At 45.4% G+C, this 121,896-nt stretch overlaps 3 protein-coding genes, 2 long non-coding RNA genes and 1 pseudogene across 7 annotated transcripts in view; 4 read left to right on the plus strand and 2 right to left on the minus strand.

The window, feature by feature from the left end:
- The window catches only part of TALDO1 (transaldolase 1), a 33,899-nt gene extending 15,724 nt beyond the window's left edge, over positions 1–18,175 (plus strand). Inside the window, exons 4-8 of the mRNA XM_083165385.1 lie at positions 10,028–10,159; positions 11,042–11,217; positions 13,718–13,915; positions 15,145–15,290; positions 17,989–18,175. Of these exons, the coding sequence (XP_083021511.1) occupies positions 10,028–10,159; positions 11,042–11,217; positions 13,718–13,915; positions 15,145–15,290; positions 17,989–18,006 (670 nt within the window). The 3' untranslated portion in view covers positions 18,007–18,175. The remainder of the gene's footprint in view (positions 1–10,027; positions 10,160–11,041; positions 11,218–13,717; positions 13,916–15,144; positions 15,291–17,988) is intronic.
- Positions 18,176–22,314: 4,139 nt separating this feature from the next.
- Positions 22,315–28,405, plus strand: LOC146045077 (G2/mitotic-specific cyclin-B1-like; annotated as a pseudogene).
- A 16,889-nt stretch (positions 28,406–45,294) lies between these two features.
- Positions 45,295–64,298, plus strand: LOC146046170 (uncharacterized). Its single transcript, XM_083165386.1, has 5 exons — positions 45,295–45,497; positions 58,845–59,200; positions 60,693–60,795; positions 62,152–62,323; positions 63,603–64,298. Exons 1-5 carry the CDS (start codon positions 45,318–45,320, stop codon positions 63,728–63,730), a joined length of 939 nt encoding a protein of 312 aa, XP_083021512.1. The 5' UTR covers positions 45,295–45,317; the 3' UTR covers positions 63,731–64,298.
- GATD1 (glutamine amidotransferase class 1 domain containing 1) lies at positions 63,130–81,751 on the minus strand. Of its 2 annotated transcripts, none has more exons than XM_083165388.1 (8): positions 81,553–81,751; positions 79,636–79,712; positions 77,231–77,336; positions 76,000–76,107; positions 69,524–69,618; positions 67,967–68,060; positions 65,220–65,331; positions 63,130–64,264 (listed from the first exon to the last, which is right to left on the minus strand). In XM_083165388.1, the coding sequence occupies exons 1-8, from the start codon at positions 81,641–81,643 to the stop codon at positions 64,258–64,260; spliced, it is 690 nt and encodes a 229-aa protein (XP_083021514.1). In that variant the 5' UTR covers positions 81,644–81,751; the 3' UTR covers positions 63,130–64,257. The 2 variants fall into 2 exon arrangements, with proteins under 2 accessions (XP_083021514.1, XP_083021513.1); XM_083165387.1 differs by lacking the exon at positions 81,553–81,751 and adding an exon at positions 81,303–81,497.
- A 1,048-nt stretch (positions 81,752–82,799) lies between these two features.
- LOC146046184 (uncharacterized) lies at positions 82,800–120,864 on the plus strand. Of its 2 annotated transcripts, XR_014465777.1 has the most exons (5): positions 82,800–83,454; positions 102,580–102,794; positions 103,579–103,653; positions 115,952–116,071; positions 120,214–120,864. It is a non-coding gene; the product is annotated as an uncharacterized LOC146046184 (long non-coding RNA). The 2 variants fall into 2 exon arrangements; XR_014465778.1 differs by lacking the exon at positions 103,579–103,653.
- LOC146046183 (uncharacterized) lies at positions 88,791–103,283 on the minus strand. The gene is made up of 2 exons (XR_014465776.1): positions 102,557–103,283; positions 88,791–97,131 (listed from the first exon to the last, which is right to left on the minus strand). It is a non-coding gene; the product is annotated as an uncharacterized LOC146046183 (long non-coding RNA).
- Positions 120,865–121,896: the final 1,032 nt, after the last annotated feature.

Consider the following 121,896-nt stretch of genomic DNA (forward strand, 5'->3'; position numbering starts at 1 on the left):
ATACCTTCACAGGTATCCGCGTCCCCTCGCGGGCTTCACAGCTGTCCGCGTACCCTCGCGGGGCTCGCTGCGCTCGCCACGCTTCGGGCTCGGTGGCTCGCTGCGCTCGCCACACTTTCTATTCTCAACTCCACGCCGACGTGGATAGTGGGGGTATGAAAAGGTCGTAGGACGCGTACCGCCGCCCCTCGCGGGCTCGCTGCGCTCGCCACGCATCGGGTTGACGTTGATCGTGGGGTGGCGTTAACAATTCGGGTGGCCATTATACACTTCAGGGTGCCTATTTGGCCTCTGTGGCCCATTTAACATTGTTTCCTATGGAAAAATCGGGTCAATTGAGGCATTGAACAGGAAAATTGGGTCAATTGAGACATTTAACATTGTTCCCTATGGGAAATCTCGGGCATCTCGTCGGTTGATCGCACCCGATTTTTTAGTGCATTCAATCCCCGAGATGCCCGAGATTTTTTACTAACGATGCCCACGATCAAAATCGTGGGCGCCCTTCTAAGTAAAGAGTACCCTCGTTTTAATGACTCTACATACTGAAACAATGTAAGCAGATCTGATTGGCTAGAGACCTATGTGCAGGGAACAGGTACAACATGAAAATGGACTAAATTGATCAGTCTGAGTGAGAAGGACCCTTCCCCCTATGGTGGTTCCCCTGCGGTCCCTGATGACAGACTATAAAGGTGTCTCAATTATTGATCACAGCAGGAAACCGTTCCTCTCTGCCAGACAGTAGGATCTATAGGGATGCGGTAGCATCTCGGCAGAGTGAAGGTTGTCAAAATGCACACAGGGAACCCCAACAGATGTCCTGTGTCAGCATGCCAGCATCTGTATTCTGACCGCCAACATCCTCAAAACTGGTAATCTGTATGTATTCCAATCTATACAGGTTACATGAGAATCTGCTTTACAATAAGTTATGATGAAGAGCAAACTTCTTGTTTTGTGACTCATTATTTATGAATTAGACTCTGCCACTTAACCCCTTCCCGACATTTGACGTACATTTACGTCATGGCCGGGAGGTACTTCCCGACACATGGCATAAATGTACGTCATGACTTTAAACTGTCGATGACACCTCACCCCACCTCACCCCACCCTCACCCCACCTGCCCCCAAGGCTGTGATTGGTCCGTGGGACCCACGGACCAATCACAGCCAAGACGCGACATTTAAACTGACGGTGACTGCGCTGCAGACGCCATTCCGGTCTGGAATAGCGTGCAGAACGGTCACCGTGCCTGCCTGCCGTGAATACCGACCTGATCCTTGCTAATACTTACCTGATCCTTGCAAATACCTTACCTGATCACCTTATCACTGCTTGTAGCGTGCTGGACGCTTCCTAGATGAGAGAGAGAGAGAGAGAGAGAGAGAGAATATTTTGTGTCTGCTACCCCCCCTTTGTGCTGATCAGTATATCTGTGCTGATCAGCAACTTTTTGGGGGCGCAGAGGTTTTTTTTTTATATATATACCTGTCAGTTGCTGCCAGTTGCACTGTCAGTTGCACCAAAGGTTGTGCACCTGCTGTCCCTCACTGGTAATCAGTGTCGCATCACTGATCACCTTTTTTTTTTTTTGTGAGTGCTGTGGGGTCTTTTTTGAATTTTTTTTTTTACACACACTGATCCTGTTGCCTTTGAGCGCTGTTCAGTGACAGACGTTACTGACCAACATCTGTGCTCAATTTTTGGCGCAGGACCTTTTTTTTTTTTTTTTTAACCCCTTCAATTTTTTATTTTTAACCCCTTCATTTTTTTTTTTTTTATTGGTATAAAGTATTTTTTTTTTTTCTGCACCACATACACACTACACACTACATACCCCCCGGATTGAAATAAAGTTTGTACCCCCCCCTACACTATACACGTGTTGAAACATTTCACTACCAGTAACACAAAAATAAAAATGGCATCCCAAATGTCCTCCCAAATGTCCTCCCAAATGTCCTCCCAGTCATCCAGGAGAATGTATTCAGTGGAGGAGGCATATGCCATGCTTGCCTCTGACTCTGACACAGGCAGTGATGCAAGCGGGGAATTTGAAGGATTCGTCTTAAGCTCCTCTTCCTCCTCTGGTGATGAGGGACCCCCTCAAAGACGCCCCCGTAGATCAGCTGAGATTCCCCCCCCAATAATTGATCTAGTATGGACCCCACCACCAGACAATTTTGAGCCCCAGGTTCCTGAGTTTTTGGCCATGCCAGGAATCCAATTTGATTCCACAGGTCTCAGAGAAATTGACTTTTTCAAATTATTTTTCTCTGATGATTTTATAAATTTAATGGTGGACCAAACTAATTTATATGCCCAGCAGTTTATTGCTCAAAACCCCACGTCATCATTTGCTAGGTGGACCCCTGTAGATGCAGTAGAGATGATGACGTTTTGGGGTCTGGTGTTTCATATGGGCATAGTAAAAAAGCCAGAAATTAGGCAATATTGGAGTACAGATGTTCTGTACAGTACTCCATTTTACCGTATGGCCATGCCCCGGACTCGATTTGAGACAATTCTTAAATTTATACATTACACCGATAATGCACAGTGCCCACCCAGAGATGATCCCACCTTTGACCGGCTATTCAAAGTCAGGCCGGTCATTGATCATTTCAGTGCCAAATTTGAAGAGGTGTACATCCCTGAAAAATTTATTTGTATCGACGAGTCCCTTATACATTTTAAAGGAAGGGTTAAATTCCGCCAGTACCTTCCCAGTAAGAGGGCAAGGTATGGCATAAAAATGTATAAACTGTGTGAAAGCACCTCAGGGTACACCCACAGGTTTAGGGTTTATGAAGGGAAGGATTCAAGAATTCAACCGCCAGAATGCCCCCCCTCCCTCGTAGGTGTTAGTGGGAAAATTGTCTGGGATTTAGTGCACCCCTTCCTGGATAAAGGTTATCACCTCTATGTGGATAACTTTTACACTAGCATCCCCCTGTTTAAGGCCCTTGGTTCAAGAGGTACAGCAGCTTGCGGTACTGTGCGCAAGAACCAAAGAGGCCTCCCAAAAACGCACATTGCCCAAGTAATGAGAAGGGGTGAAAGCAGGGGAATATGCAACGAAAATATGTTGTTGGTCAAATATAAGGACAAGAGGGATGTCCTTATACTGACAACAATTCACGGAGACAGTACCACCTCCGTCCCTGTACGAGGTACCAGTACCCACACCTCAAAACCTAATTGTATCCTGGATTACAATAGGTACATGGGCGGAGTGGATCTTTCAGATCAGGTACTGAAGCCGTACAGTGCCCTGCGGAAAACAAAAATCTGGTACAAGAAGGTGGCCGTGTATATCATCCAGATGGCACTGTATAACGCTTACGTGCTATTCCGTTCTACCGGCCAGAGGGGGACATTTATGCACTTTCAAGAGGAAGTCATAAAGGGCCTAATATTTGGGAACCAGCAGGCAGAGGGCCCCAGTACTTCTAGTACTGGCCCCCGTATTGTACCAGGGCAGCATTTTCCTGATGAAATCCCCTCCACTGGAAAAAAGGGCAGGACACAAAAAAGGTGCAAAGTTTGCTATAAAAAGGGAATAAGAAAGCAAACTATTTTCCAGTGTGACACTTGCCCCGACAAACCCGGCCTATGTATAAAGGAGTGTTTTAAAATATACCACACATCTATGGAATATTAGGTTCATAATTTCACTGTGCTTCGGGGGTCTTGCTAATGCCACATAGCACCCACCATTCATTCCACCAGAATCTGAGCCGCAAAATCCAAAAATCACTCCTTCCCTTCTGAGTCCTGCCATGCACCCAACTGGTATTTTTTGGTCACATGTGAGGCATTGCCGTACTCGGGAGAAATTGGGGCACAGATTTTGGGGTGCTTTGTCTCCTTCATTCCTTGTGAAAATGAAAAATTTTGAGCCAGAACTGCATTTTTGTGTAAAAAAATGTAATTTTTCATGTTCACTGCCCAGTTTTATCAAAATTGGTGAAACCCCTGGGGGTTTGAAATGTACACTATACCCCTAGATGAATTCCCTGAGGGGTGTAGTTTGCAAAATGGGGTCACTTGTGGGGGGGTTCCACTGTATTGGTGCTTTGGGGGTCTTGCTAATGCGACATAGCACCCACCATCATTCCACCAGAATTTGTGCTGCAAAATCCAAATATCACTCCTTCCCTTCTGAGTCCTGCCACTTTTTGGTCACACATGAGGCATTGCCGTACTCGGGAGAAATTGGGGCACAGATTTTGGGGTGCTTTGTCTCCTTCATTCCTTCTGAAAATGAAAAATTTTGAGCCAGAACTGCATTTTTGTGTAAAAAAATGTAATTTTTCATTTTCACTGCCCACTTGTATCAAAATTGGTGAAACCCCTGGGGGTTTGAAATGTACACTATACCCCTAGATGAATTCCCTGAGGGGTGTACTTTGCAAAATGGGGTGACTTGTGGGGGGGTTCCACTGTATTGGTGCAACATAGCACCCACCATTCATTCCACCAGAATCTGTGCTGCAAAATCCAAAAATCACTCCTTCCCTTCTGAGTCCTGCCATGCACCCAACTGGTATTTTTTGGTCACATGTGAGGCATTGCCGTACTCGGGAGAAATTGGGGCACAGATTTTGGGGTGCTTTTTCTCCTTCATACCTTCTGAAAATGAAAAATTTTGAGCCAGAACTGCATTTTTGTGTAAAAAATGTAATTTTTCATGTTCACTGCCCACTTGTATCAAAATTGGTGAAACCCCTGGGGGTTTGAAATGTACACTATACCCCTAGATGAATTCCCTGAGGGGTGTAGTTTGCAAAATGGGGTCACTTGTGGGGGGGTTCCACTGTATTGGTGCTTGGGGGGTCTTGCTAATGCGACATAGCACCCACCAAAATTCCACCAGAATCTGAGCTGCAAAATCCAAAAATCACTCCTTCCCTTTTGAGTCCTGCCATGCACCCAACTGGTATTTTTTGGTCACATGTGAGGCATTGCCGTACTCGGGAGAAATTGGGGCACAGATTTTGGGGTGCTTTTTCTCCTTCATACCTTCTGAAAATGAAAAATTTTGAGCCAGAACTGCATTTTTGTGTAAAAAATGGTAATTTTTCATGTTCACTGCCCACTTGTATCAAAATTGGTGAAACCCCTGGGGGTTTGAAATGTACACTATACCCCTAGATGAATTCCCTGAGGGGTGTAGTTTGCAAAATGGGGTCACTTGTGGGGGGGTTCCACTGTATTGGTGCTTGGGGGGTCTTGCTAATGCGACATAGCACCCACCAAAATTCCACCAGAATCTGAGCTGCAAAATCCAAAAATCACTCCTTCCCTTCTGAGTCCTGCCATGCACCCAAATGGTATTTTTTGGTCACATGTGAGGCATTGCCGTACTCGGGAGAAATTGGGGCACAGATTTTGGGGTGCTTTGTCTCCTTCATACCTTCTGAAAATGAAAAATTTTGAGCCAGAACTGCATTTTTGTGTAAAAAAATGTAATTTTTCATTTTCACTGCCCACTTGTATCAAAATTGGTGAAACCCCTGGGGGTTTGAAATGTACACTATACCCCTAGATGAATTCCCTGAGGGGTGTACTTTGCAAAATGGGGTGACTTGTGGGGGGGTTCCACTGTATTGGTGCAACATAGCACCCACCATTCATTCCACCAAAATCTGTGCTGCAAAATCCAAAAATCACTCCTTCCGTTCTGAGTCCTGCCATGCACCCAACTGGTATTTTTTGGTCACATGTGAGGCATTTCCGTACTCGGGAGAAATTGGGGCACAGATTTTGGGGTGCTTTTTCTCCTTCATACCTTCTGAAAATGAAAAATTTTTAGCCAGAACTGCATTTTTGTGTAAAAAAATGTAATTTTTCATTTTCACTGCCCACTTGTATCAAAATTGGTGAAACCCCTGGGGGTTTGAAATGTACACTATACCCCTAGATGAATTCCCTGAGGGGTGTAGTTTTCAAAATGGGGTGACTTGTGGGGGGGTTCCACTGTATTGGTGCTTGGGGGGTCTTGCTAATGCGACATAGCACCCACCAAAATTCCACCAGAATCTGAGCTGCAAAATCCAAAAATCACTCCTTCCGTTCTGAGTCCTGCCATGCACCCAACTGGTATTTTTTGGTCACATGTGAGGCATTGCCGTACTCGGGAGAAATTGGGGCACAGATTTTGGGGTGCTTTTTCTCCTTCATTCCTTCTGAAAATGAAAAATTTTGAGCCAGAACTGCATTTTTGTGTAAAAAAATGTAATTTTTCATTTTCACTGCCCACTTGTATCAAAATTGGTGAAACCCCTGGGGGTTTGAAATGTACACTATACCCCTAGATGAATTCCCTGAGGGGTGTACTTTGCAAAATGGGGTGACTTGTGGGGGGGTTCCACTGTATTGGTGCAACATAGCACCCACCATTCATTCCACCAGAATCTGTGCTGCAAAATCCAAAAATCACTCCTTCCCTTCTGAGTCCTGCCATGCACCCAACTGGTATTTTTTGGTCACATGTGAGGCATTGCCGTACTCGGGAGAAATTGGGGCACAGATTTTGGGGTGCTTTTTCTCCTTCATACCTTCTGAAAATGAAAAATTTTGAGCCAGAACTGCATTTTTGTGTAAAAAATGTAATTTTTCATGTTCACTGCCCACTTGTATCAAAATTGGTGAAACCCCTGGGGGTTTGAAATGTACACTATACCCCTAGATGAATTCCCTGAGGGGTGTAGTTTGCAAAATGGGGTCACTTGTGGGGGGGTTCCACTGTATTGGTGCTTGGGGGGTCTTGCTAATGCGACATAGCACCCACCAAAATTCCACCAGAATCTGAGCTGCAAAATCCAAAAATCACTCCTTCCCTTTTGAGTCCTGCCATGCACCCAACTGGTATTTTTTGGTCACATGTGAGGCATTGCCGTACTCGGGAGAAATTGGGGCACAGATTTTGGGGTGCTTTTTCTCCTTCATACCTTCTGAAAATGAAAAATTTTGAGCCAGAACTGCATTTTTGTGTAAAAAATGGTAATTTTTCATGTTCACTGCCCACTTGTATCAAAATTGGTGAAACCCCTGGGGGTTTGAAATGTACACTATACCCCTAGATGAATTCCCTGAGGGGTGTAGTTTGCAAAATGGGGTCACTTGTGGGGGGGTTCCACTGTATTGGTGCTTGGGGGGTCTTGCTAATGCGACATAGCACCCACCAAAATTCCACCAGAATCTGAGCTGCAAAATCCAAAAATCACTCCTTCCCTTCTGAGTCCTGCCATGCACCCAAATGGTATTTTTTGGTCACATGTGAGGCATTGCCGTACTCGGGAGAAATTGGGGCACAGATTTTGGGGTGCTTTGTCTCCTTCATACCTTCTGAAAATGAAAAATTTTGAGCCAGAACTGCATTTTTGTGTAAAAAAATGTAATTTTTCATTTTCACTGCCCACTTGTATCAAAATTGGTGAAACCCCTGGGGGTTTGAAATGTACACTATACCCCTAGATGAATTCCCTGAGGGGTGTACTTTGCAAAATGGGGTGACTTGTGGGGGGGTTCCACTGTATTGGTGCAACATAGCACCCACCATTCATTCCACCAAAATCTGTGCTGCAAAATCCAAAAATCACTCCTTCCGTTCTGAGTCCTGCCATGCACCCAACTGGTATTTTTTGGTCACATGTGAGGCATTTCCGTACTCGGGAGAAATTGGGGCACAGATTTTGGGGTGCTTTTTCTCCTTCATACCTTCTGAAAATGAAAAATTTTTAGCCAGAACTGCATTTTTGTGTAAAAAAATGTAATTTTTCATTTTCACTGCCCACTTGTATCAAAATTGGTGAAACCCCTGGGGGTTTGAAATGTACACTATACCCCTAGATGAATTCCCTGAGGGGTGTAGTTTTCAAAATGGGGTGACTTGTGGGGGGGTTCCACTGTATTGGTGCTTGGGGGGTCTTGCTAATGCGACATAGCACCCACCAAAATTCCACCAGAATCTGAGCTGCAAAATCCAAAAATCACTCCTTCCGTTCTGAGTCCTGCCATGCACCCAACTGGTATTTTTTGGTCACATGTGAGGCATTGCCGTACTCGGGAGAAATTGGGGCACAGATTTTGGGGTGCTTTTTCTCCTTCATACCTTCTGAAAATGAAAAATTTTGAGCCAGAACTGCATTTTTGTGTAAAAAAATGTAATTTTTCATTTTCACTGCCCACTTGTATCAAAATTGGTGAAACCCCTGGGGGTTTGAAATGTACACTATACCCCTAGATGAATTCCCTGAGGGGTGTACTTTGCAAAATGGGGTGACTTGTGGGGGGGTTCCACTGTATTGGTGCAACATAGCACCCACCATTCATTCCACCAGAATCTGTGCTGCAAAATCCAAAAATCACTCCTTCCCTTCTGAGTCCTGCCATGCACCCAACTGGTATTTTTTGGTCACATGTGAGGCATTGCCGTACTCGGGAGAAATTGGGGCACAGATTTTGGGGTGCTTTTTTCTCCTTCATACCTTCTGAAAATGAAAAATTTTGAGCCAGAACTGCATTTTTGTGTAAAAAAATGTAATTTTTCATTTTCACTGCCCACTTGTATCAAAATTGGTGAAACCCCTGGGGGTTTGAAATGTACACTATACCCCTAGATGAATTCCCTGAGGGGTGTAGTTTTCAAAATGGGGTGACTTGTGGGGGGGTTCCACTGTATTGGTGCTTGGGGGGTCTTGCTAATGCGACATAGCACCCACCAAAATTCCACCAGAATCTGAGCTGCAAAATCCAAAAATCACTCCTTCCCTTCTGAGTCCTGCCATGCACCCAACTGGTATTTTTTGGTCACATGTGAGGCATTGCCGTACTCGGGAGAAATTGGGGCACAGATTTTGGGGTGCTTTTTCTCCTTCATACCTTCTGAAAATGACAAATTTGGAGCCAGAACTGTATTTTTGTGTAAAAAAAATAATTTTTCATTTTCACTGCCCAGTTGTACCACAATTGGTGAAACCCCTGGGGGTTTGAAATGTACACTATACCCCTAGATGAATTCCCTGAGGGGTGTAGTTTGCAAAATGGGGTCACTTGTGGGGGGGTTCCTAACTTTTAGCATCTTATGGTGCCTAGAAACCTACATGGTGCCTAAAAAATAATCTCATAAAAAGGAGGCTCCAAAATCAAGTAGGTGCTCCTTCTATTATGAAGCCTGTGGTTTGGTCACCGTGCACACTAGGGCCACATATAGGATATTTATGAAAACAAAAAAATTGGGGGAATCAATTTTCAGTCACATTTCTCTAGTAAAATGTACTGTGTTCCTTAGAAAAATGTATTAAAATTGCAAATCTGCAAAAAAAAAAGAAATTTTGAAATTTCACCTACACTTTGTTTTAATTCCTGTGAAACACCTAAAGGGTTAACAAACTTCCAAAATGCTGTTTTGAATACTGTGAGGGGTGCAGTTTTTGAAATGGCATCATTTATGGGGGTGTCTCACATACAAGTCCCTCAAAGTCACATCAGAACTGAACTGGTCCCTAAAAAAATCAGTGTTTGAAATTTTCTTGAAAATTTGAGAATTTGCTATTCATATTGTAAGCCTCCTAGTGTCCCAAAAAATTAAAAGGAAGTTGAAATAATGATGTCAACATAAAGTAGACATATGGTCTATGTTAGTTATTCACTATTTTGAGTGGTAAGATTATTTGTCTCACAAGCAGAAAATTTAACATTTTGCAAATCGCTAAATTTTCCATTTTTTCACGATATTTTGGTATTTTTCACAAAAAAACACAGACTGTATCGACCCAAATTTACCACTAATTTGAAGTACAATGTGTCACGAAAAAACAATCTCAAAATCACTGGGATAAGTAAAAGCAAAAAAAAGTTATCCCCACTTAAGTGAGACATGTCAGATTTGAAAAAAAGGGCTCTGTCAGGAACGCAAAAACTGGCTCTGTCAGGAAGGGGTTAAGAGCTTTGCTTCCCTGGTTAAAGAATGACTGGTCTGACTCGGTGGCACTAACTTAATTTCTTCCTTAGACTGTCTTTTGATAAAGATGGGATGATTGACCGGGCCAAACGCATAATAGCACTTTACAAGGAGGCTGGTATTGACAAGAAGCGGATCCTGATAAAGCTGTCTTCTACATGGGAAGGAATACAAGCTGGAAAGTAAGACAATGACCTGTATAGCTGTGGTGGAATGTGGTTACTGTTGTAGACTTGTTCTTTCTCTGGTAGCAAAACAATAAGAACAAGTTATCTGTGGGGTGCTCAGTTTCTTGACGTGATCAGCAGCAAATAATTGGGGTGTCAATCCCCTATAAATGCATAAACTGATAAGAGGGGGAATGCTTTGCTCATAAATAATACAATATGATGTGATTTACAAATATAAACACTTTTTTTTTTTTTTTTTTTTTTTTTTAAGAAACCTCAATTACAGAAAATAATAAAAAATGCGCATATACACCCATATATAAAGGTGGTTTTAAAGTGCTTCTGGTTCACCAGTATGTCCCAAAAGTATAACATTCCTCCAGGGTAATGTAATGGAGGGATCCAGGTACCTCAATGTGCACTGGCTTTCCTCTGGTGAGATGGTAGGAGGTGTCGGCAGGCTGGATATACTGACCTCCATTGGTGCCAGTAGTTCAATGGCGGTAGCTCCTGGATAAAGTTTCTGCAGTGGTACAACAATAGCAGGACAATTAGTGGGTTGGGGTGAAAGGGTGAAGATAAGTCATGGGTAGCACTACAACCGTCACGTTTTGCTGTCTGAATTTGAACATTCTTATTGCCAGTGATGTGCATTCACCACCCAGCAAATGGGTCTGAATCGAGCACAAAGAATGAAGGTGAATGGTATAACAATCTGGTACTGAAACATGTATGCCTCCAACTGGAATACTCAAATCCTGTTATTTCAAAACATCGAAAATAATGGGAAGCATTGAATACCCACTAAGAGTTCAAAAATGGGGGATAATCTGACCACTGATTTGTTGTTCCCACTTGCATGGTTCCTGATCAGATACTTTCTGTACCCCGCAGGGTGCTGGAAGAAGAGTACGGCATACACTGCAACATGACCCTGCTGTTCTCCTTTGCACAAGCTGTGGCCTGCGCAGAGGCTGGCGTCACACTCATATCTCCATTTGTGGGGAGGATATTGGATTGGCATGTGGCAAACTCGGGCAAGAAGAGCTATGAGCCATCAGAGGATCCAGGTACGCTAGACCAGTTTTCTCTCGCTCGTAGTGTAATACAGCAATGGAACAATCCAGCAGAAATGTGTAATAGCTCTTGGTTGTGAGCGTTGTATATAACATTGTTACTGCTTAAACGGAGTCTTTTGGGTTCAGCAATTTTGCCTCAATATAGATGAAGGAACCCACATCCAAATAGACATGGTAGACTGAGTACCCTGACCTGTCAGTGACTGTCAGGAGACTTAAAGCTCTGTATAAAATAATGGCAGCATTGAAATGGAACATTTTCTAAGTAAGCAAATTTCCTGAGTCACTATGGCACTTAATCATGCATAGGAATGAGGAAGATCCCACAATTGTCTTCTCCTTGAAGCGATTGATTACACCAGCATGTAGCATATTGTGTGTAAATGCAGACAATGAATTCATATATGCAGCCCTGCCATGTGTACCACCCTACATGGGCGTTTAGGGGAAGGTGTACCTACATTAAAGGCGTTTTTATGCAAATGAAGCCCCTGCTGACTTGAGGACATGTGCGTAAATCCCTGTTAGTCTATACTTGGCAGCTATTATAGGCTAGGTACATATGCACACTGATTTACTATAATCCATGGGCATATTCTACCAATGAGTCACTTATTGCACAACTTGGCAATGCTACACGTGGGTAGCAAAATGCTGTTTGCATGCACAATTATAATGCCAGTTTTACCAACCATAGCATCAGCACCACAATGTGCAGCACCTCCCAGATTAGGGTCGCAAATGACTTCGCAGATGACTAGCCTGTGTCACATTTCTGTAGCTAGACCTAGTTACTATTGGGACGGAGGCTGAAGCTTCCTTGGAGAAGGCGGATACATTAAATATAGATTAACGTGGTGATGGGGCTATGAAGGCTGTGGTGTCATGTTAATTCATAGTGACCACAAGAATATAATACCTAGTGTCACTGTCATGGAGGGTCCTCTAGGAGAATGCAGCAGTAAGCTCAAGCTATAGAAGCTTGGCCAACAGTTACGTATGGATTAGCCAGCAGACAGGAATTTTACAATGTATAAACATGGGGTAGGGGGGAAATTGGGACAAAAACCTATGCACTGTAGAATACCTAACCAGTATTCAATTAATTGAAAAAGCGATGAAAAAAATCCACAATCTGACAGTTTTTGTGCCGCGGCACTGATTGACGGTGTGGAGGTGCTGCCCCTGAGAGTAAATTAGACAAGCAAAGAAAGGAGAAGAAAAAGTACTCTTTGTTTTGGGGGCACTCTTATTTAAAACTTAACGTTTAATTAGTATCTATAAAAATATTTTGGACATAATACAATACATACATAACACACAGGACATATACATATAACAAGTAATACTAGGTGAACGCTGTCGGTAAATGAGCAAATTTGTCTGGTTTTTAAATAAACCAGTTTTTGATCAGGGTTCACTTATGTAACTGCCAACTGGCAGTGAAAGATATATTAGAGAGACACCTCTGTACGGAGGGTGATCCGCGAATATCTCAAAATAGTTGACAATGTCTAAAATAGAAATGTTGTTTTAACACAAGACATTGTTGAGGGATATCTACAGCAATATCGACAGTTTTATAGTAATCTGGTATCACCTGGTGGTCTGTGAGATAGACTATTATTGTTGTGGAGGCCAAAGAAAGAGAAGAACAGGGTTGAAATAAGATTGTGTAAAGTGTATCCCTGCGGGAATATTACAATGCCTAATATATATTTAGATTTTTTTGATAAAATTATATCCCAGCCTTTACATATGATAGGCAGGAGGGATGATCTTGGTGTAGTTTCTATAGAAAAACAATCCTGCTCTACCAGGAACCTGATCCTCTTATAACTTAACATTGTATAATTCAAGTGCGCTGCCTGGAATGTTTAAAGGTCCGTACACACTGGACGACTATGCAGTGTATGGACAGTGATGACCGATATCATCGCTGGGGGGAAAAGCCGCTCAGTGCGTACAGAGTGGCATTCCCCCTGCCCGGCGCAGTCAGCAGGGAAGGACTGCTTTGCATAGTGCAGCGCTATGCAAAGCAGTCCTCAAAGCCACTCATCTGCTGGTAATGCTTTCCTGCAACAATGCGGGAGCGCGTGTCACCAGTCACTGCCGGGTTGTACACACTGGGCGGCTTTGAGCTGAAAGCGTTGCCCAGTGTGTGGGGTTTAAGAGTTGGGGACTATAAGGGTTTTCCCTGTGACAGTCTGACCTAGGTAATACCTATAGGCATAAGACTGGGTTACCTGATTTATTCCCAATTGTAAAAAGAATATGCTGGTGCTATATAAATGCTAGTGATATAGATATAGATAGATAGATATTTTCCAGCTTGCCATAACCCATGCTAATGTCATAAATAGGAGTCTGAGGTTGGCGGACCAGCATGCACACAACCTGTAGAGTGACCTCTATCCGATATTGGAGCTTCTTACAGGAGAACAAGATGTATTACACAGCTACAATCTGTCCCTTATGTGTTCCCTCGCAGGTGTGATAAGTGTTACCAAAATTTACAATTACTACAAGAAGTTTGGCTACAAAACCATCGTTATGGGCGCCTCATTCCGCAACACAGGAGAGATAAAGGCTCTGACTGGCTGCGACTATCTGACCATTTCCCCCAAACTTCTCGGAGAGCTCAGCAAGGATTATTCCAAGCTCACCCCTGCACTCACTGCTAAGGAAGGTAAACTGCTTCAGTCGCTGTGGAAATACAGTGCAGACATGTCTGTTGTCCTGTCTCAATGTGCAGCATAACTGTTTATGGCATAATGTTGGTTGTGACTTTCCTGTGGGAATTCCAAACGTGGAAATGTTTTACAGGTCTCGCATAACCCAGAGTTACAGCATGGGAGGAGAGAAGCACTCATATGCTGGGATATAATTGTAGGAAACCTTAGTCAGCTGGTGCTTAATGGTCTGTATTTCGTACTATTTTAAAGAGTTTAATTACACGGGGCACATGAACATTGTAGACCACTTCTTTCAGTGAATGCCGTCCTTTCCATTATTTGAAAGGACAGCGCTCTCTAAAAAGTTATGTACAAGGCTCATGTGTCCCGAGTAAAACTCTTTAATATAGTATGAGTTTCCCTAAGAAGGTACAATCACTACTTTTTGCCCACTTTACCAATATTAGAAGGGACCAGTGCTGACCATCTTTTTTTGGTCTGTATTTGGTGGCTGTGTGGAAAGCATGGTGTCTGCTTATCAACTAATGAGAGCCAAAGTCGGGAAGAGATTTATATCCAATGGGAAACATTACAAAGTCTTTTATCTGTTGTGTGATTTAACTGGTTCCAAATATGCAAAAGGTTTTCAGAAATATTCATGCATTTGCACCTTTTAAATAGAGGATTGAAAAAAATGTTTTAAGTAGCAAAAAACTTCAGCTGCCTCACCAGAACAACCAAATTATCGAATATCTAAATGATGGCATTAAGCCCAGTTCTTATTGCCATAGGTTCTTCAATCTTTCTATATAGATGTGGTGTTCAGACATAGTACATGTTTGCTTTAGCAGTGTGCTGCAATAGTGCCATCTTGTGGTAAGAGTTGGATACTTCAAGTAATGCATCTTTCAACTAGTCCCCCAGTAGGTTAAGTCTGTCACTTCCTAGTCTGAATAGGAATGTTACATTCTCCCTTAGTGCTAGGAAACTTGGTTAACGCAGATAGCTAATCGGTGCCAGATAAAACCATAGGCAGTTAAATTGAAAGGGGGAACTGGAGATATTAATCTAAGTTTTTTTGATTCTACCCACAAACCATTTTACTGAACACATCCTATTCATTCTGCTCCACACACTTTTTTTTTTTTTTTTTTTTAAGATCTGTTCCTGGTGTCACGGTGCAATTGGCTAGTGCCTTATATTTTTTGTGGCTGAATATGATCATTTGTATCTGTCTACACAGCTCAGGCCTGCAAACTAGAGAAGATCTCGCTGAATGAGCAAGCGTTCCGCTGGCTGCACAATGAAGATCAGATGGCTGTGGAGAAGCTATCTGATGGTATTAGGAAGTTTGCTGCTGATGCCATCAAGCTGGAAACTATGTTACAGGTTTGTGACCACTTTAAAAATGGGCAGTTCTCAACCAGTGTATGTCCCTTTCTTCTTTGCCCTCCAATTTTTATTTATGTGATTATGAATAATCAAATTTATAAAAAAATGCAATGGTTTTTATTGATATTTGTGTACAATTATATGCACACTGTGTTTAGTCTTAAGTGTTAACTTTACACTCCACTGCCTTATTTAAAAAAAAATTTACCGTCGGAACTTCATATGCACAGTCTTAAGTTATTTAATGTAGGTGAGACTGTCTGTATAACTGCGCTGGCTTGGTTCTTGTCAGCACATACCCATTTACAGCAGGAGGCCAATGAGATATTGGGTAACTACTAATCGACATATAAAAAGTTGACTTAAAAAAAAAAAAACCTGACCTTTTCATACTTTACCATCCCAGTGGGCATAGTTAGATGCGGAACACTGACTGTTCATGTCTACTTATGTCATCAGACGCAGAAAACCTGTAAAACTAATGTAGACACTTTGTCCATGTTGACCAGTCATACCATAACCCTGCAAATGTTCGTAGCAGTCAGTCTACAGTGATTCTCCGACCACAGTAGGCCCTTTCTTCTAGCTTCAGAAGTTTTTAACTGAGGCCTATGCACTGGATGCCGTGATGGTGGACTTGCTGTGCTACTTTCTGCTCCATATATTGAAAAAAAGAGCGCTAGTGATAATGTGTATGTATCATGCTATAGTAAATATTACTGAGTGGAATGATTTTTAGATATCGAGTGGTACCTGTAAGGAAAAAAATGTAGTTAAAATAATGTTTACACTTTTGGGGAGACAGTGATTTTAAGAACAATTTACTGCGTGCGGTAGCTTCCCCTATCTCACCCTGTGTAATCTCCGTGCCGTGTCTAGCTGGTTTATAGATGTAACATCAGCTGTGTGGACGAGGTAGATTGAAGGACTGCCATCTCCAGCAGTTACTTACCGTGAGAATGCTGGCTGAACCACGAGTCTGTGGCAGCCGGTTTGTTGGTGTTGCGTCCGTTGCCGATAACCGGAAGTCCGGCGGCTCGCTCAAGGATAAACGCTCTTAAAAACTTGCTGAACTTTAATACAGCAAAACACAAAACGTCGGAAATATTTGTCCCGCCTATTTCTGACATTTCGTATTTTGCTGTACTAAAGTTCAGCAAGTTTTTAAGAGCGTTTTATTTATCTTTGAGCGAGCCGCCGCTGGACTTCCGGGCAACGGACGGAACACCAACAAACCGGCTGCCACGGACGCGTGGTTCAGCCAGCTTTCTCACTGAAGGACTTCCATCTCCAGCAGGTACTTTCCATCTACCTCGTCCACACAGCTGATGTTACATCTACAAACCAGCTTGAAAGACACGGCACGGTGATTACACAGGGTGAGATAGGGGAAGCTACCGCACGCAGTAAATTGTTCTTAAAATCACTGTCTCACCAAAAAGGTGTAAACATTTTAACTACATTTTTTTCCTTACAGGTACCACTCGATATCTATAAATCATCCCAATCAGTAATATTTAATATAGCATGATACATACACATTATCACTAGCGCTCTTTTTTTCAATATCAATTTCTTTTATAAGAGCAGCTTAATTGGTTAGCGCAGAGCCATAAAAACTCTAACTTTCTGCTCCACCTATAAGCAGAGTGTCTACATATGTAGTACTGGGGTGTGTAGTTCAGCAACGGCTGGAGGGCCATTGGTTCCCCATCCCTGCTGTAGTCAGAGGTCACTGCAGGGTGAGGTCTTGAGACCTCCAGAAGCCTCTTACAGGCACTAGTCACAGGAACCAAATTTTAATACCTGGTCCACCTTGCAGGCGGAACAAAAGCTCTGAATAGGAGATGCCTGCATGCGGTGTATTGCTGACTTTCACAGATGGTAGTTATGTCCCACTGGAGGGGAGAGATGTGGCACACCGTTGCACTGATGACGCAGACTAGTTGGCACATTGGGGGGTTTTCAGACCTGAGCACTGGGCTGCTAATTTGTAGAGCCCTGTGATCGGGTAATTGCCACCAAGCCAGAGGGAAATCCCACCCTGTGCAAGCTTGCATAAATTATGCAGCCTTGCTATTGGCTGCAAATCCTTTAGCAACCGTTTACCATGGAATGATTTCCCCAGTGTGTGCGCAGTCTGCGTTGCCCAGTGCGATAGAAACAGGCTGATAGTGGCTGGAAAACACTTGGGCATGCTTGTGTTTTCCTGGACACTCCTCAAAAAATGGCCAGTTACCACCCCTGAAATGCCAGCTTCCTGTCAATCGACATGCATATGGCTTGCGATTAAAAAAACTAAAAAAAAAGTTGTGGGATGTTATCACTGGGTTGCCTTGCATATGTTCAATAATCGCCCAGCCAGCAATCAGGTCTGACTAAACCCTGCAGTGCCAGAGTTTGCTTTCCAGCAATAAAAAAAATCTGGGTTTTATTGCAGGATGGCCTCACATGTGAGCTGTATGCATGTGCAGTCACCCCAGCCTGCAAATTCACAGCTGTGTGATCAGGTCTGAATAACCCCCACTACTCGGCGGTGTCTCAAGGCCCACAATTGGGAGTCATTGCTATATGGAAGGTTAGGTTGAGCTTTAATGAACATTTAAACTGGAATTATACTGCAAAGGGAGGATATGAAGCTGAATGCTATTGGTCACTTATGATACGATATACTAATGTGTGCTTGTATCTACAGGGCAGGCTCGGAAAGTAACTGCAGCAGTTCCCGAACTACGAATCTTCGTCGACCATTCCTCTCCTGTAACGGGAATGCACCTGCAGTCCTGCATTATCCACATTGTAACATTGCCATTTTACAAACTGTTTTTTAAATTCTTTTTGTATGTTCTAAAGCACTGAATAAACCTGGCATCTCCCGTAAACGGTCGTGTAACTTATTTTTGGGTTTTCGTTAACCTGAGCAAAAATTCTTATTTGCTAAATATTCAAATTGACAAAATTGGTTCTTCTAACTACTGTATAAGCAGCAGTGAGTGTGGCCAGCAGAAAAAAATGTATTTAAAGACCATGGGGGGTTTTCAGTAGGTTATTTTCCGCCGGCATTGAAGGCAGATTCCGACAAAATAGATCCCACTTAAAACAAGTCTGATCTGTTTTGTTGGAAACTGCCACGGCTTGTGTAATTCATGGCAGTTTTCAGCAGCACAGCCACTTTCTGACAACAGGCAGAACATTGAATTCTAGCTGTTGCGTTTCAGTAGATTTGGGTGAAAAAGGGACCAGTATTCTGAATGATGAGACGTTCTAACAGTCAGAATCCCATATTAAAGGCCGAGCTCGTGACCTCCTGCGCCCACCCAGCCGGTCCTGGCCAGAGACCCGGGTGCTCTGCTGCCCCCCCGGGCTCCCGCTGAGCCGCAGATCGCTGCCCGCAGAGCAGCAGGTCTCTCTGTGGGCCCCACTCAATCGCGGCCTGATACTAGGCCGAAGCCTGGGGTGGGACCCGGACCCCGGCCCTGTGGTACAGGCGGCGCGGAGCCCTGCATTAGTAACCCATTTGGAGGGTAACCCTGGACAAGGACCTCGGAGTGTCTGAAACACTCCAGACGCCCAAAAGCCTCCCCCTCCACCTGGTGAGCCTGAGCACAGTACCTGCAGGGAGAGAATCCCTCCCTGCCTGGATCAGAAGCCATCTTGGGATCCCACTGCTGCCTGAGTAAGGTAACACTGCCATACAGTGACTTTGCGAGCTTTGCCTGTGCTTCCCCCCTGCTTCATGCTCTCACTGGGGTTTGGAGAGCTTGCCCCTGCTGACATAAAGATCCTGTAGCCTCCAACATGCTGCCCTAACCTATATGCCTGTAACTCCCCACCACCACAGCTGATACACATCAATCCGCTCCATTCACCTCTCTCCCCGCCCATCTCTGCCCCCGACGGTGCTCTCTGCTTCCCTGATGCCTCCTACCCCTGCGGCAGTGCCGCCAGTAAGCCTGTATCTAAATCTCCCAGTATGGCAGGCCGCCCTGGACAACCCCCTCAGCCACATCCTAGTACCCCAGTCACTGCCGGGACCCCTCCCACACCCTCGGTCGACACCTCTCTGGATGAGCCCATCACTGTCCAAGATGCTTCCCCTATCTCACCCTGGCATATGCTGGCATAACGTCATCTATACGGGAACTGAAACAGGATGTACATGAGTTAGGTGACCGTACAGACCACCTTGAGGCGAAGATGGGAGAGATGGTGACCTCCCATAACAATCTGATATCCGCCCACGATGCGACTCAATCTGAACTAGCCATGCTCCATGATAAGCTGGCGGATATCGAAGACCGGGACAGGCGTGATAACAAAGATCCGTGGGATCACAGAAACGATTCGCCCAAACGATTCGCCCATCTGAGCTTGAGAGCTTTGCCAGGGACCTGTTCCAAAGATTGCTCCCGGACCTTCCATCCTCCCAACTTCTAATTGATGAATGCGATCAATTGCCCAAACCACGCAACGCCCCGGATGACTCCCCGAGAGACACCATCTTAAGGCTTCACTACTTTCAGAATAAGGAACGCCTTCTAAGAGCCTCACGGGACCCCGATCTACTCTCCTCGGTCCTGAACCCCCTGCAGCTATATGGAGACCTCTCCGCAACTACCCTGCAAAACGCAGATCTTTCTCGGCCCTCACTACAGCCCTACAGCAAGCCTCCATCCCATACAAGTGGGGCTTTATTTCAAGCTAATAGTCACCAAAGATGGATTGACGGCTGTGCTACGCTCTCTAGATGAAGGCCTGAAAATGCTAGATCTATGGCAAATCCCTTATTCTTCTGACCCGCCGAAGTCTGCATCTTCGCTCAGACAAGATTGGTCCAAAACCCCTTAATAATGACCCCCTAGAAACGTCAAGGTTACATTTAGACCCAACATCTACCATTGGTCTTACTGTGGTTCACCCACTCTTACCGCCCAGCTGCTGACACTGGCCTTCTGTGTTGAATTGGGACCACGTAACTATGTTTTTCTTTTCACTATTACTCAGTATGGGTGTGTTGACATTCTTTGTGCCGTTTTGTTTTTGTTTTTTGCAAATGCTATGTTTTCGGAATTACTTTCATGCTCAGGACAGCTACCCCATTACTCTGCACTACTGAGTGACTTCTGACACCCCTGTCCCTCCTGGGTGGTATACCATACTGCATTTGTTGTCACATGGGTATTCATATATTGACGTATCTATGTGCATATACATATACTTTTCTATTTTTTTCTTGACAAGTGTATCTTTTTTTTTTTTTTTTTTTTTTTTTTTTCAATGTTCCTGGTGGTGAACAATGCCGCTACCCCACAATTTTCGCCACACTGTTTTGTGGCCTACATGACTCTCATGCTAGATTTATTTCTGTTTGTTTACTTTTTTTCCCATGCCCCCCAGTCCCCCCCCCCCCCCCTTTTCCCTCACAGGGTATTTATTTTATCTCTGCTTAAATGTCAATGATGTTTGGTCACACTTATGCCAATTCCCCCCTATTACATAACCATGCCGCAGTTTATGTCTATTAATGCTAAAAGATTGACTTTATTTCTTCCTCTTAAACTGCTGACCCTCTAGGACATGGGTCCTCAAACTGCGGCCCTCCAGATGTTGTGAAACTACAAATCCCAGCATGCCTTGCCACAGTTTTAACACTCCCTTATAGCAAAACTGTGGCAAGACATGCTGGGATTTGTAGTTTCACAACATCTGGAGGGCCGCAGTTTGAGGACTCATGCTCTAGGAAGATATCTTATACTGACCGAAACATTAGATGGCAAGTCGGTCACCATAGCTTCTGTATACGCCCCAAACACAGGCCAGCTTCGCTTTTTCAGGAAATTCCTTAACACTGTCCAAAAAGCAGCTGCAGGCCAGGTAATCATCCTCGGTGACTGTAACTTAGTACTAGACCCCAAAATGGACAGAACCGACCCTGTCGGTCAAGCCCACTCTTCACACTCACTACACACCTCTAAGGCCTTTGGGCTCCTATTATTGGAATTCAGTATGTTTGACGCCTGGTGAGCCTTACACCCCACGACGAGAGATTACACTTTCCACTCCCGGGTCCACCACTCATACTCCAGAATAGATTATATGTTTTTAGACAAATGGTCCTTACAACAAATTCGCAAAGCCAATATGCTCCCTATAACTTGGTCAGATCACGCCCCCCTTGTTGCAACATGGGACCTTACCCATAAAATCCCAGCCACTAGACCCTGGAGATTTAATAATTTCCTATTGTCTTCAGTGGAAGCTACACAAACAATCCAAGCCTCTTTGAATGACTTCCTCAAACATAACGACCCTGATGATACCTCCCCTATCAACTTTTGGTGTGCCCTTAAGGCAGTAATACGTAGGACTGTCATTCAAATAACCTCCAGACTTAAGCATCAGGAAAGGGCGACTCAGAAATCCTTGGAGAATCAAATTCTTACACTAGAGGGTAGACATAAATTAGATCCCAATAACTCCTCCCTTTTCTGAGATCTAGTGAAGCTCAGAACTGAATTGGAGGCTTACACGCAACGCAAGGTGAACGCAAATATTGCCAGACTGAACCAAAGATTCTATGTAGAACGAAATGGGGCATCCTGACTTCTAGCTAGGAAACTGAAAGGCAAACAAATAAGGGCTTCAACTAAAACGCTATATAACACTGCCGGTGCCAAACTTAATAATCCACTGGATATTGCCAACGCCTTCGCAGAGTACTATGCCCGTCTCTACAATCTAGTTGAGGATGACAGCGTCTCCCAGCCCTCCCCAGAGTCCACATCGGCCTTCCTCTCTAATATATCCCTCCCTACCCTCTCAGCCCAATCCATCGACTCTCTAAACGCCCCCTGGATGGAGGTAGAAATTCGTACCGCCGTCAAATCGCTGAAAAAAAGACAAAGCTCCCGGCCCAGACGGCTTCTCAAATAATTACTACACTGCTTTCCAACCTACCCTTACCCCAGTACTCTTGCGTGTGTTCGAGTCAGGGACTTCACTAGGTGCGTTCCCCTCAGAAATGCATGAGGCCCGTATTATCACCATATTAAAACCGATTAAAGATCCTTCATATCCCCAAAAGTACCGGCCTATAGCTCTGCTGAACACCGATATTAAACTATACGCCAAACTAATTGTGAATAGATTGAATCCTCTGCTTCCTAGCTTAATTCACACAGATCAAGTTGGTTTTGTTCCAGGTCCTCAAGGACCAGGTAACACCCGGAGAGCTCTGGCTGTCTTAGAACATTATATCCGCTCTGGTTCCTCCCTGGTAACACTTTCCCTAGACGCTGAGAGCCTTTGATAGGATCCATTGGGGCTACATGAAGGCAGTCTTACTTAAGTATGGTTTTTCAGGCCGTTTCCTCCACGCTATTTTATCTCTACTCATCCCCTAGTGCCCGAGTCTCTAGTAATGGTTTCCTATCCTCCCTATTCCGAATTAGCAATGGCACCAGACAAGGTTGTCCACTTTCCCCCTTAGTGTTTGTTTTAGCGACGGAAACCCTTGCTGAACATATCCGTACCTCCCCTCTCCTTACTGGCCCAATCATTAATGGTTCACACCATAGAATTTGTTTGTTCGCGGACGATGTCCTACTTTTCCTGACGGACCCGGTGTCGTCCCTCCCAGAGTTGCATAACATTCTCCGGAACTACTCATCGGCCTCGCTTTCTCTGGTCGCTGATGAAAAGGATACACTGAGCAATATATCTCCCTGTGTGTACGCACCTTTACACTTTATTTGTTGGAAGTCTCAGGAGGCCAGGTCTGGGCTGTACGGGGGATGACCAAGCTCCTGGACACCTTCATGGGTCAACTAATTCAGCACTCCATAATTCTTCTGTCAAGTCAATGTGTGTTTTAAATAAAACGAAATAGGTGCAAAACTCAGCACCATAAGTACTTACACACACCGATTTCAACATGTAGTAAGCATCTACTTGGTGGCATATCTACTGTAATGGGGCTTACATGTAGCGTTATACAGGCATTTCTAGGATCTCGCTAGATGCCTCTACATCGCTCCGTGTGTAGGGGGCATAGCGATGCGCAGCCCCACGTGTCGCTATTGCCCAGGGATTAAATCTGTCAGGGCCAGTGTCCTCACTGGAAAATGCTAGCCCTGAGAGATCGCTTATCACACGTTGCTGTGTGCAAACGATCATGCTGAAGCGTTCTGATTAATGTAGCATCACTCAGAGCGCTTCAGCATCGCTACATGCGTAGGGCCATTAAGGACCGTATTTAATGCGAGCAGCGGAGAGGGGGTGTTTGTACAGCGAGGAAAAGCCCCGCTCCCGCATTCTATGTTCTGGTAAAATCCTCGCTGTCAGGATAGCAAGGATTCCCCTGAGCGGCGTGGTTTACCATTTTGACCGCTGAAAAACAGCGAGGTGGAAATGGCGAGTGAAGGGGGGTGTCGGTTAAATACTGACCCGCGACTTATCGGCGCTGCTCGCTATTTGGCATTGAATAAATCCCTAAGTCTGACAGCTTGTTGCAGTGCATGGCTGTACTGTACCTTCCGCATGGGGCATACTGCCACAGGGCACTCCTGTAGGCTGCAACTGGGAACAGCACACTGCTACCTTTGGTAAAGCTGTTTTGACAATGCGAAACGTGTTAGACCTTACCTGCATCTTGAATTTTGGACCTTGAGCTGATCCGGACCAGCCCCATACGTCACCATCCTCAGCTGATCCACTGTGCCTGGAAAGGAATATCCTGCCTTTTGCAACTGCCATACCTGCCCAAGTACTTCCTCTATGGTGGACTGTACATTTGCCCAGCCCGGTTTTGTACACAAAGAATAGGAGACATACTGGAACAATCGGCAATTCCTATATTCATGTGATATTAGTCATTGACTACCTGGGGCGTTCTAGGAACGAACAAAACTTCTTTTTTTTTTTTTTTTTTAAACAAATTTTTATTTTTTATTTTGCAGAGAAAAACAGTTATACACTTGAGCAGATAGTTCCGTTACAAATAATTGTAACATCAGATAAAGTTGGTGTAAGAACGTTTGAATAAAGAAATACAGATTAACAATAACATAAAAAAAATGTAGTTAGCAGAATCCAGGGATGGGGGAGGAATTGAGGGAACACCAGGGGGACCATATCTTGTGAAAAGTAGAGACGGAGTCATTTTGTAGACAAGTAATGTATTCCATTGAAGCTACAAAATTGTTTCAGTAATGGAGAGCTGTCTTAGATGGCACCTAAGCACACTTCCAGTGTCTGGCAGTCAAGGTTTTAGCGGCATTACAAATGTGGACAATAAGCTTGTCCTGGAATTAAATGACATTTGGGGATGGGGTGTTTAGTAATACAACTGTGGCTGACTGTGTGAGGGGTGTGCTGAGTAGTAGAGTTATCAGTGACCATACTGTAGCCCAAAAGGTCTAAATTATTGGGTATGCCCACCAAGTGTGATAAAACGTACCAACTTGGCCACAGTTCCTCCAGCATAGGTCAGACGCCGAGGGAAACATGGCATGTAGCCGAGATGGGACCCGGTACCAGCGTGGATAAACCTTATAACGTCGCTTTGGTAGCTACGCTAATGGAGGCCTTGGAGGTTCTAGTTTGCATGACAGGCCAATCCTCCTCAGCTTTGGAGTTTGGAAGGTCCTTTTGCCATGCTATTTTGTGTGGTTCTCGGCTTGTAGGGACAGAGGTCAGAACATTGTTGTACAAGAAAGAAATGTTGGCCCGTCGGCCCACTCGGATAGAACAACTTTACAACCAAAGACTATCGTGTTAATGATGTATACATTTTCCCTAATTGGGTATAATAAATGCTCATAACCTATTATCAAGATTGGCTTTTTACCTTTGTATTTTATCATGAAATGTTTATGCTTTTTAAAATCGGTCCAATTGAATTCTATAGATTCTCTCTATCTATATATATATATATGTGTGTGTGTGTGTGTGTGTGTGTGTGTGTATATATATATATATATATATATATATGTATGTATGTATGTATGTATAACTGTTGAAGCGCCGCTGCCCTCCTTTCACTTTTGCATTTATATATCCGGGACAGACTATCCTGGTTTTAAGCAGCTGCTGGCTGAAGCATAATTAAACTTTTAAAAACATTTTTGTACAATCTTCCTTTTTTTATTTACTTATTTGTTTTAAATAAGATTACCCAGACACATATTTGAGTATCAGTGAAAGTATGAGAACGGTGATGGATACGTGTCACTCATGCATACAGACCTTTATTATCAGGTTCTATGTTATGTGAACTGACCTTACATTAAATACTTACAAGTTATACTGTGTGCCTGTTTAGTCGTTGTTCCTACTGTAGGTTACTGTACATTTACCACTGCTGAAATGTCATCTGAGAGGCCAATAGGCTGAGACATGCCAGCTGTATACAAGGAATGTGGGAGGTCTGGTCTTCGCATTTCATGCCATCTGACAATGTATATATTAGTAAGCAGGATTACAGGGCCTAGAAATACAGTACTCTTGTCATGACCTGTTATCCATCCCCAGAACTAAGCAGCTCCTACAGTATATACATGTGCATACCCTTCAACATGACCCATTCCATTAGGTACAAAATGCTCTGTTTCTGGACTTCCCTCTTAATGTAGGATTGCCATCAGATGTGCTGAACTACTTCATTCATAAGAAAGGTGTTTCACCACCGGTGGTGGCAATCATAAACTAAGAGGGGAATACACCAGCAGAGCATTTTGTACCTAATGGGTCATGTTGGAAGGTCTGCATGTGGCAGGTGCTTTGCCTCAAATGTAACAGCCTGCCATCTTGTAATCTACATCAGTGGTTCTCAACCTCGGTCCTCAGGGACCCCCAACGGTGCACGTTTTGCAGGTCATCTCACAGATACACAGGTGCACTAATTACTCACTGGCACATTTTAAAAGATTTAAAGAAATGACCTGCAAAATGTGCACTGTTGGGGGTCTCTGAGGACCGAGGTTGAGAACCACTGATCTACATGATATATGTATGTGTGTGTGTGTGTGTGTGTGTGTGTGTGTGTATATATATGTATATGTAGAAGAAATAGCAGGCAGGCGGCGGCACTCCAAGGGTTTTTATTCGTGCAAAAACGAAACGTTGGAGATTTTTTGCACGAATAAAAACCCTTGGAGTGCCGCCGCCTGCCTGCTATTTCTTCTACAATACTGATCCGGAGGGCACCCAGGTATATATCTATCAGTGTTGGAGTGCCGATCCGCCTCACCTCTCTATATGTATATGTATATGTATATAGTATCCCAAACGGATGTCACTCAGCAAAAAAAGCAGACAAAGAAGATAGTATCTTTAGCCAACGTTTCAGGGCTTTGGCCCTTTTATCAAGACTTGATAAAAGGGCCAAAGCCCTGAAACGTTGGCTAAAGATACTATCTTCTTTGTCTGCTTTTTTTGCTGAGTGACATCCGTTTGGGATACTGTAAACTTCATTGTTTGGATGAGCACCAGATCCAGCTGCCTATACAATAGTGCCAGTCAATTTGGGACTATCTATATATATATATATATATATATATATATATATATATATATATATATATATATAATCATCTGATGCATGTTCCATTGCTCTCTAGGATGCCCAGGCAGTGAGGCCAAACTATGTCCAAGGCCAGGAGGTCACAGGCAACACGTGACAATCCTTGTAGACTGGTTGGTCCAGGTGCGGATGAAATTCCGCTTGTTGCAAGAAACCATGTTTGTGACTATTGGAATAATTGACCGGTTATTGCAGGTAACTGCTCTCTGGGTGGGCGCAGAGCTTGTAATGAAAATGTCTTTGCCTATGTAACATTCAACTACTCTACAGGAGCACCCAGCTCCCAAAAATCAGCTACAACTTGTGGGGGTGATTTCCATGATCCTTGCTGCTAAATATGAAGAAATATATCGACCTGAGACAGGAGACTTCACCTGTGTGATAGACCACACCTACACTATTGATTATTCACGGCCCGTTCGACATAGCAGTGTGGGCAGGGGTAGTGGGGCAGCGGCTACGGGTTATTGCCCATGGGAGCTTCCAGCATTTCATGGGCGTTCACATGGAAATGCGCTAGTTATGTGGGTGCCCGTACAAGAACCCTGCAAAACGTCCATTCGCATGCGTTCGGGGAGATTCGCTGTGCGTGCGGCGTTTTGATGACCCGCAAAGCTGCAAATTTTGCAGCTTTGCGGGTCAATTCGAATGAGGGCCCAAGGCTCAAGATAATCCATGTCCTATAGTTTGCAATTGGCAGGCCTCTTCCCCTGCACTTCCTCAGGAGGTCTTCCAAAATTGGGGAGGTACTGCCCACTTTAGTTTAATCAGATCATGCTATGTAGATCTGAAAGCAGAACTCGGCTACAAGCAAAACATTAGTTCAAAGTCACTCTGACCTAGACCATAGCATTGGACACTAAACATCTATAATTCCAATGTATATAGCACGTAACAGCAAATGTGATGACCCTTACCTGTTCCTGCCCATTGAAGCTTAGTATGAATGTTATATAAACTACAGCAGGTGTGGGCAATGTATGCTGCTCCAGGTGCTAGGGAACTACACATTCCAGCATGCCTTGTCGTACACAAATGACAAAGGGCAGTAAACATTGTAGGATGTGGTGGTCTGCATTAGCTGGTCTGCTGCATAATCCCTACATGGCGATATTCACCAGGTGCCACTTTAGTCCATGGAGAATGAGCATACAAGGGCTATATATAATTAAATGGCGATAAGTGGGTTCCCATAGTTCTAGTTGAGTTTTGTAGATATGGAAGACTTGTTCATAAGCATCACTTTCTCGGGTCACTGCAGAGCAGCACAGTTTGGCAAAGTATCTGATGGAGCTGATCATAGTAGACTATGAGAAGGTGCATTCCCCTCCTTCCCAAATAGCAGCTGCAGCTTCATGCTTGTCATTCAAAGTCTTCAATGCCAGTGAATAGGCGAGTCTCACTTTGGGTCTGTATGTAACACTGGATCTATGGGGACTGCAAATATGCTGGAGAATCCTAAATATCCTTGTGTCTTCAGACTCCAACACTGCAGCACTACATGGCCTACTCTGAACTGATTAACAAATAACCATTTTGGTTGAAACAAATGTTGCTCAATCTTTGAAATTACTTTGCTAATGCCCAAAATGTCCAGGCATTATGTTCTTAGTAATGTTGAGTACTAGGGATTTATTAGTACATAGCAGGATGTCTACTAAAAAGCTCCTCCTGTGGTGACATTGCACTTAGCCACTTTAATTGAATGTGCAAGGCTTTCCTTCAATGTATCTTAACAGTCCAGGAGTCCAGGTCTTAGGGCAGCCATGTACTACTGTGATTGTGTATGGCAGCATTGTATGGCCATCTGATTCCCCCCCCCCCTTCCCCCCGAACGGGTGAAACCTGCCCAAATCACTGTAGTGTAATGCCTTGAGAAAATTTCGGGTACACAGGAGTGGGGATTTTTTTTTGTCTGCTTCATGGTCTGTAACACTGTTCTACCCACTATAGTCCAGTAAACTTCCAAATAGAGCTTATTGTATGGCTTCTGTTTATCAATTTTGCAGGTTATTTTAATTTAAACTTTCTCAGCGATTTCCTATACTGTATTTCCCAAAAAGCTCTGCATATGAACATATTCAGGAGGAAATTGGCTACACATAGTGTGTCCTTAGTATCGCATTTAATTTTTTTGTAGAGAGCTCTCTCAGCCAATCAACAGCCGCCCTATTCAAAGGAATGGAGCGGATGCTGATTGGCTGAGAGAGCTCTCTCAGCCAATCAGCGACTGCCCTATTCATTTGAAATCTCCTGCCTGCCACCGGCCTCTCTCTCCCTTTCCCTCTCCCCCCCTCTCCCCCAGGGGTGGAGATGCGGTGGCCTGGTGCGGAGTGGCAGACCCGAATGCCCCTGATCATGGCCACACTAAATGATTGAGAAAACCCTCTGATCGTTTATTCAATCATTCTGTGTGTGGCCATGATCAGGGGTGTTTTGAATTTCAGAGGAAATTCTATAGATATGGAATTGGATCTGATATGTATCCATGTGTGGGCACCTATAGACTTATCAATTATGCAGTCACTAAATATGTGGTTGTCGCTACAATATTGTTTCAGACGGCGAATGACAATTCTACACACCGGACGCCATCACAAATCTGCTGCACAAAATAGGGAGTAAAACAGGCTTTGTTTACTCCACATTATAATTCTTAAGATGTAACCCTAGCAGCTGGCCCGTTCCTCTACATTGTAAATATTTTGTACATCATTGTATTTTCATGCATCGGGGAAGATTTTCACAAGGACACCAGGGAGTTAGTGGGGTTCCACTGGACAGTGGTGGTGTCCTGTACGGTGTGCTCGCTGGGTTCAGTTTTAAAAGATATATTTTCTGGCTTAATATTAGACCCCGGCTTAGACCTCCTGGTGCAGATGCTGCAAGTGTGGAAGGACACAGTGGCGCCCCCTCCCCCGGCCGCAGTCTAGGGATGGCCATCGATGATTTGAAATCATTGATGGTTTATGTCCAATGTCAAATACTTTTGCCATCGATGGGGGATAACCAGATGGTTTCCCTCTATCAATGGCACAGCAAAACAATGTTTTACTTTTTTTTTTCAAAGTGCAGGTACACGGAGCATAGCTCCGCCCCCGACACCCGCGAAGCCCTGCCCACCATTTTGTGGGCCAATCAATCAAACACAATGGATGACCATCGATATGTAAAAATATCGATGGTCATCCATTGCATAGTTTAGCACTATCGATGGCCAGTTGCAGAATTGCCATCGATGGAAACCATCGATGGATATGGCAACGATGGCCATCCCTACTGCAGTCCCGAGACCGGAAGCCGCCCGAGGGCCGCGCACCACCACTTGCGCCCACATCATGTGGCGCGGCCTGGCCCGGCACCGTGATGTCCCCCGCCCCAGGAGCCTTTGCGGAGGGGTATGTAAGACATCCCCCACTTGGAGGACAAGGAGAGCAGATCTGACAGGGACTGAATGGGAGTGGAGTGCCCCGGAAACAGCCCAGCTGAGGAGGAGAACCAAGGCCCAGCATGGGCTAGGAAAAGGTAAGGCCTCAGTGAGGCTTCCTCATTATGTTCTTTTAGCTTGTAGTTAGTTTGTACTTAGCTTGTAGTTAGCCTGTACTGTGTAGTTAGCATGTACTTAGCTTGTATGTAGCCTGCACTGTGTAGTTAGCCTGTATGTAGCTTGAATTTAGCCTGTACTGTGTAGTTAGTCTGCACTTAGCTGGTATTTAGCCTGTATTTTGTCGTTCGCCTGTGCCCATAGTTAGCTCACATCTAGTATGTTTCATCGGTAGGTCCACTGTGTTTAATCCGTAGATAGGCTGTATTTCAGTTGTATTCACACCGTGTCGCCTCTGCAGAGGCCTGTTTAGGTGGCGCTAGGCCACAAGAGTGGGTAGGCGGGACTAGACCACAGGGCAATTGTAGGCTGCCTAGGCCCATAGTGTGTTTCAGGTGCCGGGGCTAGGACCCCCAAGGGAACCGGGACACCTTCGGTGAGGGTAAGTTGTGTTGTATCTGTGTGTTGTGTCATGTGCCAACCGTCAATATCGGGTACCTGACACCAAACAGGTGGCTCTGGCCCTCGATACCCTGCAAGGGGACGCCAAGAGGACCCTGCTGCGCTAGCTGGCCCTGTGGGTGGATCAAGCAGAGGACCGGCGGGCCAGAACGAAGGTCTGAGCCCTGCTCCCCCGCGTGCCCTCGAAGGTGGGGGCTGCCCCCGAGCCAAGGGGCTGGCGGAGCTCTGAAAAGGTATGCCCAAGAGCCCAGGTGTTGGAAGTGTGGCCAAACTTCACCCGGGAATGCCCCTACTGGAAGGCGATCTGGGTGGAGAGGGTGGTGTGGTTCTGGCCTGGGACATCAGCATATGCATTTAATGGGCGTTCCCAAAAAACGCAGGGCGAACATATGGTAATGCAGTCATGACGCACGTGGGGGTGGGGGGTGGGGGGTGGCAGCTGACATAATCGGATGTTAGCTGCCTGTCCATGTCATATTGAATTTATTAAGAGAGACCGCAGCGGGAATCTCCAATCCTTTCTGAGATCCCTCCTTTACCGCCGCCGGCCGCATCCCCCATAGGTTACTATGGGAGATGCGAAGCTGCCTAATGTATCAACATTGGCCAGCTGCGCTTCGCATCCCTGGACTACCGCAATTCTGAGATGGCAGTAGCCAGTTGTAGCCTATGGAATACACTCTGCAGTGTGTGCCAGGGCAGTGGGGTTGGCGGGGGGTCAGCTCTAGTAGCGCATGCGCAGACCCCCCCAGCGCCCAACTCAGCACATCGCAGGGACGGGCTCCTTTCGGAGCCCTGTCCCCTGCATGTCAGGAATGATACATTCCACTGATTGGATCACATTTTCAAATTGCGATCCTGGGCGGTAACATTCAGCCCAGATCTAATTGTAAATGCGATCTGTGATAAATGGGCCCCTGATAGAGAAAAGAGATGCTGAAGCAATTAAGATCCAGAACTTACATGGCAGTGATCAGTATATGCCATTACTGGTAGTATATTTTGTGCATCCTTCCAAACTGCTATACACCGTGTCTCTGACGCTCAGTGGCTGTATCAGCCCCATGGTTACAGGATTTACAGAGTGTCTGCAGCCTCTGATTTCACATAATTTGACCAAAAGAGGATTGAACCTGCACACACAATATGACTTTATACTGCACCGCCCCCCATTGTCTGAGTTATCTGTAGCTGTCACTATTTGCTGAACAGTCTGTGCTACAAGCTACAGACCCAACTTAAGGCTTTTTAATAATCAAATTATAAATACATAATGCTGCCTTTGAATGTGTAAACACTGACTATATAGAATGCTGTATAACCATATGGGAGAGTCCAGTAAAAATGGTTTAAATTGATAATAAAGGTCTGATGCAGATCCTATGACTTTTAGCACTGCACAGGAATCTGTGTGTATTGTCATGTACAGTTGTGCTCAAGTTTACACACCCTAGCAGAATTTGTGCTTTTCTGGCCATTTGTCAGGGATTATGAATGATAACTCACAAACTTTTCTTTCACTCGTGGTTAGTGGTTGGGTGAAGCCATTTATTGTCAAACATCTGTGTTTACTCTTTTTAAATCATGATGACAACAGAAACTACCCAAATGACCCTGGTCAAAAGTTTACATACCCTGGAGATTTTGGCCTGATAACATGCACACAAGTTGACACAAATGGGTTTAAATGGCTACTAAAGGTAACCATCCTCATCTGTGATCTGTTTGCTTGTAATCAGTGTGTGTATAAAAGGTCAGTGAGTTTTTGGTCTCCTGAAGGACTCTTGCATCTTTCATCCAGTGCTGCACTGACCTGTCTGGATTCTGAGTCATGGGGAAAGCAAAAGAATTGTCAAAAGGATCTGCGGGAAAAGGTAATTGAACTGTATAAAACAGGAAAGGGATATAAAAGGATATCGAAGCAATTGAGAATGATAATCAGCAGTGTTCAAACTCTAATTAAGAAGTGGAAAATGAGGGACCTGTGGAAACCAAATCACGTTCAGGTAAACCAACAAAAATGTCAGCCACAACTGCCAGGAAAATTGTTTGGGATGCAAACAAAAATCTACAAATAACTTCAGCTGAAATACAGGACTCGCTGAAAAAAAGTGGTGTGGTTGTTTCAAGATGAACAATAAGGAGGCATTTGAAGGAAAATGGGCTGCATGGTCGAGTCGCCATAAGAAAGCCATTACTACGCAAATGCCACAAAGCATCCTGCTTATAATACTCCAAGCAGCACAGTGACAAGCCTCAAAACTTCTGGAACAAAGTCATTTGGAGTGATGAGACCAAAATTTAACTTTTTGGCCACAACCATAAACGTTACATTTGGAGAGGAGAGGAGTCAACAAGGCCTATGATCAGCGCCGGATTAACAATAGGCCTGATGGAGCTATAGCTCCAGGCCCACTCTACAAATAGGCCCATTTTGTAGCTGAGGGGGCTTTCCAATGAGCCCAGTGTGGGCAGGGGTAGTGGGGCAGCGGCTACGGGTTATTGCCCATGGGAGCTTCCAGCATTTCATGGGCGTTCACATGGAAATGCGCTAGTTATGTGGGTGCCCGTACAAGAACCCTGCAAAACGTCCATTCGCATGCGTTCGGGGAGATTCGCTGTGCGTGCGGCGTTTTGATGACCCGCAAAGCTGCAAATTTTGCAGCTTTGCGGGTCAATTCGAATGAGGGCCCAAGGCTCAAGATAATCCATGTCCTATAGTTTGCAATTGGCAGGCCTCTTCCCCTGCACTTCCTCAGGAGGTCTTCCAAAATTGGGGAGGTACTGCCCACTTTAGTTTAATCAGATCATGCTATGTAGATCTGAAAGCAGAACTCGGCTACAAGCAAAACATTAGTTCAAAGTCACTCTGACCTAGACCATAGCATTGGACACTAAACATCTATAATTCCAATGTATATAGCACGTAACAGCAAATGTGATGACCCTTACCTGTTCCTGCCCATTGAAGCTTAGTATGAATGTTATATAAACTACAGCAGGTGTGGGCAATGTATGCTGCTCCAGGTGCTAGGGAACTACACATTCCAGCATGCCTTGTCGTACACAAATGACAAAGGGCAGTAAACATTGTAGGATGTGGTGGTCTGCATTAGCTGGTCTGCTGCATAATCCCTACATGGCGATATTCACCAGGTGCCACTTTAGTCCATGGAGAATGAGCATACAAGGGCTATATATAATTAAATGGCGATAAGTGGGTTCCCATAGTTCTAGTTGAGTTTTGTAGATATGGAAGACTTGTTCATAAGCATCACTTTCTCGGGTCACTGCAGAGCAGCACAGTTTGGCAAAGTATCTGATGGAGCTGATCATAGTAGACTATGAGAAGGTGCATTCCCCTCCTTCCCAAATAGCAGCTGCAGCTTCATGCTTGTCATTCAAAGTCTTCAATGCCAGTGAATAGGCGAGTCTCACTTTGGGTCTGTATGTAACACTGGATCTATGGGGACTGCAAATATGCTGGAGAATCCTAAATATCCTTGTGTCTTCAGACTCCAACACTGCAGCACTACATGGCCTACTCTGAACTGATTAACAAATAACCATTTTGGTTGAAACAAATGTTGCTCAATCTTTGAAATTACTTTGCTAATGCCCAAAATGTCCAGGCATTATGTTCTTAGTAATGTTGAGTACTAGGGATTTATTAGTACATAGCAGGATGTCTACTAAAAAGCTCCTCCTGTGGTGACATTGCACTTAGCCACTTTAATTGAATGTGCAAGGCTTTCCTTCAATGTATCTTAACAGTCCAGGAGTCCAGGTCTTAGGGCAGCCATGTACTACTGTGATTGTGTATGGCAGCATTGTATGGCCATCTGATTCCCCCCCCCCCTTCCCCCCGAACGGGTGAAACCTGCCCAAATCACTGTAGTGTAATGCCTTGAGAAAATTTCGGGTACACAGGAGTGGGGATTTTTTTTTGTCTGCTTCATGGTCTGTAACACTGTTCTACCCACTATAGTCCAGTAAACTTCCAAATAGAGCTTATTGTATGGCTTCTGTTTATCAATTTTGCAGGTTATTTTAATTTAAACTTTCTCAGCGATTTCCTATACTGTATTTCCCAAAAAGCTCTGCATATGAACATATTCAGGAGGAAATTGGCTACACATAGTGTGTCCTTAGTATCGCATTTAATTTTTTTGTAGAGAGCTCTCTCAGCCAATCAACAGCCGCCCTATTCAAAGGAATGGAGCGGATGCTGATTGGCTGAGAGAGCTCTCTCAGCCAATCAGCGACTGCCCTATTCATTTGAAATCTCCTGCCTGCCACCGGCCTCTCTCTCCCTTTCCCTCTCCCCCCCTCTCCCCCAGGGGTGGAGATGCGGTGGCCTGGTGCGGAGTGGCAGACCCGAATGCCCCTGATCATGGCCACACTAAATGATTGAGAAAACCCTCTGATCGTTTATTCAATCATTCTGTGTGTGGCCATGATCAGGGGTGTTTTGAATTTCAGAGGAAATTCTATAGATATGGAATTGGATCTGATATGTATCCATGTGTGGGCACCTATAGACTTATCAATTATGCAGTCACTAAATATGTGGTTGTCGCTACAATATTGTTTCAGACGGCGAATGACAATTCTACACACCGGACGCCATCACAAATCTGCTGCACAAAATAGGGAGTAAAACAGGCTTTGTTTACTCCACATTATAATTCTTAAGATGTAACCCTAGCAGCTGGCCCGTTCCTCTACATTGTAAATATTTTGTACATCATTGTATTTTCATGCATCGGGGAAGATTTTCACAAGGACACCAGGGAGTTAGTGGGGTTCCACTGGACAGTGGTGGTGTCCTGTACGGTGTGCTCGCTGGGTTCAGTTTTAAAAGATATATTTTCTGGCTTAATATTAGACCCCGGCTTAGACCTCCTGGTGCAGATGCTGCAAGTGTGGAAGGACACAGTGGCGCCCCCTCCCCCGGCCGCAGTCTAGGGATGGCCATCGATGATTTGAAATCATTGATGGTTTATGTCCAATGTCAAATACTTTTGCCATCGATGGGGGATAACCAGATGGTTTCCCTCTATCAATGGCACAGCAAAACAATGTTTTACTTTTTTTTTTTCAAAGTGCAGGTACACGGAGCATAGCTCCGCCCCCGACACCCGCGAAGCCCTGCCCACCATTTTGTGGGCCAATCAATCAAACACAATGGATGACCATCGATATGTAAAAATATCGATGGTCATCCATTGCATAGTTTAGCACTATCGATGGCCAGTTGCAGAATTGCCATCGATGGAAACCATCGATGGATATGGCAACGATGGCCATCCCTACTGCAGTCCCGAGACCGGAAGCCGCCCGAGGGCCGCGCACCACCACTTGCGCCCACATCATGTGGCGCGGCCTGGCCCGGCACCGTGATGTCCCCCGCCCCAGGAGCCTTTGCGGAGGGGTATGTAAGACATCCCCCACTTGGAGGACAAGGAGAGCAGATCTGACAGGGACTGAATGGGAGTGGAGTGCCCCGGAAACAGCCCAGCTGAGGAGGAGAACCAAGGCCCAGCATGGGCTAGGAAAAGGTAAGGCCTCAGTGAGGCTTCCTCATTATGTTCTTTTAGCTTGTAGTTAGTTTGTACTTAGCTTGTAGTTAGCCTGTACTGTGTAGTTAGCATGTACTTAGCTTGTATGTAGCCTGCACTGTGTAGTTAGCCTGTATGTAGCTTGAATTTAGCCTGTACTGTGTAGTTAGTCTGCACTTAGCTGGTATTTAGCCTGTATTTTGTCGTTCGCCTGTGCCCATAGTTAGCTCACATCTAGTATGTTTCATCGGTAGGTCCACTGTGTTTAATCCGTAGATAGGCTGTATTTCAGTTGTATTCACACCGTGTCGCCTCTGCAGAGGCCTGTTTAGGTGGCGCTAGGCCACAAGAGTGGGTAGGCGGGACTAGACCACAGGGCAATTGTAGGCTGCCTAGGCCCATAGTGTGTTTCAGGTGCCGGGGCTAGGACCCCCAAGGGAACCGGGACACCTTCGGTGAGGGTAAGTTGTGTTGTATCTGTGTGTTGTGTCATGTGCCAACCGTCAATATCGGGTACCTGACACCAAACAGGTGGCTCTGGCCCTCGATACCCTGCAAGGGGACGCCAAGAGGACCCTGCTGCGCTAGCTGGCCCTGTGGGTGGATCAAGCAGAGGACCGGCGGGCCAGAACGAAGGTCTGAGCCCTGCTCCCCCGCGTGCCCTCGAAGGTGGGGGCTGCCCCCGAGCCAAGGGGCTGGCGGAGCTCTGAAAAGGTATGCCCAAGAGCCCAGGTGTTGGAAGTGTGGCCAAACTTCACCCGGGAATGCCCCTACTGGAAGGCGATCTGGGTGGAGAGGGTGGTGTGGTTCTGGCCTGGGACATCAGCATATGCATTTAATGGGCGTTCCCAAAAAACGCAGGGCGAACATATGGTAATGCAGTCATGACGCACGTGGGGGTGGGGGGTGGGGGGTGGCAGCTGACATAATCGGATGTTAGCTGCCTGTCCATGTCATATTGAATTTATTAAGAGAGACCGCAGCGGGAATCTCCAATCCTTTCTGAGATCCCTCCTTTACCGCCGCCGGCCGCATCCCCCATAGGTTACTATGGGAGATGCGAAGCTGCCCAATGTATCAACATTGGCCAGCTGCGCTTCGCATCCCTGGACTACCGCAATTCTGAGATGGCAGTAGCCAGTTGTAGCCTATGGAATACACTCTGCAGTGTGTGCCAGGGCAGTGGGGTTGGCGGGGGGTCAGCTCTAGTAGCGCATGCGCAGACCCCCCCAGCGCCCAACTCAGCACATCGCAGGGACGGGCTCCTTTCGGAGCCCTGTCCCCTGCATGTCAGGAATGATACATTCCACTGATTGGATCACATTTTCAAATTGCGATCCTGGGCGGTAACATTCAGCCCAGATCTAATTGTAAATGCGATCTGTGATAAATGGGCCCCTGATAGAGAAAAGAGATGCTGAAGCAATTAAGATCCAGAACTTACATGGCAGTGATCAGTATATGCCATTACTGGTAGTATATTTTGTGCATCCTTCCAAACTGCTATACACCGTGTCTCTGACGCTCAGTGGCTGTATCAGCCCCATGGTTACAGGATTTACAGAGTGTCTGCAGCCTCTGATTTCACATAATTTGACCAAAAGAGGATTGAACCTGCACACACAATATGACTTTATACTGCACCGCCCCCCATTGTCTGAGTTATCTGTAGCTGTCACTATTTGCTGAACAGTCTGTGCTACAAGCTACAGACCCAACTTAAGGCTTTTTAATAATCAAATTATAAATACATAATGCTGCCTTTGAATGTGTAAACACTGACTATATAGAATGCTGTATAACCATATGGGAGAGTCCAGTAAAAATGGTTTAAATTGATAATAAAGGTCTGATGCAGATCCTATGACTTTTAGCACTGCACAGGAATCTGTGTGTATTGTCATGTACAGTTGTGCTCAAGTTTACACACCCTAGCAGAATTTGTGCTTTTCTGGCCATTTGTCAGGGATTATGAATGATAACTCACAAACTTTTCTTTCACTCGTGGTTAGTGGTTGGGTGAAGCCATTTATTGTCAAACATCTGTGTTTACTCTTTTTAAATCATGATGACAACAGAAACTACCCAAATGACCCTGGTCAAAAGTTTACATACCCTGGAGATTTTGGCCTGATAACATGCACACAAGTTGACACAAATGGGTTTAAATGGCTACTAAAGGTAACCATCCTCATCTGTGATCTGTTTGCTTGTAATCAGTGTGTGTATAAAAGGTCAGTGAGTTTTTGGTCTCCTGAAGGACTCTTGCATCTTTCATCCAGTGCTGCACTGACCTGTCTGGATTCTGAGTCATGGGGAAAGCAAAAGAATTGTCAAAAGGATCTGCGGGAAAAGGTAATTGAACTGTATAAAACAGGAAAGGGATATAAAAGGATATCGAAGCAATTGAGAATGATAATCAGCAGTGTTCAAACTCTAATTAAGAAGTGGAAAATGAGGGACCTGTGGAAACCAAATCACGTTCAGGTAAACCAACAAAAATGTCAGCCACAACTGCCAGGAAAATTGTTTGGGATGCAAACAAAAATCTACAAATAACTTCAGCTGAAATACAGGACTCGCTGAAAAAAAGTGGTGTGGTTGTTTCAAGATGAACAATAAGGAGGCATTTGAAGGAAAATGGGCTGCATGGTCGAGTCGCCATAAGAAAGCCATTACTACGCAAATGCCACAAAGCATCCTGCTTATAATACTCCAAGCAGCACAGTGACAAGCCTCAAAACTTCTGGAACAAAGTCATTTGGAGTGATGAGACCAAAATTTAACTTTTTGGCCACAACCATAAACGTTACATTTGGAGAGGAGAGGAGTCAACAAGGCCTATGATCAGCGCCGGATTAACAATAGGCCTGATGGAGCTATAGCTCCAGGCCCACTCTACAAATAGGCCCATTTTGTAGCTGAGGGGGCTTTCCAATGAGCCCAGCCCCGCGTTGATAGCCCCCTGGAAACTGGAGGTACCGCCAGGCAAACCTGGAACATTTTCCCCATAGGATAACATGGGACCAGCTAATTCCGACCTCCACCCGGTTCCAACGGCTGCCAGTTCCCCCTCCGGCATCACAGAAGCTCGAGGTTGATCTCAGTCAAACTCAAATCACTGGGCCTTTAATCTGATACCTGGTCCATATGGGTTAATTGGTTCTAGAGATATTGCGGGTAAACCAATTTTTTTTTTATTTCTGAAATGTAATTTCATGGCTGTTCATGTTGTTTGAGGACAGATTTCTCTGGAACCAAACGGCCCAGTTTCACGGGACCAAAATCATTCAAAGCCTACATGTAAATGGGTCAGTTGGTTCTGACGATATAGCTGGTTGTTTAAAGGGGGGCGGGGGTGGTTTTCTCTCCCCCTCACACCAGAAAATGCAGGGACTAGGCTGTTGTAAAAGGGGCCAGTCCGGGAATGTCCCTGCATGATCCTGGGACCATATTTCCGGGTAAGTCCCTGCATTTTCTGGTGTGAAAGGGGTATTATTTCATATAGCAGTGCTCTGAATACAGCCAGGCAGCCCCCTGTTCTCTGCCCGGCTGTCAATGGCTGTCATTTCTGCCCGGCGGCGGCTGTCCTCCAGTTACCACGAGCATGTTATCCCACATGGCAACGAGCAGGGTACCCCTAGCAATGAGCATGATACCCCTGGCGGTGAACATGGAACCCCTGGCAATGAACATGTAGGTAAGTAGCATAAATATTAATAGGCATTATGGTGTTTGGCATAATACATAATGGAGATTATGGTGTGTGCCTTAACATGTAATGGGCATTGTGGTGTAAATTTTTAATGCGCGCCAATGCCCCTATTTATGAAGCATATTGTGCATTATTGCTCAATCTGTTTGGTATAGTGCAGGCATGTCTAAACTATGGCCGTCCAGCTGTTGTGAAACTACAAGTCCCATCATGCTTTGCCACAGTTTTGCTATTAGGGATTGCTAAAACGATGTCAAGACATGCTGGGTTGTGTAGTTTCACAACAGCTGGAGGGCCACTGTTTGGATATGCCTGGTGTGGTGTGTATTTTGGCTCAATCCATGTGGCACAATGTGAAATTTGCCTTAATCTGTGTGGCATAACATGAATTGTGACTCAATCTGTGTGCCATAGTGTGAATCCTGGCTCACGCGGTGTGAATTTTGGCTCATTCCATGTGGCATAATGTGTAAGGGGCAAGTACAGTATAAGGGGGTTACTATTGTGTTGCATGATTTGTATAAGGGGTATATGGTGTGGTAAACTTAGGTGACCACATAAAAGGTGCTGAAATGTTGTCTACCAAGTTTGGGCTTTCAGTATTTTTTTTTATGACTGGAGTGCCGCCTCACCCCGCAAGTATCTTAGGACATTGACGTCCTGCGGGTGCACCTTTGGAGTGCACCCGCCAATATATCTCCCTGCATTTTTCCTATGCCAGCCCCCTGCCTTTTCCAGGCATATATAATTAGTTGAAAGTATTTACACAAATACAGACACACCCATGAGCAGACCACCCAAACAGAACACTGATCACACCCCCCATATTATAAGGTGCTGGCCACAACCCCTATCATTGCACATAATAGGCCCTTGATCATTCAGCTCCAGGCCCATTTAGACCTTAATCTGGCTCTGCCTATGATAAAGGTACACCATTCCTACTGTGAAACACAGAGGTGGATCGCTGATGTTTTGGGGATGTGTGAGCTACAAAGGCACTGGAAACTTGGTCAAAATTGATGGCAAGATGAATGCAGCATGTTATCAGAAAATAATGGAGGAAAATTTTCACTCATAAGCCCGGAACCTGCGCATGGGACGTACTTGGACGTTCCAACATGACAATGATCCAAAACACAAGGCCAAATCGACCTGTCATTGGCTACAGCAGAATAAAGTGTAGGTTCTGGAGTTGCCATCTCAGTCTCCTGACCTCAATATCATTGAGCCACATCTCAAACGTGCAGTTCATGCAAGACAGCCCAACAATTTACAGGAGCTGGAGGCTTTTTGCTAAGAAGAATGGGCAGCTTTACCATCTGAGAAAATAGAGAGCCTCATCCACAACTAGCACAAAAGACTTCAAGCTGTCATTGATGTTAAAGGGGGCAATACATGATATTAAGAACTGGAGTATGTAAACTTTGGATCAAGGTCATTTGGGTAGTTTCTGTTGTCATTATAATTTAAAACGAGTAAACGCAGTTGTTTGACAACAAATGGCTTCACCCAACCACTAACCATGAGTGATAGAAAAGTTTGTGAGTTATCATTCTTATTCTCTGAAAAATGGCCAGCGAATCACACATTCGACTATGGTATGTAAACTTATGAGCAAAACTGTATTCCTTTGCCTTCCTTGTGTATTCATCCCCTTCCTCTCCTCAACTTGTGCTGTACTCCCCTTCCTAACTGTTATTTGTGTTGCACTCCTGTTTCTCTTCTGTGGCATATGTTGTGGTCCCCTTTCTCGCCTCAGCTTGTGTTCGGTTTCCCTACCTATCATCTGCTTGTGTTGTGCACCCCTTCCCAGTGGCGTAAGTTCATCCATATAGCCCGGAGGCAAGATATATGCTGGTGCCCCCCCCCCATATAGAGAGGGAGAGCAATGGAGAGAGAGGAGGAGAATGATAGATAGGGAATCATGGAGAAAAATTGAAACAAGTGTCATAGTGAGAGAGAGAATGTCAGGGAAAGTGAGGAAATGAAAGGGTAAAGCGAGAGACTGTCAGGGCTAGAAAGAGAGTGGGTCAGAGGAGAGGGTGCCTGAGTTTGAAAGGGAAAGAGAAGAGGGTGGTGAGATACAGCGTCATGGATAGAGAGATTGGTGGGTGAGAGCATGGGAGGAGAGAAATGGTTAAATAAAGAGGGGTGACAGAGGGTTATATATATAGAGAGGGGGTGAAGCAAAGAATGAAGGGGGTCAGGCAGAGAGAGGGAGTTGAGAGAGGGGTGTCAGGCAGAGAGGGTTCAGGCAGAGACAGAGGGGTGTAAGGTAGAGAGAGGGGAGTCAGGCAGAGACAGAGAGAGAAAGAGAGGGGGTTAAGGTAGAGAGAGAGGGATGAGGGGTCAGGCATATAGAGAGGGTGGTGAGCCAGAGAACAAGGGGGGTGAGAAAGGGGTCAGTTAGGTAACATGCATGTAATGTATAGCTCCCGGCCACCAGCAGCCCCCTGACCTTAGCGACACCGCTAGAGCCGCAGTGCCGGAATTTGCATGACCTCCGAAGCCTCTGCTGACTTCAAGGCCTCATGGCCTGCACGCCGTCCCATAGATGATAGACTGCCGGCGCTGCAGATCTAGTACGGCCTTCAGGGGCTGAACACCCACAGACGCTGGGCTGCTTCTGGGCACCCTCTCCCTGCAGCCGCGTTCCCCTGCTCCCGCTGCCGCCACGCACTGAAGTCGGAGACGCGGGGCAGTGTTACCCTGAGCTAATCCCGGCGCTAGAATAAGAACTGCAGGGGGCGGCTACAGCGGCGGGGAGTGTGTGACAGCCGAGCGAGTGCTGATACCTGCTGAGGGGAGAGGGATGGACGGATGGTTAGTAGCGCTGCCGGGGATGGGGACCGGAGAAGTGCATAATGAATGAGCGGGTCCTCCGCAGCGCTACTAACCATCCGTCCATCCCTCTCCCCTCAGCAGGTATAGGCACTCGGCTGTCACACACTCCCCGCCGCTGTAGCCCCCCCCCTCCTGAAATTCTTATTCTAGCGCCGGGGATAGCTCAGTGTAACACTGCCTGACAGGGGCTGTGGAATCTCTGGCCGGACTCCCAGGAGGCAATGGAGCCAGTGCCCCCTTAAGGCTGGCGCCCGGCGGCAGATGACTCCATTGACTCCGGGAGTTCCGCCACTGCCCCTTCCTCTTCCTCAGTTATGTTGCTTTTTCCAGCTTGTAATGTGCTTCCCTTCCTCTCCATGGCTAGTGTTTAGTGTTGTGCTTCACTTCCTTACCCAAGCTTGAGGCATGCTTCACTTCCTCTCCACGGCTTGTGATGTGCTTCACTTCCTCTCCCTGGCTTGTGATGTGCTTCACTTCCTCTCCCCAGTTTGTATTGTGCTTCCCTTCCTCTCCCTGGCTTGTGTTTTGTGTTGTGCTTCACTTCCTTACCCTGTTTTTTTGTTGTGTCACCCTTCCTCTCCCCAGCTTGTGGTCTGCTTCACTTCCTCTCCCCAGTTTATATTGTGCTCCCTTTCCTCTACCTGGCTTGTGTTTAGTGTTGTGCTTCACTTCCTTAACCTGGCTTGTGATGTGCTTCACTTCCTTTCCCTGACCTTGTGGTGTGCTTCACTTCCTCTCCCTGGCTTGTAGTGTGCTTCACTTCCTCTCCCTGACTTGTGGTGTGCTTCACTTCCTCTCCCCGGTTTGTATTGTGCTTCCCTTCCTCTCCCCGGGTTGTGTTTAGTTTTGTGCTTCACTTCCTTACCCTGGTTTTTTGTTGTGTCACCCTTCCTCTCCCCAGCTTGTGTGTGTGTTTCCGGATTGTATTGTGCTTCCATTCCTGTTTTCTGTTTGTATTGTGCTCCATCTCCTCTCCCTGGCTTGTGTTGTGCTTATCTTCCTCACCCCGATTTACATTGTTCTTCCATTTCTTTTTCGGCTTGTGTTGTGCTTCCCTTCCTCTCCCTTGCGTCTGTTATGCCTCACTTCCTCTCCCAGACTTGTGTTGTACATCCCTTCCTCTCCATGGCTTGTGTTAAGCTGCCATCCCTCCAGGGAATGAAAAACCCGGTAAAAACCCTGTTATCTGAATTTTTACCACATTTTGATATGCAGGAAGCCCCACATGGCGGATTTTTGCTGTGGAGGGTATCACCAGCTTTTTTAGATGCTTATGGGCTTCTTTAAGGTGCCCTGCATGGACCCCTACCGCCTCGCACAACCTCCCCTCACCTGTGACCGGGCAGCACAGCGCTGTGCTGCCCGGACCAGTGACCTCCTCATCCCTACACTGTAAATCCTCTTCCGCATGCAGGAAGGAGGAGCAGCAGCATCAGGCCAGGTAAGGAAGGGAGGGAGGGGGAGCCGCCGAGGACCCGCTGCACATCGCAGGCCTCATCGCAAAGGACAGCTCTTAATACAACAGCTGTCCTGTGCAATAATTATCGCATATGTTAGGACATATATGATAATTATCTCTACGGTAGTCGGCGAAGTGGTTGCACGGATGTTAGTGCATCCTGCCCACAGCCTGTGACATGACAGTTTGGAGCAGATTGCTCATTTTATTGCTTTTCAAGCTTAGTACATCAGGTCCTTTGAGAGGCACAGGTCACACTACTGTTTCTGCTTCAGATGTGCATAATGTTCCTTGACAGTTCTGCAACCAAACTATATGACTGCATCACCTCTGAAGCAGATACAGAGCAGCGATGGGTGATGTTACGCACTGCCTCACATTTTGAATCTGGTTGTGAATGTTAATACACTGGTAACCTCTACCTACAGTATCCTGCATTTTCCATATTCCCATCTGCCTCTGTTGCTTAGAACAGCCTGTACTTAGATCCTGCATAAGATCCCACCACACACATTATAGGGAAGAATAATTCACCCGGCTGCACAGGATGAGCTGAGAGCCTGGAAGATGTCTTCTGTTATAATTATCTGACATCTGCTTACACGTTGTCCTGTTCTTGTTCATGAACATTACTAATTCCTATCTGGATAAAATACTTCTTTGTGGTTATGGAGCATTTTCCATCACGTGAAAGTGTCCTAACCTTACCTGTGGGAGATGTGCTAGCTAAATGCATCAGAAACGTAATGAGTAAACATCAGGTTCCTAATCTGGCAGCTGAAAGTTTGAGTCTCCTCCCTCTGTTTAGCAGACAGACCATTATTAGACACATTTCATCCTGCGCAGCCACAAGGTATGTCCATACCATTCATAAGAGCAACACACATCGGCCGTGCAAGGATCCCTTTTAACTTATGGACCATTGGCTCTGAAATGGGGCTTCAAAACCTGATTATACTATGGATTTTATATCTTTTTCTATTATTTTGTGACTTGACCTGTGCTGTACTGTCAGATCATCAAAATCATACGCAGGTAAGGACTGAAATGTCTTATCTATTAACAGACAATTGTAACTGTGCAGATAGTGCTGCTCTGCCACCAGCATTGCAGATAGTGCTGCTCTGCCAGCATTGCTGATAGTGCTGCTCCGCCAGCCTTGCAGATAGTGCTGCTCTGCCACCAGCATTGCAGATAGTGCTGCTCTGCCACCAGCATTGCAGATAGTGCTGCTCTGCCACCAGCATTGCAGATAGTGCTGCTTTGCCACCAGCATTGCAGATAGTGCTGCTCTGCCACCAGCATTGCAGATAGTGCTGCTCTGCCAGCATTGCTGATAGTGCTGCTCCGCCAGCATTGCAGATAGTGCTGCTCTGCCACCAGCATTGCAGATAGTGCTGCTCTGCCACCAGCAGATAGTGCTGCTCTGCCACCATCATTGCAGATAGTGCTGATCTGCCACCAGCAGATAGTGCTGCTCTGCCACCAGCATTGCAGATAGTGCTGCTCTGCCACCAGCAGATAGTGCTGTGCAGATAGTGCTGCTCTGCCACCAGTATTGCAGATAGTGCTGCTCTGCCACCAGCAGATAGTGCTGCTCTGCCACCAGCAGATAGTGCTGCTCTGCCACCAGCATTGCAGATAGTGCTGCTCTGCCACCAGCAGATAGTGCTGTGCAGATAGTGCTGCTCTGCCAACAGCATTGCAGATAGTGCTGCTTTGCCACCAGCAGATAGTGCTGCTCTGCCACCAGCATTGCAGATAGTGCTGCTCTGCCACCAGCATTGCAGATAGTGCTGCTCTGCCACCAGCATTGCAGATAGTGCTGCTCTGCCACCAGCAGATAGTGCTGTGCAGATAGTGCTGCTCCACCAGCATTGCCTTATATTCTTCCAGTTACTTAAATGTCACTGTTCATAATAACATTTTGATGACTACTACAGAATCCAGCCTTTGAGTTAGAATTTTGGGACCGATTCACACTTGTTCGCGCAGGTCCGTATTCGGCACCGTCTCCGATGGTGGGGATGTGCGCATGTGTATAGTCGCTCATGCGCACATATAAGCCCCAGCTGCAAACCCCAGGGCTTTTGCAAAATGATTGACAGCCAGGGGGCGGTCACTATGGTCCGCAGATGAGGTCACATGACGTCAGTGCCGCCCCCAATTTGGCCATTGTCGTGCAGTATAAAAGTAAATCCTGGCTTACTTTTATCTGCGAACAGAGGAAAACCCATTAGATGTTGAGTAACCGCTGAATGATATGTTCTCTGTGCGAGCGATGTGTTAGCGTACACACCCGTTCACAGGGATTCGGCGGCAGGGGGACATTTGGTGCGTAGACTTCAGCATTATTAATAGCGTTGAAAACTTGTATTTAGCAAAATAGCAACAGACTGGAAGAGCATTGACATTACACAGTACTACATCCCCTCCCTGCGCCATCTACTGACGGCCACTAGGTCTTACTGTAGTAACTTTATAAAACCCATCTTTCACCGTGATTCCGTGGCAGTGGTTGTGAAGTTATTATTAACATTTATTTATATAGTGCCAGCACATACCCTGCAGTGCTTTACATTTCGGAACATACACCATAATAAATCAAGGTTACTATTAACAATGACAGAGAGGCAGGAGGGGCCTGCCTGCAGGACTACAGTCTATAGAAATTGTCACATCAGATTGTAATGGGGAAAACTGTTACGCAGGGATATATCGTACAGTCGTACAGACACACAGCACTGTTGGCTTGGGAGTCTGTCAGCTGTATGACTGTAGAAGGAGAATACTTGTTTTATGGGAACTTTACACAGTAAAGGTAATCAGAATAGTTTAGACTGCATTGGGAACACAGGAGTCTATGTACTAAAGGGCCATACACACACAGCAATTTCAGCCACATTTCTAAATGATTTGAATAAAGAGATAAAGGGCTAATTCAGGTTGGCGTGTTAAGAGCCGAATTTGTTCCAAGGACCAATAGTGATGCTCTGCGCATTCGTATATGTGAATATGCACATGTGCAGGGCCACTGTGCGAATGCCTTTTTCGACTTTCACAGTCACCGAGGCATTGGCACAGAGAGGGGGCGGACAGGGGGCTGGAGCATGGGGATGGCCAGCATTTCCTGGGCATTCCCACAAAAACAGTGAGTGCGCCCAGAAAAATGCTGGGCATCCCCATGTGATCACCGGTGTTCTGAAGCCTGCGCGGGGTGGGCGGCTCACGTCACATGATGCCAGTGCCCTCCTCCTGTTCCGTCATCTCTGGCACAGATAAAAGTCAGTTCATCTGAATTTTATTTTGGTGACCATCAAAGGATTTTCACCCGTACGGCGGCATCGGTATGGATGTGTCAGTGGTGTGCAGGGGGGCGGGTGGACGGCGTTAAGCAAATTTATGCTGCTTACCGAGCCAACCTGAATCACCCCAATGTAACTAACTGCCATTTAATAGGCTGTATTTAAAAAAAGATAAGACAGATGCTTGTTGCTAGGGTTCTTTATTTCTCTCCACTTTATCTCTCTATAAGGGTTAGTACATAGACCCGAATGTATCATAAATAGACCATGCCCACAAATGGAATTTGAGCCAGATGTATCAAGCTTCAAAATGTGGAGAGTGATAAACCACCAGCCAATCAGCATGTTACAGGCTAGGTTTCAAAAATGACAGGTAGGAGCTGATTGGCTGGTGGTTTAGCACTCTCCACTTTTTCACTTTTTGAAGCTTGATACATCCGGCCCTACCTTTTAAAAAATGTCAATGTTTGTAACCTACAAAGACAGTGATAAATATGCGTGATCGCTAGGGCTGTTGAAGGTATACTAGCCCCTGTACGGGGGAAATTCAATTGTTTTTCAGATGGTGATTATTAATAGGTGCCTTATGGAGCAATTCAATTGTTGCTATGCATTTTTACCTTGCAGGTGACAGCCGAGTAAAAAATCAAGGCCTAATTTATTCCATACTTGTTGGCTATCGCCCGTCCCGATGTACTGTGGAGAGAAAAGTTCTTAAGGTGACTGCAGAGCCGGCCCTAGCCTAAATGACGCCCTAGGCAAGATTTTGGTTGGTGCCCCCTAGCACCGCCACTAGTTCCGCCTCTGACCCTGCTCCCCTTTCCCAGCACCATCAACCCTCATCATAGCAGTCATCATTTTGGTGCTCCTACCCGCAATATTTTAAATAGAAACAGTGCACACATTCGGTGCGCAGCCCAAACAGGGGTGTGTTCTTGCTGGGAAGGCGCATGGCCACACAAATTGTACCCCCAATTAAAATTATGCCACACAGTAGTGCAACTTTATTCACATTATATCATGTGATGGTGTCCCTTATTCACGTTACATCACACAGTAGTAGCATTGTTTTTATGTGCACATTGGTATTATAGCATATGCTAATATATACGTTAAATCTTTTAGGTGGCCACCCTATAAATAGCTATGTATATGTATACTTTGTATGTTAATTAAATTGTTTTTTTGATACACCAATTTGAAGCAGTCTCCAGTCTTTTGCTACACATGTGATCCCCTCCATGGTGCATTGGAAATTGATACAATTTATTGTTTATATATTAGCGCAATCTTCCCATTTTCCTTCTGGGTAATCTACGTTTTGCTGTACAAGTTTGTGGTCCAGGCCATAGACTTGGTACATATTTTGCACTGACACTAGTGCAATTTTTGAAGATTGCTGCTTATTTTTCATAGAAAAACTTTTTTCCTTACAAGTGTCCATTCATTTTTAAGGGATATTAGCGCCCAAGTCCACCTCCGTTTTTACGGTGGTAATACTTCTGCTTGGATACAGACAGGGCCGGCTCTACCATTAGGCAGCTTTAGGCAGCTGCCTAGGGCGCCGGGGTCAGGGGGGGGTGCCACCAATCTGCTTATCAAAAAAATCAAAGATATCTATGAGGATCCTTGTGCAGGTGGTGGGTGTGAACCTTCTAAGACCTCACCGCCATACTTTCCCTTGAGGCATACTTCCCTACTTGGCGGACCCTCCTCCTTGCCCTTCTCCTTGTCAAAGGGGTCCCTCAGGGAAAGTAGGGGACTTGCCCACATTCCCCAGGGGCTGGGAGGACCACCAGATTTTTGGGAGCCTCCCTGCTTTTCAAGAATGTTAGGCAAGTATGCCTTAAGGGGCATTCCAAACGGCCTAGGCATTTGCCTAGTTTGCCTATGCCTAGGGCCGGCTCTGGGTGACTGTCAGATGTCTGTGCCAATGTAACTTACTGATGGAACCATTACTGTATGTATATTGTGCTACAAGGCTAGTTGGGCAGCCTAAAGCCAAAGTCTTCTTCACACGCCAAAAGATCCTATGTGCCTTCCAAGCAATTTAGATGAATTTATGCCCCTACCTAGGGCATCTATTCTAGAAAAAGATTTATGTTAAATCTTTATTTATAGAGTGGTGTAATCACCAAACATCTATAAGATGGAGGAGTGAGTAAAGGGACTGTAATTTAATTTAAATCCACACTCAAACTTGAGAACAGTATAAGGGTTTCATAAGGCCTAATTAGGAAGCAAAATGGTCTTAAGGTGCCCCTACACGTTACAATTATTGTATACAATATCGCATCTCGGTTTTGCGATGAGATCTAGTACAAAAAGTATGTGCTACACATACTTTTTGTACTAGATCTCATCTCATCGCAAAACCTAGATGCGATATTGCATACAATATTGTATACAATAATTGTAACGTGTATGGGCACCTTAATTGCGTTAACCATTGATTTGCAGAACGTGATTTTGCAGCTGGATCTCATCAACGAACCGGCAATATTGCCGGTTTGCTGATGTCATGTGGGGGCGCAGCGAAGCATCGGAGCATCATCGGGGACGGGGGAGGAGGCAGCGCTTAGAGTTGGCGCCGCTCCAAGCGCTGCCTCCTCCATTATGTGAACGGGAAAAGGGTCGCTCAACCCGATTAAACTGTTCACACTGCACAGCAACGAACCGGTAAGAACCCTTCTTTTTACCCGGGTCGTATTGCCATGTTGCCAGTGGCGTAGTTTTGGGCGCCCCCCCCGCCGCCCATGCAAACCCCCCCCCCCAATCCCCCACAGCCTTACCTATCGCGCTGGTCCCGGCGGCTCCGTTCTTCTGCTGAGGACCACCACAAAATGGCCGCCCCCATACAGCAGACCGTTTCAGAGAACAGTGTGCTATATGGGGGCGGGCATTTTGTGGTGGTCCTCAGCAGAAGAACGGAGCCGCCGGGACCAGCGAGATAGGTAAGTCTGCGGGTGATTGGGGGGGGGGGGTGCTATTGTTACGCCGCTGCATGTTGCTACCGGTTAGCTATAACCCGTAACCCCTTTCACATCGCATCAATTACTGGGTCAAACCGGGAAGAAACCGGCATGAACCCGGTAATTAGGTGCCATGTGAAAGGGCTATAATGCTAGTGCCGGCCTGCACATTATAGGATAGTACTGCCATAATATTTGTGTTGTATAAGGACGGTATCTGGTTTTCAGCAGTATATAGAAATATTTATGTGAGAATGTTTCTTTTCATAAAATTCAGTTTCCGGATGCTCGAGGATTATAAAACATATATTTTGCTGATTTATATAGAAACAAAGACTATTTCTGCTGTAATTGTTTTCTATTGTAAACGTTTCATCCTGGGGCTGATAACTGACACCGCGCTGCTATGGTAATCGTACAAACGGGGCAATTCAGACCTGCCAAATTCGCTCCCCATGCCAATGTTTGGGGCCAGTGCATGAATATGTGCATGTACAAACCCCCGGAGTGAATGACTTCACACTCATCAAGGCGTTTGCTTCAGGATGGGTGGGCAGAGGGCAGGCAGGGGGATGAAGCGAGGAACGCCCAGCATTTTATTGGTGCACCAATAGAAACTCTGGGCGTACCCCTGCGAATGCAGGCATGTTGATGACATCAGCACTCACCCCAAATTCAGCCATCTCGACTGACTTGTATAGCGGAGGGGCAAAAAAAAATTTGATGGTGAGCGACCATCAAATTATTTTTCTTCCTTGCGGCCGCATGCGAGCATATGTGTAGTGAGGGGATTCAGGTGGTGGTGTCATGGCCGCCATCAGGGGTCCTGCCACTCTGAAGAGAGAGGAGGGCCCCGGGCCACTCTGCCGGCCTGGCCGCTAGTCATAGATGTTACGGTATGTTGTATAATATATAATAGGCATCATTACGGTGTGTGACATAATATGTAATGGGCATTACGGTGTGTGGTGTAATATGTAATGGGCATTACGGTGTGTGGCGTAATATGTACTGGGCATTGCCATGTGTGATAATGTGTAATGGGAATTACGGTGTGTGGCATAAAATGTAATGGCTATTATGGTATGTGACATAATATGTAATGGCCAATACGGTGTGTGGCGTAATATGTAATGGCTATTATGGTATGTGACCTAATATGTAATGGCCATTACGGTGTGTGGCATAATATGTAATGGGCCTTGTCATGTGTGATAATGTGTAATGGACATTAAGGTGTGCATAATCCTGGTGCAATGTTAAAGGGGCTCAGCCAGGCTGTAACCATTGCTGCAAGTAAGGGGATAAGGCATACCATTAAAAAATATGTGGCCGGTCTTGTACCTCCTTCCCCGCTGTCATTTAGGTTTTTTGTTAAAAATCTAATTCATTGCGCCAACCGAGAGGTGGCTACGGACAATTTTGTCAGCCCTGGGCCCCACAATTTCTAATGGCAGCCCTTGGCGGGCATTTGGTGGGGCGGTGTTTACCTGTTAGCTAGGCAGCAAATATACGCTACATAGCAAAGAGGTCTGAATCAGGCCCGAAGTGCACATGCAAGTAGCACACAATAAGGCATTGCCAATTCCAACAGGTCAAAATGATCAAATGTTCATATAGTCTCGTATGTTGTTTTTGTAAGTTGCTGACGATGCACACGCCAGAACAACAAGCGAGGGCCATGCTGCAGAATGCTGCAAGGCCCCAGCTCCATCGCTGCCAGCATCGCGTAGTGTGTGTGTGTGTGTGTACCCAGCATTAAGGAATATAGCACAAAGGGAGCGCCAATGCCAAGCCTGCAAATTTGTATATAATCGTTTTCTTAAATGTAAAATACTAATGTTTTCAAAATATAACTGATATAATTGAAGATTATTTCCATCTAGGACTTTCCCAGGAGTCCTCTCTCAAAAGAATTATCCAACTACCTGTATACCCTTCCTTTATAGAGTGAGAGGATGCCATTCCAAATCCTTAATCTACAGGTTGTGGTTTGTTTTGAAACCAGAAGTATTTGAAATATTTTAGTATTCAAATTTTTATTTGTAGTCCAGTATTCTGACAGTTTTGAGGTTGAAGAGCAAACTCTTAATATGACTGAACCAGGAGGATTTGGAGTACTCATTTTTTTTTTTGGGGGGGGGGGTTTGGGAGAGGGGTGGTGTAAGATGAAACATCAGAATCCTACAGAAAATCTTTACATAAAAAAAATGTTATTTCTAATGAAATCTTCATTGCACAATACCTTATTCAATAAGCATCTTATTTCAGAAACAAATTGTTGGTGAAGACCCTTCCCTTTTATCAAGTGAAATAGGCTTATTATGTACAGTGGCCCTTAAAACATTGTTTCCTGGAATATAAACCTGTCACTGTACAATGGTAATGAAGAGAAGCATGACTATACTTTTTGAAGTAAATATAACAATTTTTCTTGAGTTTTTCTCATGGAAATCATGAGGGAATTTTACGGACATATTTTCTGAACTGACAATCAAGAATGGTTCATCTGGTCCATATCAGATATATAGACAAATTGGCCATCCAACAGTGGAAACCCTTGGAAATTTCAAATGAATCCAGCAGATGTGGGGGTGGTGTAGTCATTATGAGATGTAACAAAGTCAATGGAGCTTTAATGATCGTATGATAGTTTTTCTTTTTACTTGCTTGATTCTGGGATGGATCTTTTTCAACAATTTGTTCCAGAAATACATTAGATAAGATACAGTATTAGCTAATGGGGTATTTAGTGGGAATGAATATCAATTTGTATCATTTTTTTCGATAGGATTCTGATATTTAGCTCTCTCCCTAGCAGTCAGTAGAAGGTCAGGCTTCCATTCATTAACAGTTTTTACATGGACTGTTTTATTTACCATGAATCAAATTAAATTAGCTTTAGTCAGAATTCAGGGGAATACTGTAATCGTTTATGTAACTCTAATTAAAATTTAACCTATTTGGATAAATAAAAAATTCTTCATTTTGAAGATTTTTTTTCCCCATTATTCGTGGCACCTGCTCTTAATTGTAGCCTCCGGGGGTCCAAGGGAAAGGTAATTGGCTGCTTTTAAAAATTCCCCCAGCAGCTGCTTATGTCTGCTGGGTAAGGGGGTACTTCTGGACTGATGATTCAGCAGTGATCGGCAACACAGCAGACACAGAGGAGAGGGTACGAACAAGCAGATATGGGAGGTCCCTCTGAGAGCGGCAGCCGTTCAAAGATTCTCCTCCTGAAGCTGCACAGTGGTCTTTCTGACTGGTCGCATCAGATGCGACCATGTCAGGGACAGCCCAGCATGTCGCATCTGATTCAACAGCACTAGGAAAGTGGTTAAAAGTCAAAACCAAATTGATGATATCGTTTTAAATGAATGCCCCTTTAAAACATTGAGGAGGCTTGCCTAAAACTTGCAGATACCTACAATTTTCCTATAGAGGGAAAAGCTGACCGACGGGCCGACTGACATACTCGCCGACAGATATGGGAGTTCTATTTCACATGAGATGTTGCTATGGGCAACCAATCAGATACTATTGTTACTATTATCTTCTAGAAGGTGCTAAATAAATAATGATTAGATTCTGATTGGTTGGCCATAGCAACATCCTAGGTGAAATAGAACTCCCATCTTAGTACATTTCCCCCAATATGTGCGGAAACCCCGGTCTCCACAGTCTGGCCAGAGGGCAGGACAGTCAGTATAAAGGGCCATTCTGCATGCATGCTATTAATAAATATAAATAAAAGAAAAAACCCCAACAATCGGACTGCAGCCAAGTTTTGTCAAATCTGGTCATTTAATCTAATATATGTAGGTGTACACAAGTTGTGGGTTGGAGCACTGTGGAGGTGTTGCCTTCAGTGGTACTCGTACAGCTGCCATTTACCGGACAGCATGCTGAGATGTGGCAGTGCCTTTCACCAGCTATCAGCTGTGATTTTATTTCATAAGGCAATGGTGAAATCCATTGGCACTAATGCTGGGTACACATCAGACCGATTGGGCCTCAATTCCCCCAATTTCGATACAATCTCGACCGATTGTATGTAAATTTGGCATGTTTTAGATCCGATTCCGATCCAGTGCAGGTCCCCGCTGGTTGTTTGGTCATTTTACAGATTCTACATGCTGCAGTCAGGATTTGAAAACGTTCCCTTCAATTGGGTAGGGATCGTGATCGGATCAGATGCCGATCGTGTGCTCCAACAGATCATGCGACCATTGTATGATCGTCTCACGATCTGCTCACGATTATGAACGTTCTGGTGTGTACCCTATATAAGGTCTTGCTGCCTCTACAGCACAACACATTTATATAAAGCTGCAGGTGGTTCACAGCAGCTAAAAGAGCAATCCAACAAAATAATAAAATGGAACCAACCTGTACTACGCAACGAAAGCTCTCCCAAGAATTATACAAAATCTGACACATGTTCCAACATATAAACCGACTTACCTGTACCCCCAGGTCCTAGTATTTTGTTTTGTATTGTCAATATATTTAGATTTTTTAAATGTATACAGAAATTAGGGTACTTGTTTCCTAGCACGGCCACCACGATTTCTATCGTGGTGGTCGTGTCGGAAAAAATCGTGTCGGTCGCTTCGGGTGCATACCCAAACGCACACGACGCGACCGACGCGATGTACCCGATTTCTCCATAGGCTTCAATGTTAAAATAATTTAATATTGAAGCCTATGGAGAAATCGGGTCCATCGTGTCCATAGGCTTCAATGTTAAATTATTTTAAAATTGAAGCCTATGGAGAAATCGGGTCCATCGTGTCCATAGGCTTCAATGTTAATTTTTTTTAACATTGAAACTGAGTCCATTTAACATAGTAAAAAATGGTAAAATAGCCAATATGGGCCATTTCTCATTGGGTATGGCCCCGTCATGTGTGTAAAAAATAATGGCCCCCCATTGTGGCCGCCACCCCCACGATTGACGCGAACCCGAAGCGTGGCGAGCGCAGCGGTGCGCGTCCTCCGACCTTTTCATTCCCCTACTAGCCACGTCGGCGTGGAGTTGAGAATAGATTAGTGTGGCGAGTGCAGCGAGCCCGAAGCGTGGCGAGCGGACGCTGATACCTTCACAGATCCCTGTGTCCAGGTATCAGCGTCCCCTCACCACGCTTCGGGCTCGCTGCGCTCGCCACACTAATCTATTCTCAACTCCACGCCGACGTGGATAGTAGGGGAATGAAAAGGTCGGAGGACGCGCACCGCCGCCGCTCGCCACGCTTCGGGTTCGCGTCAATCGTGGGGGTGGCGGCCACAATGGGGGGCCATTATTTTTTACACACATGACGGGGCCATACTCAATGAGAAATGGCCCTTATTCGGCCTTTTCACATTTTTTCCTATGTTAAATGGACTCAGTTTCAATGTTAAAATAATTTAACATTGAAGCCTATGGACAAATCGGGTCCATCGCATAGGCTTCAATGTTAAATATTTTAACATTGAAGCCTATGGAGAAATCGGGGCATCGCGTCGTGTGCGCATAGGCTTCAATGTTAAAATATTTTTACATTGAAGCCTATGGGGAAATCGTGGGCATCGCGTCGGTCGCGTCGTGTGCCTTCTAAAGGCACACGACCGACGCAATGTACCCGAGTACTGCTTTTTTCAAAGGAAATCGCGAGCATCGTGTGCCTTAAAGTTAAGGCACACGATGCCCGCGATTGTGGCCGTGCTAGGAAACAAGTACCCAAATTAGTTTGTTTTACACGACATGTGAGAGACAAATAGTCATGTTGTTTAGTGCCTTGCTTTTGAGATGTATGAAATATTTGTACTTTTGTCTTTTTCTTCTGCTAGAAAAATTTAAAATAAAGAATCAATATAAAAAAAAATGTTAATTTAACAAAAAGTAAAACAGATTAAAAAAAAATGACCACTAAATAATACATGGTTTAAAAAACAAAAAGCCAATTGTATTTTTTATTGTTTTTTTAAGAAACATACATACTGTACTGTAAAACATCCAAAACAACAAAACACAAATCACAGTGTGCCAGGTATAATATGTATCATAAAGGTACAGTGGAAAATATTACAAGAAGACATTTAATATGGTTGCAGGCTCGAGGGCGTCGAGAAAACCACTCTCCCATTTAAGAATCGCTTAGTGTTAGAGTATCTAGATCAGGCATGTCAAACTCGCGGGCCGCATGCGGCCCTGGCCGCCCACAGGCTGATGGGCTGGCTGCTGATGCTGACAGTGACAAGCAGCGCTCCAGTGCCTGGGACCAAGGATCACACAGTTGCCAGGTGCTCGTAGCTCAGCAGCAGCAACAAGTGACACTCACCCTGCAGGAACCTGTGAAAAGCACTGCTGGGAACGGGCTTCAAGGGCTGCTGATGGGCTTGAAGTTTCTTCTGAAGCCCGTTCCCAGCAGTGCTTTGCATAGGTGCATGGGTGATGTCACTACACACCAGCGCACCGGCTTAGGGTGCATTCATCAGGCGCTAAAGGAATGTGGAGGCGGGCAGTTGGAGCGACGGAGGCGGGAAGGCATATTTGCGGCGGAGTTGCATATTTGCGGCAGAGGCAAGTCAAGGCAGAGCGGCTGAGGGCAGAGCAGCAGTGGCGCTGCAAAAAAAAAGTAAGACTGATTTTAAATGTGCTTAATGCAGTTATGGTGGGGTGGTCGGTTGGGAGAGGAACAGGATCTGTTGATCCCACATGGATGTTTTATGGCCTGTGTGAATTTCGGCTTATTCACTGTGTCAGAATGTGAATTTCAGCTTATTCCCTGTATCAGAATGTGAATTTGATGGCTATATAGACACTGATATATAATATGATATAGAGGACGCGACTGTACAGTGCTGACAATGGATATTTATTTTTTTCCAACTTTTGCTTGTGGTAGCGACCACGGCTTTTTTTTTTCCTTTTAGCCCACACAAGACCCAGGTTATTGCACATGAACGCGCATCAACCCGGGAAATTGGTCAGTGTGAAAGGGTCCTGGTAGATGATGCTGGGTCCAGCTTTCCGGATTTCTACCCAGATCTTGACCAGGGTTGACCCGGAATGCTTGTGGGTCCAGGCACAGTGTGAACAGGTATCCTGGGTCAACGTGAGCCGGGTTCCGTTCACTACAGTGTAAAGGTGCCGCTGAAAGATGCTGACATCTCCCAGCGGCACCTTGGCCCCGCCTCAAGATGACATCACCCGCCCAGTTTTATGCCGGGACGGGTGGCTAGTGTGAAAGCGATTGCAAGCCGGATCGCAGATGAGATTTTCTACCCGGCTTGCAAGCCCTTGCGAGTGTGAAAGGGGTATTAGCTGGGCATTTGCGTTTCGAATACATAAATCTTTCATGTGTATGAGTAGAGTTATCCAACGCCACCCCAGCAAGAAACGTCGGGGGTTCTCGAGCCAACCAGTTTCGAGCTATGCAAACACGGGATAAAGTAAGGAGATTATTAACATATAGACATTGAAAGGAGGAGAGAGTCTCTCGGATCTCCAACCCAAACAGACAGATACGAAGGTTCAACAATGGAAGCTGTATTCCAGTATCTCTAATAGCATTTGTTATTGCCTCCCAGGAGGAAATACGGGGGCACTGCCAAAGCAGATGCCAGAAATCAGTCGCCAATACAATTGGCTTTTATTCCTAACTTAAACTGGCAAAGGGTGTTGAATGACAATCTGGCTGGGTAACGGCATGTGTACAGCCGCGATCCTCGCCTGTTTGTGGTTTGCCGGACAGCAATTCAGCAGGCGGGATTCAATTTTCCACCTGCCGATCGGCGAAAAGGGGGCGTCTTTGTAAATGGCCGTTGATTGTCGATATACGGCCGGGATCATGACAATCTACGGCCTTTATCGGTAGAACGGGACCGACCGCTTTTAAAGTCAGGCTGGTTCTGCCGTGATTCCTCTCCAATGCTGTCTGTAAAGACAGCATTGAGTAGGCGCCCCCCGCTATTTCCCCTGTCGGAAAATAGCGGCGGAGGATTGCATACCCCCATAGAGAGAGAAGAATGTTATTTGTTTGTGAATGGTTTGGTGTAATCTCTGGATGACATGTACAGTATTTGTAAATCAGTAATATTCCTCTTTTCTGTCTCTGAAGGAGTATAATATGGATCCTACCATCAGCACTGGATTGAGAAATTCCACAAATCACACAATTGCATTGGTTGTAGAACCCCGCTGTAACCTCCAGCAGACCGAATTTGTATGGACAGACTCCTTATCAGACGGACAATTTGGCAAATTTCGCTTTGGTATTGGACTCAGAACAGACAGCAACTCAAGCACCAATTTTGTGAAAGAGACCTTCAGTTCTCTCCTGCAAGTGAGAGGAGCGGAGCAGGTTTATGTCACATTGACTGCGGAGACCAACCGCAGTGACGTCATGCTGGTTATCATCTCATGCAAACTTGTGAGCAAAAAGAACAAAACCAGGTCCTACTTCATCCAGGATGGGTAAGCGCTAAACCGGCTGTTCTTACGTTGTTGCTGTTGACATGTAGTTATATGGTGAATCACTACAAGCTGTCTCTGAATGTGCATAACTCATCAGCCACAGTCAGTAACCAACTGGCAACAGACCCAGACCAGGACTCTGTTCCACTGAGAACCACAAAGTGATTCTGAACTGTAAATCGGAAGCCCTAGGACTGGGTGTGTTCATATTTCAGGAAAACCCAACCGCAAATCTACTTTGCAAACCAGCAAATTAAGAGTCCAAAGGTAGGTAGGTATACTTACCTGACCGTGGTTGGGATACCCTCGATTAAGATGCCCGGGGTGGTATTCTGAATTCTGGCATCCACACTGTCGGTCATTGGTATACATCCCCTCACATCTAAGGCTGGGTATACACCTAAAGATATATCTGTAGATTAATTTCTCTAAAGATATATTTGTAGACGGATTGGGTAGTGTGTTCTGCGTATACACTGCCCGATCTGTCACACTGCCCATGACTGGCGTAAACACTGGGCGGGTTTATTTACATGCGCCCAGCCAGTTGTGCAGTCAATCATTGCCAGGTTGTGCAGCGAGTGTACGGGCAGTTGCCGGATCAGGATTGCTGGCTGTACTACTTAGCCGACACAGTAGGACGGTGAACAACGTTCATATTGCTGGTACACACATGCCGACGGACCTGCGATATATCAGCCAGTGTGTTACCAGTATTACTCTCTCTGCACAGGTTAGATCTGCCCCACCTGCACTGTAACATGGTTAACCAGGCATACAGTTACTTACTTCTTCTCTGTTCCCAAATCTGAATCAGGCACCAAGTTCTGGAACATGTGCACACGCTAGGTATGCTCCGCAAACCCGTGTAGGCTCAACTCCGCATTGGCCCACATGGGAGCAGACTTCTGTTACACAAAAACCCGCCACACGCAATAAAGGGAAAATAACTCCCCCGGCCATGCAGGATGAGCAGACAGTCTGGAAGATGTCTTCTGTCATAATGATGTGACATCTGCTTACATTGTCCTATTCTTATTCCTGTATGTTCATGTGCACAGTATGGTATAAACATCGATGATACCATCATGACTGCATGGATTTGATATTGTAAGCATGGCAACCAATCGATACCAGGCTTCCGATGTCTATCAATATTATGAAAGCCTTTTTGCTTCTAAATTACAGTGTTGCTGTAGTTCTCTAATCCAAATTTTGCTTGTGGTAGCGACCATGGCTTTTTTTTTTTCTCGCGGCCCACACAAGACCCAGGTTATTGCACATGAAATTGGTCAGTGTGAAAGGGCGCCATATAAATAAACGAACTACTACTACTACTACTACTAACACCATCCTGACTGTGGTGGGGTGCAAGAACAGGGCCTCTCACTGGCGTCTGTTACTATATGGATGGAAAACATTTCCATTAGCACAGCTTTGGTTTGCTCGCCCTGTACATGTTTTATGTCTATCCTTCCCTAATACATTACAGGTGCTTAGATAACAGAACAGCAAAGAAAATCACCAGGGAGGATAACACCATGGTCTTCACACTGCGTCTCTCAGGAGTAAGCCAAGTTCCTAGCTCCTCTGTGGTAGGTGCTGCTACATTCTCTATAGCTCTCTAGATTAACCCTTTGAGTGACAAGTGAAGTTGTCAAAATAGGTGTGAGATTGCAAAGTAAACATTTCTATTCATCATAATGCCCTGTGTAATGTTTGTTGTTATTTTTGCACAACATTTTTTATTTTAATTTATATAACAAATGTGAGCACCGCTGGCATTTTTAACATTTCTCATATAGATGTTGGCACTCAAAGGGTTAAGGTTGATTAGACATGCCATATTACTTATTGTAGTGCATCAAATCAGCCAAAGACAATGGGCCTAAATCACACTCCACCGCAGTTCCCCGAAAAATCGCAGTTTTTATTTTTTAGGGAAACTGCACGTGCACAAGAACTGGAGTACGGTCTCACCGCTACCGCAGTTTAAGTAGCCAGGGAGCAGTCCGGACGCTTGGGGGGTAGCCCAAAACATGAGGGAGCATGCTAGGCTGCGCAGCCAGGGGTCAGCAGGTACTGTGCAAGCGCAAAATTTGGCAGGGGAGAGACCCGGCAAGCAGAGCGGCCTTGCACCCCTACGGGTTGTAGTTTTGTGAGGATTCACACAACTACAACCCAGTCTGAATTAGACCCAATATAGGGCTTTCCATTTTATAATAAAAAAAGATGTAGTGAGACACTAACGAAGTCACCTGTGCTCAAGCATGGATGTCCTTAAAACTTGAACTGTTGGTGTGTCTTGATGAACGAGGTTGGAAAACACTTGATATAGAGGTATCAGTATTTTTTTTGTGTGGGGGGGGGAGGTTAAATTGTAATTTAACACCATTTTTATGGTGTTCACAATAGGATGTTTTAGCAGGGCACCGCACCCTGTCCTATTTTTAAAGCTCAAAATGCGCCCGACCCATATTAACAGCACCCTGCTAAAACAACCGGCCCGTGGGCCCTGGATGCCTTGTAAACAGATGTTATATGCGCGAGCAATGGCATATATTCACATTGACCAGAGAGCTTGGGGAAAGCCCAGCATCTCCATAGGTGCAGTGCACGCCCCCAAGAGACATCAGCGGCCTGGCCGGCCCCCAACGGTGATGTCGCTAGCCGGCCCCGCCCATACTAGTGACATCTGCAGGCCACCACACTTAAGCTGCCCTGATTCTAGGGTGATAAATTATGAGATCTATTGTATCATACCTAGAACATTCCTATTACCCTGATCTGCCTCTTCATCTTCCGGGCCATTAGAACTTTCTAAATAACGAGATTCTAAAAATGAACATCTGTTCTCTGAAATAAATTATAATAGTAATTTATTGTGAAGTACATGCCCTAATTGCTATGGTTTTATTCTTCCCTTCAAATTGCATTCCCTTCCTAACTAGGTATTTATAAGCTGTGAAGTAAAGCTGTGCCTGAACTCCAACCAATCACAGTCCTGTGTTCACAACTGCTCCTCGTCCTCATTATCCAAGCAACCATTAGATTCACTGCTAGAAACAGGGACTTATCATGTGACTACCAGACTTATCCAAGTGATCCGGGAGCCTAAGAAATGTAAGTATAAAGCTACACTGGATCAGTCCTATGCAGTCCACTGATGGACTTCTCTGTAAATCAAATGTGTCTTATACATAGATGTAAAGTTAAAACTGTGCCCGTATTTATAAACGGAATCTGCTGCGCTATATAAGATACTATATAAGATAAATAAATAAATATGTAGAGTGTCTCCTTCCATTGGCCCTTATTCAGATCTGATCGCAGTACAAATTTGTTCTCAAAATGGGCAAAACCATGTGCACTGCAGGTGGGGCAGATGTAACATGTGCAGAGAGAGTTAAATTTGGGTGGGGTGTGTTGAAACTGAAATCTAAATTGCAGTGTAAAAACAATGCAGCCAGTATTTACCCTGCACAGAAACAAAATAACTCACACAAATCTAACTCTCTCTGCACACGTTACATCTGCGCCACCTGCAGTGCACATGGTTTTGCCCATTTTGAGAACAAATTTGTACTGCGATCAGATCTGAATAAGGGCCATAGTGTACAATGCATACATGACAAGAACTAGATTTGTTAGCCAGTCACATTCAGGTTCCCAGAAGCTTTCTAAAGCTGGGTACACACTATTAGACATATTGGCCAGTCTAGTGGTCTTCGATAGATCACCACAGCCATCATACAGCACATATGTCCATTTCTTCATTCAATGAATTGTGTGATTGCATCATCTTCCGATTTGCACATAAGATGGGATGACGACGCATCATAACTATCATCGTGGACCATGCAGCATGTATGTGGATGCAATACAGTACATCGTTATGTAAAGCTCACAAGCCAACAACATATACAAGCTTGTCTGTTTTGTGCCTTTTATTAGTTCATGCATACTATTTACAACCACACACAAAAGAGAATGACAAATACCAACTCTCCATAGTTTGGCCATTGTAGTGATATAATATAATAACTGCAGCCTTGAGGCCCAGCTGCAACTTTTACACAATACATTCTGGATGAGTTATTCACCGGCGACCCAATAGCACACAAGCACCGTTACCCCTGTAATAGTGTTATCCTTACACAGAACACAGCACAGTTTTGCATGTCAACTCTGCCTTCATGATATAAATGCCTTGGTGATAACAAATACTATAGCATTGCAGTCAGTAATAGTAGCAGGATATGCAGAGAGACAGAAGTCATTTGCTTTGTTTTATCAAACTAATTCTTATTAAACCATGAAGGCAGAGTTGGACTATGAATGGCAATCTTCTATCAGCATATTAGAAATAAGTGACGTGGCAACCTCTGTTTCTTTGCATTAGCTTCCCCAAATTATTCGGCACTGGTTATCGGTATGGTCCTGGGCGGGACCGTTGTTGCGGTGGTGGTGCTGATAGTAAGGAAATCGTTTTCCGGAGTGCGGAGGAGGAATATGCTAACGGACCTGTGATTTCGACACTCTCTTCTCACAATGGACAATACGTAAGGAAGAGGCTTGGTACTGAACAATCCCATAATATATAACACTTTTATTGAAACCTCAATGGGTTCCAAAACAAAGTCACAGAAGATTTGCTGCATGGATTACAATGCCATGTTGTAAGAGGCTACCGTCTCTATGACTCAACTTCTGGAGACTAAAGGGACAACATCCTGCACCTGAGCACTTCCATGGTTTCCTACTGGACAGGTGGCGAGTTTGAGGTTACCACACGTTATTTATTATCTTTTCAGACAGTTCTAGCCAATTAATAAACAGAACACAAAGTATTTACAGTTATCTAAGCTGTAGTCCACTCTGGGTGTAGTGCCTACTCACTCCACATGGTGGGGCTAATGAGTGCATGGTTGGAATGGATATCGAATTTCAACGTTCCTGCTATCCACATGGTACTCCGAATCTTCAACATTATGTGTCCTTTCAACCATTTGTATTATGGAATCTTTGTTCACTTGGGTATCTGAGGCAACGTGGCCTTATTTCCTATAAATAAAGAAATATAGAATATGTTAAATCATTGCTGACAAGATCTAATCTAATGTTTCTACCAGTTACTATTCAGTGATGCAAAACAGAGTTGTTCCTACAAACGCCTTTTCCTGTGTCCTGGGAAACCAGGACACAGAGATACCAATCACAGCAGCATACAAGACTCCAGATGTGCTGTATATGTGTCATTAATGGTGGTATTGTATATGCAAAGATTGGCTCAACTGACAAGATGTAGTCTTTGAGGTGCACAAAAACCCATTGCTATTGGGCTGATGCTATGCTAGGTGTGAGAAATAACAGACACCTATAGTACAGTGTTCTCCCCAGAATTGAGGTGGCTGGGGTCAAGTCAGTGAGGATTTATGGTAGGAGAGCCGGGTACGGGTCATTGTTTCGAGCCACTTTAGTTCAACATGCATTGGGTTGACCATTGAAGGTTGATAGGGCTTAGGTGGACGGGGTTGGTAGGTCGACAATCTCAAGGTTGACAGTCAAAAAGACTGACATGAGTTTTTCAGTTGTTTTTTTTTGTCCCGACTTTTTGACATTGGACACTGTCAAAGTGTACCGCGTCTCTCGTGGCTTGCTGCGCTCAGCACACTTTTCTATTCTCCCTCCACAACCTTTTGACTGTCGACCTAAGCCATGTAGACCTATTTCAGGTGTCAACCTTAGCCCTGTCAACCTTCAGTGGATGACCCAATGCATGTCGACCTAGTGACCGTATTCCGTAGAGCCTTGCCCGGGATCCTTCTTCTGACACGAGTAGTTCAGTGCAGTGAGCATCTCTTTTGCTCATGGCGCCACCTGCTGGCACAAGCATTTGCTGAGTCTTGTGTAAGTCAGGCAGGCCCTGGGTGCCTAATGTTACCAGGGATTTGTGCACCCTTGAAAAAGGCCCTGGAGGGAACACTGGAGTCTGAGCGCACACACAGCTGCTACTAACCTTCCATTGCAGAGAAGAATCAGATTCTGAACAGCAGCCATTGTGGAGTTTTCATTCTGTCCTGTGATCAGATGTCTGTCCAAGACAACATGGATGGCATCTGGCTCACTGGCTAAACAGAGAAATACAAGGGAAGATAGTCAGTGCCACCAACAGCTATTGAAGTTACATTCAACTAGGACACATTATTTTATTTATTTACATAGCACATCATATTCCGTTGAGCTTTACCATTGGAAAGTGATAAAACAAACTGGATAGTAACAAACCAACATATACAGATGGAGCGCCTCGCCAGAATCTGGCCGCTGGTGATCGCCGGCGGAGAGGCGCGCGTGTCTCAGTTTCCCGTCGGCGGGGTTAGGGGGGGGGCAACAAGGTGGCGGGGACCCGGGGCGACCCTCGGCGAGGCGGCGGGACCTGGGGGGAGCCCCGTTGTAAGGCAACACGCACGCGTCCCCTTTCGGTGGGTGGCGAATCTTCCGCCATCCCCTGCAATAGCGAGAGGCTCTCCTTCTGTAGGTATATTCGGTACTTGTGTAGTTTCACGGTGGCAGCTTACGCTACGTTTGAAGCTACGCTAATAGCATAGCCCAACGGCTGCCTTACTTGTGTAGTTTCACGGCGGCAGCCTAAGCTACATTATCAGCGTAGGCTGCCACCGTGAAACTACACAAGTAACTACCGTACTGTTGCCGGGAACTGCATCTCTCTCACACCGCTGGTGCGAGCATGATCCCCTCTCTTTGGCGGAGAGGCGCTCCATCTGTTTGAGACGCAGTAGCATCTCAGACACTCCAGCAATGAGATGCTCCTGCGTCTGAGTAGCTATTTCGGCAGGGTTAGGGGTTCTGTAGTGCGTGCGTCTCCTTTCCAAAGAGGGGGTGCGGACGCAAGTGCGTCTCATTCACAACGAAGGAGGCATTTGCCAGTGCTCCATGTTACATACTGGCAAATGCCTCCATTTGAAACCCCCACTATCCACGGCAGCCCGAAGCGTGGCGAGTGCAGCGAGCCCCGTGCGGGGACGCGTTCCGAGTCCTCCCGACCTTTTCATAACCCCACTATCCACGTCGACGTAGAGTTGATTTTATATAGAGTGGCGAGTGCAGCGAGCCACCGAGCCTGAAGCGTGATGAGGGGACGCGGATTACCTGTAAAGTAATCCCTGTGCGCTCGCCACACTTTATAAAATCAACTCCACGCCAACGTGTATAGTGGGGATATGAAAAGGTCGGGAGGACGCGGAACGCGTCCGCTTGCCACGCTTCGGGCTGCCGTGGATAGTGGGGGTGTTTCAGGAACACATTCACACCTGCCATATCATCCATTTGAGACAGTAATGACGACATGTGTTAACTTGTAACTGGATTTTAGTTAATAATAAGAAGAATTAAAGCAACTTAACACATTACAGTACAATCAGTACTTCTGACTGACTACACTGGATCTGACAGGGACGCCTAAGCGGCCGCGGAACACCACGCTACTTCTGACTGACTACGCTGGCCATGGGAACACTACGCTACTTCTGACTGACTACGCTGGCCAGGGAACACTACGCTACTTCTGACTGACTACGCTGGCCAGGGAACACTACGCTACTTCTGACTGACTATGCTGGCCACGGGAACTACGCTGATTCTGACAGAGATGCAACGCTGATGGCGTAACTGCCGTCGTGAAACTACAAAGTACCGTCGGCGAGCAGCGGTGAGTGGGGTTAATACGGCAAGGATGGCTTTTTTTGGTGAGGAAAAGCCATCCTCGCCATCTAACCCCCATTCGCGGTATTCAACTTTCCGGGGAAATCCTCACCAGAGGACGATGTGGATTCCCTTAAATGCCGAGGTTCGCTGCCAATGGAGCAGGCCCGCTTCATTTTGTGGCGAGCCCCACCGTTTTGATGGCCGCATTCACTGTTTCCACCTCGCTTCAGGGAACAGGCGAGGCGGAAACGGCAAGTGAAGGGGGGCCCACTGAATACTCTGACGGCGAGCTATCGGCACTGCTTACCGTATAGCTCACCATCAGGGGCTCACTTCCAGCATTGAATACACCTCTTAGAGGTAGGAGGACCCTGCTCGCAAACTTACAATGCCAATCCCGGGGTTTAAATGATTTAAATGATCAATCGCGGGATTGGAATCCCGAGTTAGCAGGTGTGTCTCCCCACACCGGCCGACCTGCACATCTACTTACATGGGCGGGCGGGAGCGGGGCAAATAGCAGTGGGTGCAGGGGTGCACAGTTCCTCCGGGCACGTGGCATTAGCAGCAAAAGTGGACTGGGCGAGCGGCGGCGCCGGATGGCAGCAGCAGAGTGGACGGGCACCGAACAGCAGCAGCATCAGAGTGGGCGAGCACCAGACGGCAGCAGCAGCAGAGTGGGCGGTGTGGCCTGCGCAGCGTGACCTTTTACTGTCAAGCTGCGCAGGCCGCACATCGTGGTCGGGAACAGCCAGGCAGCATCTGAGCGGGTACTCAGACGCTGCCCGGCATTAGACTGTGCATGTGCAGTCTAATCCCAAAATCCCAGGATTGGATATTCCAATCCCGGGATTGAAATCCCAGACTTTTTGGGGAAAAATCCCGGTCCTGGGATTGGCTACCCTACTTGATAAACAAATGCATGTGCCATCTCCCTCCTCACTTTCATACCTGTCTGAACAAAGGATTGCCTAATAAAGGATAATGCACCAGTATTGTACAACCAATCCTCTTTCGAATGCTTGATTTCATACTTACCACTAAATGTTGCTCCAGAGTCTTTAGCAAAGTCCTCCAATATAAGGGGCAAGTTGGCGTAGTCTGGCTGACGGACCAGTTCATACACGGAAGGCTGAAGTCATAACACAAAACCAAGGAGAGAATATATGTTTTATTCCACCATCTCATCAGCCATGAAGCTGGGCGTCAAGATATTTTATCCATATTTATCCAAGCACAGTTTTTGTTGGAGTGGTTACACTCGTACAATGCGGCTATAAGAGAGGATCCTGTCCAACGCCAGGCTAGCCCTCTAACGAAGTACGTGGTTATGAAACGCGCTGGGGCATGGGCTGGCGTTGCTATCTGCCTACCTGATGTACGAGTGTAACCGCTCCAACAAAAACTGTGTTTGAGACACAGAGATTTCTGCTGTTTGTGTGCGGTTGTTGAACCGCCAACTGTGGTACGTTACCCTGCGTATGCCTATGCTTGGAAATTGTATAAAATAAAACATATTTTATCGTTTGATATTGCACTATGGAGCGCTCTTAGTTATTCCTTTAGATTTTGTCAACCTGTGGAATACAGGTGCTGTGGAGCTGCCGGGTGAAAACAGACCCAAAGTGCACTGAATATAGTGGATGGGACTAGTAACCCCCTACATCTGTGGATTGCCACAGTTTCTATCATTCTTAAGGTTATTTGCGCACTTAATATCTCTTTTCATATATATATATATATATATATATATATATATATATATATATATTCATCTTGGATCATATCTACTTTCTAACAAGGTTGGTGAAGATACACAAGTTATGAAGGCTAGATAAGAACAGAAATGCAGTCATGTACAACATGTTACTACACATACTAAAAACAAACTGCCTAAAGAATAGTAAAATAAAATATCAGTTTGTTTCCAAGTCACATGAATAGCACTGCAAGCAGTGATGCAGTGACGTGTTCTCCATACTGACCACTACATGATAAACAATATTAGAGATATAGGGTCAGAGGTATCAAGCTTCAAAAAGTGATGAGTGATAAACAGCCAGCCAATCAGCTCCTACCTGTCATGATACAGGCTGGGTTTGAAAAATAACAGGTAGGAGCTGATTGGCTGGCTGTTTATCACACTCCATTTTATCACTTATGAAGCTTGATACAGTACATCTGGCCCATAACCCCCACCACCTCTGAGTTATCAGTATGCAGCATGTACCTCACTGCTATACATTAGTCTATGGGGGATATTCAATCCAGGGTCACGAATGTCGGGCTAGCCGGTTTGTCGATTGTCGAGCTGCGGCCGGGAGCTCGACAATCCACGTCCGTTCTCGGCAGAACGGGCCCTAATGCTTCTAAAGTCGGGCCCCTTCTGCCGAGATCCCTGTTCAATGCTGTCGGGGAAGACAGCATTGAATAGGGCCCCACCTCTATTTCCCCTGATCTGAGGATGAAAGGCTAATAACTAGAGGATGGCTGTATCATGGAATCTTCACACATGCTAGCATTCCTGCAAGCAATACATATTTTACTAACATATCTCTTGGTAATGGAGATTAATGGGTAGAATGTTTAACTCACCCCAGTTAAGCTGTAGTCCTGAAATATCCAGGATTTATCATCATTGGTGACACAGCACAGTGCAGTCACCCCATGACCAATGGCACAAATTGGTTCTATGGAGAACAAAACAATAATAATTACTTTTTCCAGATTTAAAAAACTAAAAATATATGTAGTATTGGTTAAATCATATACTGTAAATAAGCAGCATGGCAGCTCTTAGCAAAGATAACAGATTGTCAGTTAGGGTTAAAAGAAGACAATTCTGTACAAAATATTTGATTACAGCACAAGAGCACTTCCACAAAGTACAATCCAATCATTACGCTCAATGTCACCTACCTCACAGACAGAATGGGAGCTGTCATTGGCTCACCTACTTCTCTCCAGAGAGGCAATTGGCTGGCCTGTTTCTCTCTCCGGAAAGGCAATTGGCTGGCCTGTTTCTCTCTCCGGAGAGGCAATTGGCTGGCCTGTTTCTCTCTCCGGAGAGGCAATTGGCTGGCCTGTTTCTCTCTCCGGAGAGGCAATTGGCTGGCCTGTTTCTCTCTACGGAGAGGCAATTGCCTGGCCTGTTTCTCTCTCCGGAGAGGCAATTGCCTGGCCTGTTTCTCTCCACGGAGAGGCAATTGCCTGGCCTGTTTCTCTCCACGGAGAGGCAATTGCCTGGCCTGTTTCTCTCCACGGAGAGGCAATTGCCTGGCCTGTTTCTCTCCACGGAGAGGCAATTGCCTGGCCTGTTTCTCTCCACGGAGAGGCAATTGCCTGGCCTGTTTCTCTCCACGGAGAGGCAATTGCCTGGCCTGTTTCTCTCCACGGAGAGGCAATTGCCTGGCCTGTTTCTCTCCACAGAGAGGCAATTGCCTGGCCTGTTTCTCTCCACAGAGAGGCAATTGCCTGGCCTGTTTCTCTCCACAGAGAGGCAATTGCCTGGCCTGTTTCTCTCCACAGAGAGGCAATTGCCTGGCCTGTTTCTCTCCACAGAGAGGCAATTGCCTGGCCTGTTTCTCTCCACAGAGAGGCAATTGCCTGGCCTGTTTCTCTCCACAGAGAGGCAATTGCCTGGCCTGTTTCTCTCCACAGAGAGGCAATTGCCTGGCCTGTTTCTCTCCACAGAGAGGCAATTGCCTGGCCTGTTTCTCTCCACAGAGAGGCAATTGCCTGGCCTGTTTCTCTCCACAGAGAGGCAATTGCCTGGCCTGTTTCTCTCCACAGAGAGGCAATTGCCTGGCCTGTTTCTCTCCACAGAGAGGCAATTGCCTGGCCTGTTTCTCTCCACAGAGAGGCAATTGCCTGGCCTGTTTCTCTCCACAGAGAGGCAATTGCCTGGCCTGTTTCTCTCCACAGAGAGGCAATTGCCTGGCCTGTTTCTCTCTACAGAGAGGCAATTGCCTGGCCTGTTTCTCTCTACAGAGAGGCAATTGCCTGGCCTGTTTCTCTCTACAGAGAGGCAATTGCCTGGCCTGTTTCTCTCTACAGAGAGGCAATTGCCTGGCCTGTTTCTCTCTACAGAGAGGCAATTGCCTGGCCTGTTTCTCTCTACAGAGAGGCAATTGCCTGGCCTGTTTCTCTCTACAGAGAGGCAATTGCCTGGCCTGTTTCTCTCTACAGAGAGGCAATTGCCTGGCCTGTTTCTCTCTACAGAGAGGCAATTGCCTGGCCTGTTTCTCTCTACAGAGAGGCAATTGCCTGGCCTGTTTCTCTCTACAGAGAGGCAATTGCCTGGCCTGTTTCTCTCTACAGAGAGGCAATTGCCTGGCCTGTTTCTCTCTACAGAGAGGCAATTGCCTGGCCTGTTTCTCTCTACAGAGAGGCAATTGCCTGGCCTGTTTCTCTCTACAGAGAGGCAATTGCCTGGCCTGTTTCTCTCTACAGAGAGGCAATTGCCTGGCCTGTTTCTCTCTACAGAGAGGCAATTGCCTGGCCTGTTTCTCTCTACAGAGAGGCAATTGCCTGGCCTGTTTCTCTCTACAGAGAGGCAATTGCCTGGCCTGTTTCTCTCTACAGAGAGGCAATTGCCTGGCCTGTTTCTCTCTACAGAGAGGCAATTGCCTGGCCTGTTTCTCTCTACAGAGAGGCAATTGCCTGGCCTGTTTCTCTCTACAGAGAGGCAATTGCCTGGCCTGTTTCTCTCTACAGAGAGGCAATTGCCTGGCCTGTTTCTCTCTACAGAGAGGCAATTGCCTGGCCTGTTTCTCTCTACAGAGAGGCAATTGCCTGGCCTGTTTCTCTCTACAGAGAGGCAATTGCCTGGCCTGTTTCTCTCTACAGAGAGGCAATTGCCTGGCCTGTTTCTCTCTACAGAGAGGCAATTGCCTGGCCTGTTTCTCTCTACAGAGAGGCAATTGGCTGGCCTGTTTCTCTCTACAGAGAGGCAATTGGCTGGCCTGTTTCTCTCTACAGAGAGGCAATTGGCTGGCCTGTTTCTCTCTACAGAGAGGCAATTGCCTGGCCTGTTTCTCTCTACAGAGAGGCAATTGCCTGGCCTGTTTCTCTCTACAGAGAGGCAATTGCCTGGCCTGTTTCTCTCTACAGAGAGGCAATTGCCTGGCCTGTTTCTCTCTACAGAGAGGCAATTGGCTGGCCTGTTTCTCTCTACAGAGAGGCAATTGCCTGAGGCAATTGGTTGGCCTGTTTCTCTCTACAGGGAGGCAATTGGTTGACCTGTTTCTCTCTACAGAGAGGCAATTGGTTGGCCTGTTTCTCTCTACAGAGAGGCAATTGGTTGGCCTGTTTTCTCTACAGAGAGGCAATTGGTTGGCCTGTTTCTCTCTACAGGGAGGCAATTGGTTGACCTGTTTCTCTCTACAGAGAGGCAATTGGTTGGCCTGTTTCTCTCTACAGAGAGGCAATTGGCTGGCCTGTTTTTCTCTACAGAGGGGCAATTGGCTGGCCTGTTTCTCTCTACAGAGGGGCAATTGGCTGGCCTGTTTCTCTCTACAGAGAGGCAATTGGCTGGCCTGTTTCGCTCTACAGAGAGCTAATTGACTGGATTGTTTCTCTCTACAGAGGTGTAAGTGGATGGCATGTTTCTCTCTACAGAGAACAACTTGGATTTTAATCATTTAGAATCGAAATTTAGGATGTGACGCAATGCAATATTGAACCAAATGACCACATTAACAGGCAAAAAATCAGTAGGTGACCGTTTCGCTCTACAGAGAGCTAATTGACTGGATTGTTTCTCTCTACAGAGGTGTAAGTGGATGGCATGTTTCTCTCTACAGAGAACAACTTGGATTTTAATCATTTAGAATCGAAATTTAGGATGTGACGCAATGCAATATTGAACCAAATGACCACATTAACAGGCAAAAAATCAGTAGGTGACCGGCTAGTCTTGTATTAGGGGTAAATTTACTTAAGCTTCTAAAAATGAAAAGTGATGTGGTATAGCAACCAGGTTCTGTCAATCATTTTCTAGGATGCAATAGAGAAATGATAGACATAATAAATAGTTCATATGGGCAACAGCACCTCTTAGAATATATTTCCACCAAAGGCCTAAAAAGGACATTAGGGTCTCCATGTTATCAGATTACTGGCTTGGAATGCATATTGACCAGCTGTAGATAAAAATAATAATAATAATAAACTCCCCCAAGCTTGTCAGAATCATCCATATAATAAGAGATAAATTATGTCTGTTTGTCCTTTATGCATAGAGTAGAACCTATCTCCACCAATTTTAGCATGGTGGTGTAGTCTGACGAGGCTTAGGTTTTGGCCTAGGACTAAACTTCATCAGGGTCACTGTCACACTCTCATATATAATATACTAGGCCTCCCATACTATCCCTTTACACTGGGGCACTCATGAAGGGATACAGTCATTTGGTCACCACCAAGTAGGTGGACACCACTAGGTTGACATGGGTTAGGTTGACAGGGTCATTAAGTCGACATGGCGGGGTTTTACTGTTTTTTGAGCCAACAGGCTGTATTTCATGCCCTACCATCCAACTAGGGCATGGTGGGAGAATAAAATAGTGCCCGCATGGCGAGCGCAGTGAGCCATGCAAGGAGTCACGTTGGTACGTTTTAGTAAATGTAACTTTTTTTTTTAACCCATGTCAACCTTTGTGCATGTCGACCTAATGCTTGTCTAACAACTTGTTGTAGACCAAATGATCCATAGAACTCATGAATTACACAGGTTCTGTGGCTGACTTAATCCAATCTACCATTTCACCTAGCATATAATAAATAAATCGCATTCCATTTCCATGCAAACTGAGGGTTCAATCCAATTGCGTGTGATGTTCTCATGTTGCTGCACTATATGGCTGCATACAAAATAGTGCAAATCTGGGGTGAAATCAGGCCGGGAGGTCTGCAGAATGCAGAACCATTATGGTGTGTCCATGCATTTGCAATGGCAACTCGCACTCTTCAACTGCAATTAGATTGTTTACCTCTAAGGGGCCAATAACTGAACAGGCCAAGCTAATGAACTCCCGTGGATCCTATATAAGGTGTAAATAGAAAAATTGGAATATATAACCCATGGGTCTTCAAACAGTGGACCTCCAGATGTTGTGAAACTACAAATCCCAGCATGCCTTGCCACAGTTTTGCTATAAGGGAGTGTTAAAACTGTGGCAAGGCATGCTGGGATTTGTAGTTTCACACCATCTGGAGGGCCACAGTTTGAAGACCCATGCTATAACCTATAACCTACTGGGCAGTACGGATGGTGTAATGGTTAGTATTACTGCCTCACAGCACTGAGGTCATGGGTTCAATACCCATCATGGCCCTAACTGTGCGGAGTTTGTATATTCTCCCCGTACTTGCGTGGGTTTCCTCCAGGTACTCCGGTTTCCTCCCACAATCCAAAAATATACTGGTAGGTTAATTGGCTCCCAAAAAAAAAAAAAAAAATAACCCTAGAATGTCTGTGTGTGTAAATGTGGTAGGGAATATAGTTTGTAAGCTCCTCTGGGGCAGGGACTGATGTGAATGGTCAAATATTCTCTGTAAAGCGCTGCAGAATCTGTGTGCGCTATATAAGAAACTGCTAATAAATAAATAACCTATCAGGCGCTGGATATGTGGTTCATCAACCCAGATGTTGTAACACTTTCCCCATGCGTCATGAAATTTCATGCAAAAGAAATATCAGCTATAGCGAAGTACAGTATAAACTGAATTTTAATACAGCGGATAAAATCACAAAGGTTGAATGCCAAATTCAATAAAAACAGGGGATATATCTTATGCCTGCCACACATCAGACCAACTTTCCTCCAACCATCCAACTAGTTGGTTGGATGGAATAAAAACATGGTACTGGATAAGAGCAAATGTAATTTGTAATTAAGTCCTTTGTTTCCCAAATCGGAAACAACTGTTACTCAGACAATGTACTGTAGTTGGAACTATATGATTTAAAGAATTTCACTGAATGTTTTTGTCCATTCTCCTGAGTTTGTGAGCAAACTGCTTATTGGCATTTGCCCCCATACAGTACCAGATTTTAAGTCCAACCAACCAACTAGTTGGATGGTTGGAGGAAAGTTGGTCTGATGTGTGGATGTATGGAATAGCACATGGAGTACATTGCTATACAAAATAAGCCAAAGTGGTGGTGGAGTAATTCCCAGATCGGTCAAGAACTGAAATGAAAAAGTTCTGACAAGTATGAGTATATAAGCCAAGGCATCAGTCACCCCGTCTCTCTCTCCTGCAGATGTATTATCCCGATCCAGTGTTTGCAGACAGCACCTACGCGTTTCTTCCCACTCCGGGGACTTTATCAAGGTGTAAATGTGTCTGCCACTTGGTGTCATTTAAATGATGCTCCAACCTATCAGTGTTTCCCCATCCAGCTGAATCCTATACATTAATTGCACTACATGTCCTGCTTATCAGGTATTTGTTTCACCTGGCAAAGCAAAAGGCTTTTTTTTTTTTTTCAATGGTAATTGAATACTGAGTGAGGGTCGATTTCCCTTACAGAATCCATCTAGTCTTATTGCTAAATTATAATTAAATTTTAGTGTTTTTTTTTACAATTATTTGGAAGAGACAGCTATGTCCATCTCTCAGACGCCACAAAACAATTAAGTCATCCAAATAACACAATGTTCAAACCTCATGTGAAAGAGGCAGTTTATGTGACCATTGCTTCTGTACAGATGGTGTAATGGTTAGCATTACTGCCTCACAGCACTAAGGTCATGGGTTCCATTGCCACAATGTCCCTAACTGGGCAGAGTTTGTATATTCTCCCCGTGCCTGCGTGGGTTTCCTCCGGGTACTCCGGTTTCCTCCCACAATCCAAAAATATACTGGTAGGCTAACTGGCTCCAAACAAAATTAACCCTAGATTGTCTGTGTGTGCGTGTACAGTATATGTGGTAGGGAATATAGATTGTAAGCTCTACTGGGGCAGGGACTGATGTGAATGTTCAAATATTCTCTGTACAGCGCCGCGGAATATGTGTGCGCTATATAAGGAACTGTTAATAAATAAATAATTTTCGTCTTACTCTTTTCTGCTTTGAAGTTCTGCAAGATCCTCGCCAGATAACCGCTGTTTGCCAAGTCAGTCATAGCACCCGGGCAGTGTGGGATTAGGAGTGCATGGTACCGAGAGCCTAGGGTGAAAAAGGGATAAGAAAACATGAATAGTGCCAATACACTTCAGCCTTTCTTTCTTCACCGTACTGACTAGAGCAGCGGCCCTCAAACTATTTTGCTCTGGGACCCCGTCAGACAATAAAAATTATTACGGGACCCCAGCAAGTTACCACAGAATGGTCACACACATGTGTGGTCAGCAGATAGCACATACATGACAGTATGGTGGAGGCACTAAATGATGGGAGGAGTCTGAAGGAACAATTCAACTGATTTTTCAAACTACTTGGATGAGAGATTAGAGAAGTCATCAACCTGATGGTTAACAACATGGTCGTGACCCCATGCAGAGATGGTCACGACCCACTTTGGGGTCAGGGCCCACAGTTTGAGAACCATTGGACTAAAAGAACTAAAAGTAATTAAAACAGATAATTAACAAGTGCTGCAAACAGCACCCCATACCCTGCAGCATTGTGTGCAGTGACACACTCCACACCACCCTAGTTATGGCCCTGGAGCTTTCCTTATAGAGTCATGTATTGTGTCCTGATTAGCAAGATGCTTTCACTTATTTGGTGTTTATTTTAGCACCCTGCATCTTCCAAAACCCGTGTAGTTCCTCTTCCCTGCTTGGGGTGTCGATATCCGGTGTGGTGCTTCTAGCACTGCATGGTCTTTATTTCAGCACTGACATTCAGAGGAGGCCAGTGCTAGAAGCTCCACAGTAGTAAGCGACACCTCAGACAGGGAAGAGGAACTGCATGGGTTTTGGAATAACCTATAACTACACATAACCCGGGGCGACAGGATCGAATGCGGTCCTTTCACATGTGATGTATCGCATGCAACCCCTGTTCCCTGCCGCAGGGAGGGTTGTCTGAGTTGGAGGTGGTCTGACCTCCGACTCAGGTTCAATGAGCACGGGACCACGCATTGGACTAGATGTGACATCATACGCATCCAATTCGGGCCGATTTCTGGGCCCGATCTTTCGGGAACGGCTGAATTCCACCCAAATTGCTGTAGTGAATGGGGGCCTTTAGATATCACAAGTTTAAACCTAAATGTCAGATAGCATTGTGTCACACTGCAGATAGTTCTCCTTGCCAGATATTCAATCACAGCAGCCTTGCTCACCATCTATTGACTCCAGTCTTGCTGGGTTGGCGTATGGCTTCAATTGGAAATCCTGGAACCATCTTGTGTCTGTTTCATTGACACCCACAAAGTCTAGAGCCTTTCCCTGAAAGGAAAGTTACTGAGGTTAAAACATAACTTTTATTTTTTCAAAATGATTATTTTCCATGCAGGGCAGTTTTACACGTACTACTGTAAAACCAGATTAGATGATCTCCAGTATACAGGGAATTATTTTCTGTAGCAAATCCATGGATTATATATGGATAATATAAACAGCTGTAGAAGCCACTTACAACAGAACAAACAAATATTAATATATTCACTGAAATGCCATTCATTGATTTTACAAATATAGATAATTGGGCTCAAATAAAAGTACTGCAAACGGTATATTAAAAGTGAAAGCGATAAACTGCAGTTGTTTACAGGGCTGGTTGCAGTTTTTTTGGGTCCTACTCCACTGTTTCTGGGTACCATCACATATTATGCTTTTGAGCTAACCCCCCATTACTCTACTTAAGTCTCTACAATGCCTCTTGGGGTGGGGGCAGAGGAAAGAGTGGAGTGAGAGACAAAGAGGGTGTTGGGGAGAGAAAGCGAAGAGCAAAAAAGGGAGGAGTGAGAATGTGGGAGAGAGAGGGCTTCATGGTTAGAGGGAATGAGGTGCGAAACAGAGAGGATGTCAGATAAAGTGGTAGGAGCAAGAGAAGGAAGGAGTAAGAAATAATGTCAGGGAAAGACAGGAGCAAGAGATGAGCATGTCAGTGGACGAGTGAGAAAGACAGCACCAGGTGGAGAGAGAAAGGGGGGGGGGGGGTAGCAAGGGAAAGACTGCAAGATAGAGGTATAACATAAAAGGAGAGAGAGAGATAAAGAGAGGTGAGACAAGGCGAAGGAGAGAGAGTTGAGAGAAAGAGGGGGCAGGAAAAGAGAGCAGGGGAGAAAGAAAGAGTAGACACAGCAAGGATTGAAAAAGCTGTACTATAACAGCGAAACGCGTTGATGGAGAGGTGCTGATTCCAATTCTTACTACACCCGGATGCCTTGGTCCCAATACTGACCCATCAAACAATATAATTCTTGGGACCCCATTGTGGATGCCATTCCATCTTACCGGCTATCAACATCCAAAGCTTTAAACACCCCTGGCTAAGGAGAAGACAGGTATATCCAGCCTGCAGCAACCATACAGCGCCTACCATCTCTCCAGAGGAATAGCGACTTTCGCCAGTAATACCGGTAACATCCACCAATACCCAAATAGCTATTTGGAGGTACCAATTACCAACTGGGACATTACACAAGATTTACATGGGACATAAATCAGAAGCAACGGGTGACTAATATCTGAATACTGCACCTTTAATAATCGTATCCCATTTACTGCTTTTTAATGTCTTTATTTTAGCATGACACATTTTTTTATTTATTGTTGACAGGTTTTTTTATTAAAATTATATATTTTTGCATTTTAAATGTTACCATTGATTCTTTAAAGTGAAGCAGAACACCTTTTTTCAAGGAAGAGGGATGTGACAGAGGCAGGGTGTGGCGAGAGACAGCATAGGAGAGAAAAGAGGGGAAAAAGAAAAGGGTTCAAAGGCCCGGCCTCCCGACTCTCCTCCTCCCAGGCCACCGCTGCTCCTCTACTGCTCCCCAGTGCCGGCTGCCCAACAGCCCAACAGGATTGGCTACAGCAGTGCGCGTCACTGGTAGCTTACTCAATTTGTAAAATGTAGTCCGGGTCCGCAATTTAGGGTAAAATACACACTATAGCATGTATTTGCTATCACTGACAGGGCAAGGCCACCCTGCTTGCCAAGTCCCTCCCTGCGATGTGCCCAGGGAGGGATCTACAGGCTAGCCATGTTTCGGGATCGTAGCTGCCACCGTGGCTCTCCCTCTTGGAGACCAAGCATGTTGTGGGAGCAGTCCGGACACACCTGTATTGTTTGGACCACTCCCACAACACGCTCGGTCGCCTCATCCGGCCACTACTCAAACTGAATTTGCGGTGAGACCACAGTTTAAGTCTTATCGCTTTGGCACATGCAAGAACTCTGGAAATCACTGAGTAATGATTATTGACGATCTGCGAAGGAGACTGATTCTGGCCAAAAGTCAGTAATTTAGGCTGTAGAATGCTGTATTTTCCTATGTGGAAAGACTCATCCCACTGAAACGCCAATGTCACCCCTCATAACGCATCTATACTGAGTAAACTAGGATAAATAACTCTGCTAAAATATTTCTTGTAAGATCAATTATCTTTAACCAGTTCAATAACTATATATCCTTGAAGAAACTGGACAGGTTGACATCAGTTTATTTTTGTGAAAAGATCTTTACTTTTTTATTTTGTTAGAGGCTATTTTATAGCAACATTATTTTACATAACTTACCCCAGGAGAAGCCACTTGGAGATTAAATGCTGAGCTTGCGAGAGTGAAGGTCTGCAGGAATGATGGTGCGGAGACACCTGATCACAAATGTGTACCAGATAAATGTTACTACTCAGAAGAATGATTTATCATATTAGTAAGCTTAATAACCTTTAAAGGTCCATACACACTGGGCGACTATGCTCAGCTGGGGGAGAAAGCCGCTCAGTGCATACACACTGAGCAGCTTCCCCCCTGCCCAGCGCCGTCAGTGGGGAGAGCCCCTCATCTGCTGGTATAACCAGCAGATGAGCGGCTTTCCTGGCGATGATGCGGGAGCGTGCAGCAACGCTCATCGCCGGGGCATACACACTGGGCGGCATGGAGCTGAAAGCTACTCAAACATGTTGTTTTTAGTGACTTTCAGCTCAAAGTCACCCAGTGTGTATGGGCCTTTAGCCATACTTGCCTACCTGACCCTCTCCATGAGGGACACAATACTCTGTTCCTTGTCTTCCCTGGTAATGTATGATTGCCATCACCTGTGGTGAAACACCTTTCTTATCAATTATCTAGCTCCCCACAGGTGCTGGCAATAATACATTACCAGGGAAGTCCAGGTACAGAGCATTTTTTCCCTCATGGAGAGGGTCAGGTAAGCAAGTATGCTTTAAGCCTCATACACACTATACAATATGTGGCACCACAGATATCGACAAGATATGCAATATGGCAGACGGTATTATTTGTGCTAATAACACTGAACGATATTGTTGGTGGCAGGACCACCGCCAAATATGCAGTCACTGACGATATTGTCAGATTTGACTTCATGTTCAGACGACACAGAAGGGCGTTAACAACCTGTGGCAGCACACATCATTAACGATATAGTGGGTACACACTGACAATATGCACGATAATATGGTTAACGATATTGTACATACTATTAACAAAATTGCAGTGTACCCAGCTTTAGAAAATAAATTGCTTTTTTAAGCTGTGATGACAGAGTAATTTATCTTCACTAAATTCAGCACTTAGTATCTAGCATGCCCTGCCAGAGCTTGTAGTCCTGCACCTAGAGCCCGTGGTCTAGTTTGTTAGTCACGCTCTCACAGCACTGCTGATACGTGCTATTGGCTCCATTTTTAAGGATCACATATACAATGCGTTCTGGGCAGAATATTACAGTCCAGGATCCCGTTGTAATATGCGATCCTATCGCACAGATTCAAGGAGCCCGTCCCTATGATGCGCTCAGCTGGGTCACGGGCTGCCAGCGGCAGTGAGGTCTGTAGCCCGTAGGCTACCACCATCTCAGGATGGTAGCCCAGGGACCCCAAAGTAATGCTGCCCGATGTTGAAACGTCAGGCAGATTCTCATTCCCCATGATGCGGATAGCGGTGGTGCATAATGCGGCTGTCCCTCCTGATACATTGAGGTAATACTTAATATTTGCGGCAAACCCCCAAAAACACCTTTTAGCTGCAACTATTAAATAAATGGGCCATATAAAGCTTTACTTCCCTAGTACATCCTTATAACAGTGGTGCCATTTACAGGTGGCACATCACATACAGGGACAGAATCGCATTATAGTGCACTGACTACTAGGACACAATGTACAAATGAGTGTTCTATACATGCTATCTTTTACGCAGCAGTTGCGGATATTTCTTCTTACATCTATACACAAACGTGTATTTGGAATCTGCACCTCCAGCTAATACCAATGAAGTGCGACTGCCACCCCACCTGCGTGTGTGCACTGTGCAGGACTTTGTAGCCGGTCCCCTTCCCCTATCGGAACACATCATGCTGCACTGCAACAGCTGCAGGCAGGGACATATGTATCACACACAGGCTGCGAGATGTGCAGGCGGTGTGAGTCACATGACCCCGCGGCAGTCACATGATCTGGCCCGCCGTCTCACCTCCGGTCACCGCGCTGGCCACGATCAGGCAGCTGGGCTTGGTGAGCCGGTCAGTGACCCCCCCGGGTCCCGGAACACCCTGCTTCTTCATTGAGCAATAGGGAGAAGATTCGGGGCCCAGGGAACACGCTGGCTACGCTTGCACACGCAGCGCAGGGGGGAAAAGTGACTGTTAACTGATTGTAGTGTCAATAAAGATTGTTGGAAATGGAACGAATGAAGAGAGCGCCTGCGTAGTGTCACGTGACGGGAATAGCCAGTGAGCGGCGCCCATTACACAAAACACAGCGACTATACATACGGGACGGTAGTGTCTAGATCCCATGCAGTTTTGGTAATTTTCCCATCATGCCCTGGGTCCACGTATACCTGGAGGGGGAATGCGAGCGAAGCGAACCACCGTGCCCGAAGCGTGCGAGCGTAGCGTGCCCGCGAGGGTACAATGCTGCAAAAATAAAACAAAATAACCGACACCTACATGAATTACACATAAATTAAAAAACGTTGTGAGGGCATCTAACAACTTCCGCCCTCACTGAACGTCTCATCCTGTAACCTATACTGCATGGGAACTAGTCTCTATATTTTGGGGGGACCCAGACAGAGCTTGATGGGATCTAGACACTACCCTATACACTCAGACTCGCAGTGGGCAGTGGGCAGTGGCACTGCAAAAATTTAAAGTGGGGTAGAGGATGGACATAGGCCCTCATTCAGGTTGAATCGCGCCCCTGCATGTTTGCACAGGGGAGTGATGTTTGTTTGTGCGCATGTGCATCAATTTGTGCATGTGCAGCCTCTGTGCGAACTAGCACGGTGCCGACCCGTTCACACGCAGCAGTGCCGACTTGGAGCGGTAGACCTGGGTTGTGCCTATGGGCAGGGCCGTAACTAGGGGGGGGCTGGGGGGGCACGCGCACCGGGCGCTGGAGGCAGGGGGCGCTGGAGGCAGGGGGACGCTGGTGTGACCAGCGGCAGCAGCGGGGAGCTAGCGCCGCAGCCGCTGCCACATCAAAGATGGCCGCCCGCCGCCGCCCCCTCGTCTCCCCGCTCCCCCGCTGGCTGCCCTGCTCCCGTCCCCTCACGTCTCCCCCGCTGTGTATGCGGGAGAGACGTGCTGCTGCGGTATTGCATATGCTGCTGGACCGCTAGCCAATGGCCGCTCGCGGTCCAGCAGCCACCAGTTGATTGGCTGCTGGACCGCGAACGGCCATTGGCTAGCGGTCCAGCAGCGGGAGTTAGAAATGTTAAAATCATACAGCACAGCAGCAGCACGTCTCTCCCGCGAATACAGCGGGGGAGACGTGAGGGGACGGGCAGGCAGGCACAGGCACACTGACAAGCCTGCCTGCCTGTCTGCCTCCCGCAGGCGGGGGAGGGGGGGGGTTCTATCCCCCTTGGCAACGAGCACACTGGCATTCTATCCCCCTTGGCAACGAGCACACTGGCATTCTATCCCCCTTGGCAACGAGCACACTGGCATTCTATCCCCCTTGGCAACGAGCACACTGGCATTCTATCCCCCTTGGCAACGAGCACACTGGCACAGATCAATCCCCCTCGGCAACGAGCACACTGGCACAGATCAATCCCCCTCGGCAACGAGCACAGAGGCACAGATCTATCCCCCTCGGCAACGAGCACAGAGGCACAGATCAATCCCCCTCGGCAACGAGCACAGAGGCACAGATCAATCCCCCTCGGCAACGAGCACACTGGCACAGATCAATCCCCCTCGGCAACGAGCACACTGGCACATATCTATCCCCCTTGGCAACGAGCAGAGGCACAGATCTATCCCCCTCGGCAACGAGCACAGAGGCACAGATCTATCCCCCTCGGCAACAAGCAAATTCAGTCCACCTTGGCATCGGCATGAAGCCCCTGGCATTGAGCATATAGGTAAGTGGCACTTATGTGTCAAATGTGTATGGTGTGTTATACAGTATGTCATGGGCATTGCGTCGTGTTATATAGTATGACATGGGCATTGCTTAGTGTTATAAAGTATGACATGGGCATTACGGAGTATTTATTTGTAATGGGCATTGCGGTGTTATATAGTATGTCATGGGCATTGCGTAGTGTTATATAGTATGTAATGGGCATTGCAGTGTTGTATAGTATGTAATGGGCATTACGGTGTGGCTGGGGGCATGGGGGCTGGGGGCATGGCTAGAGGCTCACAGAGCCTCTGGGTCATGCCCCCATAGCGGCAAAATGGGGGCGTGGCCTCGCGGGGGGGAGCAGCGATTATAGGCCACGCCCCCAAATTAGGCCACGCCCCCCGAAAATTTCGGCGCGCCTTCGGCGCGCAGCATCACTAGGGTGGGGGGGGGGCACCAAAAGACTGCCTTGCCCCGGGCGCCGGAAACCCTAGTTTCGGCCCTGCTATGGGAATGCCCAGCATTTCATGGAGGTTCCCATGAAACCGCTGGGTGTTCCCATGGTAACTCGCCAGGGTTAGGCAGCTGATGTCAGCTGCCCGCCCCCTTCCCATACAAGGGCACCAGCAGAGACTAACTTAGATTTGAGAGCGCATGAGAAATCATTAGACGGTCGGCGACTATGGAATGATTTCTGAACCGCATGCATCCAGCGAATGGATGTTTATGCAAAACATCCATTTACATGCGTGCAGGGGAATTTTGCGGAGGGAGGAGTTTAATTGGCTCATAAAGCTGCGAAATTCGACCAGAATGAGGGTCATACTATTAGGAAGTGGAAGCAGGCTGTGGATGTGAAGCCCACCATCAACTTATGGTTGGGATTTTGCCTTAGAATCTTCTGATGCAATGGTCGCTGACCATTGCCTCAAAAGAATTTGATAGAAAAAAAATTATAGGGAAAAAATATATATTTTTTGTGCATGCTCAAACATATGCATGGTGGCTGACTGGGTGGAACTGGGGCAGTAGCATCACAAAACCTTTCAAATGTTTTGCTAAAATGGGCGAAAATCGCTAAAAGTGTATTCGCTGAGCGATTTTCAGCCCAGAAATTTTCCCCATCATCACTTTAATCATCTCTTCTAATCTGGAATTTATAAATGGTTAATATATTACTTTCACTGAAATGCATTCCTGAGTTTTGTCCTGGCAATAACCGCCATCTGTAGATGTTGTGCTTGCTGCGATTAACAGTAATACGAAATTATTGTCTCTAAAGCCTGATTATTGATATATATTCAACTAAGGGGGTATTCAATGTTTCCCATTATGTCCAAATTTACGAAATAATGGGATTCACATCTGCAGATCCGGCTCTTTGAAAAGACAAATCTGCTTTTGGGTAAACGGCTGCTAAATTTTCGAATTAGCGCCCATTTTTCCATAGAAAAAGACACAAATTCTGTGTGGAAATGGTCGATATTTCACTGTTTTAGCAAAGAAACGGCAAGATTGACTACCCCCCTAGTCTTCAACGGAAGAGAAGTATTAGGACACAAGGACATACACTAAAACTGGAGGGAAGCAGGTTTGAAGAAACATTAATTCACAGAAAAGGTTGTAAATAAGTGGAATAGCCTCCAATGATCCAATCAGAGGTGGTAGGTGCTAATGCAGTAGAACAATTTAACTGCTTGGGATAGGCATAAAGATTGCAAAAAAAATAGGGAACAAAAAGGTTTATGTTATTATAAGGTTATAAAAGGGGCAGACTAGATGGGCCAGGTGGTTCTTATCTACCATCAAATTCTATGTGGTTTGTTTACTAAGATGGGCATTCGGTACTCTTTACCTAGCACGGCGCCCACGATTTTGATCATGGTCATCGCAGGTAAAAAATCGCGGGCATTGAATGCACTAAAAAATCGGGTGCAATGCGACCGACGCGATGCCTGCGATTTCCCATAGGGAACAATGTTAAATGTCTCAATTGACCCGATTGTCCTGTTCAATGCCTCAATTGACCCGATTTTTCCATAGGAAACAATGTTAAATGGCCCACAGAGGCCAAATAGCCACCCTGAAGTGTGAAATGGCCCCCACAATTGTTAACGCCACCCCACGATCAACGTGAACCCGAAGCGTGGCGAGCGCAGCGGTACGCGTCCTATGACCTTTTCATACCCCCACTATCCACGTCGGCGTGGAGTTGAGAATAGAATAGTGTGGCGAGCCACCGAGCCCGTGGCGAGCGGACGCGGATACCTTCACAGGTAAACGCGTCCCTTCGCGGGCTTCACAGGTATCCGCGTCCCCTCGCGGGGCTCGCTGCGCTCGCCACGCTTCGAGCTCGGTGGCTCGCTGCGCTCGCCACACCATTCTATTCTCAACTCCACGCTGACGTGGATAGTGGGGGTATGAAAAGGTCGTAGGACGCGTACCGCCGCCCCTCGCGGGCTCGCTGCGCTCGCCACGCTTCGGGTTCACGTTGATCGTGGGGTGGCGTTAGCAATTGTGGGGGCCATTTCACACTTCAGGGTGGCTATTTGGCCTCTGTGGGCCATTTAACATTGTTTCCTATGGAAAAATCGGGTCAATTGAGGCATTTAACATTGTTCCCTATGGGAAATCGCGGGCATCGCGTCGGTCGCATCGCACCCTATTTTTTAGTGCATTCAATGCCCGCGATGGGCGCCCTTCTAGGTAAAGAGTACCGGGCATTCTATTTCAGATGGGATGTTTCTATGGGCAACCAATCAGAATCTACTTCTTATTTATTTAGCACATTCTAGAATATAATACATAACTCTGATTTGTTGCCCATAGCAACATCCCATATGAAATAAAACTCCCATCTTAGTAAATTTACTTCTATGTTTCTATATATACCAGTTCAATCAATTTACAGGGGACTATCATTTTTTGTATTAGAGCACCAAGTGTTGCAACCCAAACAAGTATTGGGTACTAGAATCATACCCTACGGAATGTAAGAGCAGTGTTTTTCGGATAATATTAGTGGACTGCTCCTTTATCCGAATCTGTGACATATTATATTATCTACAATTCGCCTCCTCATATAGGGGTTTATTCTAGTTCATTCTTTCGGACAAAATCCTTCTTAGATGGACAAAACCATGTGCACTGCAGGGGGGCAGATGTAACATGTGCAGAGAGAATTAGATTTGGGTGAGTTATTTTGTTTCTGTGCAGGGAAAATACTGACTGCATGATTTTACACTTCAATATAGATCTCACTTTGAAGAAAAACCCCACCCAAATCTAATTCTCTCTGCACAAGTTACATCTGCCCCACCCGCAGTGCACATGGTTTTGTCCATCTAAGAAGGATTTTGTCAGAAAGAATGGACTAGAATAACCCCCATAATGACAATGGCCCTGACCTAAGGCAATCATGTAACTGGACTGGTCACAGCTTCCCACAGAATTAAGGCATTTATCTTCTGCTGTGAACACTGATAAGCTTGTACATGGTTAGCATTACTGCTTCACATCGCTGAGGTCCATGCATTCGATTCCCACCATGGATCTAACTGTGCAGAGTTTGAACATTCTCCCCCTGCTTGAATGGGTTTACTCCGGGTACTTTGGAGTCTCACAATCCAAAAATATACTAGTAGGTTAATCGGCTTCCAACAAAATTAACTCTAGAATGAATGTGTGTGTGTACTTAACTGTTTATAAATAAATATGCAGCGAGGTTCCATCGTATGATAGTTGCCATAGTGCTAGTTACCTGGGAAGGATAAAATAGCTCAATTTTGATTGCACCCTAGTACTGGGCAAAAACTGGCATTTATTTCCCTACAATGATTACCCGCATCGTGCATCATTGTTACCTTGCATGTAATTTGTCCCCAAGATGGGGTGAACATGGAACAGGATATGCATATTGCTAGTCCTGGACCTTAAGCTATACACAGTACCCCAAATTAACCATGCAGAGCCGGCCTTAGGCATAGGCAAACTAGGCAATTGCCTAGGGCATTTGGAATGCCTAGGGGCATCAGCAGCTTCTGCTGATTAAAATGATATGCAACATGCCTATATTCTGTGTGTGAGTGAGGCTGTATCTGCATATGAAATAGGGTATTCATGGAAATCACTGTAACATAGCATTCTGTATGCAGGTACAGCCACAGTCGCACACAGAATATATTCATGCCACATATCATTTTAATCATTGAAAGCTCCTTGTATGTACTGGTCATAACAATGCAAATAAGATGAATTTTCAGCAAAAAAGGCACCCAACGTTAGCAGAACTGGCCAGGAGCTGCATGGCCTATTGAGGCAAGATGTATGAGGACACATCTGTATCCAAGCAGAGGCAGAGGTCACAGTTTTAGCGGCTGTGCGAGTGCTGTCTGCGGGTGGGTTGGTTGTGCAATAGTGTTCGGCATATGTGTAAGGGGCATTCTGTGTGTCATGTATAAATGCATTAATAATGTGTGACATATGTGTAAACAGGCATTATGTGTGTCATGTGTATAAGGGCATTAATAATGTGCAACATGTGTAATGGGCATTATGTGTGTCATGTGTATAAGGGCATTAATAATGTGCAACATATGTGTAAGGTGCATTATGTGTGTCATTATGTGTATGAAGGGCATTAATAAAGGTTGGCATAATGTGTAAGGGGCATTATGGTTATAAGGACATTAATAATGTGTGTCATGTGTAAGGGGCATTACTGTGTGGTATTATCAGGGGTGCTGAGAGAAAGGGTTAGGGGGTACAAATTACCCAGGCCAAAGTCTGATGGAAGGGCCCAGTGAGGGCACCGGGCCCCTTCCCCTTAAGTGACAGCAGCAGCTGCAGATCTTCTCCTCTGCCCAGAACACACTGCTTTGTGCTGGGTTGCAGTGTGGCCATGGAGGTGCTTAAAATACAATATTTTCTCAGGATTTTTTTCTAAGGGTATAATGTGAATAATGTGAGGAGTAATGTACATAAGGTAAAGTGGTATTACTGTGTGATGTAACGTGAATAAGGGACACCATCACATGATATAATGTGAATAAAGTTGCACTACTGTGTGGCATAATTTGAATTGGGGGTACTATTGGGTGGCCATGCCCCTTCCCAGCAAGAACACACCCCTGTTTGGGCTGCGCACTGAATTTGTGCACTGCTTCTTTTTAAATATTGCGGGTAGGAGCACCAAAATGATGACTGCTATGATGAGGGTTGATGGTGCTGGGAAAGGGGAGCAGGGTCAGAGACGGAACTAGTGGCGGTGCTAGGGGGCACCAGCCAAAATCTTGCCTAGGGCGTCATTTAGGCTAGGGCCGGCTCTGTAACCATGACACACAGACACATAACTAGTGTTGAAGATTTTATTAGATTAATTTGCTATATATATGTTCATACATTCCTGCTAAAAGTCAGAGATGTTTGGATATCTGTTTCACGCATCACAGCCACGCAGTTTCCCGCTGGGAAAAGATATGTATTAGAGACAAAATCCAACAGAGAGGAGACTAAACAGATGTTGGCAACAATTCATTGACATAGAAGTAATACAATTTCTTTTGTAGTTTTATAGCATATATTCACACCAGCTGCAGACTTGTATAAAGTGTTTGCATCACCAACACAAAGCAGAGATGACCTACGTGTCTTTAACCTTCATGTACTGTAGTTGCACCTAAGGACATTATCGTTCCGCAAAAGTAGACCTGACTGGAGGATTCTGGGTACATTACGTAATTAAAGTTTCAGAATTTACGAATTTTACAAATACCTCTAAAGGACAAAGCATGTCATTATAGGGTATGCCATGGGCTCAATGTGTATTTGCTTTCTTTGGTCTGAATACATGGCCTGCAATGCAATCATTAACTCAAGTCACATTTCTGTAATTAAGCTACATGTGTTTCTTTTAGTTGTATAGTAGCTGCAATCTCTATATTAGTTGTTTTATAAATATCCCATCACTATTCATTCAATCTGATAGTACCGCAAGTGCAATTTAACACAAACCACATAAGTGACAATTTAATAAATATTACCGCAATTTTACTATTATGCGATCTTGAAATTCACATTACTATACTGTAGTCCTTGCTCTTATAATAATGGATGGTGGCGATTGATTACATATTAGATTAAATTTTAATATCAAATTGCATAAAACAATGCTTTATTAGATCTTTGGCAAAATGTTTAAGAGTTGTTCCACCTGCATTATAACTACTCGCTCACCCTATCTGTATGTTTTTGTGTATTTCCTACTCAGGCCTTGTACAAGCATTTTTTAATGTATAGGACAGTTGGATCTGCATTTAGAATGCAGATCCCAGGTACACATTAAGGGGTGGAGCTGGAAGTGGCGTTACTAGATACATGTGGGCCCCATAGCAAAATATTTTGTAAGGGCCCCTATATATCACCTAATGCTGAAAAATGTATACATCATATGATACTTTGGCAGGCAAAGTGGGCCCCTCTCAGCAGTGGGCCCCATAGCAGCTGCACCCCCTGCACCTATGGTAGTTATGCCCTTGGTGGTGGCATGGGAAAGAAAGAAAGAGTTGAGATTACTTGAAGGATAAAAAAGGGGCAGACTAGATTGGCCAAATGGTTCTTATCTGCGATCAAATTCTATGTTTCTATTTATCAAGCAACAACATTGTAAGTATTGATACCGAAAATATACACATTTGTATCAACGTTACATGTTGCCATTTGTAGAAGTCAAAGCTAAATAGCATCCTGTCTTCAATGCTGCATAGAACTCCAACCCATATCCTTTAGAACTGAGCCAAGCAACATGTATTCGGGCTAATTCCAAAGCAGCCATGCAGTAAGGTGTATTATATAAAAAATATTTGCCTTAAGGCCCAGGCATGTCCAAACTGTGGCCCTCCAGCTGTTGTGAAACTACACATCCCAGCAAGCCTTGCCATTGTTTTAGCATTCCCTAATAGCAAAACTGTGGCAAGGCATGATGGGACTTGTAGTTTCACAACAGCTGGAGGGCCATAGTTTGGACATGTCTAATAATGATCTCAGCTGACTTGTTTCGTACTACTGCGCTTCCCAGTCACTAGAGTAACAGCATTTTATATCTCATGTAATGGAAAATGTCTCAATAGTTATGCACAACATGTGTCAAGGCTGCATAGGAAACATTGAATTATTGCTTAGTATATTTTTTCTATGCATCTTGCATTATAGGGGAATTCTGCCTCCTGTAGTTTGTGACACAGTCATAAGCCACACATTAACAGTGACATAGCATGCAATGACAGTGAGATTTACTGTAGATAATACAACAATTACTAGTTGGAGTGCTTCACTGACAACGTGAGACAATGTTATGACTAAACTATCACAGATTTTGTATTTTGAATGGTTTTCTGCGCGGTTCTATGTTACAAGCATCTCTTTGTAGTGATCCTGATAATGGCCTGATTCATTTTTAATGCAAAAAGGCTTTATATTTTACCGTCATTTAGATGTCAGTCTGAACACACCCAGGGCCGGCGCCACCACTAGGCAGCTCTAGGCATTTGCCTAGGGTGCCGGCCACTGGAGGGCGGCAGTTCGCCCCTCACCCCCCACATGGAGGTGTGCGTAGGTGGTTAGGTGCTGGAGCGGGCAGGGGTGTCCGTGCCGCGGGGGTACCTGCGGCGCTGTGTATAAAGCTCAAGGCGGCAGGGTCCCTGCAGTGAATAGGAAATAACTAGCGATATGCGGCAGCGCGGGAAGTGCTGCTGGGTTTGAAAACACTTGCCTCACGCTGAGTGGCTGAGATTTAGCCAATCAGCGTGTGGCCAGTGTTTTCAAAATCTGAAGCACTTCCCGCGCCGCCACATTGCCCGGCGGATAGCGCTTGTTATTTCTTAATCACTGTAGGGACGCTGCCGCCAGCTTTATACACACTGCCGCAGGTACCACCACGGCACGGACGGACGGACACCCCTGTCAGGTGCCGGCACGGACCCCCCTGCCCGCTCCCCAGACGGTGCAGCAGGTAAAACATCCCCCCCTCCCCGGGCCCCCACCCTGACTCGCTTGGGGCGCTCTGGTGCCTTGCACCACCCCATCCAAATCTAAAGCCCTGTACACACTTGATGAGAAATTATGATATTGTTCGGAAGGGTCCTTCAGAGCAATATTTTGTAGATAAATGTGTACAGTCAATATTGTTAATGATGCACGCTCCCGTGGTACAGTGTAATTCTGTCTGAGCACTACAGCACCCAGACACTACTGCACAAGTGCAGATCTTCAGAAAATAGGCAGGTGGACATTTTTCTGGTGATTTCCACAGACTGCTGCCTCTGACGCTGGACTACAGAGTAAGTATTTAAAAAATGGGTACAGCGTGTGCGGTGTGGGCCCCCAGGCACTAAAAAACCCTTTTGTACTGTGCACACTGCACCACTTATAACTACAACACCGAAGGGAGCAAATGACAATAAACCGTTTATTCCCAAACACTGGAAAACAGACAATGGTCATTCAGGCAAATTGTTTAAATCCATTTGTTTTAACAAGTTTATCCAAACAATCATTTTTTTTACGGTTTTACAGCATCTGGGAGCAAATGGTTGATTGTCCTTTGTTCACTCCTGACAATTTGGACAGATAAATCTTTAGGTGTCAAGATGTAAAGTTATGACTTCCAATGAGGTAGAATCAGTGTTGCCTACCCTCCCAAAATGACCTGGAAGGCTCTCGAAAATCGGGTCCCCCTCCGCCCCCCCCCGGAAAGGTGGGTAAAACACACAACCCCCCTCCCGAATCTCCCTAGGCGCAGTGGTAAATTACCACGATTCACAGCTTTTCAGGGAGAGGGGGCAGGGCTAAATATGCAAATTGTTTATATATCAGGTCCCGCCCCCCAAAGTGCTGCAGATAGTCTCCCCTCTAGGCTTCTCCCGGAGAGGAGACTTTAAAAGTAGGCAACCCTGGGTTGGACAATCCCCCAGAATCAGAATAGTTGGCAAGTATGGAACAGCCCACATAATGACTGCCAGAACTGTGTGAAGTGAAGGTCATAAGGGCACTTTAATGCCAAGATCCTTCCTATGCTTTTCATGGTACTAAGGGCCTGATTCAGACCCAGTTGTACTTTTGCTAAATTACAACTGTCAGCGGTAATCTGCAGGGTCTGCCCGACTCGCAGGGTCCCTCCAGCGATGTGCCTGCAAAAATTTGCGGGCATATCGCTAAAGTGCAAGCACTTCGCTCCACAGCAAAGCACATACCTATGTGTTCCATGCCACTACCAGAAAGCTCAGGCCCGCCCCTCCTAATGGTCCATCACCACCCCTGTCACCGTCCCCATTGGAACTTAAACTGCGATCACGAGTCCAGTGTTTGCGCAGATATCGGAAAATCAGGATCTGCGATTTTCAGAGATCTGCGATTGGGTCTGAATCCTGTCGATACATGGTTTCAAAAATACACCTCTGTGATAATCTAACCCTCTTGCAAACCGTATAATGAAACAAACACTTGATGGCAGCAATCAGCAAGGAAGTGTCTACAATGTGTGACGGTTTGCAATCATGAGTGACGGCTTTGTGTATCCACTTTGCTTTTGATGCGATAAGCTAATAATATATAGACAAAGGCCCAACAGTCACTTGCTTCAAACCACTATGTGTGAGGGTTTGTTTTCTAGCAGAGACTGCATTCAAAGTATGAGCTTTAATCTATATTTTTGTACTCAAACTGCTTTATTGCCTATATACGCTTTAATTGTATATATATATATATAAAAAAAGAAAATAGGGGCAGAATCATTTTTTAAGGAGGTCAGGAGCTCAATTGATGAACATTCATTATGTCATTGATATAGAAAAGATTTAATCAAAGTGTACCTTTGTCCCACCATAGTAGCCTGAAACATCACTCATGAGAATTCAACCAATCAACTCGCTGAGAAGTGATCTAGTGATATTTATATGACTCCAAGTAATGTCATTGGTTCTTATTTAATGACGGCCTGCATTCTTACTCACAAAATGTCTGAGTTTGCTCATGCTCATTTACAAATGGCGCAACGTGAGCTGTTCAGGTATGGCTGGAGGTGAGCTGAGCATCACATAGTACTGATCATCAGTACTTAGCGCAGGTGCAGGACCCGTTCTGTGCATGTGCAAACAGGTCCTGTGACGTTCGACTGTAGAGTGATTGACAGTCTGATGCCATGTGGGGGCAGGGACAGGGCAGCAATGTCCTCCTTTTCTCTAAACTCAGGTGTGTCACCATTGCTTAGGAGGAGAAATTAGGCCATGGATCTCTGTCATTTTACAGAGATTTGCTGGCCTATGTGACAGATGGCTTGCATGTCCTCAGGTGTGCATCCCGGTGGTGAGTGAATGATACTGAGCACAAGAACACAGGTCAGATTAGGGACTGACTGGACCGCCGAATCTGCCCTGGCATTTGTGCATGCATTCAATGTGAAGTCGTGCACACGCCGGGATCCCAGCGTGCATAAGTGAGGGGAATAGCTGTATGTGATGCCCCCCTCTCTCCTGGACCCATGAGGAGGTGGTGCTTCCTCCCTGGATTAATAAATTGGCCCAACTGGCCATCGGCCCCTCTGGCATTTGCCATAAGTGCCAGATGGCCAATCCGACCCTGGGTCAGATCCCTACTACAGCAGGAGGCATCTACTTGTAATGGACACCTCCTGCTGCATTCCCATACAGCGCTATCACTGCTGTTTCCTAGAAAACTCCAACCACATCAGAATCATATGTGCAGAACTGCTCCGTCTGTTTTTTGTTCCAATGCATCTACATGCCATGTACATCCACATCCACGCTTTTGTGCTAGGAAAGACCATTGTAATGATGGTAAACCTGAATTTGTGGTTATATGCTCTAAGCAATAGGGCCCATTTATCATTCAATATTTGCAGCTAATATTGGGGATTAGCGGCAAATATTAAGTATCCCTCAAATGTAAGAAGATGGGACCTCAGCAGGTATCTCTGATATCTTCTGCAATCCCACCATTGCCGCCAGGAGCTGCATCCCTCATAGGTTACTATGAGAATTGTGATGCTGCCAGATTTACCTAGTGGGGAAGAGGGTTCTCCTACTGACCACACATATGCAGTTCTACCAGTAGCTGGCATAGCACTGCAACTGCTGCAGCTATCAACTTCAACAGCTGCAGGGTGGCGATGTCCTATCCCCACAGCAGGAATAGCGGTGTCCCTACTGCTGGCTCCAGGCTGCGCTGGAAGGCACGCGTGAGTAGCGAGATCTAGAACATGCTCAGAAGAGGCTGCCAGGTGGAGTAGGCAGCCTCGGTGGACAAGATATTAATACATCTTGTCTATTTCCCTTCGCCTCATTAAAGTGGTGAAGCAGGAATGTTAATACATCTTCCCCTCAATCCCATACACAATTGAAGCTAATCTGTACTATTAAGCCATGGCCAGATCTACACATCCATGCTGACATTCTGACTCACATTTGAGAAAAAGTAGGTGCTTGATGTTCCAAAATAGTATTTGCTTGGCAGATTTGCATTGTGGTGAGTTGTAACCTGATTGTGCTGTGCTGGTGACTGATGTCCATTTGAATGCTCAAAATTCCACTGGTTTCCTGATTCATCTATAATGTATTTTTTACTGAACACAACATATATCAATGAGAAATGCTATGAGCATGTAAGACGACAAAGTAATGTGGATGATAATATTAGTATCCGCCAATTAAAGAAGAACACTACTTCTACTATGCATAAACATTGACATTCACTTCATCTTTGGAATCGCAGTTCAGCAAAACATTGCTAGATGGCGCTATTTATTTTTTGCAATATAGTATATTAGCCATTGGGAAAAAAAACATTGGAAAGTTGACCATATGTGCTGCAGTTTCAATGCTGAAATTCGGATGCTTGCATTGCGTGGCCCCAAAATAAGCACGGAATATTTAGATTTGAGGGTGAGAAGACAGCACCAACAGGTAACAATCTAACCAGATGTAATCTGGCAATATGAATTTGCAGCCTTGGGTTGGTTATCCTGCAACTTGGCCTTCCATTTGTGGCCAAGTTGAAGGATAATCTAGATGCTTGACTCTTGCAAGCTGTATATGACCCAGTTATCAAATAGCAAACAATCAGAAATTGTTTTTCATATTCTAAAAATGGTTAAAAGTAATTCATGTATCAGTATATATATATATATATATATATATATATATATATATATATATATATATATATATATGCCTGCTGTTATATATATTGATTCATATTAATAACATTAATATCTGTGAAGCTGCAAACAAAACACTGGGTTCTGGAACAGGCAGCAGCCTCTGCTCATGAATTAGTGATGCAGGCAAGTACAAGGCGAGACATGTAATAGGATGGGATACTAAAAATAGCTAACGCTCAAACCCATCTTGAGGTCTGAAACACTTAGTTGAATAATCATACAATTTTCATCCTCTGGTCATTTTATGTTACCTCATATCACTTGCTGCTTCTTCAAATCAAAAATTCTCTGATCTCTAGAACCGCAACCAGAGGGTCTGCTGTAATTAAAGAATATTCTAGTCTAAACATTATCATTGATTCCAAAGTCAGTACATATTTAAAAAGGCAAAATAAAAATGGTTGAACACTGAAGCATGACAGGATGCATGTTAGCGGAAGTCCAAAGCAGCAGTAAGATGTCAAAAGAGAGACAGACAATATCAATGGATGACAGATTCGAGGAGATGTCATTTAATTAAAGCTGGATACTAACGGTTACCTATTGTTAAGGCCTGAGGGAAAACAATGCTTATAGATGTAACAAAACCATAAATAAAGCAAGGACAGCAAAGAGCTATACTAATGTGCAGTACAGGCATAATGCACAGTATACCAAAAAAATGAGAGGAGGGGTATTTCTTCTAGGTTGTGTAGAATACAAATAATTGGCTCAAAGGGTATAAGGAAGTATTAGTGTAAGAAACTATGCACTCTAGAACAGAATCATATCCGTAGAGAGCATTGTTTACTTAGTGATTTAAGCCAAGTAGCCATTTTGAAATCTCTAAAATAAATAAGTGTATCTGCTATCTTCCTGATATCTGTGTGATAGCAGGTGATGGACACAAGACAAATCTGCAGCATGCGGCATTTTCTGAAGAAACTGTACATATCATCCCCTGCTTGGATTGCTCTGTACATCTTTCCCTATATACAACTGGCAGTTCATTTTTTTCGGGCCAAGAGCACAACACCGACAATAACAGCAATGGCAGCAACAGCCACTCCTGCAGCCACTAATAGTGGTTTTAGGCCCTCGCACCCTGAGCCCTCTGCAGCGCCACTGGAAATATCCTGCTCCTCCTCATTGGTTTTGTTCTCAGCTGTGGCCGGCGGCCCCTGTGACTCAGGTACAGTAGGTTTGGAAACCTCGTGATTGACTGGTACAGTGTCCCCTGTCGTCGTCTTCTTAGGTGTGGGATTAGATTGCTCTTTGATGGGTGCTTCTTTCTTATCCGCACCTGTAGCTGGGCCACCCTTGTCAGTCTTCTTAATGCTGGTAGATCGCGGCTTGGCCTCCATTTTGAATAGCTTCTACCGTGGCAGAGATAATAAATATCTTTAGTCTTTGACAGCAGAAAAGTTAAGACTGATACAGCTGTATGGGTTATTTCATTCAGATCACTCTGTTCAAAGACGTCTAAAAGTTAGAAGAAAATTACATATTTATACATGAATATACATCACTTGGTAAAATGTATCTTAGCACTGTTATATAAATATAGAGTATTGTTAACAAGTATTTATTACTAGTAAGCCCGCTCGAAGCAAAAGCTTCGAAAGCTAGTCTGCTGGCTTCGGTTTTTGTGAATGTATGAGAAAGAAATGTAGTTTCACTCTCTGCCAGCAGATGGCAGTGTTTGAGAGACTTAAGGGGTGTACACACTGGGCGATTTTGTGCTATTTTCTAAGCAATCTGACTATATTGCTTAGAAAGCAAGCACAGATCTCTCCATGTGTATGCTCCAGGGGCATACACACGTAGAGATCTATGCTAAGCAATTTTGCTAAGCAATTTTGCTGGTGTCAAGATCTCCCTACAGAGAGAGCATACACAGAGAGCACATACACACACGGAGATTTGTGCTAAGCAATTTTTCTTAAGCAAAAAAAGGCAGGGTAGTGGATCAGACTGAGAGATTGCGATCAGTACTAGTTTAACCACATCCTGATCATAATGATCTATTTCTCCATGTGTTTAATATAGATTATTACTATATGACAATTTAAAGTTATTTGACAAATGTCATCATCCCATTGTTCCACAGACATCCGGATGCTACTGTATTCCAATCAATGTTTTATGTGGCGCTTTAACCAAAGTCCCATTACTCTGTAACTTGGTGCTTTCCCAGGGCTCATCAAGTGCTTTTACTGTATCTATTAATATAGAACTCTGTATGATGGTACTAATAGGAATAATTCACTTGGTGGAGCTTACTTGGAAGATGTTTTTGGCAATTCTAAATGTAGCTAAATGTCTTCTATTGTATCTGTCTCTATGGGCCTAATTCAGTACCGATCGGAAGGGGCCGAATTTGGGCCTGTTCTGATGGTGGGGGATTTGCGCATGAGCATTTCTGCACATGTGCAACCCCCGGCACCAAACGGCGTAGGGGAGTTACACACTCGCCATGCCGTTCTTGGTGGGGAGGGCCATGGATGGACGGGGGCAGAAATGGGACTGCGGCAGGGAAACTCCTAGCATCTTATGGGCATCTCCATGAAAACGCTGGGAACACAGGCGTGCCGATGCCTGCTGGGAGCGAGCGGCTGACATCACAGGACATCAGCGCCCGCCCTGTCTTCAGCGATTTGCAGAGGAAATAAAAGTCAATTCTGAATGACTTTTATTTCCGAAGGCAGGAGAAATCATTCGATGGTTGTGACCATCAAATGATTTCTCCAGCTAACAGCCGCATGCGATGGGATGTGTTAGCGAACACATCCCTCGTATGGTACCGCGGGGATTCAGCGGCGTCGGCAGGGGGGGGGCGGCAGGCATCGTTTCAGGGTTCCCTAAGCAGCGAACAACCACTGCTTACCAAGAGTTGCTGGGAGAGACACTGCCTGCTATTCTGTACCCCCGCTGGTGGATTATTGCGACCTCCTGGCTGTTGGATTGGGGGAGGCGGGGATCGGGGCCTACATCTCTGCCGGACACCACTGACCTCCGTCGGTGCTGCCGAGGCTCCACTCCGGCGCTGCCTCTCCGGCTGTCACGGCGGTCGGGAATGACAGGCGCCGACCGCTCCCTGTAAGTTGAGCGTAGTGAGCGGCAAGCGCTCCAGTCGGGTTAGCGCTGCCGCGGGCCGCGCAGGGGGAGTTGGCGCCATCTTGGCCACGGGGCTGCCGGGCTGTGGCGTCTTTAAATGCCTGTTTAACATTCTGCTTGTTACCTTCCCGGTGAGTGGATGTCCTCCCTGCGCCTATGGAACAGTAAGAAGTGCCTTCCGGGACATTGATAGAGGTCCTTGGGTGACTGGGTGGCCTGCCTTTCATCCCCGTTCTGTATGGTGCTGAGCCGGATAGGCCTCACAGTGAGCTCTGAAGCACTTTTTCCTCAAGCAGTGCTTATTGGCATAGCGTCGCCTGGCTATCCGCATGGGAGGCATATACTGTATCCTGCTCAGAAGGGTCCATCATTACTTGTTGCTGATTACTGCAGTGGTGCTCTCCGGGGCGCTTGGGACCTTTCTTCCAAAGGATTGTATTCTACACTGATATATCCTGTGTTTGTAAACGTGGACTGTGCAACTATTATCGTTTCTGCTCCTTTAGCACTGGGCTGAGGTGTTAGCTCACAGCTGGCGGTGTGCTAGCCACCGCCATCATATTTTGGGGTCACTTTATTACCAACACTCTGACTGTCTGTGTCTCCCATACGTGAGGATGGAATCCCCTGTAAAAATGCTCCTGAATGCGATTTATGCTTCCTCAGACAGGCTCCTTTTCCAGTTAGATGCGATACAAAAGGATATCTCCTACTTTACTACTGTTCCCGACCGATATGTTTCACCTGCTGAGGATGTTCACTTTATTCCCAGTGCTATGGAACCCCTGTGTATATCTTCGCTAGATTCTGACCTGTATACGCATATGGCAAAGGGCTCACCCGTACTTGAGGATACTCGTTACAATGTTCCTGTGAACATTGGATGTGTGTTTGCTTCCCTGCAGCTCCCTTCTTTGTTAATAATACCTGAGATAAGATCCTGGATTTTAAATGCTCATATTTTTGTATTGCTACATGCCCATGTCTGTTGTTTTTCTGATTTCACTAGTGCTCCCTGCATTGATACTTATTCTTTGTTATATGGACTTGAGGACTGGCCTGATTGATGATTTAAATAGTATTGCTCTGTGAGATGTATCTTTCATCGCTTATACTTATTCTCCTTTAACAGTACTAGTTTTTCTCTCTATCATTATTGTGAATATATGCATCCTATTTATATCACTGACATGGGCACTTTTAATGTACACTGTCCAACTATGCAATACGTATTCTGCAGGACGTGTGCACTGTCATTGATTGAGATGATCAGGAAATCACATTTTGACCTGTTTAATTATTAGGTCTGAGGCCACTACCCCCGATATATCCTTGATATATATATCCTGTAATCAAAGGGTGGGGGGGGGGGAGTTAGCTATAGATAGATAGTGTAGTTTAGGGGGAGAAGGGTTAGTTCCGGGATCCAAGTATTTCCTAGGTTGGGGTTAGGTTATACAGGGTGGGGGGTTATGTGGAGGGTTGATTTGGGTAATTTGTGGGATGGTGTGTTTTGGGGTATAGCAGAGGGGGTTTGTTTGATTTCTATTCTTTAGTTTGTCACGTCAATGTCTATATAATGTAATGTCTCCAGCAAGTGTGTATCCTATTGGTGGTGTGCATTGGATGGGATTATACATTTCATCTATTGCAAGCCTGTCATATATATGTTCCTGCTGTTTATATTAGACACCTACCCGAATGGCGCCTTCGGGTATTCCTGTCATTAAAACTTACGTAGGAATTATTCCCTATATCCTGCAATAGATACTTGCTTACTATATGATCAAAATGTACTGTGATGCTTTCTTGCTGTACACCTCCTTCACATTGCCGCGACTACTTGTTAGATTGTCATGTTTCAGGTTTGTTTTTGTCTTTTTGTGCAAAACCAATAAAAAATACTGAATTTAAAAAAAAAACATGGTGGTGGCCTTCAACATTTTTCATTCAACTATTAATTATATATAAATACTTTATCACTGGAAAAAATACTCTAATTATTGATTCCAGTTATAGAAACAGAAAATCTGGTCCTTGAACCCTCTATACCGATTACCTTAACTGTTAGTCAACCTATACTCTTGCTTAGGGCCCGGTGGACACAAGCAGGACAATTCATTTGGCAACACAGACATGATGGGCAGTTATGGAACAAAACACTGTTACCAGATTACTTTTTCCTTGCACCCAATAGAAGTTGAGCTACCGTAACAGGCGGAAATGTGTGCGACCAAACATCATTGACGTTCAGTGGCGCACCGTCTACAACTGCATTGCCCCTAAGTTTCCCAGACTACCCTAACCCCCTTGTACATTTGGTCTTTTTGAAAAAATGTAGAGAAGAAAAGCTCCCCAAACTAGTAAATTTCCATTTAATCCATGGGGTCTGTAAAACGTGGGCCCAGAGGAAATGTCATCTCTGCCCACACACTGGCCTAAACTCATGGATATAGTTTACAGCAGGGATGGGGAACCTTTGGCTCTCCAGCTGTTGTTGAACTACACATCCCAGCATGCCCTGCTACAGTTTTGCTATTTGGCCATACTAACACCGTTGCAGGGCCGAAGGTTCCCCATCCCTGGTTTACAGCAACCAGTGAATGAAACTTTGGTTTCTTAACCAAGTTATTATACAGAGCTATAATATGTACTTAGATGCTGCAAGAAAAATAAAGACCCATTCCTATTTAGACACAGTTAAATCCGATATTACAAGCACTGCTTTGTTCTAGTGTCTACATTATAATGTAGAGGACCTCTTCCAGAGGCTGTCATTTCACAGCTGCAGTATAAAACCAGCCTGATTTAGTGTGCAGTCACGAGATGGCCATACATACTGAAATCGAACTCGCATTACTTTGAGAATAAGAAAAAGAAGCCATTAGCCACGGATATGCCAGAAGGACCTGCATCTCAAAAACAAGATGCTGCAAATCTTCCAGCACATACGGGGTTTGTGATATTATGCAACCATCTGTAAACTGCAGCTACCGCAAAGTCACCTCTGCCAGTGCCCTTCCCCCTACCTCAGATGCTTTCATAAGTTAGCTAACACTGCCTGGGCTAGGCAGTCCATGATGGTTACTATGTGGCCCAGGTCTGGAAAGCTATAGGAAGGAAAGTTAAATCAGTCTTGTTTTTTACTATTTTATTTTGTAAACTAACTGGTCACTGTCCGATCATATGTTTGAACTAAACTGTACACACATCATTGCACTTAAGGTTATTAGATGTGAAGGCTTTTGAAGACTGCTCAAGATAATAGTTTGCATTATCTTAGTAAAAAACAAACAAACAATAGAATCTAGCTTACTCATATTTACATGTATCTATAGAATATTACACAGATATCCATCATCTTCTTACACTAGTATCAGAAAAGATAAACCATCTAAGTTGTAGAACATTTTGCAATGCTTTTTCTTTGCATTTAAATTATTTGCATATTCTACCCACTGTATATGCTAATATTCATATTTTACACTTTGCAATCTTTATAAAATGTTCCCTGTGGTGGGACAGACATAGGAAACAGCAGTGATGAGCAGGAATATGCAGGCAATCTGTGGACTAATGGAACAGCAGGTATTGCTGAAGCCTAGCATCAAGTATACATGTTCTAAGCCTAGCATAACAATATTAGGAATATATTATGTAAAATGGCAAACTATTCGTTTATATAAGTGGTGTGTGTGTGTGTGTTGCTATAAATGCATATAATAATCTTACTAATGGATATAGGTGTACTATATGCTTTTAGTAAATCTGATATAAATACATGCAGTACCTTTCTGCTTCCCCACTTTGCAGCTCAAAGGATGCTCTGCAGGGACCAGCCTGGGAGTTTCCCACAATGCCTCACTCCCCACTGCAGGGAAGAGCGGGGGCAGAGAGGACGGATTATCCAATCACGTAGTAGGAAGGAAGGACGTTTGGAATGTACCATTAGAGAGAAGCCGTAGGGGAGCGCTATCGCATTGCTTTTATTTAGAAAACACGGGGAGAAAAACAAGAATCAGTTTCAGGTGAGAATACAGTGTAGAGTTTATGGAGCAGGTTAAGTCCAGTAGCCCGTGATTACATTTAGGTGATTTTTCCTCAAAATGGACGTGACCTTGTCAGTATGCAAGGGGAAAGAAAGCATGACTCAGGATTAGTGACGTCGAATCACGTCACGGTCTCCATGGCAACTGGTTTCTTAGCAATAGAATTTACTAGGCCCAGACTCTGTGCACGTGATCATCGCGGTGACGTCACGTACGGCTGCTGCGTGACAGACTGTTATCAAAAATACATGTTGCAGGGTGGCTTTATAAATTCTGCATCCCGGCACCAAACGTATTGCAGTGCATACCACTGCATTAATCATAGAAATGACTTGCGCTGTATTTACAAAAATATATATTATACACCTCAATGATTTTTCTATTGCATGGTGTGTTTATTTCCATTTTAAGAGTACCTGACACATCATTTACCATTATGTATTCAATTAAAATGTCATCAACCTTATATTGCTTATATTCACAAACAGTGTACATGTCACCTGCCTTAAATTCTTACCTATATCAACAAACAGTGTGCATGTCACCTGCCTTATATTATTATACCTATATCCACCTACAGTGTCCGTCACCTGACCTGCCTTATATTGTTATAATGTACCTATATCCACCTACAGTGTCCCTGTCACCTACCTTATATTATTATACTGTACCTATATCCACCTACAGTGTCCCTGTCACCTGACTTATATTATTACATATATCCACCTACAGTGTCCCTGTCACCTGCCTTATATTATTACAGGTACAACCCCGATTTTCCGGAAACCGATGGTCCGGAACCTCTTTTAATCCGTACACATCGGGTGCCAGGGGGAAGGTAGGAGTTAATGTGTTTTGTCTGTAAAATAATTTGTGGGAGGGCTTAGGACGGCAGCAGAAGCAGCAGGAGGGCTTAGAAGGGAAGTGGGAGTGTATTGCTGTGCGAAAGGGGATAGTAACGCTGCGGGGACGGGCGGCGCCGTGCTGATGAGGTGAGCCTGAGATGCGCTGCCGAGGCTTGTAATCATGATACAAGCTGCGGGGGGTTGGGGAGGGGGGAATCAAGCTGAGGCGAGTCACGCTGCGGGGGTCTTAAGGGTACACCACCGAAAATCCGGCAAAATCGGTAATCCGGCTCAGTGCTGGAACCGATGATGCTGGAAAATCACCATTTTAGCCCAGCCCCCTCCTCGAAGTGTGGGATTTGCCATACTGGGGGCGGGGCTTGATGGCGCCTTCATCAAGCCCCGTCCCCAGATGTTCTGCTGACAGTCTCCTCTCTGGGGTTCTACGAAAGAGGAGACTTAAAAAGTACTCAAGTATGCTTTTAATGCAATATCACTCATGCAGCCCAGAGCCAGCACCCGCAACAGCCAGGTAAACTGCTGTCCTTGCTGTGGGGATAGGACATCGACACCTGCAGCTGTCAAAATTGATATGTGCAGGTGTTAGAATGGTCAGCACCACTAACCATTCTTACATTGCCCTACATATCTAAAAGATAGCAGCACCGATAATGATGGGTGCATACCACCTCTCTCACTGAGAACATGCCACCACTGTCACACATGGATGGGAAATAGTATCATGTATATAACGCTGTATCAATGTCGATGTTAGAATAACCAGATGGATAATAAGTGAAATGCGGTGTTTACGTACTTTGTGCGTAAACCACAAACCTTTTATTCCTAGCTACGTGCGAACAAACGTAGCGAACCTTGTCCGTGTATAAAACACATACCGATACCTATGAAGCGGTATCCTTTCGCAGTATCTTAGTATCCAAATGTGAGTACAAGTTTAAGGACAATTATCTTATAACCCTTTGTTGCTAAATGCGAATAAAAGGTTCCGGTTCCGGAGCTGGAGGAGCAAGCTGCTCTAGCTTAGTGCTCCGTGCCTCCCAGCCTCACTACTGCCGGACCGGACCCGTAAAAACCCCAGCAAACCTACCCGACAGACTGGTGAACACTCCAGGACGACCCCCGCTGCCCCGCTCGGGCGCCTGAAGCCCACGCCGGCTGACCCGACGCCACGATCCCGGCGCCCACCCGCAAGCCGCCATTGCCCCCAGCCGTCCGCGTCCACGTGTGCCGAGACGCGGCGGCTCCACATAACCCAGGTGAAACGGAGGAGCAGAGGGACGCCGGCGAGACAATCCGGACGTGCACCCTACCCGGCCCCGTCAGCACGGACGCCCGGGAGGGGATAGACGCCAGAGACCCGCTCGCTGTGACCGGCCGCCATTGCTGCTGACTGCCCGCACGTGGCTGACCGGCGGCGCAGCGGCAAGTACACCCACCACCGCTGAGACTCCTGAACAACCTTCTGAACACTGCACCCTACCTGGCCCCGTCAGCACAGACGCCCGGGAGGGGATAGACGCCAGAGACCTGCTCACTGCGACCGGCCGCCATTGCTGCTGACTGCTCGTGCATGGCAGACCGGCGGCGCAGTGGCAAGCATACCCACCGCCGCTGAGACTCCTGAACAGCCAGCTGAATACTCCACACACCCCAACCCACCTGCGGAGCTCACCCAGGCGATACCAGCTTCACCTCACCCAACCAGCTCCATCCACCATCAGAAACAGCTCCCTGTGTCCGCAGGCTGAGAAAAAAGGTGGACTACCCCTGTATCATATAACTGTGAGTACACCAAGGGTGAGGGGCATATCATAAAGACCCCACCTGATTCCCCGGGACGACGCAACACCTGGTCCCCCCCCCCTCCCTCCACCTGCCACTACCAAACACTGAGGCAGGGTTAACACGGCCAGTCACCACACTACACTTATCTGCTGACTGCGGGATACAACATCTCTCCCACAATGGCTGCCAACAAGATTGATAAAATGCAGGGGACCCCAGCTGCTGAGGATACCCCCAGACACCGCTCCTCTAGCCGCAATACTAGAGACAAGACGGCGGCAGCCCCAGCCACTCAGCCCCAGAACAAGCAGCCCCAGCCCGCTGGGAGAGGGAGAAAGGGAGCAGACCCCTTGGAAACTTACTTGCCAGCCCCACAAAGCACGAGCGAGGACTCATCCTCTATACCAGATCCTGGATCACCTGATCCCTCCCGTGCTGATGCTAATCCCCCCCGTCTCACCGGTGAATTCCCACTACCACCCTCCCACCAACTACAGGAGCCCCCTATAACATACTCTGCTATGGTGAAAGCCATCCAGGATACAATCAGCCCAATAATGGAAGCCCATGCGAACAAAGTCACCCAGGCAGTGCAGGACTTAAAGTCACAATACAAACAAATATCTAAGAGACTCACCACCACCGAGCAGGTGGTAGGGGGAGTTTTCCAGGACGTCGCAGAGCTAAAGGATAAGACGACGCTTATGCAGAAAACACAATACCAGCTCCAATCCAAATTAGATGACCTTGAAAACCGTTCACGCAGGAACAATTTACGAGTGGTGGGCCTCCCTGAATCCCTGAGGGGCACGGCCCTCTTCATCTTTATCCAGACCACACTCCCTGAGCTCCTAGGAATCTCTGAGGAATGTGCGGGAATGATTGTGGAAAGAGCTCACAGAATAGGCCCACAGAGACCCTCAGCAGACTCCCGCCCACGCCCTGTAATATTCCGATGTTTGAATTTTATTCATAAGGAGGCGTTGTGGATTGCATCCCGTCGCAAAAGAGACCTCACTTGGAACGATACAAAATTGTATATATTTCAGGACTACTCGGCTGAGGTGGCCAGGGCGAGGAAGGAGTTTGCCCCCTTATGCTCACGCCTAGCAAGGAACAACCGAAAATTTGCTCTGATGTACCCGGCCCGGCTCCGTCTATTCTCTGGCTCAACATTCAAGGACTTCTCTACAGTGAGAGATGCGGAGTCTTTCCTACTAGAAGAGAACACCGGACCGGCCTCCCCGACTTTGTTCTCTCAGGACCCGGCCGCTGATGAAAATAATGAAGCCTAGGACGATTTAATGTTCTTCTATCATCTAACGTTAAGTGTTGTTGAGAGTTAAAAGTTACTTGAATTATCGAAAATTAATATAATGCTATCTTGCTACTGAAGGGTCGGGGGGGGGGAGGATGGGGGATTTCCCTCCTCCTGCCCCCTTCCCGACTGAATAAGGTTAAGATAATGGTTTTTCCATGTTTAATCAGAAACAGGTTTGCTTAGATTATAGTTTGTGCAAATTAGCACCTTGATAATTGACCGGGTCTGGAATGGCAGGCAAAACCCCAAACTGCCACCGTTTAGGTGCAATGATATACCACTTCAATGAGGCAGGAGAGACCCATGGACTGCTGGCTCGGATCTTGGGGCGTCTGCCTGATCTCGCCTCACCTGCTACTTCCCGGAGGTTACTTAATTGTAGTTTGCTATATTTGTGTAGGTTTATTTGTTTGTCTGTCTATTTGTTTGTCCACAATAGAATAGGATGGCGAGAGGGCCTCTCGCGGGCCACCTTGCTGTCTCTATAGTTATGCTAATTACCCTCTTTTCCCTCATGTTTTTCCCCCTCTTGTGTCAGATCTTGTCTAATGTCAGAATTTTTGTCCGTAGAATACTCATGTTCGCAACCAAGCTTATACTGTTAGACACAGAAGGCGTGGTGGACTCCAGGACCTGTAAGTTGCCTCACCCCCCGACTGACAAATGACGTCCATAAAGGTTGGTACGATCAATGTGGGGGGCTTCCACTCCCCTGCTAAACGCAAGAAAATATTACTATACCTATCCAAGTTGGCCCTAGACATAGCATTCATTCAGGAGGCCCATCTGATCCCTGCGGAGATCCTCAAATTAAATACCTTGGGATGGGCTGTGCTATCTTCAGCCCCATACAATTCAAAAGCTAGAGGGGTTGTCACCCTGATTAGACGAAGCATCCCAACAACAACTTATTCAGCTCAGGTAGACCCCGAGGGACGTTATTCCATACTAGACGTAACAGTAAACAACTCTAGATACATCCTGGCTAATATCTATGCACCTAATACTAACCAAAGCCAATTCTTCATTACTCTGACGGCTAAACTACTCCCTTACGCTCACCAAAATATAATTTTAGCAGGTGATTTTAATTTGGTGGCATCTGCAGCTTTAGACAGAAATACCGCATCCTCTACCAGACGCACCAACCCCAAGTATGGGATCCAATACCTTCTTACGCAGCTGCAACTAATAGATGTGTGGAGGGCATGCCACCCCATTGAAAGGGAATACACCTGCCTTTCGGCAGCACACGGCACACTCTCGAGAATCGATTATGTACTGATATCCTCTTCCCTTTTCCCTAAAGTAGAGGGATCAGCCCTAGAACCTATAACGATATCGGACCATGGTGTCTGCTGGATGGCTGTGGCAACGTCTGTAGATAGGGGACCAATTAAGCAGTGGAGATTCCCATCCCAGCTGACAGAGGCCCCATCTTTTCGAAATATGTTAGAAGCGTCCTGGATGGACTACGCAAACAGTAACTCCCAAACAAAAGAAGATTCCCCCTCCCTATTTTGGCAAGCCTCTAAGCCTGTTCTAAGAGGAAACATCATGTCTTACACGGCTAAACATAGAAAAGACTCCCAGAAGCTATATATCGAAGCCCAGACACGCCTCACTGAGGCATACCACAATTTCCAGACCTCCCCTACCCTAGCAAATAAAACTAAATACATCGAACAGAAAACACTCTTTGATGCCTTACTGGTCCAACTGGAGACCAAACTTACTTTCCTATCACAGGCAAGATACCATAGATATGGCAATAGGTCTAACCGACTGTTGTCTAACTTACTTAGAGGCCAACATCCCCCCTCGACCATACAGGCTCTACGTAGAGAGGATGGCACAGTGATCCATTCCGGACAACAAATAACTGAAACCCTATCTGAGTTTTATAAGACGCTTTATTCCCCTCCCCACACTGATGAACAACAAAGGGCAACATTCTGGGAACCCCTCTCACACCCAACACTAGATATAGACTCATCTAATACACTGACAAATCCTATTACTGAGGAAGAGGTACTGGCCACGATACAGGCGCTCAAAACAGGCAAGTCTCCTGGACCGGACGGTCTGTCCAACGAATACTATAAACTACTAGCCCCCAAAATAGTCAAACCCCTTTCGGCCCTATTTAACCTAATTTTACAAGGTTCCCCCCCCCCCTTATACTTCAACTCAGCCATCCTTAAAATTATTCACAAACCCGGCAGAGACCCCCTACTCCCAAGTTCTTATCGCCCAATTTCACTCCTTAACACGGATTATAAAATCTTTACAAAAATCCTAGCGGATAGGCTCAAGTTCAAACTCCCCTCCCTGGTTCATTCCGACCAAACGGGATTTGTATGGGGCAGACACTCTGCTCTTAACGTACGCAAAGCATTAACTATCCTGCAATGGGTGGAATCCACAGACAACTCTGAGCCTTGTTCTTTACTCTCCTTGGATGCCGAGAAGGCCTTTGACCTCGTTACGTGGGACCACCTATATTATACTATGGAAAGGTTTGGGCTCCCGGGGGAGTTCACCCGCACGGTTAAGTTGCTATACTCGGGATCATCCTCCCAAATATTAACAAACAATTATATGTCTAACCCCATACCACTATTTAGGGGCACTAGACAGGGATGTCCCCTGTCCCCCCTACTATTTGCTCTGGCAGTGGAACCGCTAGCTATAGCATTGAGAGCCTCCGAGGACTTTACAGGTGTGCGGGTGGATTCCACCGAGGTCAAACTAAGTCTCTTTGCAGACGATATATTATTGTTTATATCTAAACCCAATACCTCTATCCCAGCGATCCAACAAATTATACGGCACTTCTCCCACTTTTCTGGCTTCCGAGTGAACTACGACAAGTCTAGACTTATGCCACTCTCAACCCCCCCCACGGCACCAGACACGTCCCATCACACCTCGCAATTCACTGTATGCCCACACACACTCAAGTACCTAGGAGTCCTGATCCCAAAAAAATTGAAAGATCTATATAATGTTAATATTCCCCCCTCCCTGACATCGGTTGATAAATTGCTATCCGGATGGATGGAGTTGCCTCTGTCCCTGGCAGGTAGAATCACAGTAATCAAGACTATAGCCTTCCCCAAGCTGTCCTATCTGTTGCAGATGTTGCCACTCCAGATCCACAGCACGGACCTGCAGAAACTTAAAACTTTATATCTTAAATTTGCATGGGCAGGGAAGAAGGCCCGCATACCATTTAATAGACTTAAACTTAGCAAATCAGATGGCGGATTTGGCATGCCTGATATACAAGCATTTTCCCACGCAGCTCATTTTAGATATATCACAGACTGGTTTACCTCTAAGTCGGAGTACACTATACCCACAATAGAGAAACAAATATTCAAACAGTATTCCCCGGCAGCTCTTTTACATGCCCCAATGCGATTGATTCCCAAGACAATCAGAGATTCCATCCTGTTCAAGGCGACTTACAGGTCCTGGAGGCAAATCAACAGAGCCGTACATAGACGGTTCATCTCCTCACCATTTACCACCCTCTGGGGTAACCCCATGTTCTCCCCTGGTTTGGGGGGCGCGGAGTTTCTCGGCTGGAGGGACAAGGGTATCACAAATATACGCAAATTATTTGATCCAGGGGGCGGAATACTTCCATTCTCAGCATTGCAGGAGAGGTATGGGTTGCCGCACCGCCAGTTCTATATGTACCTCCAGTCGAGACACTTCGCACAAGCTCACCTAAGGCCAATGGACAGGGAATCAGATGTGGACCCAGTTGCAGATCTGTTGAGACCAGACTGCATAATGGGGTATAGAATCAAATACCTATATTCTGCACTAATAGCGACAGGGAAGGAGGCGCATCATCAACAACTCCATGCTAAATGGGTCAAGGACATCCCTGACCTGCCACCATTGGCAAATATATTTAAAAAACTCCCGGTCACCATTAAACACTTGCAGTCGGTTGCTTTACAGGAGACCCACATAAAGTTTCTAAATAGAGCATACATTGCCCCGATTCAGAGGGCACATTTTGTCCCCAGTGACACGGGAAGATGTTACAAATGCCAAAAAACAGATGCCACATATTTCCACAATTTCTGGGAATGCAGAAAAATCAGAATCTTTTGGGACAAGGTAATAAACTTTGTTAATGCTACATATTCACTGAGGCTCCGGAAGCACCCGACTGCATGCTTGTTTCTGCATTTCAGGGACTGGGACCTCGGCCCAAACAAGGGACGGATTATTCCGGTCCTCACTATTTTGTTAACAATTGCAAAAAAATTGATATTAACACATTGGATACATAGGAGATCCCCCACCATAATGGAACTAAAGCAAGCTACCTTAAACACACTATTCTATGAGAGACAGGCATTAAGAGCCGACCTAGAGAAGGGGGCTGTCCGTTTCTATAAAAAATGGGAACTCTATATCAGCAGTTTAGACCACCCAACACAAAGCCGAATCCAGAAAATGTTTGAAACCACGACTTGGTATCTGCTCAGACAACTATCGGCTTAACAGAAAACTTCTCTGTGATGCCACCAATGACACCCCTGACAGCAAGACGAGGAGTAAGCCGTGTCTTCAGAACCTTTCTAACGGACAATTTTGATAAAGACCTTTAATTAATTCTGTTTTTGTCTGACGTCTCCCCCCCCCCCCCTCCCTTACCCTCCCAATACTTACCCACCCCATCTACCCTGCTATGTTTCTTAGATAAGTATGAAAGATTTAATACTTTGTGAGACTGAAAACTAGATTTTTTTTAGAATTTCAGTAACTGGAATCCATGTAGGCCCACTAAGATTTGGACCCAACGTGGCCCTATACCATTGATTCCTTATTAAAACTCTGACTATACTACATATTAACCTGATCCTCACCAGGAGAGGGGACAAAAAAAAAAAAAAAAAAAAAAATTCATCAAACAATTGAGTCCTTAATCGCAGGTATACGTGATTTTAACTTTTATTAATCCAAACTGATAACAGATTGAATAACAGAATTACTCCGAAGATCGTCTACTATAAAATAATGAGGACCCATAAGCAAAACAACGCTCTAGTAACTCTGTGTATATTAATATATGTATGACAATATTCCCTGTTTTCTGAACAAATCGATACATGGATGTACAAATACTTTAACACATGGTTGTTATGTCTCACAATGTCCGTACATTTTGTTTTCTATGTACTAAATAATTGAAAAATACAATAAAAACGTTTAACAAAAAAAAAAAAAAAATGCGAATAAAAGCCAAGACTCTGTATAAATTACGGAATAAGGAGATAAAGTCCCTTCACTATGTATTATGGTCCCTAGCAGACAACAGGGGGTTACAGATATATATAAATGTACAAAACAAGATATACACTCTGTAACACAATAAAACAATGGATTCTAAGCTAACAAGGGAAAAACAACAGATATAAAATACAATCAGCCACACTACAGAATACACATACAGGAATGCAACTGTTACCGTCTCATCAATAGCGCTGGCGCAACCCGGTCCGAGCTCACTATATTCTGTCCAGAATGCAGTCCAGGGAAGAAGAGGAGGAATAGTGAGATTGAGTTTAGGTCATCCTTGACCTCTTATAGTGTCCAGGTAAAGGGGGCAGTGAGGGTCTCCATTGGTCAGGAGATCAGGTGTCGCTTCTCGTGGATTGGTGCAGGGGAATGCACTTCTGTGTCTTTGTCTTCAGGTGTCGTCATAGGGGTCGTAAATCAACACTTTAAACCAGCAAGATCCGGATCACTGACCTCGTGGTAAAGTGTATTAATTATGGAATTTATCCATAACTTTCGGCCGTTAGGAGTTGCAAACTTTTATCAAGGACCGGATCGCTGTGCATGAGAGACGGAACATATAGATGCGAAATATGTACAGGAAAGATCGTGTGATACCAGTTAAACTATGTGCCGTAAATTAAAGCCAGATTATCTATATTTTATTACTTGTGAGTGTGTGTTATGAATTTATGTGTATTAGTATGGTAGCACACTGGGTTCGCCTGATTACAAAACCTGGTCCCTATACGTTGTTTGCGTAACTCTGCGAACCAAGATGGCGGCCATACCACTCTAAAATGGTGTGTATGTAACTCGACTTCAACAGCTGTTACCACTTCCCTCCCAAAATGACCTTTACTACATTTAGGGCCTGATTCAGATCCGCTAACTAAGCAGCATTGTTTCACTGCTTAGAAAGCGGATAAGTGCGACCTGCTGGGCGAGTAAACGCCTGCCACCGAGCGAATGTCAACATCTGCATGCGAATGGATGTGTATGCTGACGCATGCGGGCGAACAGGCAATAAATCATTCAATGGTCGCCGACCATCCAATGATTCGAGTCACTATGGACTCTTTTTCAAGGCTAAAGGTTGCTTGCAGAGTTTACTCATTTATAGTCTGGGAAAGGGCGGCAAAACAGAATTGTGGAGTCATCCCCGGAAGTTGTAATGTGCATATTTCCGGTGTCCTCCATATACAGATGGAGACTCCATCAGACGGGACCCTGGGGGGGGGGGGGGCAGCGGCATTTTGTATAGTTGTTATCAGGGTGTAAGTACTTAGTCCGCGAGTTCCGGTCAGGCGGACATGCGGTCGCTCCGGCAATGGTGGAAATGACACTGCAGAAGTCATATGTCTGTGACTTCCAGTCCGCGAAAGACAGTCGTCATCTTGCAGTGGCCATCTTATGATGAGAATGATGTAGCGGAAATGGGAAGTCTCTGATCTTAGGTTGGTGCCATTTTATGTGTGGAATATGCAGTTTTACATAATCGGATTGGCTGGAAGATGCTTTTTTCAATAAATGGGTTTTCATATTTCCTCAGTAAAAAAAAAAAAGATATATCAATATAAATACAGAGATAAATGGAAAAAAATTATATTATATGCCTGAAAATAAATGTGAGTATTTAGGAAAATAATACAAACTAAAAAATTTTGTTTAAACCATAGGGAGTTAGAGTTTTTAGTTGAAATATCCACTCCATTTCTTTCTTTGCCAAAGTGGTTTCAGAATCTATGTTCCTCCAAGTTGCTTTCACATTTTCTATTGCCATGAAATCTTGAATCTGGTGAGTGGAACCGTTATGTACAGTTCGGAAATGCTCTGATAAAGAATGTGTTTGAAGACTGTTCTTGATGTTATGCAAATGTTCACACATTCTAGTTTTTAATGCTCCACTCGTACGTCCTATGTAGAAAAGTCCACATGAACAATCCACGAAATAACACTTTGTGTATGACAAGTTATAAATGGCAACATTTTAAATTCCTTATCTGTGATTTTGAAAGTGGTTCACTTGGATACTTGGACTTGACGGCTTTGCACATGGCGCATGTACCACACCTGTGGAATCCCTTGGTTCTTATGCGTAGTTGTACTTCCAACTTCTGGGGATGTCACCACAATTCTGTTTTGCCGCCCTTTTCCAGTCTATAAATAAGTAAACTCTGCATGCAATCTTTAGCCTTGAAAAAGAGTTCATAGTGACTCGAAACGTGTTGGCCTGATTGCATCCACCAGGACACAGCCATGTAAACCTCTTGGAGCCTTGCAGGGTGTGTTTGTTCATCCCTGCATTTACCATCCTAGGCTCCAACACCATCATTGGGTAAGGGATCATCCTGTGTGCACCATGCTTGTTTGTTTGTATTTTTATCTATTATTTTTTTTATCCCTGCCTATTGCATTTTTAATGCAATTTTATATATTATATTATTCAATAAATTAGTTTTTTTGTGAGTACACCCAGGTACACCTTTCCACATATTCTTCATCCGCATGGGGACGCCCAGCTTTTTCTGGCCGCGACTAACGTTTTTGTGGGCACCCCCAGGAAACGCTGGGCATCCCTATTTGACAGCCTCCTGCCTGCCCACTCCCGCCCCGCTGTGTGCGAACGCCTCGGTGACTGTAACAGTTGCCAAAGGCATTCACACATCAGGTCTGCACATGCGTATATTTGCCGATACGCATGCACAAACCCGGAACATCGGTCCCTGCAGCGAATTCGCAGGGGACCGAGTAAACCTGCGCACACCACTTATATACTGCACACATAGGCCCTTATTCTGGTCCATTCGCAGGAGGGCTGGACCGATGTTTTTGTACTGAGCATGCGCATTTCTGTGCATGTGCAGGGTGCATGCACGCACCAAGGACAGCGGGTGGGGGGCGGAGAGGGGCGTTGGGCGGCCCCATTAGCATATAGGAACACCCAGCGTTTCATGGGCGTTCCCATGAGAATGCTGGACGTTCTCATGCTAATGAGGCCATGAAGCGGGTGTGGGGGCGGGCAGCTGAAATCACCAGATATCAGCTGCCTGCCCATTTCCTTCCAGCATGAACGCATAGTTAGGTTGCTCAGCGCAACCTTACATATGCGTGCAGCTTTTACATCTTTCGATGGTTGGTGACCATCAAAAGATGTGGGAGGCTCCCCCTGGCCTTTGAATGGATGTTACTGTGTAACATCCATTCGCATGCCCTGTGTGTGAATCGTGCTTGCGAATGGGTGGTGCCAGCCATATATTCGCAAGGTGGGGTTTGGTGGACTCGCAAGGCCGCAAATTCGCAGCCTTGCGAATCATGAATAACCCCCATAGCTGCTAGGCCACAAGGGAGAGAGGAATAAATGTATTATGAATCTCTTCTATTTGTGTGTAATCAGGTAATTTATAATACCTCTTCATTTATTCTAAAATATACACATGTGGGTGGTAAGCATCGTTAGGTAAAAATGTGGTTAAACCACCAACAATGCTGTTTTCTGAGGGTTGGCCGCATTTCTCATATGCAGTAAGCTATGGAATCCGAAGCTTGAACACGGTAGGCAACATCTGTACATGGCTTTGACTAACAGAAGTGTTAGTGTGCACTAATCAGATCTCTGCCGGTGTCCCTTGTGGCACGCACATCATCTGTCACATTCACAGCAAAACACCTGATGACCCTGTATCGCAAAAGACAGGTGGGGAGGGTTGTGCTTTGTTATTTGTTTCAAGCGTACGGCATGAATAAATGCTGCTATGCTTGTGATGAATTATGGGATCAATTTCATTTTTTTTTTTCATCTTTTGTTATGGACTGGGCAATATTTACTAATATACCTGTATTTGTTCTCATAGGTGGAACTAGGGATTGCTGTTCTAGAGTGTTGTGCGCATGCGAAGCCAAGCCCCCTTTTTTGGGGGTGTGCAACAAGCAGCACACAGGAGCCCTGATTGCTTTATTCTAAAAGTTGGTTGGTATGTCGGAGTACATTTAGTGATAAGGCTTATGTCATACAATTCAGTTACTGCTTTTTGGGGAATTTAATTGATTTTTCTTGTTTACATTGAAATGTGTCCTGCGATGTCACTTCTGGCTCCATGGTACCAACATCCCTTCCCTGATTCCTGGATATGGTGGGCATGATTCACGCTGACTCTGTAAACAGAGAAGATCGCTGCTTACACTTAAACGCCCCCCGATGCTGAGTGAATGCCTGCAGTAGCATGCAAATGGATGTGTTCGCTGACACATTCATTCGCATGCGTAAATGAGAAAAATCCTTCAATGACACACCCTAGTCATGGCAGTTGTATACGATTGTATTGTCTCTGCCCAGTTCTATCCAAAAATGACTTACTTCACGGAAGGACAGATCTGGCCAAGTTCAGTCTGACAAAGAATACGATGGCCATATTCTCACCTGTACATGCGCTGTATGCAAACACTCAATGACTTTGTCTGTGCACAGAAATTATTGTGCTCAGAATGAGGCTCTGTGGGGGTTATTCTGGATGACATGCAGCGATACGAAGTTCACTGTGCTGCGTGTCATTTCCGTTCGCATATGCCGCCGCCCCCTTCGCAGGTCAAATTCCCCCGCAAGGCTGCAAATGAAAGTTTAGCATAAACATCCATTCACAGTCTATGGGGAAACAATCACATCATTCGATGGTCACTGACCATCGAATGATGTGGAAGGTAGATGCAAAACGAAGACTCTCTCAGGTGTCTTAGCTTTGCGTGTATTCATAAGGGGAAAATGGCAGGCAGCTGACATCTGGCACCACATCACTGGGTGATCACCACATACCCTCCAAAATGACCCATTCCATTAGGTACAAAATGCTCTGTTTCTGGACTTCCCTGCCAGTGGCAGTTACAGAGGTGGGGCTCCAGCACAGTCCAAAATTCAAAGAGGGGGTCACATTAACTGCCTCACTGTCCAGGACAGTGATGTTTGAGGTGGCTCCCCTTTATGAATATTGGACTGTGCTGCAGCCCCACCTCTGTAACTACCACTGGCAGGGAAGTCCAGAAACAGAGCATTTTGTACCTAATGGAATGGGCCATGTTGGAGGGTCTGTCACCATGGAAACACCCAGTGTTTTCATGGTAAAGCCCACGAAATACTGGGGGTAGCCACACCCATGGGAACACCCAGTATTTGCCAGCACCTGGCGACATCTCTGTTCACTGTGGCCACTCGCACCCAGCACAATGCTAGGGTGACCAACTCATCCCTTCAATCCGGGACACACATTAATTACACAGGTTCTGTGGCTGGCTTTCACCTGCTTTTAAACTACCACACCTCAAGACTCCATTTCACCTGGTTTTAAACTGCCACATAACCTGTGTAATTAATATGTGTCCCGGATTAAAGGGATGAGTTGGTCACCCTACACAATGCGCAGAAATGCAAATGCACAGATGAAAAACATTGCGCTTGCATGCAAATTCGCATCAACCAGAATAACCCCCTGTGTGTTTACATGAAGCTCACATAGAGACATCATTTTCCCTTCAGTTTTGCACAAACTATGGGACTAAGCAGAGTCTGACTATCCGGCTATGGGTCATAGGGTCGACTATATGAAGGTCGACATACATAAGGTCAACCAGTGAAGGTCGACAGAGCTTAGGTCGACACCTGAAATAGGTCAATAGGGTCGGAAAGTCAACTCAAGCATTAGGTCAACAATGGGAATGTCGACAGTCAAAAGGTTGTTGTGAGTGTTCATTGTTTTTTTACCCCCGAATATCGACATAGCGGACACCGTCTAAGTGTACCACATCTCCGCATGGCTCGCTGCACTCGGCACACTCTTATATTCTACCACCACGCCGTAGTGGACGGTAGGGTATAATATATATCGCCTTTCACACCAGTCGGCTAAAAAAAAACAACTCATGAAAAACTCATGTTGACCGTTGACTGTCAACCTTCCCATTGTCGACCTTCCAACCCTGTTGACCTATTTCAGGTGTCAACCTAAGCCTTGTCGACCTTCAGTGGTCTACCTCATGTACTGTATGTCGACCTTCATAGGATTGACCTAGTGACCGTATCCAAACTATCTTATATAATAAAAGGCTAATATTGATCCTTACCTCTATGGCGGGAATTCAAGTGCTTTGTGCATCAAGTTATCATTTGTCTGCATATGTAAAAATAAACTTGGCTTGCTAAAGATTTCAGTGGTTGGGATCATTGGGGGGGGGGGGGGGCGGAGCGCTACTGTAAATGTTATTCGCAATACAGATTAATCTGATTACTTATTAGGGCTTTGACGACTTTTGTAAACAACTGCATATGGAATCATTGCTTCACATCTTTAATTAGGAGTATGTTCTCTCTGATATGAGCAGCCTTGTTCATGTTTAGAACCTATTTCAGAGACTTCTGATGCCTGAATGAGTCTATATTAAGTAATGCCAATCTGCTATTGCAGTTGTATGATATTTTGGATACATACTTATTATTCATGCATGATATATTATCAGCACAAGTCATTTGTACTTCCCATAAGGCAGCAATTCATTAATAAGTAATTAGTGTACGAAATCATAAGGAAAGATCCTAGGATGTCTGGATCCTGGAGGTCAGATTCAAAAAAACATCTGGATCCTGATGCTCACAATGCTGATGGATGCCCAAGATGTTTTTTAGGGTAATGGGCCCCATACATCAGCAATCACAATTAATGGATCTCCAGATCCAGGGATTTTTTGGCCAGATAAATGGATTTTACAATCTATCTGACTTTGCCCACACATTACAGATTTATTTCAGTGATCGGCAGATTTTTCCATCTAAAGATTGCATCTTCATATCTGGAAATTGCCCAATCGATTGTCATTTCAGCTGTTCATAATGTAAATAGATGAAGAAGACGAATTGGGAATGCCCACACATATAAAAAAGATCTGCAGATAATACCAGATTATTAAACATGTTTAAAAACCTGATTAAGCAATCGATTGGCGATTTTGATTGGGATTGCCAAAAGGGGGAACACACATCTAAAATTAATTGTGGCAATCATCTCCATATCTGAAAATTGTCACAATTAATTGCTGATGTATGGGGCCCTTTAGGCACTAGGGGGATGTATAGGGTGAAGCTGCAGGTAGGGATGGTTAGGGTTAGGCTATGGAAGGGGAGGGTTAGGGCTAGGCACTAGGGGGAAGGTTAGGGTAAGGCTGTAGGAGGGAATGGGTAGGGTTCAGCTGTGGGAGGGTTGAGTTAGACACTAGAGAGCCAGTTAGGGTTAAACTGCGGGTAAGGATGATTAGGTTTAGTTTATTGGAGGGATGGGTTATGATTAGGCACTAGGGAAACAGTGAGGGTTAGACTGTGGGCGGCGACGGTTAGAGTTGGGCTACAGGAGAGGTGGATTATGATAAGGCACTAGGTGGATTTGTAGGGTTAAGCTGTGTGAGGGGATGGTTAGGGTTGGGCTTGGCTGTGGAATGGTTGGGTTATGGTTAGGCACTAAGGAAATGTTTAGGGTTAGGCCACGGTAGGGGATGTATATGGTTGGGCTGTGGGAGGGGAGGGTTGGGCACTATGATCACATTTAGAGTAGAAGGCTGCAGAAGGGGACAGCTAGGGTTGCGCTGCATGAAGAGTGGGTTCATTTTTGGCACTAGGGGGATGGCCAGGGTTAGGCTGTCAGAGGGGACAGTTATGGATGGGCTGCGGGAGGGGTGGGTTATGGTTATGCTATAGGGAGATGGCTAGGGTTAGGCTGTGGAAGGGGGCAGGTACGGATGGGTTGCAGGAGGGATAGGCTAGATTTTGGCACTTGCAGGACTTTAAGGGATTAGCTGCAGGAGGGGACAGCTAGCATTGTGCTGCAGGATGGCTGGGTTAGAGGTAAAATACTCACAGCAAACTGTTGAGGTTCTGAGCATTGGGATTCCACTGCCAAGATTCTGACTATTGAGATAACGACTGCTGATATTTCTATACAAACTCGTCTGATCTAACATCAGAAGTTACAATGAGAACATAAAAGAGCTAGAATGGACCCAAAGACCTATACATAGAGAAAGGCAGAAGAAAACCTTAACATGGACAAATCATTTCTTCTATTCTCAAATTGCTTTCCAGAGAGAAAACACCAGGGACAGACAGCAATAGATGGTTCTTGTACAGATACTGTACTGTGGTTCAATAGTTTTATAAATATTAAAGTAAAATGGATTCATCTTGGTGCAGATCGATGGCAGTATTTTGATTCAAGTAAGTTATGGAGGATCATCTTGGAACACTAAATGTATTGATCTCTTCAGAGAAAGTCAAGTCAGCTACAAAACTCTGAGTCTCAGAATGGCCATTATAATGCCTAGCATAGAATATTGATACCTATATACTCTCCATTACATCATTTTTATATCTGGCATGTCTCAGTTGACATGAACATGGTAGCAGATATCAGGATGTTCCTTGCTTTGGGACATACAATAAGAAACATCCTGGGGAGGACAGAAGGCAGCAGCAAATGACAGAGCGTCACTTGACACGTAGAGATCATACAATGATGAAGGTATCAGACCTAAGGACTTATGTCTGCAGTCACTGCACTATTATTCCCAGCTTCCACTTTCTTAGTGGCACAGTACAAAATGTACTGTATACTGTGTATATGCAGCCAGATTCAGAGTTATATGCAAAAGAAGAGAGAGGTTCAGTAGTTGGGAAGAAGGCATCAGGGCATCCAGGAACGTCCAGCAAGCGCCAGGACCATCTTTTAAAGTTGACTCTGCTGCGGGATCAGGGTACCATCAGTGCAGGGGATGCGGTCATTAGGTCTACAGCATTATGGTCGGCAGTCATTAGGTCTATACCATTAAGTTGACATGGGAAAATGTCGACATGGGTCTAGATCGACAGGGGAAAAGGTCGAAAGGTCATTAGTTCGTCAGGTCGTTAGTTCGACAGGTAATTTGTTCGACATTGTCTAGGTCAACAGTAAAAAGGTCGACATGGAGTTTTTCACTGTTTTTAGCCAACATGTGCCGATATTTCATGCCCTACCATCCACTAGGGTGTGGTGGGAGAATAAAAAAGTGTGCCCAGCGAGGGGATGCGGCGCATTTCAAACTGTGTCCATGTCGACTGTGTTGACATTCAGGTAAAAAACTGTGAAAAAACAGATGTCGACCTTTTGACGGTCGACCTAGACAACGTCGAACAAATGACCTGTTAAACTAACGACCTGTCGAACTAATGACCTTTCGACCTAGAACATGTCGACCTTTTCCCAATGTCGACATACACCCATGTCGACCTTTCCCCATTTCGACTTAATGGTGTAGACCTAATGACTGTCGACCATAATGCTGTAGACCAAATGATCCCAACCCCAGTGCAGAGCTTGCTCAGAAATGTCAGCAGACTGGTGCGAGTGCCTCTGCACGCACAGTCAGGTAAAGACTTTTGGAGGATGGCCTGGAGTCAAGAAGGGCAGCAAAGAAGCCACTTTGGTACTTGTTTCCTAGCACGGCGCCCCTGATTCTGATTGTATACAATCGCATCGCATGCAATATAGCGGCATGCGATGCGATTCGATTTTAAATTGTACAAGCACTCTGATGGGTGCTTACAATTTTAAATGCACCCCCACTGTCAATGCCACCCCCACTATCAACAGCAACCCGAAGCGTGGCGAGCGCAGCGACGGTATGCATCCTCCGACGTTTTCATACCCCCACTATCCATGTTGGCGTGGAGTTCAATCCAGATAGTGTGGCGAGCGCAGCGAGCCACCGAGCCGGAAGCGTAGCGAGCAAG

This window comes from Crinia signifera, chromosome 11, assembly GCF_055691185.1.
Source record: "Crinia signifera chromosome 11, ASM5569118v1, whole genome shotgun sequence".
Classification (NCBI taxonomy): domain Eukaryota; kingdom Metazoa; phylum Chordata; class Amphibia; order Anura; family Myobatrachidae; genus Crinia; species Crinia signifera.

Coding starts and splice junctions, on each gene's coding strand:
- LOC146046170 (XM_083165386.1), top strand. CDS start 45,318: ATGTCCATACCATTCATAAGAGCAACACACATCGGCCGTGCAAGGATC. Junction 60,796..62,151: donor AAGTTCCTAGCTCCTCTGTG/GTAGGTGCTGCT, acceptor CTTCCTAACTAG/GTATTTATAAGCTGTGAAGT. Junction 62,324..63,602: donor GATCCGGGAGCCTAAGAAAT/GTAAGTATAAAG, acceptor TCTTTGCATTAG/CTTCCCCAAATTATTCGGCA.
- GATD1 (XM_083165387.1), bottom strand. CDS start 81,435: ATGATGTGTTCCGATAGGGGAAGGGGACCGGCTACAAAGTCCTGCACA. Junction 79,713..81,302: donor ATACACGTTTGTGTATAGAT/GTAAGAAGAAAT, acceptor ATTTGTGATCAG/GTGTCTCCGCACCATCATTC. Junction 77,337..79,635: donor TCCAAGTGGCTTCTCCTGGG/GTAAGTTATGTA, acceptor CTTTCCTTTCAG/GGAAAGGCTCTAGACTTTGT.